The 144,179-nt window shown below is 39.3% G+C and overlaps 1 protein-coding gene across 1 annotated transcript; it reads left to right on the plus strand.

The window, feature by feature from the left end:
• The first annotated feature begins 8,915 nt into the window (after nucleotides 1-8,915).
• SLC38A1 (solute carrier family 38 member 1) lies at nucleotides 8,916-95,914 on the plus strand. Its single transcript, XM_030939971.1, is given in 18 exon segments — nucleotides 8,916-9,039; nucleotides 34,902-35,009; nucleotides 38,369-38,584; nucleotides 48,752-48,827; nucleotides 49,120-49,235; nucleotides 69,264-69,337; nucleotides 70,768-70,823; nucleotides 70,825-70,861; nucleotides 71,153-71,234; nucleotides 72,226-72,308; nucleotides 73,796-73,854; nucleotides 73,973-74,089; nucleotides 75,299-75,378; nucleotides 77,837-77,937; nucleotides 80,260-80,378; nucleotides 80,946-81,087; nucleotides 81,189-81,286; nucleotides 89,913-95,914. Coding segments are annotated over 16 exon segments (1,464 nt in total). The 5' UTR covers nucleotides 8,916-9,039; nucleotides 34,902-35,009; nucleotides 38,369-38,462; the 3' UTR covers nucleotides 90,015-95,914.
• The last annotated feature ends 48,265 nt before the right edge of the window (nucleotides 95,915-144,179 follow it).

The raw sequence follows: 144,179 nt of genomic DNA on the forward strand, positions 1-144,179 counted from the left end.
TGGAGAATGCTGGCACTTATCCAGATGATTCTGGAAGCAAAAACCACACTTACTCTTAAGGAAGATAATTTTTAGGTGATTGGGCTTCTGAATTCTCCAGATAATTTGCTAAATTAGAAAACTGTTAAATGAAGTATGTTACTTTTTAAATACAGACTGATGTTTCTTTTTTCCCTTAAAAATGACATTCAATAGGCACTTAGTGTTGATGTTTTAAAATTATAATTTATTCACACAAGATTCCAAAAATAGTTACAGTTCCAAATATTGCTATTCATTTGATTTGTGCATATAGCCTACTAAACTTTAAAAATTTAGCTAAATGTATATTTGATATTTCATATTTTTTCAATTCTTCCTCCTCTAAGGACTTGAAATTTAAAGTAAATATAAAAGAATTACAGGTATATAACTGTAAAAATATTCTGTTTACTCATTTATCCATTCAACAAATATTTATTGAGCTTCTGTTATGTGCTATGTGCTGGAAAACCATTAAGAACATGGCATCTACCTTTGTGAAACTTGCAGATTAGTGGGGAAGGTAGCCTCTGATAATTTCAGTGTAGGGTAACACATAAACTAGTTTGGGTTTCAGAAATGGCCTTCTGTGAAAGTAATTTCTAATCTGTAGTAGAGACATTAGGTGCCCAGGAGTGGATGGAGGGATTCCAGTTAGGAGACTCTTGTGGAAGGCTAAGGGTTACGAAGTGGACTGCAGGGTGAAAATATTGGAACTTCTGTTTAGGTTACTAGATTGATGGTGGCCCCCTTCAGCCCATACATCAAATGGCTCCCTGTCACTTACAGTACTCAAGGTATCTCGAAGAAGACACAAAGGAATACAGTGGTGCCCTCACTGATTTGTTCTCTTTGGCAGATTTCAATGTATTATAGTTCTGTGCACTTAGTTGAGGGAATTTATAAATTATATTATCTAGTTTAGCTTGTCTTCCCAAATAGACAAGTAGAGTTAGAAGATTCCTCTAAACCTCAGATTTTAAAAATAATAGTAACATGAGAATAAAGAAGCAAGAAAAAGTAGAGCTGACACTTCCAGTCCTATTAAGACTTCTTTTGTCAGCCACAATGTCAGGTATAGCAATGGTCCTCTGACTGTGGAAAAGAATCTGTCAAAACAAATTCAGAATTATGAAGTAGGTTTCATGGGTTCACATTCATAATTATTAAGAATGACCCTCATTTTAGTGTCCATTTGCAGGCTAACAAAGAAAAATAAGTAAATCTTTGTAAATTAGTGAATGGGATTGAGAAATGAATGGCTTGATTTGGGAAGTACAGCCAATAGAGCACTGCCCCCACTGGGTCTCTGTGAGGTCCCTTTTCAGCTATGACAGCCATTACGTGAAAGAATCAAATTTGAAAGCCAGATTTGAAAGTAGACTTGTGAACTGCTGTATCACAGAGTATTAAACTAAGATTTTAAAAAATGATATTGTATAGTGAAGCAAATTTCTCTAACATGAAAATACCTTAATGACAATTAGGAATATATGTTTAGTAATAGAATAAAGTTTTGTTATCAAATAAATAAATGTAAAATCTTACCATTTGAATTTTTAATTTTTTGTGAATGCTTTTAATGTATATAATAAATAGGATAGTAATACATATATATTATTGTCAAATACATACATGAACATATTATGTTGGGGAGGTATATGTGGTATAGTTTTAATGAGATGTGTTATCAGTGCCCTATGAGGGAAACTTCCCCCACAGTGAGCAGCTGATGGAGGCCCATACCAGTGAAGGTCGTGAGGATGGAGGAAAGCGAACAGATGTCAGAAATATTTAGGAGATGAAGTGATAGGACTCATGATATTCCTCTAAAAATGTACACTGGGTCATGTCCATCACCTGCTCCTTATTAAAATCCTTAGCATAAACAGAATAGAGTCCAAACAAGGGTCACATCCTCAGGGAAGTCTTCCTTGATTCCTAGGTCAGAGCTGGTCCTCTGTTCCTCTCACAGAGCCATACTGCCTTCTGCAGAGCACTTATCTCCACCTGTAACTTGTACATTCACTGGCAAGATCATTTGAGTAATATTGATCTCTCACTCTAACTCCAAGCTTCACGAAAGACTAGCAGAAGGCCTGGCATTTAGTAAATGTTACTCAGAAGAGTGAATTAATTAGATGTGAAGAGTGAAGGGGATGAGCCAAAATACCCCCATCCTTCTAGCTTGAGCAACTATGCCCATGGTGGTGCCATTTCCCAATATGGGGTTTATGGGAAGAGAAGAGGGTTCGAGTTGGAAACACACACAATGATTTCAATTCTGGACATGTTACATTTGAATCAAAAACTTTGAACATTTTATTTTAGGAACACATAAACATGTGTATAAATAACTAAAAATATATGTCAACAGAAGACTATCAATTCTAAATCTCATTAAATTGCCCCCTTTGTGATTATGAAATAGCTTCATATGCCTAAAATATAACCAAATAAAGAGCCCTTCAAAATCAAGCACACTGAATATTATGTGGTGTTTCTTATTTTAAGAACAATCATGGGCCGGGCGTGGTGGCTCATGCCTGTAATCCCAGCACTTTGGGAGGCCACAGTGGGTGGATCACCTGAGGTCAGGAGTTTGAGACCAGCCTGACCAATATGGTGAAACCCCGCCTCTACTAAAATTACAAAAATTAGCTGGGTGTGGTGGTGTACTCCTGTATTCCCAACTACTCAGGAGGCTGAGGCAGGAGAATCACTCAAACACAGGAGGCGGAGGTTGCAATGAGCCGAGATCACACCACTGCACTCCAGCCTGGGCAACAGAGCAAGTCTCTGTCAGAAACAACAACAACAAACAAACAAACAAAACAAAACAAACAAACAAAAAAGAACACAATATTTAGAATGGAAGCTTAGTTTAGTAAAGCATGTTACTCTACTCAAGTAATAAATAGAATTCTTCCTCCTAAATACTGCCAGCAGAAAAAAAAAAAATTTAAATGCTTCTTCCCAAAGGTACCTTTTCTTTTCTTTTGTTTTCTTTTCTTTTTTTTTGAGATGGAATTTTGTTCTTGTTCCCCAGGCTGGAGTGCAACGGCGTGATCTCAGCTCACTACAACTTCTGCCTCCTGGGTTCAAGCGATTCTCCTGCCTCAGCCTCACGAGTAACTGGGATTACAAGCATGTGCCACCACACCCGGCTAATTTTGTATTTTTAGTTGAGAGAAGGAGTTTCTCCATGTTGATCAGTCTGGTCTTGAACTCCCTACCTCAGGTGATCTGCCCACCTCGGCCTTCCAAAGTGCTGGGATTATGGGGGTGAGTTACTGCGCCCGGCCCACTTCTACTTCTTAATTAACACATTCTTATAGGTTCAAAACTTATCTTTCTCACCTTAAAGTTAAGATTGAGAGTTGAATTGGAGGCCTAACTCTTCTTTAATACCTTCTCTCTCCTCATTCCCACTATAGGAGAAATGGGAGTGGAGGTGTGGGCTTAACAACTGTTTCAGCATGAAGTGAACATAATAGAATACTTTGTGCCTATAAACTTGGACTTTGAAACTTCATTGCCCCATTTTTATTTCTGCAAAGCATGCAAAATAATAACAAGTACCATTTATTGGACACTTATTATATATCCAGCACTGTGCTTAGGTACTCTGTAGGTTTTGAGTCATTTGATCACCAGATGGGTATCTGTATTAGTCCATTCTTGCATTGCTATAAAGAAACACCTGAAACTGGATGATTTATAAAGAAAAGAGGTTTAATTGGCTCACAGATCTGCAGACTGTGCAGGAAACATGGGAGCATCTGCTTCTGCGGAGGCCTCAGGAAGCTTTTACTCTTAGCAGAAGCCAAAGCAGGAGCAGGAACTTCACATGGTGAAAGCAGGAGCCGGAGAGTGAGAACAACCAGATCTCTGGAGAACTCACTCACTATCATGAGAAAAGCACACAAGGGGATGGTGTTAAACCATGTGTCAGAAATCTGCCCCCATGATCCAATCACCTCCCAACAGGTCCTACCTCCAACATTAGGAATTACATTTCGATATGAGATTCGGGTAGGGACACACATCCAAACTATATCCATATCATTTTCCCCATTTTGCAACAAGCTAAGGAACTGCACTCACAGTTGATCTGCAGAATGTTGCATATCAGACAAGATAGATATTAAACTTCCAGGACTGATTATTGGTCCTGGGTCTTTAGTTAAGTTGAATAAATGTCACAGTATTGCCACACAGTTGCAATTCCTAATAAACTCCACTTCCACTTCCCCTAACAGATAGAAAATAAATAAGTGACCTTACAAATATGACTCAGGCCAAAATCAGAGACAGTAGACATTTTTAAAGCGTCTCGAGTTGGGTATGGTGGTTCAGGCCTGTAATCCTAACATTTTTGGGAGACCAAGGCAGGAGGGTGGCTTGAGGCCATAAGGTTGAGACCAGACCAGACTGGACATCAAAGTGAAAATCTGTTTCTACAATAATAATAATAAAGAATAACCAGGGGTAGTGGCACACACCTGTAGTCCCAGCTACTCAGGAAGCTGAGGCAGGAGGATCCCCTGATTCCGTCTGAGGCTGTGGTGAGCTATTATGATTGAACTACTGCATTCCAACCTGGGCAACAGAATGATACCTTGTCTCTAAAATTAATTAACTAATAAGATAATAAAAGATAGTTTTATTCTGGGATTTTAATTTAACTTCAGTTTAGATTAAGTGGGGGTATTTGACCTCTTGCCAGAATCAGTTATCCATCTGGTGAGGTAGAATATTCATTTCAATGATGGAAGAGGTAACAATAGCCCCTTACACAGTGCTACCCACCAAGGAATGTTAGGGCACACAGTGCTATGTATCTGCAGAAGGCTGGCCAACACAATTTGGGAGCTCTTTTAATTGCAAATGTGCTTTTCCTATGGCTGCTTTACTAACTTCTAGTGTCAAATATTGTCATCTATGGATGACATTCAAAGAACATCAAGTATGATAAAAAGAGTTAATCAGGCAAAAAAATGTGAAAGTCAAGGAAAACTAATCATCTTAAAGACCATTTGTTGTTTAGGGTAGACCCTATAAATAGGAATAAAAGACTGAAGAATAAACAATTTATTTTCCAATGAGATTGGATTTGTTCATCTAATGGCTGCAGTGTTTCTGTTACAAGTAGAAGATATGCAGGACACTTGTTCTGAGATAATCTTACCAGCTGACTTTCCTACTTTTTCATCATCGTTAAAAACCAGATTTTCCACTGGTAGTCCTTCACAGATTTTTAAAAAACACTATATTCAGAAAATAGTTTTGATCTTATTACCCAAAAATTCTTATACAAGAAGACTGCTGGTATCAAACCAGATGTATTTGAAAAGCTTGAAAACTAGTGCAGGAAAGCACATATTCTCTGTAAGTGCACAGCTGGTGGTGGCCCCTTCTGCAGCTGTCCTACTGGGCAACCCAGGTAGGGAGCAAGTGCAACCCGGGTGAGTACAGGGTGAAGCTGGGATGAGAGCAGATGTGGCTTAAGTTCAGGCTGAATCCTCTTTGGGGTATAATTGATTTTTCTTCACAAAGCTGCCCCACCTTCCTGGAGCCATACCAAAAAGAGCTATGGGGGCTACAAGAAAACTCTCAGGCCACCTAAAGTTACCCAATTCTCCTTTCATAGTACAAATTCCTTCCCTAACCTCACTTTCAGAGCAGATACAGAATTTTCTCAGTTCCATAGGGCAGCCTACAATCAAACCTGGTAATGTGTCCTGAATACCTTAATAACATTGGAAATCTGCTCAAATGGGAAAGGTCCACAAATAACATTAGATACTATCAAGAAGGCTCTTGAACCTCACAATCCTATTACTGAGAAAACTCCCTGAAAACTCCTGGTTACTGGTTTACTGAAAAAAAATCCCTGGGCTCTACTAAAATAGGGCAGTGGTTCCTATTCAGAGGCAGAGTGGCCCGAGACCCTTTCCACCCACTAGCCCTCCAAAGATGGTTATTCCAGAATCAGGGAACATTTTAGATCCAGCCACAGAAAACTGGCTTAGCAGTCAGCTCTGGATGTAAGATTTGGGTGTGCCACTTAGGGCTGTGTGGACTTGGGATAAATTCCCTAACCTTTGAGTCAGGGATTAGGATAGGCTGCCCTATTAGGAATGTCATGAGAATTAAATGAGAGACCATCTGTGAAGTGTTTAAACTACTGTTTGTCTCTCAGTAAGCACACAGTGAATAGAGGAATCATCCAGACATCTCTGGCCTCAATTTGAGACCACAGCAGCCTCCATGTTGATGTTTACTCTGGTTCTAGGTTGTCAACTAAAATCCAGAGGAGGGGTGAAGATCCTTCAAACTCTAGGCCCAAGAATGTCTGATTGCAAATGGTTGTAGTACCACTGTGAAGACTGAGCACGGATTTTGAATTTGGACCTGAATGGGAATCACTTCCCCTTCACTAATTACTGTCTTAGGTGAACATGGCTAATTCAACTTTGTACTTGTTTTCTTGTTTATACAAAGAGGATAATACCCAATTGAGGGACTGAAAGCTTTAAATGAGATATTTACATGTAAAGCCCTTAGCACAATAGCTGCCATATCATAGGAGGTCAATTCATAACTATTGAATCCAATTCAAAAAGTGCTAAATAACTACAGTCATTTTGGTATATAGAAACTAGCCAGTAAGTTAAAATTGGAATCAAAAGATAAGCTTGGTTCAGATAATCTTCAAACACTGATGAATATACATTCTGCCTTTAATAAGGTAAATATTCCAACAGGCCTATTAAGCTATGGCTCATAGTTCATCTACTTTACCTATTCAGTTTTTTACTTTATTGATAAGAATTATTTGTGCCAGGCAAGGTGCACACTACTTAAAATCATTAATTTCACACTAAATTAGCTTCCTTTAGTAAGGTAGAAAGAACCAACTTTTTGATGACCTATAGAATATTGCTATGTTGTGTGTACTCTTCTCCCCTTTTTTACAAATGTAGAAAACAGGATTAGTACAAAAGTTAAGCAGATGAGGGAAGCAGTAAGTGTCAGAGGAAGAAATTGAATGCAGGCCTGTCTGAGCTAGCCTGCCCATGTGTTTGCCCTTTCTGTTTGCTCTGAACTTTCCATTTCTCAGTACTTCTCAAGAGCATGCCTTCTAAACAGGATTCTCAGGAAGCCACTATTGAACTAATAAAGGTCATTTATAGCCATTCGAAGGGAATAAGAAGTTTAGTCCGTGATGAGTTTCAAATTTGGTTATCATCTTGCTTTTCCAGTGGTGATGAAAAAGCAAAATTCACTCAAATACAATGACTACTGTCTGCTTGAAACGCTCCAGGTAATTTTTGAATTATGATTCACCTTGCTCTTCCTGTTTTGATGAACCATGAACAGGAGACTGAACCATCCCTGTCAATAAAAAGCTCGCGTTTCCACCCTGCAAATTCGCGCTATAATGACAGTGTAATTGGCTGAGGCGCAGGTGGGATTTCCTGTCGCCATTTTAAGACACAACTCCTCTGCAAGGAAGTGCCCAGCCAGTGAAAGGGGGCTGTGTCTGAAACAAAGAGTAAGCAGGGGAAAAAGGGAACCAGGCCCAGTTGCCCCTGTTCCCCTCCATCCCGCTCCCTCGTCCCCAGGACTTGGAGCGCCCCAGCTCAGTTAACCTGGACGCACCAGGTCCTTCGGTCGGAACCACATGGAGTCTCCAGGCCCTCCAAGAGCTCTCCCCCGCCTCTTTGCGCCTAGGCCGGTGCTTTCTCGGCGCTCAGCAAATCCTTCTGGTTGCCTCACACCCAGTCCCCAAAGCAGAGCTCCACAGGGCAGATCTCAGGAAGGGCTTGCCAGGTCTGCGGGTGCTGGATCCGGAAGAAGGGAGGTGCCTCCCACTTCAGAATAGGGACAAAGGGTTTCTAAAGGTGCCCGAGCTCCCCGCTTCCCCTGTCGCTTCGTTCCCCTTCCCGCCAACCCGGGCCATCTGCGGGCTGTACCCAGGGCCAACCCTCCGCTCCAACGCTGCTCGTAGTCCCAGGCGCTCCCCGCGGCTGTCCGGGCTGGGCTCGGACCGGCCACTCCCGCGGCCATACTCATGCTGCGCCCTTCCCACGATGCAACTCCCTCGCTCCTTCGGCCCCGGCGGGGCTCTGGCGTACCCAAAATGCAGGCCCCAGCGGAACGCGCAGCCCTCCTGTCCTCCTCCGGTGCCCCTTTAGCCGCCCCACCCCCATCCCTAAGGGCTCTCATTCTCCAGCTGCCGCCGCAGCTGGGTTCCGAACACGCCGCCGGGCCCCGGGAGGGAGAGGGGCAGGTGCCAGGACGGTGCGCAGCCTCCGCTCCCGGTGCCACCTTCAGTGCGCCGGGCACACGCGCGCCCCGCAACCCCTCCCTCACCCTTTCCCCGTTGCTCAGTCTCCGCCAGCCGCGGTCGCTGCATCGTCAGAGAGCTGCAAGAGGGAGGCAGCAAGGCGCGGCCGCCAGCAGTGACACCATGTGACCGGCACGGCTCAGTGACACGCAGCTTTGGTTAAAGAGCGGGCGCACAGGAGGGGAGGAGACGGCGCGCGGGATAGGGAGGAATGGCCTGTCCCCCTTAAACCATCACAAGCCATGGTTGCGGAAGGGCCACGCGCCTCCCAGTAGGAGAATGACTCCGATTCGTGACCCTCAGCGCGGGTGCATGTCGATGTAAGTGCGAGGCCGGCGAGCAGAGTGTGAGTGGGGGTTGGTGGTGAGGGGAGATTCTGATGCAATCGGCCCGGAAAGGAGGAGGAGAGACAAGCGAGCGCGGACTGGGGCAGCCACGCCACTCCGCCTGAAGGTCGCCAGGAGCCTCCGCCCTTCACCTTCCTCGGAAATCCGCCAGGCCACGCCAAGCTCCCTGCCCAGCCCTGACTGACGGAAGCCACCTTTTCCCGGCCTCCGCAGCCAGACCTTGACACAAAGGACATCAAACTGCCGAGGGTAAAAACCCCGGAAGGGCGGACACATCCACGTCGCCTTTCGCCACCTTTCCCTTTATCTGCGGAGGTAAGGTGATTATCCGTTCCCTGGGAGGGCTGGGCAAGCGGCGAGGGGATGTTTAGATGTAGGAGGAGGCGGTAACGTAGAAATCATCTCTGCTGGCGTGAAAGCAGAGAGAGCTAGGCTGTGCCGGATGCTTTTGGATGTTGCTTTTAGGAGAGGAAAAGTCCAGGTCTCCCGTGCTTCCCGAATGCATGCGGCAGAGCGAGGAAACGCCAGGGCCCCCGAGTTCACCTTTGCGTGGGCTGTGGCTTACTTTTTGGTTTGTTTTCCTGTGGCTTTGGTCTGTTTTCCTGTGGCTGTGGCGGAGTGTGGTACCAGATCTGGTTCCATTTTTACGAGGGCCGGGAACCACGCAGGTCTGGAAGGAGAGCGCATCTGACCCGAGGGCGCGACCCTGTTTTAGGAGTTTGAATCCCCGACCTTTGGGGAAAATTTCCTGTGTCCGCAAGGCCCAAGGGAGATCGTGTGATGTCCTGGAGTGCTGCGTGTGGCCGGTTGGGTAGCCGCGGCGGACCACCAGTAAACCGGGGCGCGTTTGCCGTCCTTCCTGGTGCTCTGCCCCTCTGTAACGCGGGGAAGTAGGAGGGCGCGAGGAGAAATTACTAAAGGATGTTTGCAAGTGACTCACTGTCCTTTCCTGCCCTGAAGAGATTTTTCTAAAATGCAGAGGGTGGCGAGGGACAGGGATAGTGTTTTTTCGAGAGCGGGGATGTGCTGGAGCCAGCGAACAAAAGGCCACCTCTTGCGCGGTCTTGGGCGCTAACTGCTCTCGCTTCCAGTCCTACCTCCTTCCCAACCCCCGACAGCAAGCTCGCGTCCCTAAACATTGCCACGGGGGCCTTTAAATGCGTGGGTCGGTGCCGGGAGGAGAGCGCACCTTCGCCCTTGTGCGAACCCTTTGCCTCCTAAATTATCCACCTCCCGGAGAGTGGGGCTCCTCAGCTCCGTTGGGATCCGGTAGGTTACCCGGCTGCCTGGGCGCCGATTCCCTGCCAAATCGCCTGCCCGAGGTTTTTGCTGAACTATAGTCAGAGAAGGCACAAGTGCATATGGCAGCAAAAGGAATTTCGCGGTAACCGCGTCACGCCGCTCCCAGTGCCTTTCACAGGCTGCCTTGGACTGGGGAAGGTGGTGCTACAATTCAGAGTCCTTTGTCTTGCTCTGCGGCGCGGACCCGGGGCTTATACAAACCCTCGTTCTCTGTTAGAAACTAACTGCCGCCAGGATTCGTCTACTTTCTCAGACGAATCCACGGTGATGTGTGTAGTAAAAGTGAAAAAAGACACCTCTGCTAGAAAACGGTATTCATTTGCGTTTGGAAGGGGTTTTGACCTCTCTGCAGTGGGTTTTTACATTTTTCAATACAAGGGGGAGGAGGAAAATAAATTTATGGTTTGCAGAATGCAGGGCCCAGCGAGGGTGTAATTTGTCACCTTGATAAAAGAAACTGTGCAGCAACTCGTGCTTTTTCTGACGTCAGAAGGACAACGGAAATAAAACCTGAGCTCGGTGCGTGGCTGGCCTCGTTGTCAGATACCTCATGCTAGTTTGGTCCTTCCGAAATCTTGCAAAACAGCCAATTCCGGGGTACTGACCTGGTGTGGACCCCCTGGATTTTGGTTCGACCCCAGCCTCAAAATGGCTTTTCTCTTGAGAGTCACTCGAGTTCTCAGTATGTCGCGGTAAGCAATTGGAAACTGGCCTAGTTTGGTTTGAGGTCTTAATCTTGAGATTTATTCGCTTTTTAAAAAAAATGTGGCCAATAACCATTTTCTACAGAGGGTTTACTGTGCGACTGGCAGCAACTAACAAGATTTGTTTCACCTTCTATGAAGCTTCCATTCTCGGGGGAAACAGACTAGATAAATGTAGGCATATAAATTTCAGGTATTCTTAGTGCAATGAAGAAGTAAAACAGGATCATGTGATGGGGGAGGATGCTTGCAATAGAGTGACTCACTGGGAGGGTATAACATTTGTCCTCAGACCCGAATGATGAAAAGGGACCAGCTATTTCTATAATTGAGGGGAGAAGGCCAGCAGAAGGAACAGGAAGAAGGAACAGCAAGTACTTACTGCACTCTTCTTTGACTGTAATATAATTGAACAGATAGATGAATAGATTTTAAAGGTGCTTTGGATCTTTAAACCTATACGTATGTTGTTTATGTATATTTTTTATGATGCTCCATGAATTAAGGCCATTTAATGAAAGGAGAACCATGTTTAGGAGTCCTGACATCTGACTGTTGCTACTCTTTTCTTTACTCTGGGTGATGCTTGTGGACAAAAACCGATTTTACTCATTGTTCCTCTAATGTCCAGCACATAGTACCTGCTTAATAAATACTTGTTGGATTGAGACCTTGGTCAAGCCATCTTGTTCATCTCTTTGTGATGTGATTGACCATCCCTTCCTTTCTATATCTCATCTGTTCCCCTTCTCCTAAGTTTGAAAATTAGAGTCTTTTTCTTCTCTGCTTCTCCTTCTCTTACTGCCCTCCCCACTTTGAGCAGTGACCAGGCCCTTGAAAATACCCCTCACACTTGTCCTCTTGTCTCCATTTCCACTGCCCAAGTTCAGGTCCCTGTCACCTGACCTAGACTTGGAGACATATGAAACAGATATAGAGGTGCCTTGAACAATCTCCGGGAAGTGGGAGTGGGCGGTGGAGAAAAATGCAAGCACAACACATGGTTAAGAGTAAAACAGCCAGTTACTGAGGTGCGACAGCTTTCCTGTTGGTCTCCTCCATACCAAATTATGATCCCCTAATTAAATCTCCATTCTTTCATGAGATTTATATTTCTAAAATTCAGTTCACATTTTGTTAAAGGACCTTGCTTTTAAAAACTTCCGTGGGTTTCCATTGCACACAAATACAGTCTAAATTTCTTAGTCATGCACTTAGGACCCTTGGCAATCTGCCTCCTCATCTCTTTCCAACTTTTTCTCTTGACATTTTCTTTCTCTCAGTTCACCCTGTTCCCTCCCTATCACTTTTCTGCTTCAATATCTGTGTGGATTGGATTCCAGTCCAGAATGCCTACTGAAATCCTGTGTACTTGTGATGGCCTACCCCTGATGCTACTTTTCCACCTCTTGGGAGAAGTGTTCACTGATCGCCTCATTGGCATTTTCACGAAGATTTGTTTATCTTTCACGTTTTGCACTATTGTTACTCCAGATGATGGAAGGTGGTGAATAGGGGTTTAAGCTCTGAGTCAAATGTAAATATCAGGCCTCAACTTTTACTCACCCAGGAACCTTGGGTAAGGTGTTTGGCATCTCTAAGCCTCAGTTTTTTCATTTGCTTAATGGGAATGATGATGGTGGTGGTAGTGTTGGTGGTACCCATTTTATTGAGTTATGGTAAGAATTTAATTAAGATAATGAATGTGAAGTATTTGGTATAGTGTTAGCATTCCATATGTATTGAATTAAACCAGACTCTCATCTATCAGAGGAGGGAGAGAAAGTTGATCAGTAAAGTTCACTTTACCTCTGAAATTCTATGACTATGTAATCTTTTTAAAATACTTTTCTGAAAATAATATCTTAATGGAAACTACCTGGATCTTTTTAGTGTCTGGGAGAATATACATCTATGAAAGGTGGTGAGGAGATGGGAGAAGTAAGTGTGCAGAAGTACTTTGAAAACCTGTGATAGACTTAGAAAAAGACATCTTGTATGCACACAGAGTGATGTAATGGACTGTGGAGACTCAGAATCCAGAGGTTGGAAGGGAGGATGCAAGATAAAAAGCTACATATTGGGTACAATGTGTACTACTCAGATGGCAAGTGCACTAAAGTCTCAGATTTCATCACTTTCAATTCATTTGTATAACCACCAAAAATCACTGATACCCCAAAAGCTATTGAAATAAAAAATTTTAAGTAAAATTAAAAGATCAGCTTCAATAACCTACAAAAAGACACTGACCCTAAATTTAAAGTAAAATTTTAAATTTAAAAATATTGTTGTACTTACTTCTGAATATTGATCACATTTGTTTTCTAGTGATAACCTTACTAACTGCAGAGGAGTTCCCCTAACCTCGTTACCTTCCCAATCGCTGAATTCCTCTAGTATTAGTAAGTAACTCTGTTTCAAGTGAGGTTACAATGTGTCTTTGCCAATAACTAGCTGGGTACCCTTGAGCAACTCATTTCACGTTTTTGTGCCTCATTTTCTCATCTGTCCAATGCTAATAATAGTATCAGAGCTGCCTACCTCCGTGTTGTGAAGATACAATGAGAGCAGAGCTGAGAAAGTCCTTACACAATTCAAGATGATAGTCGTCTGGCATTAAGCACACTGCTAATCTTCAGGGTCAGGTGATGGTTTTAGATTAGTGAGTCTCAGAGCAGACTTCACACTAGACTCATCTAGGGTGTTTTAAAAGCTATCAATGCCAAGACTTCATCTCCAGAGATTCAGATTTAATTGGCCTGGGGTGGAGCCCAAATATGGGAGCTTAAAAAATATCAGGAGTGATTTTGACATGCATTGGTTTAGATTTAAAGCAAGGAAAACAAAACAAAATCAGAAATTAAATGAGGACCTCCATATGTTGCTTGACAAAGTCTTAGTCTTAGTGGTGTGAAGTTATGAGCTTGACTGATTTTTCCCCCTGATTTTACTAAACCAACCATTTGTTGACATCATGGAGCCACAGCCTCAGGTTACAGTTTATAACCTGAATTTTCCCAGGCATAGAAGCCTGTCCAGTGATACAGCCAGAGCCACATGAAGATTTAATGTGTGGATCTCAGTTTCCATCTCTTAGGAGTGATGAAGTTGGAAAAGAAAAAGACAATGGAAAGGAAAAGGAAAGGGATAGGCTATGGACCAAGGTAGAGAAGAAAGAGGCTCTGGGTAGGAGACAGACAGGGCAGAGCACAGAGAAAATATTGTGCTTGATTTATTGAACCAGTTTTGTTTAGGTTGCAAACTGGTGGCTAAAGAGCCAAATTAAGCTTGTGAGCATATTTTATGTGACTTACACTTTCTTTTAAAATTAGTTGAAATTAGTTGCCAACTCTTAAATATCAGAATTTCACTTAAAATTTTGATTTCTGGCATTTATTGAAAAAAAAAAAAAAAAAAAAAAAGACTAGTCTCATTCCTCCCACTGGTTGGAGGGAAATAGATGGGACACGTGTTCTCCAGTTCCTTATGTCCAGTCTGCTTTGCCCATTTATCTTGCCTACCTGAGCACTAGCTTCTTTTGTTTTAACTTTTATTCTAAATCTGGGGATCTTAACACTGGCTGCACATAAGAATGCTCTCCCCTGTACAGCATTTAAAATAACCATGCTTGGATCCTGTCGTATACCAACTAAGTCAGAGACTGTTGTGTGTGTAGTGTCCCCTTATCACTTTTTTTTTTTTTAAAGCTCCCCAGTTTGTTCCAGTGTCCTGTTAGACCTGAGGCCTACTGGCCTACCAAGGCAACTATTCAAGAGATTTGTCTACAAGTCCACCTTCTTATCTTTGAAAGTGATCCATTAAGAAACAGTGTATAGAATCATTAATTCAGAGAACTGGGAGAGGTCTTTGAGAGAGCAGCCATTAATCCAATCTTCTTATTTTAAGGTGAGGAGATAGAGACCCAGAGAGGAGAAAGGAATTTTTCTGAAACTATAACCGTCATCTGGTATTGGATTATATAGTGTCTTTTATTACATTTTCTCTTTTCAAATAAAATTCTATTTTTAAGGTTTCTTTTTATAAATGATCCTCTTTATATGCACCACTTCGAGAAACTTTAAAGTTCTCATTATTTCTGTTTTTCCTTGAGTATTTTGTTAGGAGTCATAACTTAGCTAGGGCTTAAAAACAAACACACAAAACTGTATCCATCTTTTTTAGTACAATAGCTATCCTTGATCAGAAATATCTTTAGAACAAAAGACATATGTATGCAAAGAAAGGGATTTTTCTCAAGGGCTGAAATAGTCCAGGCTGTTTTCAACTGCATGAGTTTTTAGTAATTATTTAAATCCATTAATTTTCAATTGATGAGAAATATTTTTATTTTTGTTGGTATTCACACTACTCATATACACTCACTGTTCTAATTAATTAAGATTCAATTCTTTTGGTGTTTTTTTAAAATGTAATATACAGTCTGTCCTCCTATATCCAGTTACAGGTAGACCTCATTAACTTTTAGAGTTTATTGATATTTTCTGTCTTAAATAAATTGGAGTAGTTTCAAAAGTTCTGAAATACAGATAGATTAGTTACCAACATCATAAGCTGGTCACGTTGATAACAGACATTTAAAAGGTCATATGGGAACTTGAAGACAAGAGGAATTATGGAGCAATTAAGAGCAGGTGTTGGGATCCTGTTAAGATAGGATGCAATGGGCAATTTGTCCAAGGAAGTTAGCGGTTCATCTCCATGCCCAACAAAGAGAGGGCCCATACTCACCCCCTGTGAGCTTCCTTTAACACAGGGCTTCTTGTCCTTCACACTACTGACATTTGGGGCCAGATAACTCTTTGTTGTGTATGGCTGTCTTGTGCACTGTATGATGTTTAGCAGCATCCCTGGTCTTTCTCAACTAGATGTTTGCAGCACCCCCTCACTTATTGCAACCCAAAATGTCTCCAGGCATTGCCAAATACCTCCTGGGGGCAGGGAGAGGGACATAATTGTCCCCAGTTGAGAACCACTTCTTTAATACAACTCATTCTCTGGACTTTTAGAAATCATGCCAAGAATTCTTAAACATTCCAGGCATAGTGGCTGGGACAGTAATGATAAATACCTTCCATTTATATAGTACTTTACAATATTAAATGTATTTTTACATAAGTCCCTCATGCCCAGATCAAATGTAAAGGAAATTATATGGTAAACTTCATGAAAACTATGAGTTAGGGTTATCCACATTGCTTCATGCTCCCATTTTTGTTCTGTTTTCCATGGGGAGATGGCATTTGTGATGTTCACTGAATATATTGTCTGCAGGCAGGGGGTCATAGCTTTCTTTTTAAATTTAGTCCTCATTTTTATTGTTAACACATGTTTACTGTCACCATGTAGTAGACCTTTGAGGTGTATGGTCCTTGTCCCCAAGGAATTGAAATAAAAAGATTACTAAAATATGAGAGCCCTTGCTATAAGCCAGTGAGTACACAAAACTGCTGTAAGAATTCATCACAGGTAAACAGTCAAGCAGGTTCTCAACTGGGGCAATTATGTCCCTCTCCCTGCCCTCAGGAGGTATTTGGCAATGCCTGGGTTGGTCATTGGAGAAAGGCATCACAGAAGAGTCGGCTTGAATTTTTTAAAAAAGCAAGTAAGCTGGGCTTTGAGAGAAAGGTCATACTTAAGTTAGCATAAGCTTCACGGGAAGGTAGAGAGAGTGTGTCCAGGACCAGGGGGATGGTGTGAACAAAGCAGAAAACTGCGTAAGAGTAGATCCATTGTACGAATGGAAAGTCAGAAGGAATGTAGTGGGAGCATAAGTTAAAGAGAAAGCTGTCTGAGATTCTAGAGATTAGACCTCATCCTGTAGAGGGAACAGTTATGATTGGCAAGGCAGAAAGTGGAATGTGCAAGACCGTATTTTCAGGAAGAATCTGCCTCTATAGGTGGGAGAGGCCAAGAAGCAGGAGGTAGCATGGCGGAGAGTGACTGTGGCAAAGTTCAAGCTGTGAAACTGTAAGGAATAAGGGAAAGGAAAGGGACTTTGTGAAGGAATGTTGGCAGGACTTGGCAACTGATTAGATATGAGGCTGTATGAAAGTCATACCCAAGTTTCAAGTCTGAGTGACAAAGAGAATGTGCATTATATCTTTAACAGAAATAGAATGCTGGCATGTGAGGTCAGGTGATGCGTTCTGCTTTAGGCATGTGGAGTCTGAGGTAATGACAAACATCCTAATGGAGTAGTCCAGAAGGCAGCGGGAGTCTGAAAAGAATTTATGGAAATGTTTCGGAGAAGGAAAGAACCTGAGAGATCACCTCTCCCTCCTGCCCTCTCATTTTACAGATGAAGAAACATGTGATATGTTAAGTGGCATGATCATGATCAAGTTGTATTTATGAGGGAGATCCTATTTCATAATGCAAAGGAATTCTAGTTTTATAAAGTGAAAAAGACTGGGAAGAAAGATCTGAAAGATGCTTTTGTAGAATGAAACTTGACACTACAGCCCTGAAGCCCTAAAAAGGAAAGAATTTGGAATGTGTGGAGCAAGAAGAGTGGAGGCCCAAAGAGCTACTTCTACACAGAAAGTTGAGAGGAGGAGGGATCTGGCAGAGGAGACCAAGAAGCAGCTCTTGGGAGGATGCATTGTGGAGTTATTTGGGAGAAGTCAGAAAACAGGAACAATGGTTACAGTAACTCACAAGACCCCGGCCAGACACTGTTCTAAGTGCCGCACATGTACCAAGTCGTGGAATCTTTATGATTGTATCAAATGAGTATTTCTTTAAGTCCATTTTACAGATGAGGAAACTGAGGCAAAGAGAAGTTAACTTTCTTGCCTGGGGTTACACAGCTCCTAAGTGGTGGAGCCAGAATTTACTAATCAGGCATGACTTCAGAGGAGTGGTGGCAATAGTAAGTAGTTTAGAGAGTGCTAGCAGTAAAGAAAGGGCTGTAGTGATAGTTCAAGGTTCTAGATAGAGTTATATTCCAGATAAAGAGCTCTGAGAGTGATGGATGTCAAGAAGTCAGGGAAGGCAGAGAGGAATTAGAGAAACAAGATCCTAGTGGAGGAGCCGGCACCTTCAGCACAGGTTAAACCAATAGTCTTGGGCAAAAAGAGACTAAAACCACTTATTTTTCTGAGACCACTCACTAGCTTCCCAGGTTTTTCACTACCAAAGGCCATTTTTATTATTCCCCACCTTTCAAGAGCCCCAGATTTTCAAAGATTTTGATGATCAGCTTTAATTTTTTATTTTTTTATTTTTTATTTTTTTTGTTTTTATTTTTATTTTTATTTTTTTTTTGAGGTGGAGTCTCACTCTGTCGCCTGGTCTGGAGTGCAGTGGCCAGATCTCAGCTCACTGCAAGCTCTGCCTCCCGGGTTTACACCATTCTCCTGCCTCAGCCTCCCGAGTAGCTGGGACTACAGGTGCCCGCCACCTCGCCCGGCTAGTTTTTGTATTTTTAGTAGAGACGGGGTTTCACCGTGCAATGCAGAGTCCAGATATTAAGTATACTGTTTAATGAGTTTTGAGTGTTGACTTTAATATATTAATTCATTTCCTATTTTTATTACTTGTATATAAAATTGCCAATCAAAATTTAGGATTATCACATCAAGTTAATGCAGTCTTGCTAACAGTATGGATACCTGACCATTTAGTTAACCTGTTTAGCCTGTTTGAGGCCTTTTGAAATATAGGTACATATTAGTTCTTAGATCCTTATCACTATCATCTATGAACCCTGAGAATCCAAGAACCCCAAGTGGGTAAACAGACACAGTCAGTTATGGGACTAGCTGGCCCAGAATTATAGGACCATTGTTGACCTCAGGCTTAACCCTTTCTTTCTCCGCTTTAAAAATTATGTGTATTTAAGGTGTGCAACATGATGTTCTGGTATACATATGCATGGTAAAATGGTTACTAGAGTCAAGAAAATTAATATATCCATCATCTCACATGGTCACTTCTTTTTTGTGGCAAGTGCACCTAAAATCCACTCTTTTAGCAAAAATCCCAAATATACAATACAGTATTACAGATATATACAGATATAACATTCCTAATCCAAAAATCCAAAACCCTGGCTGGGCACGGTGGCTCACACCTGTAATCCCAGCACTTTGGGAGGCTGAGTTAGGTGGATCATCTGAGGTTAGAAGTTCAAGACCAGCCTGGCCAATATGGTGAAACCCCAACTCCACTGAAAATACAAAAATTAGCTGGGCATGATGTCATGTGCCTGTAATTCCAGGTACTCGGGAGGCTGAAGCAGGAGATTCTCTTGAACCTGGGAGGCAGAGGTTGCAGTGAGCAGAGATCTCATCACTGCACTCCAGCCTGGGTGACAGAGCGGGATTTCATCTCAATAAATACATACATAAATAAATAGGTAAACACATTCTAAAAAGTCCAAAACCTGCAATGTTCCAAAACCTAAAACTCTTTGAGCACTGACATGATGCCCAAGTAGAACATTTTACATCTAACCTCCTGTGATAGGTCACCGTCAAACTGCAGTGAAAACTTTGTCTTATGCACAAAATTATTAAAAATATTATCTAAAATGCCTTTAAGGTATATTTGTAAGGTGTATACGAAACAAATGAATTTCAAGTTTGGACTTGGGTCTCATCCCAGTGTATCTTATAATATGTATGCAAATATTCCAAAATCCAAAAAATCCAAAATCTGAACTACTTCTGTCAGAGGCATGTGAACCAGAGCAACTCCATCTTAAATAGGAGCTGGGTAAAATGAGGCTGAGACGTACTGGGCTGCATTTCCAGATGGTTAAGGCATTCTAAGTCACAGAATGAGATAGGAGGTCAGCACAAAATACAGGTCATAAAGACCTTGCTGATAAAACAGGTTGCAGTAAAGAAGATGGCTAAAACCCACAAAAATCAAGATGATGATGAGAATGACCTCTGGTCCTCCTCACTGCTACACTCCCACCAGCACCATGACAGCTTACAAATGCCATGGCAATGTCAGGAACCCTATATGGTCTAAAAATGGGAAGCATGAATAACTCACCCCTTGTTTAGCAAATCATCAAGAAATAACCATAATCAGCAACTAGCAGCCCTTGGAGCTGCTCTGTCTATGGAGTAGCCATTCTTTTATTCTTTTACTTTCTTAATAAACTTACTTTCACTTTACTCTATGGACTCATCCTGAATTCTTTCTTATGCGAGATCTAAGAACCTCCTCTTTTGGGGTCTGGATTGAGACCCTTTTCCTTAACATCTTTCTGGCAACGACGAAGGGGCTATAGTGCAGAAACACCCAGTAAGTGTTGGAGTCTTGTAACATCTTTCTGGAGACCGTGGAAGCGAATATTGTGAGGAAACCCCTGATCCAAAGGCTAGCTTTGGGTAAGTGGTGCGGTCCTGTAATATCTTTCTGGCCACCACAGAAGCAACTAGTGAGGGAACCACCCAACCCAAAAGCTAACTTTGAGTAAGTGGTGGGGTCTGGTAACATTTTTCTGCCAAACCCTGAAGGTACAATACTGAAGAAGCTTCCCAACCCAAAGGCAATAGACTGATCAGCCGACTTTGGGTAAGTGATGGGGTACCTGGGTAAAGAATGGGATTGGGTTAGAGGCCCAACTTAGGAGAGTTAGAGTTTCTCCTAAGACAGAGATGGTTAAATGGTCCTCTTGATAAAAAAGCAAGGACACTTGACCATAATGGGTTAGAGGCCCAAATTTGGAGGGTTAGAAATCCTTCCAAGATTTAGGTGTTAGAAATCCCTCTCAGTAAAGTACTTCTCATGAAGTCCTAGGCTAAGAATGGGCTTGGTACTATGGCCTGTTAACTATTTCCTTTGGATTAATCTGCCTGGCAGTCTCTGCTGATGACTGTGGGTGACAGGATTAGGCATGTACAGAATCTTGGGACATGGAGTGCTTTTTCCTCCCTAAAAGGGGAAACTTGAGAGCTGATGGGACTGCTGGAAAAGATCACTTCTTGACTGACAAGTGACCTGCTGAACTTTTCAGTGGTGCTGCAATGGGTGGGTCTTTCTCTGGCCTCCCTGAGCATTTCACCTTCTCCACCCTGCCACAGGCAATGTTTTTCTCTCTCTCCTTTCCCTTTCTTATCTTTTCTATTACTCAGGGTGACCATCTTACCCAAGACCACATGTTGAAACTCTTGGTTGGAGGTTGGGTTAACAATGATGGGGGCAAGTTTGAGCCTTGCCAGTTTGATATTGGGTGTTAAGCAGAGTGGCTAGTGTCTATGTTTTGTCACACATATTTTGTTCTGGCCAGATGGAAAAAGATGATCATCCTTTGTGTTGCCGCTTGGCCCCCAGGGCAGTGATGCAGCCAGCCAGGTCTCAGGGAGAGGGAACCCAGAAGCCTGGCATGCTGGCAAAAGGGTAAGAATTTCTTACCAGCCAGACTTCTGGTCTCTCTCTCTCTCTCTCTCTCTCTCTGTGTGTGTGTGTTTTGTGTATGTGTGTGTGTGCAAACTGGATGAGGTTTCCTTCTGGTCAGTCCTTGGGAGCTTGACCTTGCAAACACATGGCAGTACTTTCTCTTGTTCTCTGCCATTACAATGGCAGCCCAGGTTCGGGATTGAATTCCCAGCTTAAGGGATCATCCTTTGTCTTCTATTTGTCTATGTATTTATATGTATTATGTGTGTGTAATATAAAAGAATCTAAATTAATTGGTTTAATAATAATGAGTTCAAATCAAATATTTTGTCACATAAGTAAAAAGTGTAATGCCTTTTAGTTCATGTGACTTAAGTAATCTTTGGGAAATAAAAACAGTTTTAAAGATTATTGGTAAAATGAAGACATTTGGTCTAAATTATGCAGGTCAGATATTAAGTTTGCTAAATGCCTTAAGGTCGTAAACTGCCGCTTTGACTTTTTTTTTTTGAGACGGAGCCTCACTTTGTTGCCCAGACTGGAGTGCAGTGGTGCAATCTCGGCTCACTGCAAGCTCTGCCTCCCAGGTTCACGCCATTCTCCTGCCTCAGCCTCCCGAGTAGCTGGGACTACAGTCACCCGCCACCACACATGGCTAAGTTTTTGTAATTTTAGTAGAGACGGGGTTTCACCATGTTAGCCAGGATGGTCTCGATCTCCTGACTTCGTGATCCACCAGCCTCGGCCTCCCAAAGTGCTGGGATTACAGGCCTGAGCCACCACACCTGGCCCGTTGACTTTTGAAAATTGTTCAATTTACCTACTTTGGCTACTTTGGAGCATTAGATTCTAGATAAGGCAAGGGACATGTGGAATTAGCCACACACCGTAGCTATGCTGGAAAAAGTCAGCCCTTATCTGCATTTCTGTGTGTTGTCCTAGGCTGCACACCTAGTACATAATTAAAATCCCAAACTTACCAAAGTTTTCATCAAAAGTAAAAGAGTTAGCATTGTAACATATAATTAAGACTACTGAAAAAACAGTTCTACATGCAAAGTGTGTAAGAAAAGTGAAATGTGTTTTTGGTGAAAGATTATAAGAACGTATGGGAATGTGGATTTTTCTTGCCCAAATTAAAGGATTAAAGAATTGTTTTAAGTTAGATAGAATAAAGCTGAAGGTTTAAGCAAGTTATGGAAAGTGTGTAAAAAACAAATCTTGTAAAAAAAGATTCTGTATGTGGACATTGGCTAAAACTAAAGGGGTATTATTATTCAGTTTTTCCATAAGTTAAACATTGGAATAAAAGCACAACAGGTTTTTCTTAGAGGAAAAACCATTTCATGCTGTGCTCTTTAACAAAAATTTGTAAAGGCTTATAAAAGGTTTATGAAAATCTTACCGTATGGTCAAACTGATTAAGATGAAATACTTTATCTATAAGGTTTCATTAAGAATTAGGTTTGACATCAATAATGCACTAATGCAACAGAGACATTTGGCTTTTTTGGTATAAGAGTTATGTAGGAAGCATTATCAAATATAAAATGGTGTTTGGTTTTCTTTGGGCTATATTCATATAAATATGTTACTGGTATGTGTTCCAAAATAATGGGAAACTGCTACAATTCTGATACAACTTAGTGTATGCTATTAATAATTATAATTGTTACATGAAATTATTATTATTATTATTATTTTTTTGAGACGGAGTCTGGCTCTGTTGCCCAGGCTGGAGTGCAGTGGCCGGATCTCAGCTCACTGCAAGCTCCGCCTCCCGGGTTTATGCCGTTCTCCTGCCTCAGCCTCCCGAGTAGCTGGGACTACAGGCGCCCGCCACCTCGCCCAGCTAGTTTTTTGTATTTTTTAGTAGAGACGGGGTTTCACGGTGTTAGCCAGGATAGTCTTGATCTCCTGACCTCGTGATCCACCCGTCTCGGCCTCCCAAAGTGCTGGGATTACAGGCTTGAGCCACCGCGCCCGGCCCCCTACATGAAATTATTGTGTGCACAGAGGTAACCCAAATTTCCTAGTCAATCATGGCTTTAATAGTGGCTGTTCTAAGAGATTTTTTCATCCACAGACAATCGTTTTCTTGTTTTAATCCTCTTTAAAAGACGGTTTTATAATCAACAATAGGACTTTGACAGATGTCCTAAAATGCAAGCTTCTGATAACTTTGGAAATTGTGACATTAGAATAGAAGAAAAAACTTTCAGAACTCTCATAGAGAGGTGAAATGTTCATGAATATCAAGCAGAATGGGAGTTAACTAAATTAACCGAAACAATAGAAGACTAAAGTAATCTTTTGACTTTGCTTAAAATGTTGCTGACCCTTTGGTTTGTTTTTCAGAGTCAAGGAAACTTTTCTTTTGAGCTATTTACAGCTTGTAGCAATTATGTAAAGTATACTCCTCTGAACAAAATTTGGAGCATGTTTGTTTCTCTCTACCTGATTTCTCCAGAATCGGGAAACTATCTGTGAGTATTCTTAACTTTTAGCAATATAGTTATTTGCATAAGTGCAGTAAGAATCTGTTTTCTATTGTAACAGAACACGATTGGAGAAACTGGTTATTTTACCAAGGCTTTGACTGGAATAGCATGCTTTCCTTTGAGGAATCAAACTTGACTTGTAAAGCCAATAAAATCCTTTTGGGGAACTGGCCTCATATTTGCCTACACAGTCCCTGTACAGGGTTTCTAACCTATTGTAAGAATGCCACTTTCTAATAGGTCCAGGAGTCCCAAGTTATCTTGGGACCTCAAAAGGAGAGAAATTTACCCTACTCATAGGTGTTTTGAGGGTTCAAACTCATTGCAAGGCTTGGTTCTAAAAATGTCTTATCTGAGATTCCTTCTATGGAGCAGAGTTCCATCAAAGTCAAATTACAAAAGGCTTATGTGAAAAATAATTATTCTTGCTGCACTTTATACAAAAAATCAGGCCAAGTATAATAAAGCAAATCAGTGTTACTATGACTTGTCTTTAGTGAAAAATGAGAAACTGGAGAGAGAAACTATGTTTCAAGAGCTATGCTACACTTGTTATTAAATTCTGGTCTCATCAGTTGCTTTTAAGTTAGTTGCTGCAATTTAGGCTAACCCTGCTTATTCCTGTGAACCAACCAGTGACCTCTAGCTGTTGCTCAGAAGAAACAAGACAGATGAGTAATGTAAAAATCTGGATCAATATTCTAATTCTGGACATAATGGAATCATCTAGCAAGGTCATATCAGCTTGGTTCCAACAGTTGCCCTTATAATTTGGAAAGCCTTATAATTTAGTTTACTTGAGATAATTTTACTTATTTTGCTTTACTCTTGTGGAATACATTGTTATTGCACTCTGTATAGGAATAAGGATAAGCTTACTCAACGTTTTCTTAAATGGAACACTTATTAGTCTTCCAAATATCACTTTTTGTCAGAACTTAAGAGTCATCAGTGTCCCTCACCATACTGATGCTTTCTGACTGAGCTCCTCTCTACTCTGAACACAAGATATTTCATAGTTAGGCAGGAATACCATCACTCCTATCCAGCCCAAAGAAGTTACTAGAGATGGATCTTCATCCCTTTGCAACCCTTAGGATTAAAGGTTCTGTTATAAAAGGAAGGGGGGAAATGTCAGAGGCATGTGAACCAGAGCAACTCCATCTTAAATAGGAGCTGAGTAAAATGAGGCTGAGCTACTGAGCTGCATTTCCAGATGGTTAAAGCATTCTAAGTCACAGAATGAGACAGGACGTTAGCACAAAGTACAGGTCATAAAGGCCTTAATGATAAAACAGGTTGCAGTAAAGAAGCTGGCTAAAACTCACCAAAACCAAGATGGTGATGAGAGTGACCTCTGGTCGTCCTCACTGCTCCACTCCCACCAGTGCCATGACAGTTCACAAATGCCGTGGCAACATCTGGAAGTTGCCCTGTATGGTCTAAAAAGGGGAGGCATGAACAATCCACTCTTTGTTTAGCATATCATCAAGAAATAACCATAAAAATGGGCAACCAGCAGCCCTTGGAGCTGCTCTGTCTATGGAGTAGCCATTCTTTTATTTCTTTACTTTCTTAATAATCTTGCTTTTGCTTTGCACTGTGGGCTTGCCCTGAATTCTTTCTTGCATGAGATCCAAGAACCCTTTTATGGGATCCAGATCAGGACCCCTTTCTTGTAACACCTCTGGTCTCAAACATTTTTGATAAGGAATACTCAAACTGTATTAACTACAGTCCTCATGTTGTTCATTTGCTCCCTAGACTTATTCATCCTACCTATCTGCAAGTTTATATCCTTTGACCTACATTTCCACATTTCCTCCCCAAACTCTTTGTAACACCTGTTTTATTCTCTATGTCTGTGTATTACTTTTTTTTTTTTTTCAAAAAAAGATACCATGTATACATGAGATCCTGTAGTATTTTTCTTTCTGTTTCTGGCTTATTTTACATACCATTATGTCCTACAGATTCATCCATGTTGTGGCAAATGAGAGGATCCCCTTCTTTTTTAAGGTTGAATAACATTCTATTTTATATGTGCATGTGTTTCTTATCCATTCACATCCATGGGCACTTAGATTGTTTCCATATCTTGGCTATTGTGAATAATGCTGCAATGCACATGCAAATAGCATTTCTATGTGCATAGAAAAACCATGGAAGGCCATACAACAATATATATACAGTGATCGTCTCTGCTTGCTGAGATAACAGGTGAACTTTTTTCTTTTTGCTTGTATTATTCCATTTGAAAAATTGTATTTTCTAACTTTTCTACCAAATCTATATTAGTTAATTCATTCATGTATTCATTTTTAATAAATAAATTAGCATTTATTTATTAATAAAGAATGAATATATATATTATACTTTAAGTTCTAGGGTACATGTGCACAACGTGCAGGTTTGTTACATAAGTATACATGTGCCATGTTAGTTTGCTGCATCCATTAACTCATCATTTACATTGGGTATTTCTCCTAATGCTATGCCTCCCCAGGCCCCCACCCCATGACAGGCCCTGGTGTGTGATGTTCCCCTCCCTGTGTCCAAGTGTTCTCATTGTTCAATTCCCACCTATGAGTGAGAACATGCAGTATTTTGTTTTCTGTCCTTGTGATAGTTTGCTCAGAATGATGGTTTCCAGCTTCATCCATTTCCCTTCAAAGGACATGAACTTATCCTTTTTTATGGCTGCATACTATTCCATGGTGTATATGTGCCACAGTTTCTTAATCCAGTCTATCATGGATGGACATTTGGGTTAGTTCCAAGTCTTTCCTGTTGTGAATAGTGCCACAATAAACATATGTGTGCGTATGTCTTTATAGTAGCATGATTTATAATCCTTTGGGTATATACCCAGTAATGGGATGGCTGGGTCAAACGGTATTTCTAGTTCTAGATCCTTGAGGAATCGTCACACTGTCTTCCACAATGGTTGAACTAATTTACACTCCCACCAACAGTGTAAAAGTGTTCTTATTTCTCCACATCCTCTCCAGCATCTGTGGTTTCCTGACTTTTTAATGATCGCCATTCTAACTGGCATGAGATGGTATCTCATTGTGGTTTTGATTTGCATTTCTCTGATGACCAGTGATAATGAGCATTTTTTTCATGTGTCTGTTGGCTCCATAAATGTCTTCTTTTCAGAAGTGTCTGTTCATATCCTTTGCCCACTTTTTGTTGGGGTTGTTTGTTTTTTTCTTGAAAATTTATTTACGTTCTTTGTAGATTCTGGATATGAGCCCTTTGTCAGATGGGTAGATTGCAAAGATTTTCTCTCATTCTGTAGGTTGCCTGTTCACTCTGATGGTAGTTTCTTTGGCTGTACAGAAGCTCTTTAGTTTAATGAGATCCCATTTGTCTATTTTGGCTTTTGTTGCCATTGCTTTTGGTGTTTTAGTCATGAAGTCCTTGCCCATGCATATGTCCTGAATGGTATTACCTAGGTTTTCTTCTAGGGTTTTTATGGTTTCAGTTCTAACATTTAGGTCTTTAATTCCATCTTGAATTAATTTTTGTACAACATGTAAGGAAGGGATCCAGATTCAGCTTTCTACATATGGCTAGCCAGTTCTCCTAGCACCATTTATTAAATAGGGAATCCTTTTCTCATTGATTGTTTTTGTCAGGTTTGTCAAAGATCAGATGGTTATAGATGTGTGGTGTTAATTCTGAGGCCTCTGTTCTGTTCCATTGATCCATATATCTGTTTTGGTACCAGTCCCATGCTGTTTTGTTTACTGTAGCCTTGTAGTATAGTTTGAAGTCAGGTAGCATGATGCCTCCAGCTTTGTCCTTTTTTTCTTAGGATTGTCTTGGCAATGAGGGCTCTTTTTTGGTTCCATATGAACTTTAAAGTAGTTTTTTTTTTTTTTTTTTTTTTTTTTTTCCAATTCTGTGAAGAAAGTCATTGGTAGTTTGATGGGGATGGCATTGAATTTATACATTACCTTGGGCAGTATGGCCATTTTCACAATATTGATTCTTCCTGTCCATGAGCATGGAATGTTCTTCCATTTGTTTGTGTCCTCTTTTATTTCATTGAGCAGTGGTTTGTAGTTCTCCTTGAAGAGGTCCTTCACATCCCTTGTAAGTTGGATTCCTAGGTATTTTATTCTCTTTGTAGCAATTGTGAATGGGAGTTCACTTATGATTTGGCTCTGTTTGTCTGTTATTGGTGTATGGGAATGGTTGTGATTTTTGCACGTTGATTTTGTATCCTGAGACTTTGCTGAAGTTGCTTATCAGCTTAAGGATAAGCTTTGGGCTGAGATGATAGGGTTTTCTAAATACACAATCATCTCATCTGCAAAGAGGGACAATTTGACTTCCTCTTTTCCAATTGAGTACACTTTATTTCTTTCTCTTGCCTGATTGCCCTAGCCAGAAGTTCAACACTATGTTGAATAGGAGTGGTGAGAGAGGGCATCCCTGGTCTTGTGCCAGTTTTTAAAGGGAATGCTTCCAGTTTTTGCCCATTCAGTATGATATTGGCTGTAGGTTTGTCATAAATAGCTCTTATTATTTTGAGAAATGTTCCATCAATGCCCAGTTTATTGAGAGTTTTTAGCCTGAAGCGCTGTTGAATTTTGTCAGAATCCTTTTCTGCATCTGTTGAGGTAATCATGTGGTTTTTGTCATTGGTTCTGTTTATGTGATGGATTATGTTTATTGATTTGCATATGTTGAACCAGCCTTGCATCCCAGAGATGAAGCCAACTTGATCATGGTGGATAAACTTTTTGATGTGCTGCTGGATTCGGTTTGCCAGTATTTTATTGAGGATTTTTGCATCAATGTTCCTCAGGGATATTGGCCTAAAATTCTCTTTTTTGTGTGTGTCTCTGCCAGGCTGTGGTATCATCATGATGCTGGCCTCATCATCGTGAGTTAGGGTGGCTTCCCTCTTTTTCCATTAATTGGAATAATTTCGGAAGGAATGGTACCAGCTCCTCCTTGTACCTCCAGTAGAATTCAGCTGTGAATCCGTCTGGTCCTGGACTTCTTTTACTTGGTAGGCTATTAATTATTGCCTCAATTTCAGAGCCTGTTATTGGTGCATTCAGAGATTCAACTTCTTCCTGGTTTAGTGTTCGGAGGGTGTATGTGTCCAGGAATTCATCCATTTTTTCAAGATTTTCTAGTTTATTTGTGTAGAGGTGTTTATAGTATTCTCTGATGGTAGTTTGTACTTCTGTGGGATCGGTGGGGATATCCCCTTTATCATTTTTTATTGCATCTATTTGATTCTTCTCTCTTCTTTATTAATCTTGCTAGCAGTCTATCAATTTTGATGATCTTTTCAAAAAAGCAGCTCCTGGATTCATTGATTTTTTGAAGGGTTTTCTGTGTCTCTATCTCCTTCAGTTCTGCTCTGATCTTAGTTATTTCTTGCCTTCTGCTAACTTTTGAATTTGTTTGCTCTTGCTTCTCTAGTTCTTTTAATTGTGATGTTAGGGTGCCGATTTTAGATCTTTCCTGCTTTCTCTTGTGGGGATTTAGTGCTATAAATTTAAAGACACTGCTTTAAATGTGTCTCAGAGATTCTGGTACATTGTGTCTTTGTTCTAATTGGCTTCAAAGAACGTATTTATTTCTGCCTTCATTTTGTTATTTACCTAGTAGTCATTCCGGAGCAGGTTGTTCAGTTTCCATGTAGTTGTGTGGTTTTGAATGAGTTTCGTAATTCTGAGTTCTAATTTGATTGCACTGTGGTCTGAGAGACAGTTCGTTGTGATTTGTGTTCTTTTACGTTTGCTGAGGAGTGCTTTACTTACAACTATGTGGTCAGTTTTGGAATAAGTGTGATGTGGTGCTGAGAAGAATGTATATTCTGTTGATTTGGGGTGGAGAGTTCTGTAGATGCTGTTAGGTCCGCTTGGTGCAGAGCTGAGTTCAATTCCTGGATATCTTTGATAACCTTCGTTCTCATTGATCTATTGTTGACAGTGGGTGTTAAAGCTTCCCATTATTATTGTTTGGGAGTCTAAGTCTCTTTGTAGGTCTCTAAGGACTTGCTTTATGAATTTTCATGCTCCTGTATTGGGTGCATATATATTTAGGATAGTTAGCTCTTCTTGGTGAATTGATCCCTTTACCATTATGTAATGGTCTTCTTTGTCTTTTTTGTTCTTTGTTGGTTTAAAGTCTGTTTTATCAGAGACTAGGATTGCAACCCCCTTTTTTTTTTGTTTTTTTTTTTTTTTTGTTTGTTTGTTTGTTTGTTTTTTGCTTTCCAATTGCTTGGTAGATCTTCCTCCATCCCTTTATTTTGAGCTTATATGTATCTTTGCATGTGAGATGGGTCTCCTGAATACAGCACATTGATGCGTCTTGACTCTTTATCCAATTTGCCAGTCTGTGTCTTTTAATTGGGGCATTTAGCACATTTACATGTAAGGTTAATATTGTTATGTGTGAATTTGATCCTGTCATTATGATGTTAGTTGGTTATTTTGCTCATTAATTGATGCAGTTTCTTCACAGCATTGATGGTCTTTACAATTTGGCATATTTTTGTGGCAGCTGGTACTTGTTGTTTCTTTCCATGTTTAGTGCTTCCTTCGGGAGCTCTTGTAAGGTAGGTCTGGTGGTGACAAAATCTCTCAGCATTTGCTTCTCTGTAAAGGATTTTATTTCTCCTTCACTTATGAAGCTTAGTTTGGCTGGATATGAAATTCTGGGTTGAAAATTCTTTTCTTTCAGAATGTTGAATATTGGTCCCCACTCTTTTCTGGACTGTAGAGTTTCTGCCGAGAGATCTGCTGTTAGTCAGATGGGCTTCCCTTTGTGGGTAACCTGACCTTTCTCTCTGGCTGCCCTTAACATATTTTCCTTCATTTCAACTTTGGTGAATCTGATAATTATGTGTCTTGGGGTTGCTCTTCTCGAGGAGTATCTTTGTGGTGGTCTCTGTATTTCCTAAATTTGAATGTTGGCCTGCCAAGCAAAGTTGGGTAAGTTCTCTTGGATAATATCCTAAAGAGTGTTTTCTGACTTTGTTTCATTTTCCCCATCACTTTCACATATACCAGTCAAATGTAGATTTGATCTCTTCATATAGTTCCATATGTATTGGAGGCTTTGTTCATTGCTTTTTACTCTTTTTCTCTCTAAAATTCTCTTCTCACTTTATTTCATTAATTTGATCTTCAGTCACTAATACCCTTTCTTCCACTTGATCGAATCGGCTACTGAAGCTTGTGCATATGTCATGTAGTTCTTGTGCCATGATTTTCAGCTCCATCAGGTAATTTAAGGTCTTCTCCACACTGTTTATTCTAGTTAGCCATTCATCTAATGTTTTTTCAAGGTTTTTAGCTTCCTTGTGATGGCTTCAAACATCCTCCTTTAGCTCAGAGAAGTTTGTTATTACCAACCTTCTGAAGCCTAGTTCTGCCATCTTGTAAACCTCATTCTCCATCCAGCTTTGTTCCATTGCTGGTGAGAAGATGCAGTCCTTTGGAGGAGAAGAGGAGCTCTGGTTTTTAGAATTTTCAGCTTTCCTGCTCTGGTTTCTCCCCATCTTTGTGGTTTTATCTACCTTTGCTCTTTGATGTTGGTGACCTACAGATGGGGTTTTGGTGTGGATGTCCGTTTTGTTGTTGTTGATGCTATTCCCCTTTGTTTATTAGTTTTCCTTCTAACAGTCAGGTACCTCAGCTGCAGGTTTGTTGGAGTTTGTTGGAGTTTGCTGAAGGTCCACTCCAGACCCTGTTTGCCCAGATATCAACAGCAGAGGCTGCAGAACAGCAAATATTGCTGCCTGATCCTTCCTCTGCAAGCTTCGTCCCAGAGAGTCACCTGCTTGTATCAGGTGTCAGTCAGCCCCTACTGGGAGGTGTCTCCCAGTTAGGCTACACAGGGGTCAGGGACTCACTTGAGGAGGCAGTCTGTCTGTTATCAGAGCTCTAACATTGTTGGAGATCCACTGCTGTCTTCAGAGCTGTCAGACAGGGATGTTTAAGTCTGCAGAAGTTTCTGCTGCCTTTTCTTCAGCTATGCCCTGTCCCCAGAGGTGGGGTCTATAAAGACAGCAAGCCTTGCTCCACTGTGGTGGGCTCCACCCAGTTTGAGCTTCCTAGGCTGCTTTGTTTACTTACTCAAGCCTCAGAAATGGTGGACGCCCCTCCTGCTGCCAGGCTGCTGCCTGGCAGGTCAATCTCAGACTGCTGCGCTAGCAGTGAGCAAGGGTCTGTGGACATGGGACCTGTTGATCCAGGTGCAGGATACAATCTTCTGGTGTGCTGTTTGCTGAGACCTTTGGGAAAGCACTGTATTTGAGTGGGGGTGTCCTCCTGGTACAGTCTGTCATGGCTTCCCTTGGCCTGGAAAGGGAAATTGCCAGACCCCTTGTGCTTCCTGTGTGAGGCAACACCCTGCCCTGCTTCAGCTCACCCTCCGTGGGCTGCATCCACTGTCCAACCAGTCCCAATGAGATGAACCAGTTACCTCAGTTGGAAATGCAGAAATCACCCGTCTTCTACTTTGTTCACGCTGGGAGCTACAGAATGGAGCTGTTCATATTTGGCCGTCTTTGAACGGAACACGACAGAGATCAAGAAATAATATTTTTTAAAAGAACCACTTCTGTTCTTCAAAATGCTTACAATATAATAGTCAATGAAAAAAGTAGGCTAAAAACAATCTAAAATCACCAGTGCTAAATTAAGGAAGAGAAGGAAATGGAACTAGACCTAGAGAAAGGAAATAAATAGAAAAAAGGAAGAAAAAAAGGAAGAAAAATCTTAACAGTAGCCCATTTGGGGGTGGCAAATTTCTTTTACAATATCTGTTCTGAAGATTCTACAGTGAGTATGTGTTACTTTTATTTATTTTTTGAGACAGGGTTTCACTCTCAGGATGAGCACAGTGACATGATCACAGCTCAGTGGAGTGTTGACCTCTCCAGGCTCAGTGCACATGTCTTTATGAGGTGGTGATTTCATTTTCTTTGGGTATATATCCAGAAGTGAGATTATTGTGTCATATAAACCAGTAAAGTTCTACTTTTAATTTTGTTGGGAACCTCCATACTGTTTTCTATAATGGCTCACCAAATTACCTTCCTTCCAACAGTGTACAAAGATTTCCTTTTCTCCATACCCTTGCCAACACTTGTTATCTTTTGACTTTAGATAATGGCTGTCCTAAGAGCTGTGAGGTGATAGCTCATTGCAGTATGGATTTGCATTTCCCTGATGGTTGATAATGTTAAGCACCTTTTCACATACTTGTTGGCCATTTTTATGTCTTCTCTGGAGAAATGTCTATTAATACTTTCTAAAAATCACTGACCTAGCTTTTATAATTGATTCTTAGGAGTTGAGCTAAGAGAGGTCTGATTATATTAGTTCTTCACAATAAGAAACCAATGATGATTCATAACAAGTTTTAGAATTAATTGTATGTGGCAAGATATGTAGTGCTACACAATTTTTGTCATTATTTAAGTTTGATAGTGATGCAGTGGTATTGTTTAAGAAGGGGCTTCTTGCCTTTTAGAAATTCATGCTGAGATATTTACAGATGATATGATATCAAGGACCTGCTGCAAAATAATTCCAGGTGATGGTGGACATAAAAAATCCAACAAGACAGGCCTGAATTGATAATTGAAGTTGGTATATGGGAGTTCAGTATACCATTGTCTACTTTTACACATGTTTAAAATTTCCAGTAATAAAAACAATTTTTTAAGGGAAAAATAAAATTAAGGATGGATATCAGTCAGGGTTCAGTTTCATTTAACAGAGATCTGTTTATGCTGAGGAAAACAGATTTAATACAGGGAATTCAGTGTCTAAAAATTTGTTAAAATTACTGGCAGTGCACTCTCTAGGCTGGGCCTCTAGGAGTAATTAGCATAACAACACATGCAACTGGCTTGCTAAGGTTAAATGCTCTCTGTGCCTCCTTCAGGAATTCTGGAAATCAGGAAGCCATTATCTCAAGTGCATGCTCCAGGAACACATCACTTGAGCCAGATCTGATGATCAGGAATCATAGCCACAACTGTTGGCACCAGGGCTACCTGCTGCTGCTGCACCTGCTAGAATGGTACCAGCAAAGTGGATGCCTTGCTCTGGCCACCACCACTCTCCCATTGGTGGAATCTAAATTATATCTAGAACTCTAGCTGCAAGGGAGTGTGGGAAATGTAGTTTTCAACTTTCTATCCTTTATAGAACTGGGGTAAAAAGAGGTGGCAACAAATATTGAGTGGACCAATCCACCACAAAGTGTTAGCAATTAGGCTGTCAGTACTGTTCCCAGTACAAGGAAAGTCTTCCCTCTCCTCCAATCAAATATTACCTATTGTTAGACACAGTTCAGGTCCTATCTCTTTATTAAATTAAGCCTTACCTGATCTCTTCTGGCCTTATTGATTTCTCCACCGTTCTACTTTCCTTTCTTCTTTCCTTCCTTGTTTCCTTCCCTCCTTCATGCATGTATGCACTGTGTAGGTGTGTGTGTCTCTGAACTGGGCTTATTCTTCATTCTGCCATGTAGTTTAGTCTATATCATGCAAATGTTTTGAGGTGCAGTGTCATTTTAGATAGGTTAGTCTCACTTGGTTAAATAGGCTCTAGGTGACTTAAGGCCAGGTAAGTTTCTTTGTGTATCCTTTCCTTTGATGTATAACACCATGTAGTATAAATAGCAAGATTATGTATTTTATATTGGTACTATTAATAAATTGTACCAATAAGCATACCAAGAAATTGATGCCTTCCTTAAGTACCTCACAAGATTGTGGTAAGGATCAGAAATGTTCTGTGCTAAATAAATTGTAATTTGTAACCTATTATAAATGTTGACAGGTAGTAATTACGGTTGTGTTAACACCAAGATCTTCATATGATGACCTAGTCTGCCTTTTAATTAATCATATAGCCTGATGATTATTTCTATCTTTCAGTGAAACTATAGTTCTTTGTTTCTTGAACTCAATCTGCACTTCCCACTTCTGTGCTGTTGACCACGTTCTCCCTCCACTGAGAAGTCTCAGCTCAGGCCCTATCTCCATCTGTCAGTCTCCTCTCCACCAACCAGTCTGAATGTCCAGCAATAACCAGTTAGATAACAATTTCTGGCAGAGTTAACCAAATATCAACAGTAGTGGTGTAGATCTGTGCTTACTGACATAACTCAGGATAGGAAATGGTATCTTAAGTGAAAAAAATGTTTTAAAAACTCAATGTTTGGTATAATTTCCATTTTTGCAAATGTGTATATATTTTTTATTTGTACTCATTCTTTCATTTGACAGATATTTATTGAGTGTCTACTGTGTGCCAGGCACTATATCTATGTGCATAGAAAAACCCTGGAAGGCTATACAACAATATATATAGAGTGATCGTCTCTGCTTGCTGAGGTAACAGGTGAACTTTTTTCTTTTTGCTTATTTTATTCCATTTGAAAAATTGTATTTTCTAACTTTTCTACCAAACCTGTATTAGTTAATTAATTCATTCATTTATTCATTTATTTTTAATAAATAAATTAGTATTTATTAATAAATAATATTTTTAAAAGAATCACCTCTGTTCTTCAAAATGCTTACAATATAATACTCAATGAAAAAAGTAGGCTAAAAACAATCTAAAATCACCAATGCTAAACTTAAAAAAGAGAAGGAAGAAGAGCTAGAGCTAGAGAAAGGAAAGGAAAAGAAAAAAGGAAGAAAAAAAGGAAGAAAAATCGTAACAGTGGCCCATTTGGGGGTGGTAGAATTTCTTTTACAGTATCTGTTCTGAAGATTCTACAGTGAGTATGTGTTACTTTTATTTATTTTTTGAGACAGGGTCTCACTCTGTTGCCCAGGTGGGAGCACAGTGGCATAATCACATCTCAATGGAGCTTTGACCTCCCTAGGTTCAGGTGATCCTCCCACCATAGCCTCCCAAGTAGCTGGGACAACAGGCACGTGCTACACACCCAGTTAATATTTTGTTTTGATTTTTTTGTTGTTGTTTTGTTTTTTTTGTTGTTGTTTGTTTTTTGTAGAGATGGGGTTTTGCCATGTTGTCTCAAATTCTTGGGCTTAAGTGATTTGCCTGCCTTGGCATCCCAAAGTGTTGGGATTACAAATGTGAGCGACCATGCCCAGTCATTGTATTCCTTTTAGAAGCAGGAAAAAAAAAATTTTCAAGGTCCAATCCAAATGTGACTTTTCTATGAAGCTGCCTGAGATCCCTGCATTTAACATTTTTCAAGCTTTTTCAATCCCTTCATCACTTAGTACTCAATAAATATATGATAAGTTGAATTTATACTATTTTTTCAAGTGTGGCCTTGGTGATAGGTGTCATTAATTTTGTTAATTTTTCCCTTCAATTTCTATTTTGATTTTCAAGAACAAGTTAGGTTTCAGAGAGGTTATTTAATAATAATAATAAATTATTCTTTGTGATTAATTTGTACTAGCATTTGCATAATATTGACCTAATTTTAGTGGCCAGGACTTCATCTGTTGTTTTCATTCTTTTGCCTTCTTCTCTATTTCTTACTAGTTTTACACACACAGGCATGTGTGTGTGTGATATGCATACACACACACACATATATGTACATACATATGTATTTTTAATATAAAAATTTAAACAGTAGACTCAAGATCTATTATTAGTCAATCCTTTCTCACTGCAGAAAATTTTTGTCTAGTGCCCTATTTCCTTCCATTTTGTAGAGAGAAAAGTCTCCTTAACCCAGATTGGAAATGCCATCCACTGAATTAACTTTCTATCAGCCCTGTAATATCACTTCAGTAGCCTGGGATGTAGTCACACAGGAGGGAGTCAATGTGGCAAGACTTTTAGAAATTACCCGGTCTAGCCCATTTGGACAGCTTTCATCAAAGAGGGGCAAGGGGTAAGAATGGGGCTCAACCATTTTAATTCATTTCAGCTTTTGCAAAATAAGGCAGATGGTAAAACATCACCACTGCATGAAGGTACCAGAAACAATCAGAGATGGGCCAGTCTCTAGCACCACCACTGTGGTTAGATGTATCAGCCTCAGACCAGGAGTCATGGGGTTCAAATCTCCCTGTCCTGGCTCTCTTCCTTCTTGAGGAGGTGCCCTGCCCTGAAGACAAGACGAGGCTGCTAGAACCTGAGATGTTATAAACATGTGTGTATTATGGCACATTACAGGATCCTGAAACCAGAGAAGTTTTATTCTAGATAAGAGACTGTGTGAATGAAAAGAATAATGTGTGGCCTGGTTATGGAAAGAGGAAAAATGGGGGATACCTGGAAAAGTTATCATTCTACAGCACTTTCTGTGGATCTTCAAAATAATAGAAATTAATAAGATGCTTCTTGAAATACTACTTAGTTGGGCACATTGGAGTTTGACCCTTAACTAGGCTACAGCATTCTTATGGAATTTAGGATCAGACAAAGTTCAAAGCATTGTCTAAGGGGATTTGCTAATGACATTAAAAAAAAAAAAAAAAAAAACTGCTCATTGACATTCTTCTTCATTCCATGGTCCCCAGCACTTTGCTGAGCGTATCACAGTGAGGCTGCCCATGCATTATAGGCCTTGCTTTTGAAGTTGCATTTGCCTCTGTGGCCATCTGCTTTTTAGACATGATTGGGCACATTCAGGGTGGCATGGCCATAGACAAGCCATCTGATTTTTAATTCGTGAGGCTGCTGTGCCCCCAAAATTCTTTTTCTCCCTCCCTACTTACTATGAGTGATCCCACAGAAACTTAAACCACAGTCATCCATATGGGAGAAAATGTGAACTCTGGAAGTTTTTCATTTCTGATGAGTAATATCGTAGCAGATGGATTAAACCAAATCCTTTGAGTATGAGTTTTTAATTCCCTAATTCCCTGACGTAAAGTGATTTCATTGAAGAGATTGATTTAATCTCTTTCAGTTGATGGATACACTACTTGCAAAATTTCAAAACATAAATTTGTTGTTTACTGGTTGACTACCAGGTTGGGTACTTGATCCCAGGATTTGCATTTTTTTTTTTTAAGCTGGGATTGCTAAACTGAAGGTGTTTTTGTGTCTGTGCAGTCTGTACCCAGCTATATGTGTGCTCTGTGATCTGACACATTAAAATAACTGAATCACTTTAATTTTAAAAACACTGCTTCAGGCCAGGAGCGATGGCTCACGTCTGTAATCTGAACACTTTGGGAGGCCAAGGAGGGTGGATCACCTGAGGTCAGGAGTTCGAGAACAGCCTGACCAACATGGAGAAACCCTGTCTCTACTAAAAATACAGAAATTAGCTGGGCGTGGTGGCACATGCCTGTAATCACAACTACTTTGGAGGCTGAGGCAGGAGAATTGCTTGAACCAGGGAGGCGGAGGTTGCAGTGAGCTGAGACTGTGCCATTGCACTCCAGCCTGGCAACAAGAGCGAAACTTCATCTCAAAAAACAACAACGACAACAACAACACTGCTTCATATCATAAAAGGAGGTCTCTGTTACCTACAGCTAGCATGATAGTCTTATAAACCTGATCAGTAAGATTATGGGACATGATTCACTGTATAGTTTAAAATGGAAGGAAATTTATAAAAGGCATAAAATTTAGATACACCTCCATAACTTGATAGACAAAGATTGCTTTAATGCATCTAGTAGCAACATGTAAAAGTTGTATAATCAGTAAATTAACTACTTGTTTATTTGTGGCAATTTATTTTTAATCAGTAGTGTTTTCATATGTTTAGTTATTTTTTTATTTTGCTATATTTTAGGGGTGTCAAGCTTCCATTTTTGGTATCTACTTCTAAATACACTCAGAACAGTAGAAATTTGGACTAATTTTCAAACTACAGATACTTTCTAATCATGATGCATTTCAAAAGTGGACTCGAATTAACTGAGTTGCAAAACATGACAGTGCCTGAAGATGATAACATTAGCAATGATTCCAATGATTTCACCGAAGTAGAAAATGGTCAGATAAATAGGTGAGTATTTTTCCACTAACACTTCCTGCCAAGTGAAAGAAATGGCTCATGGCTCACATCTGTAATCCCAGCCCTTTGGGAGGCCGAGGTGAGTGAATCATTTGAGGTCAAGAATTCAAGACCAGCCTGACCAACATGGTGAAACCTCGTCTCTACTAAATACAAAAAATTAGCCATGCTTGGTGGTGCATGCCTGTATTCCCAGCTACTTAGGAGGCTGAGGCAGGAGAATCGCTTGAACCTGGGAGGTGGAGGTTGCAGTGAGCCAAGATCATGCTGCTGCACTACAGCCTGGGCGACAGTGAAACTCTGTCTCGGAAAGAAAAAAAAAAAAGTAAAGAAAAAGAAACGGCTATAAAAATTATTCTGATTTTTAGTTATTCTGTTGAATTATTCATTACTAAAGTTATGTTCCATTTGAAGATGCAATTTGAATTTCTTATGTGACATCTGTTGGGCATAGTCTGCAATAGCAGATGAAGCAAATAGGAAAGTAATTTATTCATCTTTTAAAATCTTTCAATTGAGACTAATAAAAATGTATGAATACACTGAACCCCAACCAAGCTCTCTGTTATGAATTAAACAGACTACTGGAATTTCACTGCATCCCATATCCAAATGTGTACTACAGTCATCTGTACATATTTTAATCAAGAAATGGTCAAAGTTGCATTTGCTAATGAATCTGTGTTAAACTACAAGTGTGTCATCCTTATAAGCATCATTTGTAGTATGGATTTTAAATAATAATAATGGTTGAGCCCAAATGACTCTATGAGGAACTGTAATAGAAACATAGTACATAAAAGAGAAAGAGAAGGAAAGTGAACACGACTGAAGGGAGAAGCAATGGGGAAGAAGTAGAGGGTCAGGGTAGGAAGAGTGCTGGCCTGGAAGCTCCCAGCCACTAGCTGTGTCCTCAGGCAAGTCCTTCCAACCCTTGGGTCTTTATTGCTTACGTTACAAGAGTAGAACCGAATGTCTTTTTTAAAAAATGATTTGGGGCATTCTTAGACCCACTGATTGTCTAACTGGCTTAGCAGGAAGCCCTCCAGCTTGGGAGTTAGCAGCATAGCCTCCTAAAAGATTAGGAAAAAAGAGTGGCATATGCAGGACCGTTAGAACACCTACAATGTTATACTTTGGGAGGGTCAAAAGGAAATTGGGGTGGGAAAGGATAAGAATATTATGTCAACTAACCAGGCATCTTTGTAGGAATCATTTCTGATAGTCTACATTCTGATAAAATGTGTGATTAAAAGTCCAGCATAGGATTTAGCTACCATCATTTATTAATACAGATGTTCAGAAGTTCCAGCCTTGTCTCTCCTTTTTTCCTCCTTTAAATGTTCTTAGAGGTTAAGTTCTCAACTCAGACATTCTTCCTCATTATTATCCAAGTACTGTCAACTGTGCTAGATGATGGTTCTTATTATGGGACTCAAGTGTACTTACTTCTTTCACCTTTTTTGAGTAATTATTAATAATAATACCCATTTCTTGAGTGCCGGGTATTTTACATATGCTACCACATATCCTTATAACTGCCATGCAAAGCAGGTATTCTTCTGCAAATGAGAAAAATGTAAAATTTCCGTTTACAAATAAGGAAAACTAAGGTTCAGAGAAAGAAAATAACTTATCCAAGGGTACACAAAGGTCTGTCTAAAATTTGTGTGTTTTTACTCTACTCTCCTCCCTCTGGTTATAATGCTTGGGCATTGGTAAAAAGCTAGTCTTTAATAGTTCTATTAAATGCTACCAGGGCCATTTTATGTGCTGTACGCCTGGAAGGTTCAGTAGTCCCTACTGACCTCCACTGAACAGTGGAAGGAATTCTCACAAGTAGGACATTGTGATTTTATAAAAATATCAAAGCAATCCATTATCAAAGCAATCCAAACCTCAAGGGCCTTAAAAGTGGGAGTCATTTATAATAGTCAGTTTAGAATCTCAACTTGATTTTTAAAAGTGTCACTTACTAAAAATGCCAAGTTTTTAGATGACTACCACTTGCAGTAGATGGGAGAAACATCCATTCTCACCCGTGACTTAGGCGCCTTGCCCAGATGAACTCACTTCCCTATAGGCTCTGACCAGGGCAAGCGTTGGTGGTACAGAGGGAGGTCTATTGGCTTTTGGTTCCTGTATTGCAAATGCAGTGTGATGAGGTTTTTTTTTTTTTTTTTTTCCCCTCCTTCTCTGACTCAGTTCATGACTCTTGTTTCATTTTTGGCTCTAAGACAATTAAAAGCAACATTAGCATGAAGCTAATAAAGAAAAAGATCCTTGCCAGTTTTATTGAAGGTCCCTATTGGGTTATCTGGCTTACTGTATTGGCATATTTTAGTAGTCCATGATTCCTGCAAAAACTACACCTAAATACCCCTCATTCTTCCTACGGCTTTCTCAAATTTGTGAGAGGAGGGTAGGTCCAATTATATGAATCTAAGAAAACCACTTCTCCCCAAACAGTGAACTTTTAGGAAGCTGGAGAAAATGTTGAAAACAAACATTGACGTTGTGTTACTTGGCATCTAGCTGATAGCTCTGCCTGGAAACTTCGCAATTGGATACAATAAGAATTATTCTTTTAAGTGTGGTTGAAAATAAGAGTAGTGTCATTTGAACATTCAGACATCTGCCCTTATTCCAGTTCAGTTGTTTTATTTCATGCCTAAATTTTGCGGCTGTAGTCATAGAAACCTATACCTGGAATGATAATACCTTTTAAAATATCCATTAGACCAGTGCTGCCAACTGGTGTTTTAATGTGTATATGAAACACTTGGAAACCTCGTTAAATGCATATTCTGATTCAGTAAGCCTGGGGTGGGGCCTGCGATTCTGATTTCTAGCAAATTCCCAGGTGACACCCATAACTGCTGGTCCATGAGCCAAACTTTGAGTAGAAAGCTCTAGACTCTTCCTCTAAATGTGAACTTCTTGTGAGAAGGGACTGTCTTAATCATCTTTATATTCCTTCTGCCTATCCTAGTGTCTAGGCAGGGTGGACTGCCTATCCTAGTGTCTAGGTAATGTCTACAGGGTGGACATTACAAATTATGTATTGACTGAGAGAGAGAGACAGAGAGAGAGAGAGAGTAAAGTACATGGCTTTGGATTTAGACTTGCATTGAATCCTGGCTCTATCATAGATCTTACTGATCTCATGCTCTGAGCTTCAATCCCATCCCTTTAAGATGGGGATAATAATAATACCTTACCTCACGGGATTGTTGGGGAATATTTAATGTACTATTATCTGTAGGTTAAGAACATAGGCTCTCCACTTAGCCTGCTTATGTTCAAACCCTGCCACAACAGGTTAGTTAGCCTATTTATTCCTAATGTTCCATTATTGGAACGCTGAGCTTGTGGGACTTATTTATATCCTACTGCTCAAGGTCATCGCCAAGGCCTAATTTTTCACACACAAAAAAATGCAACCTCCAGCATAAATGGGTTAATAGTAATGTAACTTTGGTCAAGTTACTTAATTTTCCCAAACTGGGGCTAAAAATAGTACCAACCACATATAATTATTATGAAAATAAATGAGGAAATCCATGTAAAGTACTTGGCACAGTATCTGGCAATAGTAAGCCTCTTAGTATGAGAAAAGTCTATCAGTAAAAATGCAGTCCCCCTTCTTTGGCAAGCACTTCTTTCTTCTCCACCTCAAGAAGCAGTAACATTGCTCTAGGTTTTGGATGATTGCTGGTTTTGCTTCTTAAATTTGGTGAAACATTAGTAGATTATTCTAAGTATACCCCGAAAAATATGCACGTATTTTAATATTTATCTGCTATTGCTCTTTCTGTATAGTTATTGCTATTATGACCCAGGAACTATTTAACAAAATTTGATATTATTTCATTAAGATTTGTTTTTAAAAGAATTTGAGGCAACTCTTGTCACTACACCCTGAATCCACTTGTCTTTATATATCTTTTGGAGTTTGTGGGCTAAATTTTTATCACTTGAGAGGACCCTTGAAAAGTTATCCCTCTTCTTCTTCTGTGTTTTCTATACCTTAGGGAAGAAGATTCCATAACTTCTCCCTGTATTCAATTTTCATGTCAGGAAATCCTTCTCTTGCTTTCATTTCTCCTGTTACAATTAAAGTCTTTTTTCCCCCTATTTTCAGTGGAATTTGTCCATCAAATAAGGCTTTGTTTACCTCTCAGTCTTCTCTTCTCTTTAGGTTCCTGTTTCTTCAATTCCCCCTTTTCATGTTTTCCAATCTCTTTGTTACTTGCCTCTTCCCTTTCATTTGTTTCTCTTTTTTAATACAATGTTAGCATTTCAGGGAAAGGAGTGGGAAAGGTCATTTAAGTTCAACCACTCATCTCTTTTATGTTATGACTCCTCAGATGAAACAGTATAATCTAGTAAGAACCTGATGGGTAGGAGATTAAAATAGGAAGATTATCTTTCTGTTGTACAACTCATCCTTAATTAGATTGTTACTGTTGATTTGTTTCTGGTTTTAAATAACAGCTTTCTGCTGCTTGCCTCTCTTCACAATGTACCTGAGTATAATAGCTTACATCATTTTTAAGGCTTTGTCTGTTCAGGGTCATCCAATCACCCATTGTAGAGTTTGTTTTGTTTTGTTTTGTTTTGTTTTGTTTGTTCACAGAGCAATTGGCTACCTAATGGTTAATTAGATTCTGTTTTATGGGTACAGACACAGTGAGAACTCTTTTTTAATAATACTTTATATCATCCTGAGATCACATGTCAAAGGCACCTTCATCCATAGCATATTTTAAGTCAATAAAGAGAAATATTACGTCAAGTATATTGCCAGAGGTCGTGCTTTGTAACAAGCAAGCGCATCTTTTAAATAGTGAGATAACAGAAACTTGTGAGAAGCTGCTTGACCTAGTTATTTTGAATGGAATTTTCCATTACAAAAAGTTGGTTTTATATATTTTTTAAATGTATAGAAATACAAAGCAAAGATGTAAAGACTTAAAGAGAAGAAAAAGTTGAAACACCATATAGGGAGGCTTTAAGTACTTCATTCTTATTGAGCTAAATTTCCCTCCAGCCTAAGCTACTCCCTAATTTCTAAACAGAAGATGCCTATTCAGCTTATGAGAGCTCCTCTGAGTTGTTAATGTATGGGTAGGTACATATTAGAAGGAGCTGAGAGACGGCACTGGACAATCACAATTCAAGATGAGTGCAGTGTTGACAGTGCGATACAGATAAAGTAGTAAGTAGGTCACAGTCCAAAAATTCCAAACCAGAGTGTGGAAGACTTGTGGATGATGAGGGTTTTGAATTGATAGGGAAAGACTGGCTGAGAGGAAGAAAGAGGACCTCCTCAAGGGAAAGTGAGTTCCTACTGCCATCTGCTTTTCATTCTCTGCTCTCAGAATATTGCTGGTCTTATCTCAGCCCTCAGTCCCTCTCAGGAGGAGCAGGGGAAGCTAAGATTGGAACATTTGAGGCAAAATCAAATTAAGCAGTACCTGGAATTGCAGGGCGAGGAATTTGTGCTTGAGGCTTATTCACTGGGGGAGCCAATGGAGATTTTTGGGAAAACCTATTAAGTCTTGTTGCAGAAAGTGGACTGAAACAGACAAAATCAAGGAGGCACTCTACAAATAATGTGTTTTAATGTGCTATTTAATGGTTACTTATGGCTCTGTCAGTCAGTATCATTATTCTCATTCTGCAGAAGTTCTGCAGGAAACAGCTGGCAGTCACACAGGGACTTACTCTTTATCCGCTTCAACTGCACAATGTTTGACCTGGCTGAATGCACCTTCATGTCACAGTGCCTGGATCTCTTTCTTCTCTGCTCACCTATGCTTTGCTATCAACCCAGGGGAGTGTTACCAGGCCTGGAATTTAGATCTTCCATAACAGGCAGTTTATTGGTGTTTTGTTTGGTTTGTTTGAAAATGTTTAGGCTTTTCTATTAATTTAAATATAATGGAAATTCTCTCTGGAAAACAAGTCCCTCCACAGGAAAGACAGATGGAAATTGCTGGATAGACTTAGTAGACTTGAGTTGGTTATGAAAATTACCCAGATTAGGTCAAGCACAGTGGTTCACACTTGTAATCCCAGTGCTTTGGGAAGGCAAGATTGGAAGAATCACTTGAGCCCAGGAGTCCGAGACCAGCCTGGTCAACATAGCAAGACTCCATCCATACACAATTTTTTTAAAAAATTAGCTGGGCGTGGTGGTGTGTGCCTGTAGTCCCAGCTACTTGAGAGGCTGAGGCAGGAGGATTGCTTGGGCCTAAGAGCTCCAGGTTACAGTGAGCTATGATTGTGTCACTGCACTCCAGATTGGGCAACAAAGCAAGAACTTGTCTCTAAAATAATAATAATAATAATAATAATAATAATAATAAAAATTAGCCTGATGAAATACAGTTGGCTGCCCATATCCTTGGGTTCTGCAACTGCAGATTCCACTGAGGATTGAAAATCTTTGAAAAAACAAACACAAATTGACAATTTAAAAATGCAAATTTTAGGCCGGGCGCGGTGGCTGAAGCCTGTAATCCCAGCACTTTGGGAGGCCGAGACGGGCGGATCATGAGGTCAGGAGATCAAGACTAACCGGGTGAAACCCCGTCTCTACTAAAAAATACAAAAAACTAGCCAGGCGAGGTGGCGGGCGCCTGTAGTCCCAGCTACTCGGGAGGTTGAGGCAGGCGAATGGCGTAAACCCGGGAGGCGGAGCTTGCAGTGGGCTGAGATCCGGCCACTGCACTCCAGCCTGGGCGACAGAGCGAGACTCCGTCTCAAAAAAAAAAAAAAAAAAAAAAAAAATGCAAATTTTAAAATATACTATAACAACTATTTACCTAGCATTCATATTAGGTATTATAAGTAGTCTAGAGATTACTTAAAGTATACAGGAGGATATGCATAGATTATATGCAAATTCTACAGCTATTTTATGTTAGGGACTTGAGCATCCTTGGATTTTAGTATCTTCAGAAGAGAGAGGGGTATCCTAAAACCAATGCCCTAAAAATACTAAGGGACATTGTACAGTCTTTTGACAACAACACTTAAATATTTTGAGCCAATTTCATTTTGGAAAGTTCAGTGCCCACGTTTCTTAGGGCTGCCTGTGTGAAAGGGAAGGCTGCTTTCCCCTGACATTCTGCAGCCAGATCTGTAAATCTTAGTTTTGTGGAAAGATTCAAAACTTTAAAGATAAAAGAAAAACCAAACCAGTCATTAGCAGCAATGCTATATACAACCACCAGAGTTTGCCTGCAAAGATATTGCTTTTATCATGTCAATCTCTTGCTAAGAACATTCTATATTATTTCTTTTTTTTTTTTTTTTTTTTTTTTTTTGAGATGGAGTCTCGCTCAGTTGCCCAGGCTGGAGTGCAGTGGCGCGATCTCGGCTCACTGCAAGCTCTATATTATTTCTTAGGCTTTTGTCTTTTAGTTTTCTCTGGCTAATCCCAGTCTATGCTGTTTTTTCCTTCTCTGGACTCCTTACCTCATCTTAATCTGCACAGCCTGACGTTCTTATACTGGTATTAGCTGGTATGGTCACTCCTTGGCCGGAATGTCAGCTCCTGTGTTTCAGGAGACCAAGGTTTTTCTTCCACATCCTTTTGATTCCCAGTAGGTCCTAGCCGAAAACAGTGTCCGCAGATTGTATAGCTTATACCAAGTAATGATCCCAGCTTAAGTTTGTAATAAGTGTATTGCCTAACTTTGGTATATCCTGGTGAAATAACACAAACTTGGAGAAATCATGCCTAAAAGAACCAGATCCCTTGGATAAAGATGAAAAACATTGATGAATAAAATTAACATCAATAATACATATGTTTCATTTAAAAACATTTTATTGTGATATACAGCATCATTGAAAAAAGTGTATGAGACCGGGTGCGGTGACTCATGCCTGTAATCCCAACACTTTGGGAGGCCAAAGTTCAAGACCAGCCTGGCTGTCATAGCAAAACTATGTATCTACTAAAAATACAAAAATTAGCTGGGCGTGGTGGTGCACATGTGTAATCCCAGCTACTTGGGAGGCTGAGGCACTAGAATCACTTGAGCCTGGGAAGTGGAGATTGAACATCTGCACTGCAGCCTGGGTGACTGATTGAGACTCTGTCTCAGAAAAAAGTATATGAAAATCTAATGTACAGTTTAAATAGTCATGCTTCATTAAACTAGTCCAGTTCAAGTGGTTTTATATTTATTAATGAAAAATTCACTGTCATTAGTTCTAACCATGATCAGGTAATTGAATTTCCAGACTAGAAGAGCCAAAAAGCATCCCTAACATATCTTACTAATATATGCAGCAGTTTGCCTATGCATGGACTTTTAATTTTATTTAATTTTTTATTTTTATGGATTTAGGAGGTACAAGTCCAGTTGTGTTACACAAATATAGTACATAGTGGTGAAGTTTGGGCTTTTAAAATAGTAAACATTGTACCCAGTGGGTAGTGTTTCATCCCTTGCCGCCTCCCACGTTCCCCTTTTTTGGAGTCTCCAGTGTCTATTATTTCACTCTCTCTGTCCACGTGGACCCATTGTTTAGCTCCCACTTATAAGTAAGAACATTCAGGTTTTGACTTTCTGTTTCTGAGTCATTTCGTATAGACTTTCAGCTCTATCCACATTGCTGCAAATGACATGTTTTATTAATTTTTTTGGTGACATAGTATTTCGTGGTGTACATCCACACTCTATTTTCTTTACCCAGTCATCTGCTGATGGACACTTAGGTTGATTCCATGACTTTGCCATGGTGAATAGCACCGTGATAAATATATGAATGCAGGTATTTTTTGATTTAATAGTTTCCTTTCCTTTGGGTAGATACCCAGTAGTGGGATTGCCAGATTGAATGGTGTTCTATTTTTACTTCCTTGAGGAATATCCATACTGTTTCCCATAGAGACTGTATTAATTTAAGTTCCCACCAATGGTGTGTAAGCGTTCCTTTTATTTCCACATGCTCACCAACATCTGTTGTTGGACTTTTCTTTGACAAAATCATTTGTTTTCTAATCGAGAATTTTTTTTAATTAGGAATTTAGGCTATAAAGTTTTGATATTCGCCCCGAATATATTTGATGATTCTTAAAGCATTTTAAATTCTTACTTCTGTATATTTGTACATCATTTACTCTATTTAGCCTGGCTGAATTGTTCCCATCTCAAGTCCCATTTCCCCCATGGAGAGGACTGTCTAACATCTATTGCTGTTACTCTGTGCCAAGGGCTGGACTGATGTTTAACATGTGCTCTCTCATTTAATTCTCCCAATAACTTGATAAGATAATGTAATAGTGTTAACTTCTGTTTCCTAGATGAGGAAACAAAGGTAGCATGCTCAGGCCCTCAGAGATAGTGAGGATTTGAACTCAAGTTCTAAGTCCTTTGCTTTCTTAAAGCTCTGGCTCTGACTCTCACCATGGACCATATGCCCTGCCTCCCCACCATAATTTCCTAGTCTGAACTCCCATAGCCTCCTGTTTGCATCACTTATTACATACCCCCATGTCTCCCCAATGCCTGTTCCAGTGACTTGCATATAGCAGGTGCTGAAGGAATGTTTAATGGTGAAACAGTTGTTTTCTTTTCTCCAAGGGAAAGGGAATTTCTATTTAACGATTTTGTAGTCCAAGAACCTGAGCTCAAAAGAAAACCTGCCTCTAGTATCCTTTTAAATACCAGGTTTATAGTAGTCTTGATATTATGTAATTTTCCACTTAGAGAAAAAACTATACAAAAATTAATTTGTTGTATATAGTGTTTAAATGTATTATTAAAATGATTCAAAATGTATAGCTGTTTTTGACTTACAGTTGCCTTTCATTTCATCTCAAGATGAGCACCTGTTATTGGCATTGTTTTGTACTAGGTAGAGTGCAGGATATAAAAATGAATGAGGCAAAGTGCCTGCCCTTAGGGCACTTACAGTTTATGTGGTAAAACGAGAATATAGACAACCCATACTGGCAAAAAAAAAAAAAAAAAAAAAATTGGGAGGAGTTGGTGGTTGAATAGGGCTATAAACTCTTAGAGAGCTGATTGGTAACTGCTCATGTATGTTTTGGTGAGTAATAAATCATTTAGTCGAGATGTCAAACTTCAAATCGTTATCATAAGGTTAAATATATTACGCATGTCTTTACAGCAAGTTTATTTCTGATCGTGAAAGTAGAAGAAGTCTCACAAACAGCCATTTGGAAAAAAAGAAATGTGATGACTATGTAAGTATCTTTAGAATGAAGTATGTTTTTTTTAATCATATAAATTGGGACAAATCTTTTTAATTCAAGTAGCATAACACCAAAAGCAAAACTACCTGTATTCACCAGGATATTCTTCATACCTTATGTATTTTCTCTTGAAATCCATTCAAGGAAATAACTAGACAACTAAGAATGGATTTCCTTGAATTTTATTTCCATATTGGTTCCTGAGAGTGCCTTAAAGGCTTTGGCTTGATGAACTTTCTTGGGGATTATTTTGCTTAGTGTCAATGTTTGTTTCTTTGTTCAGATTCCAGGTACAACCTCCTTAGGCATGTCTGTTTTTAATCTAAGCAACGCCATTATGGGCAGTGGGATTTTGGGACTCGCCTTTGCCCTGGCAAACACTGGAATCCTACTTTTTCTGTGAGTACTGACGTGCCGGTACTTTCCATTTTAAAACTGAACTTTTTGTATGTTTCTGTTATTACATAGAAGAAATGTGAAATATTTATAAATAAGTTTTTTAAATTAACTTGGCTAAGTTACACGTACATACTTTGATATTTATTGCTTGAGTGATTTTCCAAAATGTACCTAATGCTTACAACAAGGAGGAAGGAGAAAATCGTTTTATTAATCAAAAATACTGAAATAAGTATTTGTGAAAAGGATTAAAACATTTGAAAATAACTTTTTTGGGTATTTTTGGAGTCTACCTGTAACTTTAAATCTCAGTTAAAATATTAAGAGGTGTTTAACCCCAGCCAGTCACCACTTTGGCATTTGGATTGCTATGAAGCATGTACTACATCGAAGTGCAATTACAAATTTGTTTGTAATAAATATTCAAGAAGCATAGAAATTTTCAGTATTTTGAAGATGAGAAATTAGCATGTACTTTCCCGCTGAGATTCAATGAAAACAAAATGGGCAATTTTCTTTTTAAATAACTTTATCTCAAACTGTTGAATGGGACTTTCTGCAAATGTATGTATGGAGGGCTTATTTTTAGTTGGAACAAGATTAAGAGAGATGATAGAATTTGTACTAAGAAAATTCTCGCCCAGCCTGATTCCCTCTCAAATGTCACATGAGTGTTAATGGTGAGGTGAGAGAGAAAGCACTTCTCCCAGGATCTTGCCTTTTGTTCCCTGACTTGAAACTCATGCTCTTCATTGGCCTGGCTAGATAGTCCTTGTTGCCATGTCCTTTTGACAGGAGCATCATTTCCTTAGAAGCAGTGACCGAAATGGTTACTAATCCTACAAAGTGTGGATATCCTTTAAAAATGCATCAAAAACTGAGATAAAAGAATATTACTGCCCATTCCGTTACTCAGGAAACAGAAATGCCCATCCATGTTACCCTGTATTAGGCATTAATATTTTTTATGTGTAAACTAACGCATCCTTTCTAAAATTAAAAGACTGTGTAAGATGGTGAATTTGATACATTGTCTTCCATATCGTCAGCCTAATTCAGTGAACCTAACTCTAGCCTCCTCTCTTGATCATCCTGAATGCATCTTTCTAAGTTGTTTTTCTGCTTGAGCTGAGTGTCAGGTTTTAGGGTAATATGGCAGAATTGGACAACATATTTCTATGGTGATTTTGGGGGGTATATGTGAAATTCTGACTCTCTGAGTATAGTAGACAGCTTGAGGAGCTACACTTCTGGTTTTCAGTGCATTTACATGAGACACCCGAGCGCTACTCCCAACTCCTCTTCTAAATGGCTATGTAGTTTTAAGCAAGTTTCTTAGCCACTCTGAGCTTCAGTTCCTTCCTCTTCAAAACAAGGAAGTTGTGCAAGAAAAATTTCAGAACCAGGCCAACCTCCAAAACGCTATGGTTCTGTGACTATTTTCAGTCATTCCAAAGCTGGGAATATGTTCAGTTCAGAATGTGTATTACATTGATTTCTTTTGTTAAAGTTATTGCAACATATCAAGTTATAAATTAACCTAGTGTAAAAAGTCAATTCTTTGATGATTGTAACAACAGTAACTCTTGTATCTCTACAAGAGATACAAGTAGTAACTAGTAGTGCCAGTCACTACTCCAAGTGTTTTATGCAGAATCCTTACAATAACTCTACGAAGTGGCTGCTATCATTAATTTCCTGCTTTACAGACAAGGAAAGCACTGAGGCATAAAGGATAACTTTACTTTTGGAATCTCTCTTGATCACCCTTTTGATGATTTCCTCTACCTCTCTTCTTTGCTAGATCCATTGTTTCCTATATTCCATTTATTCCTCTTTCTGGATTTACTTATGTGCTGTTATTGTTCAGAAAAGGTGACTGAAAATAAAATTTTTTAGAACTTTATTTCTGAAAAATATTTTTATTCTACTTTTACCTTTGATTGGTAGTTTGGTTGGATATTGAACTTTATACTAGCAATAATTTTCATTCAGAATTTTGAAGGTATTGCTCTATTTCCTTCTAGCTTTTTTCTGTTGTGAAGTCCTATATGCTTCTGATTCCTGATCTTTTATATATATCCAGGTTTTGTTAGTTTTTTTTTTTTTTTCTTTTTTTTTTTCAGGAAACTTGTCAAATCTCTTAGTTCCCAATATCCTGCAGTTTCACATGACATGCCTTAAGGTGGGCCTGTTTTCATCAATTGTGTCAGGCACTGGGCGCAATCTTTTCTTTCAGATATCCATGGCTTTGGCCGGGCTCAGTGGCTCATGCCTGTTATCCCAGGACTTTGGGAGGCTGAGGCGGTTGGATCACCTGGGAGTTTGAGACCAGTCTGGCCAGCCTTGCCAACATGATGAAACCCCGTCTCTATTGAAAATACAAAACATTAGCTGGGTGTGGGGGTGGGCACCTGTAATCCCAGCTACTCAGGAGGCCGAGGCAGGAGAATCACTTGAACCCAGGAGGCAGAGGTTGCAGTGAGCCAAGATCGCGCCACTGCACTCCAGCCTGGGCGACAGAGCAAGATTCTGTCTCAAAAGAAAGAAAGAAGAAAGAAAGAAAGAGAGAGAGAGAGAGAGAGAGAGAGAGAGAGAGAGGGAGGGAGGGAGGGAGGGATCCATGGCCTTCAGTTTGGGGAATTTTTGTGTTGATGAATTCCTATTACCCCCAGATTTTGGACCTTCTAGACTAGCCCTCTAGTTTTTTAATCTTTCCTTTATTTTCATTTTTATAATGTTTCACTGTAATTTTTGGGATATGTCCTCAATTTTTCCCCTCTTTATTGAATGTTTTATTTCTGTTACTATTTTTTATTTATAGGAGCTTAAAAACTCTAAGAATGTTTCTTTTTAATATTATTTTGGTTCTGTTTCATGATTTCAATATCTTCTCTGAGGATTCTAATGATAGTTTTTTTCTGCATTATGAAAAATTTAAAAAGTAAAGTAGAGAGAATAGTAGAAAAAGATTTTTATGTTTAATTCCTTCTATGGATGGTTGTTTTAGTCAATCCCCCACCAAGATTGTCTTGAAGCAAATCTCAGCTATTTTATTATTTCATCACTAAATATTTTAGTATATATCGCTAAAATATAAGGACTCTTTTAACTCAATATGTCATACCTAGAAACAAGTCGACAACAGTTCCCTAATATCATCAAATATACAATCAGTATTTAAATTGCTTTGTTTATGTTATGTTTGTAAACATTTGAGTTGTTCAAATCAGTACTCAAATAAGGTTCATACAGTGCAATTGGTTGATATGTGTGTTTTAAGACTTTTAATTTATATTTTCCCATTTCTCTCCTTCTATTCTGTGCCATTTATTTAAGAAACTGGGCCATTTGTGTAAAGTTTTCCACAATCTGGATTTTGCTGTTTGTGTCCCTGAGGTACAAGCTGATTTTTGTTTGTTTTGGGGTCTTTCACCTTAGACTCTTTGCTGAGATGTCAGATAATTCCTCTTTATCTGCTATCTTCAAGAATGGGGGGAAAACAAGGCTGATTTGAGCTTGGGACACATGAGTGGGGCTTGTTCGCAATAGCTTCACTTAAGATACTCTCGAGCCCTTTACTTGGGAACCACCAGGGTCAGTTTGTCTAGGACCCTCTTCTTTGGCTGTTCAGATCACCCAGAGAACAGCTCCCAATCCCCTGTTCTGGGGGCCTTGACCTCACCACCATCTTTCTGGGAACCAAGTAGGGGGAAAGGGCTGGAATGATTATCCCAACAGGCATGTGTTCACTCAGTTCCCAATTTTCATTAGAGTATGCCTCTTCCCCACAAATTGTGCCTTGTCTCTCACCTAGAAACATATATCGTATACTTTCCAGAGAACATATATTCAGATTGTTGTCAGGATGGGAGAGGACCAACCAGTCAGCTTTATGGAGTAGGACCTGGTCTGGGGAATCTAGCTATTTCTTGAAAAAAGTTCAACAGATCCTCACTATTTTAGCTCACCCCTTTCATTATCCCCAACTTTCGATCATGCCAGCAGTGCCTTTTAGAGATTCTGAGAGGTAAACTGAGTTGGTCTTGGCTTTTTCCACTGCCGATTTATGGTTCAGGTCTGTCTGCTTTCCAGCATTCAAAATTTCATTATTGTCTACTGTTATATTTTATCCTAGCAGTTTTATGCCTTAAAAAATATATTTTTACTAGATATCAAGGGAGAGGGAGTAAGTTCTTGTATTCAGTCTACTATTCCTAGAATTCAATTGATTTTTAACTATACTGGCTGAGGGATAATTGATCCCGTATCTCATGACACTTTAGTGTCTGATTAAAGCAGGGAATTGTAAAAATTTGCTTTTGTAGTTGAAGGAAGATGTTTCCTGGATGAAACTATTATAGATCATTTAGTTATTTGTAAGATGCATGGATAACAAGCGCAACACACCAAGTCTTCAGGCTAAATCTCATGAAGGTAGTTGTACAGAGACTCAAACTTTAAGTTTCTCACTAAACTTAGAACTCTCCTACCTCAGGACAAGGACTCACTCTGTGACTGTTGTAAAACCAGCTGCTCCTACAGCTGCTCAAAGCCAAGAAGCAGTTGGCAGGATCAGGATATTCCATCTGGTACAGGGCTCCATTCCAGACTCACATTGGCCAACATAGGAAAGGAGTCCAAGACTGTCCAGGCTTCTTTGGACCAGCAGCTGGGAAGGCTCCTTGGTGTCTCCCTGAGGCTGGGTGTGGAGTCTTCTCTGAGGTCATCTGGAAACTTGTTGGTGCGATTTCTTTTTCTTGGATGAGTCTGTGGCTCATTTTTTTTAAAACCTATCCATAATGGCTGTCATCCCTGTTTAACACACTCTAATTCAGTTAGATTCAGTGAGTCCTGTCCTGTTGTAAGAGTGGTGCTGGATTTTGCATTTTTCTGAATTCTGAGGATGCTGGTGAGGACTCTCAATTTATCATAGTTCTACAGGTATATATCCTCTATGGGAAACAAAGTGGGGCTGGACCCTGAGGCTGCAAGTCAGGGATGTACTGAGGCACAAGTACCTCAGGGTAAAGAGTACCTATTGAGCTGTTTTCCTAGGAGTGAGGACCCAAATAAAAGGTAATAGATGCTAAAGGAATTTCCTGCCACCATAACTTCCTCTTTATCTGAGTCTTACCCATAACTCCAGCATAGCAGAAGTAGGGATTAAAACTCAATATTGACATGGAAGAATGGTAGGTTTTGTTTTGTTACATTTTGTTACATTTTCTAGAGATTTCTATTACAGGCATACATTTTATAGGAAATTAATCTCTATAACACATCTCATAGTACTAGGTAAGTGTGACATTTATTACACTACACAGAATGTGATAAAGCAATAAATGCTTTTTATTTTTCTATAACTTCTTAGCATGTATTATTATTTTTTTATTTTAATAATGTAGACCTTAAGTTGAAAACCATGAAAACTGAAAGTAGAATTCACGACACTTCTGAGATATCAGTTTATTATTAACACTGAGTTTGTGAACAATCTCTTTGAAATGTTAATTGTGAAACAAAAGTACAATGTGTGTAAAACAATAGTTTAAATTTTATTTGGTTGATTATAATACCAGACCTTTTGGATTCTTGTTTTCCATTTTCCAACTCATTTGTGCTGTGGTTGTGGGAATGAAAAAGATAATTTGTCTAAAAACAGACTTTGAAAAGTGGTATGCAAGAAGACTTTTATTAGTACCAATGCATAGAGCTGCTAGGAGGAATACATGCATGGTGTGTGTGTGTGTGTGTGTGTGTGTGTGTGTGTGTGAATGTGAGAGAGAAAGAGAGATGGAGAGAGTGATAGTAGTGTGTGGTGCATAGTACACACTGTAGGTATTTGTTAAAATACTACAGTTAGTATTAGGTAGTCACTAAATAATGGCTAACATTTATTGAACAGTATCTATATATGCTACACTATCTTAATCCCCACCAACAACATTATGAGGTAGGTATTAGCCCCATTTTACAGGTAAAGTAACTGAGTCTTAATAACTTACCTGTGATCACACATTGGAAAGCAGGGGAGTCAGCATCCCATCCAGACTTGCTTGACTCCAGAGCCAGCATGATCTAAAACACCGTACCACCTTTGGTGATGCCTTCTTCAGACACCAAAGTTGCATTATTACTCTACAACTTGAGAAAAACGTTATTCTTATCAATGGATGCTTGCAAATTAGTACTTACCTTTTACTTTCCAATATAATGTACTTTTAAAATCACCTTATAAAATCAGCCAGTGTTCCTGAATTATCTTGCTAGTGTTCCACCAATAACCACCCCCTTTATTGTCATGAAAACAGCTTGGCAATATCAAGTGTACCAAACTGTAGACTGAGAATGTCAGGTTCCTGTTCACAAGTAAATGTATGCCTAAGGTGTATTGCGAAACCAATAAATCTCTCAGCTGCTTCATATTTGTCATGTGGGTTCCTGCATGTGCAATTTAAGATTTCTCATTGTTTTCAGGAGTCCTTGAACTCCTGAAAGAAGTAACTAAACATTTTTTAACTCAGAATTAAACACCAAGTAATAGCAAAATCAAATAATACCAAGTCTAACCCTAGGAAACTTGTTAAATAATCGTGGTACTTTCATAAAATAGAGTATTAGACTACTACTTAAAAGAGTAAAATAGACTTATATGGGCAGGTGAGGAAAAATCTCCTACATTGTAACTGGGAACATAGTGTGTAACACTATGTTGCTGTGTGGCATAGTATTATTAATACTGTGTAACACAGTACTATTACATGATTACAAACTGAATATTGGGTGGAAGTGAGCATGGAAGGAGGGTGTGTCTATGTGTATACATTATATTGCTCAGAATATTTGGGGAGGGTACACAAGATAACTGTTGACAGTGGTTACTTCTGGAGAGTGAGAAAGAGTCTAGAGGTGGAGTGGAGATGGAAAGTTTAGAGTCTTTAAATTTAATTTTAACATGCTTTTAGAGGAAAAAAAGCTAGTTGAAAAAATTGGTTTTTTTGAAGAACTTAACACCAGTGCAATAAGACTTTTTCCTTTTCCTCTTGCCTACTAAAAACTTGAGAGAGAAAATATATTTTTGATGTAGATAGTTAGCCCATGAAGCTAGAATGAGGACTCTGTCAATGCTGTGCCACTTGTTCCAGACTGTATTTTCAATCTCTTCTCCCTTCAGATGACCTCGGCTTCTGTCACACTAACCTTCCCTTTTCTGTACAAGCTGCCTGCCTTGAAACCTTTACCTCGGTCTTTCCACCAGCCCACCCCTACCCTGTCTCATTTCTGTCTTCTGAATCCTCATGGTCCTGGAAGACCTAGATCGGATGTTATCTCCTCCAAAACTGGTTGTCTGATCCTCCCAGGTGAAAGGGAGGTCTCTCTTCCTTTCCTTTTTGGTGTAATTTGTATCTTTCTAATAGTAAGTATCACTTCCATTTTTTAGGCATACATTTTACCTTCCCTGTTGAATGCTGAGTCCTACAAGGGCAGGATTAATGCCAAATTCTTCCTTGTTGAAATCATCCTCCTCCCCTAACAAGTTCTAGAACAGCGTTTGCATGTAGCTGCTTCTCAGCAAAGTTTTACTGAAATGAGTGAATGGATATGTAAGAATTAGATTTTGCAAAACCAGAAACAAGGCTTTAGGGCAAAACAGTGATTCTCATTATTGTTACAAATTTATCAGAGAGGAAAAACATCAACTGAAAGATTTAGTTCACCCTCAAAATTTTAGTAGGCTGTGGAAATGTGCTGATAATAATCACAAAGTCAGGATGGGACTGGCTGCTCATTGCCTACTTTCCTAGGAATGCCTCCTTCATTTGAAAATTCAAAATAGTTCTGAGACTACTAAGAAATACTAGATGAAGTTGGTATTGCAAAAGGGCATTTGTTGTTAAATTGCTATTTGGGAAAAGGACAGTAATTGTCATTGTCAGTTACAGCAATTACCTTCACTTTGGTGGATTGTTTACTTAATTGTAGGTGAATTCTCTGGCCCTCTCTCCCTCCCTGTCTCTCTGTCTGTCTCTCAATATTTGCCTTTGTGGGCCATTTGTAATTATCCTACCAGCAAAACAATGCACCATTGTATTGTCTATGATCCATGTTTACAAACAAACCAGTAAGTACCCCTTCCAGTAAGGATAAGTCTAAAAATATAAGGGTCTGTGTAAACTGAGATCAGACTACCAGGTTCCTTCTCTCTTTAAATTTAGTGTTTTACAATTGAGCCTACATAAGGAGCAAATAGAAATAGAATTAGAACTATAGATCCATCAGCACATTGCCCTAAGTCCTTGCTCATATATTATAGGAATTTGATCTTTATTATCCCATCGCAAAAAATAGTCTTCTCATTCTATCAGGAGAATCATATCCTTAACCAACTGCACCAGCATCACTTTCTGATGTCTCTTAAATATTTTTTAGCAAATTCTACTAAGTTGCAGTGAGATTGCAGCATACCTTTATACAAACTGGGCCTATTCTTAAGCTATTATTGCTTTATTACTTTATACATATGCCAAACAGTTTGAATGACACCTACCAAGATAATAATTTTGCTCTCAGTGGCAACGAAGATGGTCTGTGTGCTATTTATCAAGTTATTCCTTATAAATGGTAAGTCATCTCCTCTGCGCATTCCTAAGTGAGCAGTTCTTTGCCTCCTTAGGAAATACCAAACCAGACCTTGTGATCTAAAGACACAGCAGTTAAGAGGAAGTCAATAAGGAAACCCTGCTCTTCCGGATGATCCTAGGAGGTCCACGGGGCTAGTCACATTCATCTTTCCTCTTGCCAATCAGTTTCTTGTTTTTAGAATTCTTTGAGTTATAGTCACGGTTCCTTAGAAATGATTTGAAGAGAAAATTGTCCTTTGGCTGGCAACAAAAATCGTTGGCCTCAGAGTCTGTTGTTTGGGAGTAATAACCCGGGAGAGGGAGAAATGGCACATTCAGGCTTGCCAACATTTGAAATAATGGAAAAGGGACAGTGGCAGTGTCATTGAACTCTATTGAAATCCACTGGATTAAGAAGCTTTTCAGAAATAGGGAAATGGGAAAGTGGTTAGTGTTGCGCTAACAATGAGTGCCTATTTTGTAAACAGAAATAGTTGGCATGCGTAGATGCGTAGGAGATGAGTCCCACCCATTGTTTTTAGAAGTTGAGCAGCTATTGCTAGTTTATGAGTCATCTGTGATGCATCAGATAAGGGGCTTCCAAGAATTCAATTCTCTTGGCCCCAGAAAAGTAGGGGTGTGTGTGTGTGTGCGCGCGCGTGTGTGCACGCACACATGTGCACGCACAAGAGCGTACACCCTGAGTTCACTCAATCCTATTTATGCTGAGTTGCATCAGGTGCCTTGGTCCTATACAGGGACAACAGTGTGACCTCTGTTTTGGTACAGTGTATTTTTCTTAGCCTGCAACAGACAACTTAACTATACTGGCTATGGTTTGACAGCATTATTCACCTCATGATTTGTAGAATGCCTTTACTCGTCTGGTTTACAGTAGGCCAGGTGTGTGTTAGCACAGTAGAGCAGGTTAAGTATGGTGCAGAGAGCTGGATTTTCAAGGTTAGCTTGAACTTTTATTACTCACGGAATGGTAGTTGGTTTAATTGGAAAACTGCTACTTTGTGGGCCAGTTAGTTTTGCTTTGTTCTCTGGCCACAGACTTTACCTTATGTCAGGCACATGATATCAAAGATCTACATCTATATCAGGGGTCAGCAAGGGACAGCCTGCAGACCAAAGCCACCCGCAGCCTCCTTTTGTGTGGCTGGCTAGGTAAGATTGATGACTTTAAATATTATAAAGGACTCTAAAAAAGAAAAGAAAAGATAGTTATAAAGTGTACATTGTTCCATCAGATCTTTATAACAACCCTGTTAATCACCCCCATTTTATAGATAAAGAAACTGAAACCGCCTTTGCAAAATCATAACTGAGGAAATTATGACAGTGAAAGAAATCAGACCTAACTGACTCTGTCTTGCTTTAACCCTTAAGCTGTCCTTGTTCATTCCTGGGCATAGGCCGAACTAACTTTGGGAAGGAATTCAGTTCATGGTTTGACTCTGAAACAAAATTGGTAACAGCCCTTTTCCAAAAAGACACCCTCCTTGCCTGGGGTCCAGTCTGCCTTTGCAGGACTAACAAATTAACTACACGGTTAGAAATTACAGTTTGGGAGTCATGCAGCCTCTGGCTCCAAGAGTCTGAACCTCCCCAAATTGCTTCTGGGGGTAACATCACTATTGTGAAACCTAAGCTCAGTGCTTGAGAGATTTTGCAGAGTTGTGCTCAGTGGATCAGCTGACACCACCCAGACTGGTAATCTGGCCCAACCAGTTCTGCCATCGCACCCAGGAACAGAAGACAGTAAGAAAATCTCACTTCAACCCCCTATGATTTCACATCCAACCTAACCAATCATCACTCCCCACTTCCAATGCCCCTAGCTGCCAAATTATCTTTAAGAACTCTGATCTGCGAATGCTCTGGGAGACTGATTTGAGTAACAATAAAACTCCAGTCTCCTGCACAGCTGGCTCTGTGTGAATTACTCTTTCTCCATTGCAATTCCCGTCTCTCGATAAATTGGTTCTGTCTAGGCAGCAGGCAAGGTGAACCCATTGGGCAATTACAAAACTAAAATTAACAGAGAGGTTGAGTAACTTGCCCAAGATGACTGATATCTGTGGAGAGGAGAGCAACAAGTCTATTGGGTGCTCCTCTTACGCCTCCTGTTTCTCCTTAAATGTGCTTTGTTACCACAAAAACAGAATGGGAAAATATGAATGAAACCCCCAATCCACCTTTCTACAAAAAAGTCCCATTGAGAACAGCATATTCCTTTATTTCAAGTCACATGGGGTTTTTCTGTCACTCAAGAGTTAACATCTTTAGAGTATGATAAAGAGTAAGGATTTAGGTTTGAGAAGGGAAATGACTTGTCCTTATGGAATGGGAAAAGAGGAACAAGGACACATCAAGAGTGTCAAGAGTTATAAATGGAGCACCCACAAAACCCACAACCCTCTACCCACTATAGGTTAAAAACAGGAAGTGGTAGTGGTACATGGCTCTCTTTCTTACTGGTACAACATCCTCATTTAAGCTCAGACCTGTCTTTCACTTTTTTACAAAGAACCAACTAAACTAAAATTCTATTTTTACCGGCATACTTATTTTAGATTCCTCTTTCTTTTTAGGATTATATTAGATACTATTTGAATTGGCCATCAGCAATGCATATTTCTTTTTCTAGACAAAACAAAATACCTAACTGACAGTGAGGCTAGTTTAAGAGAAGCTTTGTGCCACAAAACTTAGATTTACCTACAAGGAAAGAAATGGAATGAACTGTACAAATAATTAGTCTCCACCTGTTTCCTGCCTGGCCTTTTAAAACCACCCATTTAATTCCCTAATCTAATTTGTAAGCATTATACATGATCACATGCTACAAGGTCACCGTGTGCTGGTCTTCTGACCCTCAGAATTTTGAAATTTGATCAGAATTTAGTGACTAAGAAGTCCACTTTGGGACTGAATAATTATATGTTTCTACTCTTTTCTGTAAGTGTTTTGTGATCTCCTTAATCAAACAGGGACTATATTAATAAGCTTGGGACTTAAACAAATGCAACTCTCCCCTAAAAAGGGGTTAAAATAATAATATGGTCACTTGAAAAGTTCTTTATATTTTTATTGTAAAACTAAGATAATCATTAAACCATTTTGAAAATGCATAAAATAAATGAAATAAAGTATAAAGAAATCACTCAAAGTCTCTCTGTTCAGAGTGTTCAGGCTCACCTTAGACAAGCTCTATTAACATTGCAACGTATATCATTCTAAGATTTTTGTTTTGTGCTTAGGTCTTATTTTTTACAGTGTTATTCCTCTCTAGATGTTTGACTTTAACAGACAATGCAACGTGATGGGTAGGGACTTTGGAGTCATACTACCAGGGTTTGAGTGCTCTGACACTAGCTGTGTGACCTTAGACAAAATATGTAACCTCCCTGGTTACCTTATTTACCTTATCTGTGAAATAAGGATAGTAATAGTACTACTCATAAGTGAAGCATTTTAAAAAGTGCGTAGAATGGGCCTGACATATAGTGAATACCCCAGCATTTGATATTATTAATGATCAGGAAAGTGTTTTATTAATTATATTGAATACCTTAAGGTAAATTAAAGAGCTTGACAAAACCCATTTTCATATAAAAGATCATTTTGAATTTTTCAAACTATTCAACATTTTCATATGAATTTAGGGACTCAGAACACCTTGTCCTCTCTCTTCGCTTTTGGGCCTGCCTCTTTCCATCTGAGCTCTCATTAAACAAAAGATTTTTTTTTTTTTTTGAGATGGTGTCTCACTCTGTCGCCCAGGCTGCAGTGCAGTGACATGATCTCAGCTCACTGCAACCTCCGCCTCCCAGGTTCACGCCATTCTCCTGCCTCAGCCTCCCGAGTAGCTGGGACTACAGGGACAGGCCGCCAAACCCGGCTCATTTTTTGTATTTTAGTAGATACGTAGATACAGTGTTTCACCATGTTATCCAAGCTGGTCGCGAACTCCTGAGCTCAGGCAATCCACCCATCTCGGCCTCCCAAAGTGCTGGAATTACAAGTGTGAGCCACCATGCCCAGCCAGGATTCTTCTTCTGTGTCTCTTTCCTCACCCCTTAAGTCTCCCATTGGCATTGCTTCCCTGGGCCAGAAACCACTATTCCTGTCCTTGAGCCTCACTGAGAGCCTCTGGTCCCTCACTTAAACCTTCTACTCATGCCCTACTTCCTGTTTCCACTGGCTGGCTGTCACACTGGCCTGGAAAACCCCTGAAGCTGAGCTTTCCAACAGCATAGACAGAGCGACACCAAATTCTTGGTTTCCATTTTCAGTTGGGTCCTCCCCACTGTCCAACCCCTCCATCATTTTCAGCTAGTGTTCTAGTCTCTTCAACAGTGTTTTCAAATCTTTATACAGGTATTTCCCCTAGAATAATTGGGGGTGGGAGAGGCCAGCAACAGCAGAGAGGAGTGGAGAAAGATAGTTAAACTAGCCCAGAACTGATGCATTTCCTATGGTTTGTCTGAGTTTCTTGTCCTGGATTCTAAATTTTTCTTGTAAATACTCTGCCTCAACCAGCAGCATGTCTGAAAGTTTTGGATTGAGGGCTGTGGGTTAACAGAAGACAGTGATAGATCAAAAGAGGACTAGTAATAAAGACCACTTTTACCCCAGCTCAAGGAGTTTTTATATGTACTAGCCTGCTTATTTAATTGAGGATAATAAAAGTTTTATGCTTCTAACTGGATTTAGAAGAGGAAGAATTACATATTTTAGTAAGCCTCAGATCCCTTTTGGAAGGAGTGAAACATGGGGGAGGGGAGGTTGAAAATAATATTTAAATATATTTCCTGCTGAAGCAAATAATGCTTGAGGTGGGCGGATCACCTGAGATCAGGAGTTCGAGATCATCCTGGCCAATATGGTGAAACCCCTCTCTACTAAAAAAATAACAAAAATTAGCCAGGTGTGGTGGCACGTACCTGTAATCCCAGCTACTCAGGAGACTGAGGAAGAATTGCTTGAACCTGGGAGGCAGAGGTTGCAGTGAGCCAATATTGCACCACTGCATTCCAGCCTGGGTGACAGTGAGACTCTGTCTCAAGGGGAAAAAAAAAAAAGTAATGCTTGAGGAAGTCAGCCAAAGAAAGTAGACGAGACCTTACTTTTCATACTGGAAGCTAGTCAGCATCGCACAGCAATGAGAATGATTAAGCTGTAAGTGATTTCTTCACTGCCACCTTACCTGGGTAGCCGTGGGGTCTGTGTTTACAGGTAACTGAGCTGCAGTGTTGGCACAGCACCTTACCACAAACAGTGTGGCAGATGATGCACACAGCACAGTGGACTGAGAAACAGAAAGAACTGGGATGTATACGCCACATGGCCAGAACTCAGCACTTGCAGCCTTGCTGCTTCCAGGGAGGTCCATGGACCAGTAGCAGCAGCAGCATCTGGCAGCTTGTTAGAAATGCTGAATCTCAGGTGCTGACCCATGACTTGATCCATTTTAACAAGATCCTAATTCGCACACACATTAAAGTTTGAGAATAGCTGCTTTCAACTTTGCAAGGGAGAGTCATGCTAGGGAGGGCTGCTGGTAACGGTTCCCTCTTCTTTGGGGGAGGAATGGGTCCTGGAGGAGTTGAAAGCACTCAGCTGCACAGCAGCCCCAAACACCCCCATCTGAGCTATTTCTGGATCTGAAGCAGTGACGGCTGTTTTACCTCCACCCCTACCAAAGCCTCTGATGCTGTGTTGGGAGGATGTCATATGATTTGTTGCTGTGTAGCTAGGCTTTTAAAATACAGTCTTGTCTCCCTTAAAGTGTCCTGAGGTTGGTTTTTGTTTGTTGGTTGTTTTTTTGTTTGTTTGTTTGTTTGGGGATATACTTTATATACAATAAAATTTCCCAATTTAAAGGGTGAGATTTGTTAAGTTTACCCAAATACAGTTGTGAAATCACCACCACAATCACTGTATAAAACATTTCAATCACATTAAATGTTTTGGTTTTATTTGTTGTCACAGCTTTCCACTTTATTAGCATATGGTACTTTTAAATATGAAAATAATAATAACATTATTCATACAATCTTTGGGTAAACTATGGAAGACCAAATAATTACAATTCTGTTAATATGATTCAAAACATTGACAAATACGTTTTTTCAATAGATGTTTAGATGTTCATTGTTGAAAAGATGAGTCAAAATTTTCTTGCAGCAAAAAGAGTAAATATATCTAGGACCACTGTCAGAAATCTTTTTCTTTTTTTCTTTTTTTCCTCATGCCACTTTGTCTAAGACACTATCAGAAATCTTTTTAAAAATCATGGAAAACAAGAGTATCCCCAGAGGATTAGAAATAGGCTAATTTAATCCCAACTTTCAAAAATGGCAAAAAGTAGATGCCAAGAAATAGTGTAGAGAAAATTATTAAATGGCTTGTTTATGTGCAATGACTGCAGAAAACATTGCTCTGTAGAGACCAACAGAGTTTTTCTAAATAGTCACTAAACTAGTATCATCTTTTGAGATAAGGTGAGCTAAGTAGATCACAGGACTATCTTCATAGAGGGAGTCTTGATTTTAGTTAAGATATTTGGCACAATCTCACATAACTTGCCAATGAGATTCTAATGTTTGTAAATTCACTGATTCTCAGTGAAGACTCTGTTATGTGTGTGTTTGATGTTGAATGTAAATAGGTGAATTAAACTGTCATGGTCTGTCTTACAATCTAGTGATGGAGACACATAATAACACAATAAAATAAAAAGATTACTCTGGCTGCTGGGTGGAAGATGGATCTGAGGAGACAAGTAAAGGGAGACAAGTAAAGATGATCACAGTTACCCAGAAATTAAAGATGATGGCTCACACTAGAGTGGAGATGGGAACAAAATGCCTGTGGATTTGGGATAAATTTTGGAAGTAGAAATGATAGGGCACTTGCCAATGAACTAGATATAAAGGATGAGGGAATGGGTGAGAGATAAGGTCAACTTCCAGGCTTCAAGCAGTTGACTGGACAATGGGCCATTTCCAGATGGTCTTGTTCTATTCACAGTTGATGCCAGTGACTTGGATGAAGGTACACTTAAGATATGAAGTTAGATGCAGTGGTTAATAGATAAGTAAAAAGGATCAACAATTTAAGAAGAGATCATGAGACTTGAAAGATAAAATGTAATGGAAACAAATATAGGTCTTGCACTTAGCTTCAAAAACAAACAAAAAAAGTACACAAGATAGAATTAGGAAGACAGCCTAGTAGCATTCACACCAGAAGCTCAAAAAGAATGAAAAGTGTGTGGTTACCATAAAAATGAATTCCAAAATAGATCATCTTGAAAGAAAAAAGATGTCCAACTCAAAGAATTTCAAAATCCTATCATGCTTTGCACTGTTTGGACCAAATCTGATGTTATAGCATTGTGTTCATCTCAGCACATAAAAAGGATGGTTGAGGAACTGGACCATCGCTGAGATGTAAACAGCCCAAACACTTCATCACATGATGAACAGTTCAAAGAATTAAAGATGTTTGAGTTAAAGAGCACAATCTTAAAATGAGCACCCTCAGGACTGTTAGGTAGGAGAGGTGTTAGATTTCAAGTAGATTCAAATAGGTCCAGAAGGTAAAATGAGGACCCAAGGATAGAAGTAGCAACAGTGATTTCAGCTGAGCCTCAGTTCCAGGCAAGGAACTTTTCAGAAACAGAATGGGTTGCATAATATGTCCCCTTTTAAAAGACACTTTGTAGACCTGGATGCCTGTGTGTTGGCATGGAGTATAAGGGTTTCCCGTCCTGGGTGAAAACCCTGTGCTGGACTAGGTCCTCTCTGAAAGTCTCTCCCTGCTTCAGGAGTCTAAAATTCTAAGTTTCTTCTCAGGAGACTCAAAAATCTACTAGAATGTCCTGCACCACATCTTTCATAATGTTGCTGACACAAGGACTCTTGAAGGTTCCTGACCACATTCTTTGCAATTCTAACTGTCTTGCCACCCCTTCCCCATGACCCATGTACAGTTACATGCTCTAGATCTTCCCCTCAAAGATGAACATAAGTCTGAAATATCAACACCTTGGCAGCCCTATTATCAATCACTGAGCTGTAGTCCCCATGTAAGTACCCCTTTTTTAGCAACCGGTTTTTGTCCCAGCCATATTAATACTTGTGGTCGGTAGCTAACAATGTTGAAGCTTAAATTACATCCAGATGAAATTTTTAAAAGGAATCACTTGTGTTCCTCTGTGTTAGCACAGGAATCCCAGCATGTGTTTCTCTTCCAGGAAACCATAATTATATGTACAGATATCTACCTGGACAATTAGGGGCATAATCATGCTCTAAACAGAAGTGTTCAAACAAGTCAATACGTTCTGTCCAGTTATTCCTCTTTCATCTTTCTCTTAGGTGTCATGGTTTCTGTGTCTCAAGACATCTATGATTTGATTTTTCTAACCCTGTCTAGGATCTATTAGAGTCAACTAGACAACATAGTCCTTCTTTCTAAGAATCTGAACAAGGAGGCAAACTTTCTAAATTTTAATCCTATTAATGCCAGATTCTGGTATAGGCTAAAGTATTCTTAGAATTTTACTTTTACAGTTTGCCTCTTAGTGATCTGATAGAAAAGGGGGTTTTCCTTTATAGTCGTTTTCAGTCTTAGAAGAGAAGATCTACATTTGGGAAAGGACTAAGAAGAGAGTCTTTGCAGATCAGACAGTAAAAGGCAAAACTGTCAGACTCTGAGTACTCTGAGGTGCAATGTTATGTCTCTTAAACATGGGAGGGGGTTGTTTGCATCACTGTGGGAGCACCTCATTCTGTTGTGTTTAAGTGGGGTGAGGAAGATAAGTGAACACTACTAAACTCTTCCCTAATCAACACTTTTCTCCCACTTGAAAAGGGGGTATAGCAGTTTATGGTGCTCAAAGGGCCAGATGCCACAAGCATCATCTACAAAGAGATTCAACACATAGATTGTGTTAAGACACAGCCATGTGCAAGAACCATGTGGTTGCGGGGGCTACTGACTGAGGGAACACAGCAAATGTTTCCTTAGAATGTTTCTTTTGCTAATAAATACTGAGTTCTCCAGGGTTAGGGCCTTTTGTAAATCATTAGGTAAATATTCATAATTATCCCCTCCTGCTAGGCACATAGATAGTTCCTACAAGGTCATACTCTTTATACATTAGACTTGGGCCCATGAGAAAATCCCTTTGGTCACCTTTGGTCCCAGCAGAGTAGACCCAATAGGGCACATGGTCACTCCCGAATTGCATCTGGCTCATCCTAAGATATCACTTATTTTATTCCCGCTAGGAAGCCTGCACTCTTCTGTGCCACACGGAAATCCTCTAGGGCCTGTCACATGTTCATGTAGAAGTGGCTACTTAGTGTTGTGTCCCTGAAAACACGAATGAACTCTGCAGGAAACCCAAAGCTTGCTTCTTTGACATAAATATTGCTTATCTTACTTGATGGAAAAAAAAAATCATGCCACAATTAGGTCCTGTATCTTACTCTGTGACAGAGCATATCAAATCCTGTTCCATTACATATCTCAGAACTACTGGGTTGGTTAATAAATACTTGCTCTCCGTTTCTCACATCCCTCAACCTGAAGAGATAATAAGTGACCTACCCTCTTAATCAGTGTATTAGTCCATTTTCATGCTCCTGATAAAGACATTCCTGAGACTGGGTAATTTATAAAGAAAAAGAGGTTTAACAGACTCACAGTTCCACGTGGCTGGGGAGGCCTCACAATTATGGCAGAAGGCTAACGGCACATCTTACTTGCCCACAGATGAGAAAGAATTGAGAGACAAGCAAAAGGGGTTTCCCCTTATTAAAAAAAACCCATCAGATCTTGTGAGACTTATTCACTACCACAAGAACAGTATGGGGGAACTGCCCCCATGATTCAATCATCTTCCACCAGGAATTATGGGAGCTACAATTCAAGATGAGATTTGGGTGGGGACACAGCCAAACCATATCAATCAGCCTTCTCACTCAAGGATTTTAGGGAAATAAGTCCAGATCTGAATGCACTTCCTTATCAATCATATCTTAACTTAAATTCCCCTTTATTGGCAGATCAGCTGGGCCTTTACCCAAAGTGTTAGGTCTTTTGTTCTTTCTCCTAATGTTTGTTTTGCCTCTGCTGAGCTCTGCCCCTCATTTGCTTGCTGGCCAGTTTCTGGCAGTTCATCTGTTCTGCTGTTGACCATTCTGTACACCCGGTTTATCTCCTCATGGCTGCCTCGTATGTGGGAGAAACAAAACGCAGTAGGATCATAGACAGCTGAGGAGCAGTCATTCTGCCTGGGGCCAGGGAAGGCGACTGAGGAGTTAGCATATGAGCTGGGGCTTAGAGCAGCCTTCAACAGGTGTGCTGGGAGGGGGAAGGGCCAGGTGGAAGCAACCCACGCAGAGCGAACTGCATGATGTGCCAAGTGCCTCTCAACAGCACTTGGTGGAAAAATAATTGCTTTTAATGACTCAAACGTAGAGTCAATTGCAGTAATGTATTGTTCTAGGGATATATTTTCCCACATCAGGAAGTGAGTGGTTTCATTTGGAGACTGGATTTTTTTTTCTTGTTTTTTAATAAATAGGCTTTATTTTCAATTATCATGTCTGTTTTAACCAAATGTTTCAGAAATGATCTATATAATCTCCCACATCATTTTAATTGCTCTTTTTCTTGAGAAGGGTTTGATAATGAGCCAGATGTACTAAAACAAAAACATGAGTTCATCATTCAAAAAAGTCTTTTCATTATACTTGATTGTCAAATGTTCCCACTAGTTAGCAAGGGGTGCTTATTCAGCTAAGAGGAACCAGGTGCAAAAAAAGTAAATTACATTATTAGCCCAATATATAGATGTTAAAATAGCCATGAAGTGATAGATGAACAGAACCCTAGACATCATTTGGCTTGTATCTTTATATTATGGGCAAGGAATCCAGAGATGGGAAATGTTAAACAAGTTGCCCAAAGTCAGGTGGTCATTCTCCTAAGGTCACTGCCAGCCTTTCCCTTTGGCCCTACCACCCCATTCTCACACTTTCTCACCCGGATATAACAGAGAGTGCAACATAGACTACAAAAGCTTTCTTTCATATTGTTGTTTTAAAGTCATCTCAACTGAAATGCTCCCAGAGAGCTGTTTGGGCTTTGAATTACATGAAGAATTTGAACTGTTACTCAGATTCTAATGAGCACTTCTTTATTTGGTAGGACATTTTTATTGAGGATTTTAAAACAGGGATGACTAATAGGTTCCAAAATTTGGATACTATTAACAAATTGTGTTAACCATACAAATAAAACTTTGCCCTTCTAAACTGTAATGTCAGAATATATTCTTTTCTAGTTATTACAAGATTTATTTTCTTTGCCTTAGGGTTCTTTTGACTTCAGTGACATTGCTGTCTATATATTCAATAAACCTCCTATTGATCTGTTCAAAAGAAACAGGTAAGCTGAGGACATGTTTGATTTTGTTAAAACCAGGGTGAATTATTTTTATGGTGACGTTATGGAGCAAATGATCTCTCTCTGTACAGCAATTTGATTATTAAAAAGAAAGACTAATTTGACCTAGAGTGATTAGAAGACCTATGGGAGTATTTATCTAGAGAAACAGTTGCAGCAAAATATAAATTAAATTGTCATGGACAATGAGGAAATAATGTTGTCACTTAAAGTGAACCCTCAATTATATACCTATTTTTCTAGTTTAAAATGACTCCATTTTAAAAGCTTCAGTTTTTTCTCAGGTCTTTATAAATCCAGAACAAAGATTCCATGTTTTTATATTATAGCTTCCAAGGTTTTAAAAGTAAGCAGACCTTTCATTCTCTTGTGCATATACCAAGCAGAAAATGTTACTCCTGAGGCAATGTGGGAGTGAGCAAGCTATGAAGAGACTTCAAGTACTCTGGGCAGTGTAATACCTGAAGTGTTTATTTTCTATTTCTGGGACACTGAATTATGTTTGTAATTCTTTGACTTTTACATTAGCTAAAACCACACTGGCCAGCTATTATTATGTATACATGACTCCATTTAACTGGAACATTTTATAATAAATTGAGGAGCTAACCATTGACTAGTTTAAACACCAGTCTTATGAGAAATTAAACAAAGGTTTAATTATAGCCTGCCCCATATTGCTCTCCATGAACCTTTGGAAAATATGAACTGAACAGTTATAAAGAAATAAAACACTTTTTAAAAAGCGAATACTTTAGAATTTTAGTATTTATTGAGATGAGCTAGTTGAACATTTTCAAATTTTGCTACAGACAAATTATGCTTTTGACAGATTAGTCTTCCACTCTCTTTTATGAGTTGCATGTATTTGAACTGCATTTTATGAATGATTAGATTTTGTATGTAGTGGTTATTAAAATGTGTCTAAGCTTGTTACTACATTTAGAACTTGGAGGCATTGATGGGATGTTATTAAGATAATTCCTTATTAGCCTAATCAGTCATTAATTCAAAAGGAATCTTTTTGTTTCAACTATTAGGATCTTTTTAAATCAAATATGTATTTTAATGATATGTACCAGACCTGAAGACAAAGATCACAGAAGGAATTTCCCCTTTGTAAAGTAGAGGTAGTTAAAAATAAGCCTTATGACCTAATAGGTTAATTGTAATGCTCTGGTAGCCAACTTGAAAAAGGAGAAATGATGGTTGCGTCTCACATTTTAAAATGTCAAGAGTTTGTTTTGTAATGAGGATACCTTAAACCCTGCAAAGCCAAAATGACTATTTGTGTGAGTTTGAGAAAGGCACACAGTACCTTGGGGAACTGTCAGTAGAATGACAAAATCTTGACTATTTTAACTTTCTGAACCCTGTCATTTCTTGTGTTCTCAAATTTGATTTTTAAATAGGCTGCATGGTATATGAAAAGCTGGGGGAACAAGTCTTTGGCACCACAGGGAAGTTCAGTAATCTTTGGAGCCACCTCTCTACAGAACACTGGAGGTAAAAAGAACATGCTCTTCTATACATAACTTGAAACTAATTCTGGTGGCTAAGCGGCCGCATGAATTTTAACATAATTCAAGCAGTTATCATCCTCATTGCTAAAATGGCACAGGGAAAGTAAAGCAGAGACAGCAGTCACTTATTTAAAGCCACAAATCCTGCTAGAGTAGCTGAAGTTGCCTTTGTGTCTTATTGACGGTTGGTCTAAGAACGGGCTGATAACTTTTTACGTAGCTTGCAACGTAAGCCTTGTATCTTCTTTCTAAAAAAGTTCTCATTTTCCTTCAGCAATGCTGAGCTACCTCTTCATCGTAAAAAACGAACTACCCTCTGCCATAAAGTTTCTAATGGGAAAGGAAGAGACATTTTCGTAAGTGATAGACCATTTTTTAAATGATATCACTAAAATATTTTTAATTTAAATATGGGCAAATCAAAATTCTTGCTTTATGAATATTGCAGAAAGTTTTTCCTAGGCTGGTTTTTGTTTGTTTGTTGTTTCAACAATAAATTTCTTTGGGGCTATATAAATGAAAAAAGTAGGAGAGTCATTTGAATATGAACATTTGAAAAGTAGATTTGTCTGTCATGCTGTGAGTGGTGGATACTGCATTTTCCCAAGAGCTTGAAATCTATATCTAGTTTTGGTGAAATAGAACAGATATGGAATATTTTTAACACAAAAGTGGAATATGAAAAAAAAAATTAAGACCCTAGCCTCTTGCTTAAAGAAGGGACATAGTATTTTGGGAGCAAAATTTACATGAGCCAACCTCACTAAAGATGTAGATAACCCTGGAAAATGTTGCAGCTACATTTGGCACAATTGTGTTTTGACTCCCTCTTGTTTAACAGTTCTTGTCAGTCTTAGTTTCTCTGTTTTCTTTCAAGGGAGAATCATAGAAGCCAGAGTTTCTAGTGTTCTCAGGATTCAAGGTCAAATCCAAGGGATCAGGGAGAGAGAAATGCCTACCTGTGCTGACTTGTTTCTCGCTGATACTATCCCAGCAAAACAAAAAGGAGCTTTCTCTTTAAATAATTGGTAGGACAAGTTGTAATCTGACAGAATACAATGTGTGCATTCAGTTTTGAAACCATGTAAATAATTCAAAAGAATGCCACATTTACCCAATGGGAAAGAAAAAAAAACAACAATATTCCTTCTTCCATTACATGGGAGTGAAGCTGTAGTAAATAAGTAGTGGTTGGGTTAAAGTATTTGGATAAGATCTGAATAATGATTTTAAAAGTTAATGGATATAGTAAAAATTAATAAAAATATATATTATGAAATTTTACACTGGAGGGGGAAAAAGTCACTTTCTAAAAAAATATAACCTAACCCTTGAAATGCCTTTCAGAGCCTGGTACGTGGATGGCCGAGTTCTGGTAGTGATAGTTACCTTTGGCATAATTCTCCCTCTGTGTCTCTTGAAGAACTTAGGTAAGGACAGATTTTGTTTTTATCATATTCTGCAGTGCCCAAGTGAATCAGAAACTGAGTAAAAATGGACAGCATTGCCCTCTGCTTCCCCTCTGCATGCGCTCAAAGATTAAGTGCATGATAAATTGAAAGTATTAATCGGTCTCAACTTTAATATGGCATAAAAACAATAGTCAGTATGTGACCTCCTAAACAATCCCTCTACTGAGCTGTGGAGGGGAGAAGGGAGGTTCTGGGGCCAGAACAGACAGGGCTATTTTCAATAGTACAACTTATATGCTACTCTGAGAGAAGTCCAAAAAATGGAATTCTCTTCATACGAAGTCTTAACTACCATCATTATTTAGATAAATATATTTTCAAATCTAGTATGGAGACCGAAAGCTGCCTAGATTTATACCCACAAGTATTATAAATTTAGAGAGTCTAGCCAGCCTCAATTATTTCTCTTCGAAGTGGGAGAGATAAATCAAAAGTCAGAAATGGTGGATAATCCCCAAGTCATATCCATTTGGCTTGGATCTACTACTTGTTTTTATGCTTGTATTTGAAGACAAGAATGCCTGATGTTAGGGAAATTTCATACATTGAATAATGTGGCCAGACTGCCATCCAGTCAAAAACCTGTAAAATGTATTTACTTTAATTCTGGGCTAATTCAAACAAAAGTTTGGATAAAAGTTCTTCGAACAATAATTATAAGCCTCAGTTTTTTGTTTTGTTTTGGATCAAAATATCAGACCTCTGTAGCTGTTCTGTGAGGTTTATAAATAGTTTTTTTTTTAACTACTTAATTTTCTGGTTTCTGCATCTGTGTTTTCTGTACCTATAGAGGTAGCTCTTTTCAGTTAAGTAGAGAAAAGCTCTTCTCCAGGGTTGAGAATAATGCAGTCCTGAGAGGCTGCTTAACTCTACCTTTCTGGAGGTCATGGTGGCAATTGGAGATCACCTAGTAGGCATTCTACGGGGAGCTAGCTAAAGATGCCCAGATACTCAATTTACCACTGGAAATTCGCTTCATCTACTTTCTCTCATCTGGGGAGAAAAGTATTATAACTGACATTCAGTATGCACACAATAAGTGTATAATAAAGAGCTATTGAGGGGATCAAGGAGTAAATGGGTTTGCCCATAGGAGTCCATCAGAGTCCACCAACACAGACTTAAAACAAAAATTGGAAGGCTCTTTTCCACTGGATTCTGGGAGTCCGTGTTCTCTAGTGTGCAGGGAGAGTTGGAATCAAAACACATAATATAATGTTTTTAATCAGAGCCCCATTTTTTTGCCAAATAAAGTAGCACTGTCAAATAATAAATCTTGTATTCACTTGGGCATGTATGTTTATTATTGGAGCTCTAAAATATGCTTGAAATAATGCATTGAAATAAATGAGGTGATGAATTTTGAAATAATAACAGTTTATGATGGGTAGCTCCAAAATTTTAAAAAATGGAAAAAAAATAATTATTTTTTACTTTTTTTAAAGGGTATCTTGGCTATACTAGTGGATTTTCCTTGAGCTGTATGGTTTTTTTCCTAATAGTGGTAAGTGCTGATTGAAATGGCTGGTTTGGTTTTGTGATGGTACAATGGCATGTAATAATTATTCATTATTTGGCTTTACTAAAGTCCATACTGCTTCTACTATACTTCTTAATACCAGGTTATTTACAAGAAATTTCAGATTCCCTGCATTGTTCCAGAGCTAAATTCAACAATAAGTGCTAATTCAACAAATGCTGACATGTGTACGCCAAAATATGTTACCTTCAATTCAAAGGTAAGTTTCCTGATCCTTTGCAGATGAAATGAGCATTTTTATTAAGGGCATTCTATTTCTCATACTTGTAATTGCACTGTTTTGAATGTGTTAGTTCTCAAAAGAACACATGGTACCATTGCTTCTAGATTACACATCTATGTAGAGATCCTTGAGAAATATACAAATATTGTATTTTACACTCTCTCTTACCATTAAGCATTCCCTGTCAAAATCCCATTCTGGATAATTGTCTCAGCTTTTCCTGTGTAGAGTGCTAGGTGATGCTTCAAAAACAGATTAGGAACATCCTTTGCCCCCTGGTTCTGGTGATGACAGAAAGGAATACTGCAGACTTCCTCAGCTTGCACAGTTGAAATGTAGATGCCACCACAAACTGACACTTAAAAGACTCTCATACTATTAAAATATTGTTGATACCAATGGGAAACAGAGGATTATAGAGTCAGTCAGGCTTGGATTTGAATCCTCAGGCAAGTCACCCAACCTCTTGAGTAAAAATAAGGATTCTATTCTGCATCTTACAAGGTTTTGTTAGAATACACCTGGCATAGTGCATCAGCAGAGTTAGGGCATAAGATAGGCTAGTTTTCACTTATTTTTGCATAGGAAGTTAGATTGAGTTTGAGAGTTTCAAAGAGCCTTATCTAAGAAAACTAAATAGATTGGATTCTCTCTCTTTCTCTCTAATTGTAAGGATATAACCAAAGTAGTGCAATATGAAACAGATTTTCTTTTCAGAGGATATCTTTTAAGTCTGATTCCATGCACCTGATGTAGAGCAAAGAGCAATAAACTAGAGGTGGGAGTGCTGGGCCAGTCGCCTGACCTGTTGGAGGGAGCCAGGAGAACAGCCATAGTCTGCCTACTGCTTGGGATTGCTGTGGGGACCCAGTGAGCTATCCTAGGAAGAGTGCCATGTAACTGGCTCATGCTGTATAAACAGGGGTGTTGTATACCTGGAGTATATAAAATACGCCGTAGGTGAGCCAAATCCAAAGTCCCTCTGTGACAAGTGGCTAATGGCTCGAGCTAGATAAGCTCTCTTAGGAAAGCTGCTTCTATTTTAGAGATCAAAACCCTCCTAATAACCAAATAATCCAGGGATTCTGAAGAGCTGTCAGATGAAAAGAGCTCAGAAATACTGGAGCTGTGTCATTTTTATGGTAAAAGTGTTTTTCCTAATGTCTGTTCTTTTCTCTCAAATAGACCGTGTATGCTTTACCAACCATTGCATTTGCATTTGTCTGCCACCCATCAGTCCTGCCAATTTACAGTGAGCTTAAAGAGTAAGAAATTTGTTTAATTTTTTAATCTTAATCGTTTTACATCTCCTCATTAATAGACAAGTATGGAATTAAAATAAACAGACTTGTCTAATGAACGTCGGTGGATTCATCACCTAGCTTCAACATTTACTCACATCCTGCCATTCTTAAACAAGCATTGTATTTTAAGAAACAAGAAAGCAAGAAAAATCAGAAACTTACAGTATTTTGGGGGGTCATAAACATAAAAAGTAGCCAACCATGTGGGCTTTTTCATTAATTGGTTTTTCGAATATTGTTATCACCGAGGACAGTTTAAGTATTTGTGTTGCTTTCCGTTATGTATGCGTATTTTGCAAGTGGGTGATAATCTTCAGATTTGTCTGTAAACTGCTAAATACATTGTCTCTGATTGCCTGTTGGTTTGGGTGAAAAGGCTAGTAAATCAGACAGTAAGACATCAATGTTAAGGCCACAAACTAGGAAAAGAGAATATTGCTGTTCATTTTTAACTATTAAGAAAATTCTATGGATTTATTGATTTATTTTTGATTGCTGGTTTTGAGAAAATTAAGGCCTGCTTATAAACTTCTTCATGTGTTCTCTTTTTAGCCTACGGTTATCAAACATAAACAAAAATAGTCACCATAGCATAATCTTAAAAACTTAGAAAAGATAGACAATATTGGTATTTATTTCCATTTTGAAACAAAGTTGATGTCATTTAGCATTGAATCCACTCATTTTTTTCATATTTAATTGATACATGGCTAAATTTTAAACCATCTACATCTATGTGTATATACATCACTCCTAGTTTGTGATCCTCTTTCTGGAGAATTTAAATATATCTTTGGCATTTTTTTTTTTCCTGCCACAATATTTTTAATTACATACAAAGGTCTGACATGTCACCCAGGGACCCATTTCACCCACTGCTCTGTTTGGCCGCCAGTCTTTTGTCTCTCTCTTCAGCAATGGTAAGGCGGATAGCCTTTCCTCGGGGAAGAGAAATCCATGGTTTCTTGCCCTTGTCTTTGGCATCTTTTAATAGTTCAGCTTTTTGTTTTAGCTTTTAATTTTCTCAAGTGTATACTTCTCAATTTTTCTTTACTTTTTTTTTTTTTTTTTTTTTTGAGACAGAGTCTCACTCTGTCACCCAGGCTACAGTGCTATAGTATGATCTCAGCTCACTGCAGTCTTAACTTCCCAGGGTCAAGCAATCCTCCCACCTCAGCCTCTCAGGTAGCTGGAACTACAGGCACATGCCCGCACGCCCAACTAACTTTTGTATTTTCTGTAGACACAGAGTTTCACCATGTTGCCCAGGCTGGTCTTGAACTCCTGAGCTCAGATGATGTGCCTGCCTCGTCCTCCCAAAGTGCTGGGATTACAGGCGTGAGCCGCCGCGCCCAGCCTTCTTCTTCTTTTTTTTTTTTTTTTTTTTTTTTTTTTGAGACGGAGTCTCGCTCGACTCCGTCGCCCGGGCTGGAGTGCAGTGGCCGGATCTCAGCTCACTGCAAGCTCCGCCTCCCGAGTTTACGCCATTCTCCTGCCTCAGCCTCCCGAGTAGCTGGGACTACAGGCGCCTGCCACCTCGCCCGGCTAGTTTTTTTTTTTTTTTTTTTTTTGTATTTTTTAGTAGAGACGGGGTTTCACCGTGTTAGCCAGGATGGTCTCGATCTCCTGACCTCGTGATTCACCCGTCTTGGCCTCCCAAAGTGCTGGGATTACAGGCTTGAGCCACCGCGCCCGGCCTGCCTTCTTAATTTTTCTTGTTTCCATACTCCCATGGCATCCCAGATTCCTTGTTATGACATAATCAAATGTTATGACTATCTGTGGTCTGTTATTTATTGAATACCAGTCTTGCAGATTAATTGTTTGGGCAGTTAAAGAAACTTAGAGGGTCATCCCAACCCCAGAGTGAACTTGACCTGAGAGATGGAGCCCTTCATCATTCCAGCTGTGATCTCTTGGGCGCTTGGTGCACTGGAGACCTGCAGACTTCCAGGTGCATCCCTGAGGCCACCCAATGGGAAAATCAGAACCTAAAACAGCAGCTTTAGAGACAGAACACCTTAGGTCAAGTTCCAGCTCTGCCGCTAATCTCTGGAGCTAGGAGAACAGCACTGATTTTTTTCTGCATGTTTTCCTTTGTCCAGCTAGTGTGGAGATAATATCAAGGCCAAATATTAAAAAAAATGCTGTCTGCCCTTCCGATGAGAACTTGATATTCTTTTAAAAGAATGGGGGAAGAACACTTACGGGAGTGTAGTTCCGTGAATCTCCATGGATCTATACCAATTCAGTATAAGAGAGGTTATTTTCAACTGGCATAACTGCCAGGGGTAATTTCAGCTGTTCAGATCTTCCCTAACCTGAGAGAGGCAAAGTTAAATTAGTATTCTTCAATGTTAACACTGGCACTTAAATTCAGTGATATGATTTTTAATTTTTAACATTTATTTGTTTTTAGCCGATCACAGAAAAAAATGCAGATGGTTTCAAACATCTCCTTTTTCGCCATGTTTGTTATGTACTTCCTGACTGCCATTTTTGGCTACTTGACATTCTATGGTAAGTAATTTCTACTGGTACATAAATATAAGTATTTGTAAACAAATTAGTAAAAATCAGTGTTGAAATAACTTTTAACATGAAAGGCAAAGAAAGCAACAAAGCTATCCATTGGTTTTTCTAGTTTTTTCTTCTACTTAAAGCAATGGTGATCTTTATCATGTTCATGCAGACTGCAGAATAAAATATTTACTAAAACAGTATTTATAATTTTTTCTCCTAACAGTGTCCTTAAAAGAAATTGCATTTTAGAAGCATGCTAACTTTACTGAGGAAGGTTTAAAACTACATCAGACAAGGCTTTCCTAATTGACACTGCAAATTGGGTCAGATTCCATTAATAGAATGGAGAGACAGAGACAGATGCTGAAAGTGAGAAAGAGCAGAGTGCTACACTCATGACACTCTGAGTTAATTAAAAATGAAACTCCTAATTGTTCACTGGAAGTCGGAGCCTTGCAAAGATCTGAAGGAATGATATAGAAAATTTTAAAAAATGAAATCTGAAAAGGGAACAAGGTTTCATATGTAACTTTTACTGACCCTGAATGAACAGTTTACCGGCTTTTACTGCTTCTTCATCCTCTCCTATTCAAATTATCCTGAAACTTTATTTAATACCTTTCATTATCTTTATAATTGGGGACCTAATTTAAATATATATATGTGTGTATATATAAGTGTATGTGTGTGTGTACATATATATATCTGTATGTATTTCACAATCTTCTCTACTAAATAATAATTCTTTGGAACTTTTATCATAAACACAAATGTCTCAAAATTAAGCACATTTAAAAATTATTAATTCAGCCTGGAGAAAAAGGCTACTCTGATTATACAGATGTTATTATTATCATTTTCACTAGCAATGCAGAATAGCATTGTCTAATGAATTCATAAATACCATATTTAATTTTTACATAAAAATGGTGTTGCTAAGGTGCCTACAGAGTTGCAGGGCTGCAGTGGGTATAGGGAGAGAGAGGCAGAGAACTTAATGTTAGTTGAAGTCTCACTGTTGTCTTGTTCAAGCTATAATTTTTCTTTGTAAATGCATTATTTTCACATAGAATAGAACACCAAACACTTTTATTACTCTTGGATTAAATAAAAAGGCTTAGCTATTTGTAAGTGGTTAGTTATTTTGAATTAAGGAAATTAGAACTAGTGAGATTCGTATTATAACTTATGGTTCTGTTTTGGAAACTGAGACCAAGCTCTATGGTACAGATTAGCATTTGAATTCCATGCTGAGAACCTTAAGACTGGTGCAGTGAGAAGCCCTTGCAGGAGACAGGAGGGGAAATTATCTCTTGTCAAAAGAGTGAGTAGCTTCATACTCTATGTGACTGCCATTCTAGCTTTGTTAGTCTTTAAAATAACACTTTCTGAAGTTCTGAGTTGAGAAAAAGTTCAAAGTAGTACATAAGGCCAGGTGTGGTGGCTTGTACCTGTAATCTCAGCCTCTTGGGAGGCCTAGGTAGGTGGATAGCTTGAGCCTAGGAGTTCGAGACCAGCCTGGGCAACGTAACGAGACCCCTATCTCTACAAAAAAAAAAAAAAAATACAAAATTAGCCACGCATGGTGGCACACGCCTGTAGTCCCAGCTACTCGGGAGGCTGAGGCAGGAGAATTGCTTGTGCCCATGAAGCAGAGGTTGCAGTGAGCCAAGATGGCACTACGGCAACCACACTCCAGCCTGGGTGAAAGAGCAAAACCCTGTCTCAACACACACACACACACACACACACACACACAGAGTAGTACATAAACTAAATTTCTTTTTTTTACAAGAACACTATACATGGAAGAGTGGAATTATTTCCTGATGGTGAAATTTCAGCTAGTGCCTCTGCTGCTTGGCCACTTGAAGTTGACTTAACAAGAGAAGAGTTTGAAACAAGCTCCAAGGTGGCTTGTAGCACCCCCCCAGCCCCACCCCCACCCTCCCTGAGCAAGCCTGTGGTAGTTTGGCGTGGTTTGAAGAGCAGAGGGAAAGTCTAGATTAAGAGCAGCTTCGTGCTTCAACTGTATGTTTCATTTTCAAGCCCAGTGTACTGCTAGGTTTAATTTAGTCTAAATTAAGCATTCCCACCCCATGTAGCTTCTTGTAGTGATTACTTTAAATTCCTTTGCTAAGTTGCATATGCACAGTGGAGCATGTCTTACACAGAGATTTTTCTTTCCAACTTAATTGTTTTAATAGACATTTCAAAACATTGCTTTTCTTGCCCTTTAGTTTACACATTCTTTGTTGTTCAGAAAAACTGATATACTTTGTCTCCCTTTAAAACCCTCTTGCTTTTCCCTCATTTCAGACAACGTCCAGTCAGACCTCCTTCACAAGTATCAGAGTAAAAATGACATTCTTATCCTGACAGTGCGGCTGGCTGTCATTGTTGCTGTGATCCTCACAGTGCCAGTGTTATTTTTCACGGTGAGTAAGGGCCTCGGTGCAATATGAGAAAACCTGAGGTCTCGGCTTTCCTTCTGCCTGCAGGAGCCCATTGCAGAGAAAGCCTGCCCCAGGTAACTTTCCTGGGTTATTGAATCTGCATCTGGGAAAGATCCCAAGACTCAGTTCAGGCTGTTTGAAAAGCAAGTGGCATTCAGTGCATCAGGGAGCCTCTGATGCAGTGAATCTCCATTCTAATTAATCTGACCCTGTTCTTTACAAATAAATGACAATAGAATGTTCAAATCTCAGTCAGACATGAAGAGAGAATGTAAAAAAACAGAAATGAACACTCAAGTCTTAGATAAATCAAAGACAGAAACTACACCCCCCCACAAAAGAAAACTCTACTATTCTATAAATAAAAATACCTTCCCTCTTAAGTCAAGCCCCAGAACTTCCAAAACTGTTAAACCATCTATAAATTCACTAGGCATTACAAAACATTTCATGAATTCGTGTGCACCAATAAATCAGTTACTCTGCGGAGAAATGTCAGTGTTGGCATGCTGTAGGCATTTACAGAATCTTTGTTTTCTCTTCTTGCAGGTTCGTTCATCTTTATTTGAACTGGCTAAGAAAACAAAGTTTAATTTATGTCGTCATATCGTGGTTACCTGCATACTCTTGGTTGTTATCAACTTGTTGGTGATCTTCATACCCTCCATGAAGGATATTTTTGGAGTCGTAGGTATGGCTTCATGACTTTGTGCTTCTCATTCTACAGTAGCTGTTTGGAGGGAAAATTTCACAATAGCAATGCTAAACTTTCTCTTTTTTCTTATTTTATAGGAGTTACATCTGCTAACATGCTTATTTTCATTCTTCCTTCATCTCTTTATTTAAAAATCACAGACCAGGATGGAGATAAAGGAACTCAAAGAATTTGGGTATGTCTCTTGCCAGCCACTCTAACTTTTCTGATTAGTTTTCCATTTAAATTTACAAAATAAATAGTCCACCTTTCTATCAAGACTACTTTCAGTTGCCTTGAAAGGAGGCAGAAGCCCTGTAGCTTTGCTACTTGGGAGAGATTTAAAATATCATATCAGAATCTTCTCCCGTCCCTCCAAATATCTTTTCTGATTTTACTCTTTTTTTTTTTTTTGAGACGGAGTCTCACTCTGTCGCCCAGGCTGGAGTGCAGTGGCATGATCTCAGCTCACTGTAAGTTCCGCCTCCCAGGTTCACGCCATTCTCCTGCCTCAGCATCCTGAGTAGCTGGCAACCACCACCATGCCTGGCTAATTCTTTTTTTTTTTTTTTTTTTTTTTTTTGTATTTTTAGTAGAGACGGGGTTTCAACCATGTTAGCCAGGATGGTCTGGATCTCCTGACCTCGTGATCCGCCCGCCTTGGCCTTCCCCATTGTGGGATTATAGGCATGAGCCACCGTGCCCAGCCCTCTGGTTTTACTCTTATTGTGCCTCAGCTTTTGTTCTGATCCAGGGCATGGCCAGTCAGAAGAATGGACATTCATCCTCCTGTGTCTCTATAGGACAGTGTCTAGTCTTTAGCAAGAGAGGAAGTGACGAGGGACTCACAGAGGTTATGCAGTCCACTGTTTCCATATGATTTCTACTCATGTAACTCCTCCCTACAGCCCAGGGAACATGCAATGCCTTAATTAAAATGTCTGAGTTAGCTTAAATAGTCTTTTTATTATTTGACAGATATGCTTTGGAACAACAGACCTGGATTCAAAAACTGCCTTTCTATATTGGGATTCTTGTTTCCAGGTCTGATGAGGTTCAAGGGCATCTTGAAGATGGTGCACTTGGAGACAGTGAGGGAAGCAGGGGTGAAGTGGCTGGTACCTGAGTCCCTTCTGGAGCTTCATTTTGCTTGGCCTCAGAGAAGGCTTCCTACTTGCCCTCCCAGCTAGTGAAAGCACTGCAATTGTACCTGTTACCTGTCAACAGATCCAGATGAGAAGTGTAGGCAGGAGGGTCATCCCTGTGCATTTAGGAAAAGCAGCACTGATGCTAGTAGAGCATCCAGTTCCCCAACATGATCACCCCTGAAACCTTAATTCCCAAATCCTTCCAAGACTTACCTGTAGGGGCTTAATGAGGACAGAGAGGATGAAGCAGTCACTCTGGCACAATGGGACAGTATATTTAGACTAAATCTGAAAATGGTGGAGGCCTGCTGTCCATGAATTCTGAGCTTCTCCAACCCTGGTCCCATAATAAAACGAGTAGTAGGGTCTGCCAAATGGCATTAGACAAGGGCTCCATCTGTGTAGGGATCACTGGGAGTTAGACTGGACCCAGGATGATATGCCATGTGCAGCCATCTCAACCCCCAATTCACTCCTCTCCTTCCCTAGCTCTTTCTCCTCCTCCAGTTTCCAGTCCAGCCCTGTTGGCTCTCAGAATGCATCATCCTTCTCCCTGCAGCACTCTCACTGAACATGCTCAAGCACAAGGAACATATAATCTTGTGTTCTCTGGATTCTGGATTTAGTAATCTGTATTAGTCTGTTCTCACACTGCTAATAAAGAAATACCCGAGATTGCTTCCAAGATAGCCAAATAGGAACAGCTCCAGTCTGCAGCTCCCAGAAAGATTGTAGAAGATGGGTGATTTCTGCATTTCCAACTGAGGTACCTGGTTCATCTCATTGGGACTGGCTGGACAGTGGGTACAGCCCACGGAGGGCGAACTGAAGCAGGGAGGGGCATCGCCTCACCCAGGAAGCACAAGGGGTCAGTGGATTTCCCTTTCTTAGCCAAGGGAAGCCATGACAGACTATACCTGGAGAAACGTTACACTCCTGACCAAATATTGCACTTTTCCCACAGTCTTAGCAACCAGCAGACCAGGAAATACCCTCCCGTGTCTGGCTCAGTGGGTCCCATGCCAGTGGAGGCTTACTCACTGCTAGCGCAACAGTCTGAGATCGACCTGCAAGGCTGCAGCTTGATGCGGGGGTGCATCCACCATTGCTGAGGCTTGAGTAGCTCACAGTGTAAACAAAGAGGCCGGGAAGCATGAGCTGGATGGAGCCCACCGCTGCTCATCAAGGCCTACTGCCTCTACAGAGTCCACCTCTGGGGATAGAGCATAGCAGAAAAAAAGGCAGCAGACAGCTTCTGCAGACTTAAGTGTCCCTGTCTGACAGCTCTGAAGAGAGCAGTAGTTCTCTTGGCACGGCGTTTGAGCTCCAAGAACAGACAGACTGCCGCCGCAAGCAGGTCCCTGACTGGGAAACACCTCCCAGCAGGGGCTGACTGACACCTCACACACACAGGTGCCCCTCTGGGACGAAGCTTCCAGAGGAAGGATCAGGCAGCAATATTTGCTGTTCTGCAGCCTTTGCTGGTGATACCCAGGCAAACAGGTTCTGGAGTGCACCTCCAGCAAACCCCAACAAACCTGCAGCTGAGGGATCTATTAGAAGGAAAACTAACAAAGAGAAAGGAATAGCATCAACATCAACAAAAAGGTCATCCACATCAAAGCCCCATCTACAGGTCACCAGCATCAAAGACCAAAGGTAGATAAAACCACAAAGTTGAGGAGAAACCAGAGCAGAAAAGCTGAAAATTCCAAAAAACAGAGCACCTCTTCTCCTCCAAATGATCGCAGTTCCTCACCAATAAGGGAACAATACTGAATGAAGAATGAGTTTGATGAGTTGACAGAAGTAGGCTTCAGAAAGTCGGTAATAACAAACTTCTCTGAGCTAAAGGAGGATGTTCTAACCCATTGCAAGGAAGCTAAAAACCATGAAAAAAGGTTAGATCAATGGCTAACCAGAATAAACAGCGTAGAGAAGACCTCAGATGACCTGATGAAGCTTAAAACTACAGCACGAGAACATCATGACCCATGCACAAGCTTCAATAGCCGATTTGATCAGGTGGAAGAAAGGGTATCAGTGATTGAAGATCAAATTAATGAAATAAAGCTAGAAGAGAAGTTTAGAGAAAAAAGAGTGAAAGGAAATGAACAAACCCTCCAAGAAATGTGGGACTATGTGAAAAGACCAAATACACGTTTGATTGGTGTTCCTGAAAGTGACAGAGAGAATGGATCCAAGTTAGAAAACACTCTTCAGGATACTATCCAGGAGAACTTTCCCAACCTAGCAAGGCAGGCCAATATTCAAATTCAGGAAATACAAAGAACACCATGATACTCCTCGAGAAGAGCAACCCCAAGACACATAATTGTCAGATTCACCAAGGTTGAAACGAAGGAAAAAATGTTAAGGGCAGCCAGAGAGAAAGGTAGGGTTACCCACAAAGGGCAGCCCATTAGACTAACAGCAGATCTCTCGGCAGAAACCCTACAAGCCAGAAGAGAGTGGGGGCCAATATTCTTAAAGAAAAGAATTTTCAACGCAGAGTCTCATATCCAGCCAAACTAAGCTTCATAGGTGAAGGAGAAATAAAATCCTTTATAGACAAGCAAATGCTGAGAGATTGTGTCACCACCAGGCCTGCCTTACAAAAGCTCCTGAAGGAAGCACTAAACATGGAAAGGACCAACCAGTACCAGCCACTGCAAAAACATGCCAAATGGTAAAGACTAGTGATGCTATGAAAAAAACCGCATCAACTAATGAGCAAAAAAAACAACTAACAGCATAATGACAGGATCAAATTCAAATATAACAATATTAACCTTAAGTGTAAATGAGCTAAATACCCCAACCCCAATTAAAAGACACAGGTTGGCAAATTTGATAAAGAGTCAAGAACCATCAGTGTGCTGTATTGAGGAGACCCATCTCACATGCAAAGACGCACATAGGCTCAAAATAAATGGATGGAGGAAGATCGACCAAGCAAATGGAAAGCAAAAAAACAAAAAGAAAAGAAAAAAGAAAAAAACGGGAGTTGCCATCCTGGTTTATCATATCTGATAAACCAGACTTTAAACCAACAAAGATCAAAAGAGATAAAGAGGGCCACTACTTAGTGGTAAAGGGATCAATTCACCAAGAAGAGCTAACTATTCTAAATATATATGCACTCAATACAGGAGCACCCAGATTCATATAGCAAGTCCTTAGAGACCTACAAAGAGACTTAGATTCCCACACCATAATAATGGGAGACTTTAACACCCCACTGTCAATATTAGACAGATCAACAAGACAGAAGGTTATGGAGGATATCCAGTACTTGAACTCGGCTCTGCACCAAGCAGACCTAATAGACATCTACAGAACACTCCACCCCAAATTCTCAGCACCACACTGCACTTATTCTAAAATTGGCCACATAATTGGTAGTAAAATACTCAGCAAATTTAAAAAGAACAGAAATCACAAAAAGCTGTCTCTCAGACACGGTGCAATCAAATTAGAACTCAGGATTAAGAAACTCACTGAAAACCACACAACTACATGGACACTGAACAACCTGCTCCTGAATGACTACTGGGTACATAACGAAATGAAGCCATTAATAAAGATGTTCTTTGAAACCAAAGAGAACAAAGATACAACATACCAGAATCTCTGGGACATATTTAAAGCAGTGTGTACAGGCAAATTTATAGCACTAAATGCCCACAAGAGAAAGCAAGGAAGATCTAAAATCGACACCTTAACATCACAATTAAAAGAACTAGAGAAGCAAGAGCAAAAACATTCAAAAGCTAGCAGAAGGTAGGAAATAACTTAGATCGGAGCAGAATTGAAGGAGATAGAGACACACACACACAAAAAAAAATCCTTCAAAACATCAGTTAATCCAGGAACTGGTTTTTTGAAAAGATCAACAAAATAGATAGACTGCTAGCAAGACTAATAAAGAAGAAAAGAGACAAGAATCAAATAGACGCAATAAAAAAATGATAAAGGGATATCACCACCGATCCCACAGAAATACAAACTACCATCAGAGAATACTATAAACACCTCTACGCAAATAAACTAGAAAATCCAGAAGAAATGTATAAATTCCTGGACACGTACACCCTCCCAAGACTAAACCAGGAAGAAGTTGAATATCTGAATAGATCAATAACAGGTTCTGAAGTGGAGGTAGTAAATAATAGCCTACCAACCAAAAAAAAAGTCCAGGACCAGAAGGATTCACAGCCGAATTCTATCAGACGTACAAAGAGGAGCTGGCACCATTCCTCCTGAAACTATTTCAATCAGTAGAAAAGAAGGAATCCTCCCTAACTCGTTTTATGAGGCTAGCATCATCCTGTTATCAAAGCCAGGTAGAGACACAACAAAAAAAGATAATTTTAGGCCAATATCCCTCAGGAACATTGATGCAAAAATCTTCAATAAAATACTGGCCAACCAAATCCAGCAGCACATCAAAATGCTTATCCACCATGATCAAGTCAGCTTCATCCCTGGGATGCAAGACTGGTTCAACATATGCAAATCAATAAATGTAATCCATCACATAAACAGAACCAATGACAAAAACCACATGATTATCTCAATAGATGTAGAAAAGGCCTTTGACAAAATTCAACAGTCCTTCATGCTAAAAACTCTCAATAAGCTAGGTATTGATGGAACATATCTCAAAATAATAAAGAGCTATTTATGACAAACCCACAGCCAATATCATACTGAATGGGCACAAACTAGAAGCATTCCCTTTGAAAACCATCACAAGACAGGATGCCCTCTCTCACCACTCTTATTCAACATAGTGTTGGAACTTCTGGCTAGGGCAATCAGGCACAAGAAAGAAAAAAAGGGCATTCAGTTAGGAAAAGAGGAAGTCAAATTGTCTCTGTTTGCAGATGACCTGATTGTATATTTAGAAAACCCCATCATCTCAGCCCAAAATCTCCTTAAACTGATAAGGAACTTCAGCAAAGTCTCAGGATACAAAATGAAAGTGCAAAAATTACAAACATTCCTATACACCAATAATAGACAAACAGCCAAATCATGAGTGAAATCTCAATCACATTTACTCTAAAGGGAATAAAATACCTAGGAATCCAACTTACAAGAGATGTGAAGGACCTCTTCAAGGAGAACTACAAACCACTGCTCAGTGAAATAAAAGAGGACACAAACAAATGGAAGAACATTCCATGCTCATGGACAGGAAGAATTAATATCATATAAAGGGCCATACTTCCTAAGGTAATTTATAGATTCAATGCTATCCTCATCAAGCTACCACTGACTTTCTTCACAGAATTGGAAAAAACTACTTTAAAGTTCATATGGAACCAAAAAAGAGCTCACATAGTCAAGACAATCCTATGCAAAAAGAACAAGCTGGAGGCATCATGCTACCTGACTTCAAACTATACAACAAGGCTACAGTAACCAAAACAGCATGGTACTGGTACCAAAACAGATATATGGACCAATGGAACAGAACAGAGGCCTCAGAATTAACGCCACACATCTACAACCATCTGAGCTTTGACAAACCTAACAAAAACAAGCAATGGGGGAAGTGTTCCCTATTTAATAAATGGTGCTGGGAAAACTGGCTAGCCATTTGTAGAAAGCTGAAACTGGATCCCTTCCTTACACCTTATACAAAAATTAATTCCAGATGGATTAAAGACTTAAATGTTAGACCTAAAACCATAAAAACCCTAGAAGAAAACCTAGGCAATACCATTCAGGACACAGACATGGGCAAGGACTTCATTGCTAAAACACAAAAAGCAATGGCAACAAAAGCCAAAATAGACAAATGGGATTTAATTAAACTAAAGAGCTTCTGCACAGCAAAAGAAACTACCATCAGAGTGAACAGGCAACCTACAAAATGGGAGCAAATCTTTGCAGTCTACCCACCTGACAAAGGGCTAATATCCAGAATCTACAAAGAACTTAATCAAATTTATGAGAAAAAAACAGCCCCATCAAAAAGTGGGCAACGGATATGAACAGACACTTCTCAAAAGAAGACATTTATGCAGCCAACAGAGATGTGAAAAAATGCTCATCATCACTGGTCATCAGAGAAATGCAAATCAAAACCACAATGAGATACCATCTCACACCAGTTAGAATGGCGATCATTAAAAAGTCAGGAGACAACAGAGGCTGGAGAGGATGTGGAGAAATAGGAACACTTTTTCACTGTCAGTGGGACTGTAAACTAGTTCAACCATTGTGGAAGACAGTGTGGTGATTCCTCAAGGATCCAGAACTAGAAATACCATTTGACCCAGCCATCCCATTACTGGGTATATACCCAAAGGATTATAAATCATGCTACTATAAAGGCACATGCACACGTATGTTTATTGTGGCACTATTCACAATAGCAAAGACTTGGAACCAACCCAGATGTCCATCAATGATAGACTGGATTAAGAAAATGTGACATATGTACACCATGGAATAGTATGCAGCCATAAAAAAAAGGATGAACTCATGTCCTTTGAAGGTACATGGATGAAGCTGGAAACCATCATTCTAAGCAAACTATCACAACGACAGAAAACCAAACACTGCATGTTTTCACTCATAGGTGGGAGTTGAGCAACAAGAACACATGGACACAGGACAGAGAACATCACACACCGGGGCCTGTCATAGGGTAGGGGGCTTGGGGAGGGATAGCATTAGGAGAAATACCTAATGTAAATTACAAGTTGATGGGTGCAGCAAACCAACATGGCACATGTATACCTATGTAACAAACCTGCACATTATGCACATGTACCCTAGAACTTAAAGTATAATTTTAAAAAATACCTGAGACAGGGTAATTTATAAAGGAAAGAGGTTTAATTGACTCACAATTCCACATGACTGGGGAGGCCTCACAATCATAGTGGAGGGCAAACAAGGAGCAAAGGCACATTTTACATGGTGGCAGGCAGAAAGCATGTTCAGGGGAACTCTCTTTTATAAAACCAACAGATCTCATGAGATGTATTCACTATCGCGAGCACAGCATGGGAAAGATCCGCCCCCAGGACTCAATTACCTCCCACCGGGTCACTCCTATGACGTGGGAATCATGGGAGCTAAAATTCAAGATGAGATTTGGGTAGGGACACACCAAACCATATCATCATCTGTCCACCTATGGCCTTCATCAGCCCTTCAGGTAACTTAGTTTTTGACACCTGTTTCCTATTTCACTTAAATCTATTTTGCTTTTCTATGTTTTTTTCCACTTTTTCAAACAGAAATGTTTGCTTGCCAGTGATAAGCTAGGTTGGTATGTAATGAATAACAAAATGATATTTTCTAAGGCCTTTTTTCCCCCTTTGGTTGTAATATTAGTTTGAGAGAAGCCATAAGGATACCCAGTCATTTGTAGAACGGATACATACACTTGAGGTGACCATGAAGTCAAAGAATGGGACATAGAGAACTACTCTGCTTAGCTTGTTTTTTTTTTTTTTCTATTTTCCCATCCTTGCAGAATCAGATTCATACAATTTTAGAAAGATTCTCACAGTTCAGCCATGGTTGTGACAAACTCTGAATACCAGGGGACACAAAGGGAGAGGGAAAACCATTCTATTTTTTTTCCCCAGGTACATGTGGAAAATTTTTGCTGCACTGAAAATAACCCTTGCCTTTCTCTTGCTCCAGGCTGCCCTTTTCTTGGGCCTGGGGGTGTTGTTCTCCTTGGTCAGCATTCCCTTGGTCATCTATGACTGGGCCTGCTCATCGAGTGGCGACGAAGGCCACTGAGACCCGCCAAGAAAAAGAAACAGCCCTGTTGTCTGCTCAGTCAAGTCCCCACACATCAGCAATCTCTCACCACCTATTCTGCAAGTTTACAGAAGCAAACAGAAATGTACAGAATGCTTAAAATGGAATAATACTTTGGTTGCAAAACAGAGACGTGTTTCTATAATGCTTCATGTCCCTCCAAGATTTGGGATCAATTTAGGGATTGTGAATTTTTTTTTCAATTTTCATACAATCATATTTCCCAGTACTTTTCACAGTCATTTTTTACCCGTCTCACTCTATGTTTTGTGGCTTCCCAGTCTCTTAGAACTTTGGAAACATGATATGCAATCATGTTTATTTATTATACATCCAGATTCTGAAATAATTTTCCTACTGATGTTCAGCTCACACTATCTGTACCTTTTTAGAAAAGAAAAGAATCTTGAATTGTATATATTTATTTTGCTTTACAGAAAAAAAATGGTTTCGTAAATAATTTGCCTATTTTGGTTAACATAGCACACAGAGATAATCATCTGAAAGTTATAGGGCACTGCCACTGCTGAATCAGAGCATGCCCAATATTTGAGGTGGCTCTGATCGCCTGGCAGCTGAGCTCGGGTAGTCCAGTGGACTAGCTGGTACCACATCTATTCCCATCCAGAGACATTCTCTGGCAAGTGTTCTCAGCTGAAAAGTGGTTGGGGATGATTCTTACCTTGGTAATTAAATGAAGCTACACATTTGGGTAATCTAGCAAATGAAGTATTGTTTCCCTCTTGGCAACTTGTGTCAGAGTTACTCTGGTCTGAGTCAACTTTCGCTGGGGAAAACCTGTGGAACCCACTGCAAAATGACTGTCCAAAATGCCTAAGAAAATACTACTCTGATGCGTTTAGCCTTCAACCCTGTCTCGCTGAAGGGAGAAAAATGTTTTAGTACATTACAGGCCTAGCAGTTTTTATTCATGTCCACCAGCTAGTTGCACAGAGAATCATGTGTACCTAACTAAGGATGATCTAGGATAAGTAACTCCTGTTTTATATTGAGTACTTTAGGGAAGTCTTTAGAAGACTTGTTTTATATCTATAAATCTAGGTTATTACAAATACAAGATTTTGTACCTTAAATAAGCCTCATTTCCATTTCTTCTTCATTAATTCTCCATCTAGTCTTGTGGAAAAAAAAAAACCCTCAGAGATAGTCTTTGTGAAGAGCTTCTGACAGAATCACTGAGTACCTTCCTTCCCCCAGATGAGGAAGACAAGGGGGGTCTCAGTGTCTGTGCTGTCTCCTCTTCTCTTCCCCAATCAAGGACTGTGCCATTACTGCCCATCTCCATTACTGTCCATGCAGGAGGACAGAGTTGCCTGGTACTCTTATCCTAGTCCCTCTCCTAAAGGGAGCACGAGGAAACTGAAGAGACTGAAAAAGAGGAGAGTTTGTAGCTGAAAAAGGAATAGGGATAGCAAGGAAATCCAGAACTGCATTCCCCTAAGTGGGGCCATGCCCTGTGATTGAATTGTCCATAGCTTGCATATGGTGAGAAATGTGCATGCTCCGTGAGCTGGTCTCTTGAAACAGGACTTATGTTTCCTCTATATTCTGGTTGAATTTTCCATACACATAAGTTCACTGAGCACAGATTTCTTATCCAGAGATAAGTAGAATCTAACTGCAGACTGTTTGCAGAGTTTCCAGGCACTTAGCCATATTCTCTTCCTGACTCAAATCCCCAAAGGCCTTCACTCTCACTGAGAATCACACTAATGTCCCATAGATACGGCAGGCATTGAAGCACTTGTCGTGATCCTCTTGGGGGGAGAATGAAAGGTTATTTCCTGCATTGCATCGTCATAGCTTTTAATATAATGCTACAGAATCATATCCACATTAGGCCAGAGTTCAGATATCTAGATATGAATACCTACCCTAGCCATATCTATGGTCATCTCTGTCCTTTTCAGCAATGTTTTCCATATTATATTAGCAATGACAGAAACAGAACAAGCCAAGATTCAGTCGGTTCTTGGGAGCTTGTCTAGAGCACCAGTAATGAAATAGCCAGGAAGTGGGATGACCTTACCTTTAAAAATACATAATTTAGTTCACAAGCTATATTATGCTACTTTCTATTTTCCTCATTACTTTATAGCAATTCATTTTACACTCACAAAGTCAATTTAGAACATTATCATTAACTGGGATGTGTAGGATATTTTTGGGCCTCTGGGTTTCATGTGTCAATACAAGGAATATTTATTTAAAATAGATTTGTTTAGAGGAGGCACACTGTTGTTGCTGTGTGTGATGCCACACATATTTTTAAAAACCTTTGTATGTTTATCTAAATTTGTTGTTGACTGAATGTAATAGACCTACTGTAATTTGTCAAATATCACTGATTAGTTACATCCTTTGTGTGGGATTAGCTGTAAAGTATACTGCTCTTATTCTTGTTCAGAATAGTGAATTGGTAGCCAAAAATACATGTATCACAGATGTTAGGTCGAATTTAAACAGCACAGTCAAGTGCTCTGGAAGTTTTTCTGCTAAATTAGTAGGTTAAAGAATACTATACCTTAGCCATGGGGAGCAGCACGTTTTCCTTTGGTAGGTAGGATCTCTATACTAGTGAACAGTGCCAGTTTCACACTTTGGATTTAGAACTGTTCTCTAGTTATTGTAACACAGAATACTGTCAATTCCTAATTTACTTAATGTTACTTATTGGAAGTGGGGCTGTTGAAATATGCACAGGAGGGAAACCTACTCTGTTTAGGCACAGGGAGCCCCAATATATAAGGAGATCATATTCCAAAAGTTGTCAGTTGATTGTTTGCAACCTGGAATGTATTTTCCTTTAGAGACCATGTTATCCACGGTGGTTAGGCCCCTAGAGCAGCTGGAAAAGATGATCAAACCCATAGTTTAGCTGAAATCGAATAATGTAATAGGTTTGCTAAAGAATCGAACCATCAAATATAACATTGTTTCCAGGGAGGGTGTTTGTTCAGAGTTGCCTGTTAGTAGAATCTGGACTATCCATCCCAGCCACATCCCACCTACTGAACAGTGGGGGTAGAGATGCCACCGGATTATAGGTGACCAGAGTGGCCTGAAACATGGTGTCCAGCAAAAATGGGGAGGAATAAGTCCATAACTGCCAGAGAGCCTGATGGTAGGAGGAGGGTGAAGGAGGGTGAAGGGACCTCTCACGGGTCAGAAACCTCCAGGGACATCTGTCAGCTGCTACCTCTGCTGTTGTCTGGAGGGTTCAGGCATGGTCTGCCTTCTTCTGCTTGTCTGACTTTTGGCTTCTATGGCCCATATCCTGCCCTGCCCACCACAGAAAAGGATGCTGCTGCACAGCTTCTCCCATGTACCAGTCATTGAGGCCAGCGCACAGCACTTTTAATGTTTTTAGTGCTAGTAACCATGTTTTAACTCTCCAGGAATCAGCTGGGAGGTTAGAAAACAAGAAAAAAGAAAAAAAAAAAAAAAGCTCTCCACCCACTTTCCTTTTTTACAGGTACAGACCCTGTTGAGAAAAAGAAGCACCCAGATGGGTGATGGTGATAGGGCTTATGGTGGACACAGGGTTGTGGTAAGATTTCTCAGTGTTTCGGAGAGCACCTAAGACTGTTACCCTGGAACTGACTGCTTTTGGGAGCTTGATTCATGCCTCTAAGCCAGTGGTTCTCAAAGTGTGGCCCCTAGACCAGTAGCATTAGCATCATCGGGGACCTCATTAGAATGCAGATTCTCAGCCCCCTCCCAGACATGGTGAAGTCAGAAGCTCTCAGGGAGGGACTCAGCAGATGATTCTAAAGTGCATCAAGTTTGAGAACCACCCTAAGTCAATGAGTCTCCCTTTTACTTCCCATTTGTCCTACCTCACAAGATGATTCCTAGGACTCATGGTGCAAGATACAGGAGCAAGGCTTTAGGGAGGGGAGGAAAGGAGCCTGGCGGCAGGGGTCTCTGCAATGGCAAGAAAGCGAGTGAATCCAGGGATGCCACCTGGTCATCCCCCTCTCGTTGAAAATACCAGTGCAGGTGCACATCCCTAAACACAGGCTGCCTGTACTCGGTGTTACCTCGGGCTGAGGCGTGATAATATTTTATTTTTTAAAGCTGTGAGGAAATGAAAGTGAGGCTTTAGTGGGGGCGGGGCAGTTGCGAAAGAAATTAAAAGAAAAGACCCTTTGTAAATGCAGACTTAGAAGAAATACTAAATTTGTCAGAAGTAAGTTCTCCAGTGTTTGTGTTAATCGTGTGATGATAATCCTGTCCTCCTTTTAAAGCGAATTCTCTACTGAAAGGTCTGCTCTGCTTAAGGAGCTACAAACTACTCTCAAAAGAATGAAATAGTGAGTTCCAATTCAGTGGGGCACGGTGTTGGACTATGGCACATTTAGTTGGAGTCGGGGGGAGATCAGGAATATGATCAGATATTGGATTTTATACCTTAGAGTAAAACCTGTGTGTCTCTCTCAGTTTATCAATTTAAATGGCTTTAGGCTTAGAGGGGGTGTAAACCTTAAGAATATAATTCTCCCATTCAAATTCACAGCAAACATCTAGCCACCTTCAAAACAAAGAAGATACAAACCATCATTTAGCAATACTAATACATGATTTTCCTTGGGGATGGCAGGTTTGAAAATCCTTTAGCAACAGGACATACTTCCCCTAAATTACAATGAATTATTTATGACAAGATAAAGCTTTCGGGTACAAACTGAAGGCAGGGTGTCTAACAACTAACAACTATCACCAAACCTCAAAGAGAAAGTTCTTGCAAAATATGTAAAGTTCACAAGGTGCAGACATTTTCCTTCTTTAGGCTTTTATCTAAGGAAGGGCTATGAAACTGGGCCCATCTGTATACAGGCTCGAATTTACATTTTTAAAGGAAGAATCTATGCAGCTGAGGCTTATTGCAGGAAATACTTCATTTGTATGTAAATATTATTGTAAATAAATAGGAGGCTGTATATTTTTGCAGTTGTTGATCCACACTGAAATAGAAGTCTCTAGGATCTGCATATAAACAATAAATGTTTCCTAGATATTAGTGGTTTTGTTTGGGAATTAGAAAAATTTACATTCTCTCCCAGGTAACATAATTCTCTCAATGTAAACTTGGAACCTAAAACCCTACTTAATTGTTTAGAGAAAGAAATGTCTGAGAAATAGCTCCATTGATTTCTTGTGCTGGCATTAAGATCAATTATTTAACAGATAGTCCTCTGAGATATAAATAAGGAATATTTAGACACAAATCCTTGTCATATAGAAACAGATATACCCAAAATGACAAATTGTTTCTTCATAATGATCTTCCATTGTTAACACTGATACCAATACATAGTACATATGAAAACAGAAGTTGGGGAGAAGAATGTTTTTTTCACAATTGAATTGCTGCATTTCTCAAACTTTGGGATCCATGAAAGCGGGGAGAGGGAACCTGAATATGAATTATGAGCACAAATTTGAAGGAAAGAAAACAAAGAACCATTATCTAATCACGCTTTGAAAGTCCTGCATGTTTGCCTTTTATTTTAGTGTTGACGCCAACATAGACTGTCTTAGGTAATTTCTTCCCCAAACACTTGAATCTTGGTCATTGGTATGTAATCCACTCTCTAGAGTCCAGTGTACCTTAGACTTCATCTGAGTCTGGTACATGTAGCACACTACTGTTTTATTAATGTAAAAACCTTGTAAATGAATTTCAGATGGGTGATTTAAGTGAGTCACAAGTCACAAAACTTTGCTATTCATAGTTAATCAAATAGAACTGGGGTTTTTTCAGGGTGTGGTGTAAATAAAGAAATGTAAGAAGTTCTCTTCTATAACTGCTCTGTTAACATAGTTTTTAAACATTAAAAAATGTGAACTAAAAATATTTACAAATTTTGTACTTGTTCTTTTGCAATGCAATACTAAACTGGGGCAGTTGAGTACTATATACACTATTTAGGATTTCTGGAGAAGGGTTGTACACATTTGTCAGTGCTCTAGATCATAGAAGGTTATATATTTAAGCACCCTAACATAAATATTTTTTAAAATACTTCTGATAGAACTCTATCTGGCCTGAAACATATACTACATTTCTCCATTCTTCATAATCAGAGTATATTTTATTTTTTAAGTCAAGTTTATCTTTATAAGTATAAATTTCTGCCCTATGTTGTAGGAAGGAGTTGAATCTTCCTCTACCCACATTGCTGCTACCTATAACATAGGAAATTCTATCAATAGTTCTCAGGAACTATTGGGTCAAAGCTAGTGCAGCCTCTTGTCTTTTCTTTATCCATCACCAGCTCCTCTCCAGCATCTTAGAAAGGCTTTACCAGATCAGCAAGATGGCCAAAGTCTGCTATCCAAGTTCTTCTGGTGGACAGGGCTAGAACCGGAATAGCCTGGGTGTTTTACGGTGTGGCTGGGGATGAAGACCCCCTTGATGAACTCCTCTGGCCTGCCCAGGTGACAGCAGCGCATTCTGCGGGGCCTCGGTGGCACACATGCAAAACTCAAAGTAGAAACCTGGGGCACAGGAGTCCAAGTCATGTTCTCCAACCTAACTTCATTCAGAATAAAGCTGATATTTTTATCCTTACATGCCTCCTATGCCTACTTCTTAATTGATCAAAACCCCAAGGGCAAAGGGTGTGAGTGAGTAATTATCACTTTTAAACTCAAGCAGTGGTAAAAGTTAAAAGACTATTGAGAATCTGAGCAGATTTTGTTCCAAATCGAAAGGACCAGTCCTGCAGTGCCTTTGATAGTTCTGGCTTCTTCCTTCTACTCTCCCTCCACGAGTCTTTGCTAATACTGTTCTATTCCGTCCTTTTTTACACAGAATTGCCAGGGAAGAACTATTCTCCCCCTTTCCCATGGAATAAACTGTGAGCTTGTATTAGTCAGGGCTCTCCAGAGGGATAGAACTAATAGGATATATGTATATATGAAAGAGAGTTTTTAGGGAGAGTTGGCTCACACCATCACAAGGTGAAGTCTCACAATAGGCCGTCTGTAAACTGGGGAAAAAAGAAGCCGATAGTAGCTAAGTCCAAGTCCAAAAGCCTCAGAAACAGGTAAGCTGACAGTGCAGCCTTCAGTCTGTGGCCAAAGGCCGGAGAGCCCCCGGCAAACCACTGGTGTAAGTCCCAGAATCCAAAAGCTGAAGAACCTGGAGTCTGATGTGCAAGGGCAGGAGGAATGGAAGGAGGCGCCCAGCACGGGAGAAAGATGAAAGTCAGAAGACTAAGCAAGCCAGCTTAGTCCATCTTCTTCCGCCTGCTTTGTTCTAGCCGTGCTGGCAGCTTATTGGATGGTGTCCACCCACACTGAGGATGGGTCTTCCTCTCCCAGTCCACTGACTCACATGTCAATCTTCTCTGGCAACACCCTTGCAGACACGCCCAGAAACAATACTTTACCAGCATCCTTCAGTCCAATCAAGTTGACACTTAATATTAACCATCACGGGGCTTAATGATAACTTTGCAGCTCAGATGCCCTGTTTTCTTACTTTCTAGGTTTGTAATTCTGTTTTGCCTAGTTTGGAAAGGGTGGATGAGGCCTAAATAACTAGGCCAATTTTTGAATATCAATTTTTAAAAATCTTTTATTAGTTTACATGTTAGGCTAATCCAAGTTGGTAAAATAATCTGCTCATTGGAAGAGTCAGTACAACATCAGAATAACCTGCCAAATTATCCAAATGTGTTATAAAGCCATAGCACTTAAAACAGACTTGAACTGGGTGCAAATAAATAAATAGATCATAGTAGTGAATGCATAAATGACCCAAATAATACCAGAAAGGTGGTCTTTCAAATCAATGGGGAAAAATAGATTACTTAATAAATGATAGGAAAAAATACATAGTTTTTGAAGAAAATAAAACCAGATTTCTATATTACCCCTTATGTCTAAAGAGAACTCAGATATATTAAAGACTTTAAATAACACAAGATAAATCTATCTATTTTTATAAGCATGAAATCATGAGTCAAATAAAGTATGTGTCAAAAAATTGAGTTAACTTATTAATTAAGGAACAAGTAATTTGTTTAAAAATTGGTCCAAAGAAGAACTCAAAGAGCAAATACATATATCAGCAATCAGGAATGCTAAAATGAATTTGCTAGTAGATGCAAAACTGGCCTGTCCACAGAAGGAAATTAATTGCATCTTAATCAGACAGAATTATTTTGTATGTCTGGATAATAATCATTTCCATCTCTCAGTTTTCCACAATTTAGAGGGTTATAAAGTAACTCAAAAACCAAAAAAAGGGGGTGCAAGGCAAAATTCTTATAAAATTCTTATAGAATCAGATAACCCAGAAGCAGCATATAATATTTCGTTGAAAGTACACCTACCCAGTAATCTTTTTTGCTTCTTTTAAAGTCTTCCCAGTTTCCCTAATAACTTCCCCTTTGTGACTATAAAAATCTCAAAGATTATTCTTGGTCATAAAAAGAATGGTCTCATTAGGCTTGGCCTGATTATTTGCATGGGTGTGGCAAGAGTGTTAATTAACCACATAAGCTTCCTTGAGTTTGCTTTGCAAATCTAGAGCTATGTTCTATTGAACAGCTATGGGAACCATAGAACTGCACTTTTAAAAGTCTCTGTGGGGTGAGGGGGCAGTGGGTTGAGGGAGAAAAAGTCTCCATCATTTGCTAGCTCAGGGCTAGGAAAGCAAGCCTAAGACACTCCACCATATTCACCTATACCATCTGTAGATTTGGATGAATTCCTCTCGACTTGAGTTCCCTTAAATTTACTGAGGTTCATGACCTGCCAGGAAGTGCTCTTTGTCACCACCCTTCATAATAGGATCCTATAGACCAGTTTAGGCACTAGACTATAGGTTACAGCCCTAGGAGGTTGGTACTAAGCCAGGGTTTTGTAGGCATTGGCTACGGAAGTAAAATTAACCTTTGTTCCTTGGAGTTGTTTGACATACCTGTTAAATGACCATCATCCTCACATAACAATCTTCCAAGTAAGGCCATGGTGACATTCAATTTTATCCAGTTATGTACCAGGAAAGCAAAAGACTCTTGTTGAACCTATGCAAATAACTACATTGCTGTGAAAAAGGTAACTCAGTCACAGTGTTTAAACTCAGGGTGGGGGAGAGTTCAGTGAGAAGCAAAAAACAAAAAAAAACAAAATGTTTAGTTTCATTTTACAAAATCAGAGTCTACTGAATTGTTGTAGACTGAAGATAGCCTAAGAAGAAAGAGAAATGGCTTCCTTATATATCCAGCAAATATAGCCTTAAAACAACATCAATATAACCACAGTAAAAATTTTCCTCATTAGCTCATTCTGTCCTTTGTAATTTTGTTTTGCTGAATTTTGGATTAGCATTTCTGCATTCAGAAAGCTATGTGCTTCTGCATTGAAAAGACTCCTGTGAATTCATACTCATTACACAGGTACAGACTGAAAATTGTCTAAATACCATCAGCTCAGGGTTTGTACACAAGAGTCTGTTCTTTGAATAGACTTTGATAGTTTTAAGTACTTGGCGCAGTCTTTTTCCATGAGACTCAAGAACCAAATTTTGACTCGTAGTTAATAGCAGAGACTAAGGAAAGTTTCAGAAAGTAGAAACCTATCTGATAATAAGACCAAAAGGTTGTAGTTAATTTACCTCAGTAACTAATAGTTATCCATCATATCTTAGGTATCCTTATGGATAACCTTGAAGGACCACGTGGTATTCCACTGAAAGGTCACCTAATAATCTGTTTTGCCCATTTCAAAGTCCTTCGCAATTTTTCTGTTGCAATATGTATATACATATATATATCTTATATAGATAATACCTTGGAGTGCAGAAGACCTTTCTTGTTACAAAACATAGGAGCCACAGAGGAAGTAATTGATCAGTAAATATTTTGAAACTCTGTATGACATATAATAGTGCTAACAAGTAAAAAAATCTGACAATCCAAATGGGATGCAAAACTGACATTTGCCACTCACACGTTGCAATGGATGAGACCTGCCTCTTTAGTTTGAGGTTCAAATTATTCAAAGTATTCCTCTGGCCAAATTTCCAGGATGCATAACACCTCTTTCTTCCCCACTTCCAAATGGTGCAAGAACCCAGAGGTGTCTGCTTCCAAACTCCAGGCAATGAGAGAACTGGTGAATGTAATCAGTTCACAGCAGGCTTCTTTCCCACCTCAGTCACTTCTGTCACTGTCACATGATGTCCCTGTTGAACACCGACCCTGTGCAATGTTACCTCTGTGTCTGCTGCTACAATCATGTCCTCACAGGTCCACAACTCGAGGAGGGCTGAAGCAGCAGAGGAAGGTTGACTCCAATCCACACAGTGCTATGGTAGCTGTCACTTTCAGAGCCCAAGCAAGGAACGGCTCCTCAGTTTGCCACCAGCTCGCTCCCAATCCATGCCCTCCACACTGTCTGGCTCAGGAGGGACTTTTGTTTACAACTGCACGCTGTGTTAAAACCAACCCTCTCACTTTCCCCCAACCCGTGGAAGTTGAAACTTGATACTGATTCCAGGTTCTACTCCTGATGTCCTCACGGTGAGTTCCCCTGTAGAGCTCTTAGGACTGTTTCCTGCTCCTTCCACGATTATCTTAATCCACAAGTGGAGTATAAAAAGTAGCAAAACCCAAAAGGGAAAAAATTGAGTAGGAGACAATATTATTTTCCCAGGAGCCATCCTGGTGCCTCTGCAACTTTGCCTGACTCAATAATCTTTGGTGCAGAAATGTCTGACTTGGGGCACTCATGTTAAACCACAGAAACACTGTCACATCCTTCCTTTGGAGTGATGCTTGCTTGATTCGCTCCTTTTTAAAAAATCCCCTTTTCAAGAAAATTTGGCTCCTATTCAGAATTTAAGGGCCATTCGACTTTTCTCTTGTTTAAAAGTGACTAATTGTCTTCACAAAGAAGCACCTAGAAGCTTCTTAAAGTTTCCCTAAGCAGCCCTTGGCTACGTAGCATAAAGCTAATCTCCTTAAAAAATCAAGAGCTTCTAAAAATCACTAAGAAGGAAAAAAATAAACTGTAGAAATATAAAAAAGGAGCTACTAGAAAAAGAAATACAATAAACACTCGGGATGTGTTCAATCTAACACTCTAACTCTTAAATACATGCAAATTAGAATATCTGTATGATACCTTTTTATTTATTTTTCATATTGGCAAAGACCAAAATGGTTGCTGTTACAGTTCTGGTAAGGACGTAAGAAACAGGCATTTGTGTATGCAGTTGGTGAGAATGTAAACTGTTGCAACCTTTTTGGAGAGCAATGTGGCAATATCTATGAATATTGTAAATGCTCTTTACTTTTGTGCCATCAATTCTGTGTCCGTGAATTTTTCTAAACTCACAAGAAAGTATAAGAACACATGAACAATAGAATGTCAGATTCTCATCTTGTCTCTTTACCTCAGTTCATATTCCAGTCTCTCTTCTTTTATGTTTCTGTAGTCCTCCTAGCTGTTTCTTCACCACTTCTCTTTTTTCAATAAGCTCTTCAACAGTCCTTAATATTTATACTTTCCCCAACTAAACCCAGCCCCAGCCCTGTTTTCCATATTCAGGCTCCCAGTTAGCCCAGCTCCCTACCACAGATAGAAACTAGAGATGATATTTTACCATATGCATCAGAAAATATTAATTGGCAAATTCCTTTCAACTCCAGTTTGTTTCCTCATAGCCAGTTTCAAAATGATAGTGGTAGTTTTTATGAAATTTATGAATTTAGGACAGCTTTAAAAAATAATCATGCTAGGGCCCTACCTCAGACCAATTAAATCCTAATCTCTAGCGGTATAGTCAGAGATACTTTCAAAATTGTCCAGGGTGGAAAGTGGGAGGAGATAGAGGATCAGGAAAAATAACTAATGGCTTAATAGCTGGGTGACAAAATAATCTGTACGACAAACCCACATGACACAACTTTACCTATGTAACAAACCTGCACATGTACCCCTGAATTTAAAAGTTAAATTTAAAAAAATTATTTTAAAAAATTACTCCAAACTTAAGATAAAGAGAGGATATAATATGAAACTGGGAAATTGTTTACCAGTCCTAGCCAAGGATTATTTAATTATCTAGAGGAATGTACTTTTGTTTGTTCAGATTTTTATCTGGTAGAGATGCAAATGATTTCTGCCCAGTAGAAAAATAACCTCAAAGGTTTGTATCTAATTTAACAATTTTGTTATATTATTCTATTATTTCTATATGCCTATAAACATCCAGTTCTTCAAAATACTCTGAGGTTTTTTTTTTTCTTTGAGACAGGGTCTCACTGTCACCCAGGCTGGAGTGCAGTGGCTAGAACACAGCTAACTGCAGCCCTGACTTTCCGGACTTATGTTATCCTTCCACCTCAGCCTCTTCAGTAGCTGGGACAACAGGCACACACTACCACACCTGGCTAATTTTTTTTTTCTTTTTGTAAGGATGGGGTCTTACTAACTTACAAGAAGGTATAAGAACAAGCAATCCTTCTGCCTCTGTCTCCCAAAGTGCTGGAATTACAGGTGCAAACCACCACACTGGGCCTCAAAATGTTCTTTGAACCAGTTTTACCATCCTACTTCAGATCTCCTGTGTGTGGCCTTTGTCTTATCATTTTTGTTAAGAATACTATCAGCCAGGCACAGTGACTCACGCTTGTAATATCGGCAGGAGGATCGCTTGAGCCCAGGAGTTTGAGACCTGCCTGGGCAACAAAGTGAGACCCTGCCCCTACAAAACAATATATTTGTTAATTGGCCTGGCATGGTGGTATGCACCTGTGGTCCCAGCTACACTGGAGGCCAAGGCAGGAGGATGGCTTGAACCCAGGAGGTTGAAGTTGCAGTGAGCTGTATTCACATCACTGCACTCCAGCTTGGGTGACAGAGCAAGACTCTGTCTCTTAAAAAAAAAAGGAAAAAAAGAATACTATTCACAGGATGTGAAATTCTCATCTCTGTTGTGATATTTGATGTTGTCATACTTGCTGCGCCCATGGTATTTATTATCTTTGATCATCAGCTTTCTATTTTGCTCATGATATGGGTACCCTGGACATAGAGTAACTTTTTGATATATTCTTGATGGTCAAAAAATGTCTTATATGAAGATAAACATTGCAATTCCAATTTTTGGAAACAATAGGCAGGCCAAACAAAACGTGTCTGAGAGCAGGACAGGCCCCTGACCGCCACCAGTTGGTGACTTTTTCTTCAGTCAGTCACACTGGAAGCAAACTAGATCTGTATGAACAGCTCAGCACTTGGAAATTGGGCATTAGAAAAAATGTTATATATCATCCCTACCTTTTGAAAGGATAGCTCTTCTAAGTAGTTTAGAAGCATACCTTTCTGCCTGGGGAAGCCGCTTGCTTTTACTTTTCAAACATCAAAGTTTTTATTTGAGGTAAAGGTTTATTTTCCTGTGGAATTCGTATGGTTTGGAACAGCATGAAGGAAAATCTACTTTCCATTCACAGTTTTCAAAGACCCTTTTGACAGTCAAACGATGTCCTTATTCCTGCATCTGTTCCCTAAGAGATTTTCAGTGGAGCCCACTCTGTGATGTACGTGCCGGGTATTTAACATTTCCCCCCTTACTTAACCTGTGACTGACGGGTGTAAATGGCACAGCAGCCCCACCACTGATGGGGACGGTGTGGAGATGTGTTTGCGTGTCTGCGCTGCTCCCCCATGAGATGGAGCCAGTTTCCCTTTTGGCTTTGCTGGATACTGCATCCTTCCTTGCATGGCTCCTTCCCTTCCCAGCCTCACTCCCTGACCCTCTGTGAATTCTTCTTGGGAACACTTCCTAATAAATCACTTTCACATACATTCTGTCTTGGGATTTGCTTCTGGGAAACTCAACCTAAGACATTAAATGTGGCCTCAGTCCACAGTACCTATAGGTTATATTTAAAGTGATCATTTTCCCCCTATTATTTTGAGCTTTCTTTAAAAAAAAAAAAATCCTGATTATGGTTTCTTTTGTTTGTTTGTTTGTCTTTTTAGTGTGGGGTTGGTGCAGGCCTTAGCTAAGTCCTGTGGACCTTCTTCCCCTTGTTCAATATCAAACATATAGAAAATGCTCCTTTTGGAATGAAATTCCCCTACCAATCTCCCAAGGTTCTTTCTCTGAATGACATAACCACGTAAACCATGTAAACAGCATATTCTGTCTGCAGTGTCTGTTCACCTGGGACCTAGCATGGGATTTCCAAACTGTTCTCAGGAATACCCCATAGTTCCCCTCTCAGACTTCTCTGAAAACTCTTGCAGACTACATCCTCTTTTCAAATAATGCTCTCAGGGGACACTCACTGCATTGTTTGTGTGTGCTGTGTGGAATGAATGGCAAATACTTTACTACCTTCACATTTGAAATGACCAACTAAATAATCAATTCTTCCAGTAGTAGTTCAGTAAATCATATTATGTGATTGTTTACAATTCCTCCATGGCTCCACGACTTCCCATATCACTCAGAGAAAAAACTGAAGCCTTTCCCCAAATGGTCTTCCCATGATCTCTTCCTCCCACACCCTGAAACCCCCCACCCCGGCCACCATCACCCAAACTGGCCTTGTTCCTGGAACATGCCAAACAGACTCTGACCTCAGGGCCTGTGCACTTGCTGTTCCCTCTGCTGTCATCCTCTTCTCATGCTTATTCATGTATAATTTATTCTCATTGCCCTCAGGTCTCTTCTCAGATGTTATCTTCTCACTAAGACACTCTCAGAGTATTTCATAACAAATAACAGCTTACCTACCCAGCCCACTCATACTTCACTCCCTACTCCCTATATCCTTTCTCTTGCTTTATTATTATTATTTTTTTAGTCAACTCTGGTCTTCATCTGAAATGCTTTAGTTTGCTTAGTTATTTGTTTATGGTCTATGCCTATCTAGAATGTAAACTCTGTGAGGGAAGGGTTTATTTTGTTCACTGCTGTCTCTCAGCACCTGAAACAGGGTAGATGTTCAAATAAATATTTGAGTGAATAAATACATGAAAGAGCTTACACTAAGTCACATTTCATCTTTAAAGTGGAATAATTAGACACAGGACTCAACATCATGTTTCCAGATTTATTTTCCTTTTCTCTTTACAATTGTTTAATTTAATTTAAAAATGTATTTCTTCCCAGGGGTTTCGAAAATTATAGGTTCCTCCTTGCAAGATGTCAAATATTACAGAGATGTATTAAGAAATGACCAATAATTTTCTCTCTTATTATCCCACCCACTGAAACAATCAAAATTAATACCGTTTTCCCCACTGCTCGCACAGCAATACATATCTACCTAAAGACACATAGATATAGGGCTGGATTTGTTTGGTTTGTCATTAGAATATTAGACTGATATTAAATATCAGGAATACGACTTTCAGGGTAGTGGTTACATAAATGGATTCTAAAGTTAGACTCATTGGATTCAAATTTATTGGACTGGCAATCTTAGACATGTTATTTGATGCCTGGTTTTGCCTTTGTAAAATGGAAATAATAAGAGAAGCTTTCCATAAAATTGCTGTGAGAAGTAAATAACATTAATTAAAACAACAGCAACAACTTAGAATGGTACACATCACGTTTAAGCATAAGTAAATTATCTGATTCTTTTCCCACTTAATAGATTTTGGATATGCCTCTGAAATAGTACCTACAGATTTAATTCACTCTAGGAATACTTGCATAGCACTCCCTGGTATGGATAAACCAGGGATATAATTTTTTTAATCTCTCCTCTATTGAGAGACATACAGATTTTTAAAGTTTTAACCAGTACACGCAGTGCTGCAACAAATATCCTAACCATAGGTGCTTGTAAATTGCTGCATTATTTCTCTAAATATCCCCAAATAACTCATAAAATCCTAAAAGTGAGATTGTTTTTGGTATTCAAAAGGTCTGTGCTTATTTAACTTTAATAGAAATTATCAAATTACTTTTTAAAACTATTAGTAATAATCCACAAATACACAAACAATAAATATTTGCCCCTTTTCCTGCACCCTCACCAGCACTAAATGCTGAGACGCTTTTAAAGTTTTGCTTAGTGATGACAAAAACATGGAATCTTGTTTTCATTTTATTTTAAAATTTTAAACCATGACTGATCATTGCTTCATGTGTTTACTGGCAATTCTCATTTCCTTTCCTATGAAAGATCTCTTCATGTTCTTTATCCATGGTTTAGCAGGGTTGTCTTTTTTATTTTTAACTCAGCTTATATAAGAGGAACAAAGGAACACTTGTTTTTTGTTGTTTGTTTGAGTTCTTGTTTTTTGAGACAGGGTCTCACTCTGTCACCCAGGCTGGTGTGCAGTGGAGCAATCGTAACTCACTGCAGCCTCAAGCTCCTGGGCTCAAGCGATCCTCTTGCCTCAGCCTCCTGAGTAGCTGGGACCACAGGCACATACCACCATTCCTGGCAAGAACATTTGTTTATGATTTGTGTTACGAAATATTTTTTCCCAGTCTACTGTGTTTGGTTTTAGACTTTGTAATATCTCTTGCATCCTTTTATTTTATGTTTTCATGTAGGTCAAATTTATCTATTCTTATTTTAGGGTTTGGGGTTTTCTGTATTTCCTGTTTTTGTAAAGAAATTCTTAGTATCAAGTAATAAGAATATCTTCCTAAAATTTAATCTAATGAGTTTATTGTCTTGTTTATAATATTTAAGATCTTCAAGCCATCTGAACAATATTTTTGTATGTATATGAGGTGAGGGCATAACTTTTCTTATAGATGGATAGATAATTGAGTCAGCACCATTTATTATATAAGCCACTCTTTGCCTGTTTATTGATGAAGTTTTCAAGTATATTTTGATTTGTTTCTTGGCTTCCTCTTCTAGCCTTCTTACTAATCTTTCTAGTCCTGTGCTAACACTGTCTAGATTACAGTCATTTCATATTATGTTTCAATAATTGATATAGCAAAGCTCTCTCAACCGTTCTTTTAAAAAATTATTGGTCACTTTTAAATATATAATCTTCTTTCTGGTGCTAAAACAATTTTGTGCAAGCTTTTAAAAGCCTATTTGGATGCAGTTAGACATGGAAATAAATTAACCTTGTTTATTTGGGAAAAAGAGACATTTTTCTCATATTGAGTCTTCTTCCCATCTAAAACATGGCATGTCTCTCAATTTATGTAGATGCTATTGTGTATCTTTCAGAAAGAATTTAGCCTGCTTCATATAGATACTATACCTTTCTTTTAAGATTTATTCCTGAGAATTGTGTCATTTTTGTCACAATTAGAAACTGAGTATTTTTCTCCTTCTCCATTTCTAACTGATTACCATCAGACTCCAGATTCTTTATGCTATTATGCCAGGGAGAAGAAGCATCTTACTTATTTCCAACCTTGTCAACTTATCACTGACATTCTTTTTTCATTTAAAATTTGTCATTATTCTAGCTCTAAACACTTACAGTAAGTTTGAAAAGCTGTCTGCTTTATATTATGGGCTTTATATATAACTCAAGTGATTTTCCCTTGCAAGAAAGTTTAACAGAAGGCCAGGTGTAGTGGCTCATGTTTGCAATCCAAGCACTTTGGGAGGCCAAGGCAGGTGGATCACTTGAAGTCAGGAGTCCGAGACTAGTCTGGACAATATGGCAAAACCTGTTCTCTACTAAAAAATACAAAAATTAGCCAGGCATGGTGGCACGTGCCTGTAATCCCAACTATTCGGGAGGCCGAGGCACAAGAATAGCTTGAACCCAGGAGGTGGACATTGCAGTGAGCCAGTTAGTGGAGATCGCACCACTGCACTCCAGCCTGGGTGACAGAGCGAGACTCTGTCTCAAATAAATAAATAAATAAATAAATAAATAAATAAATAAATAAATAAAAATAACAGAGTATTTAGGTTTTATCTGTGAACCAAAATGGTATTTTACAAATATTTATGAGAAGAAACTCTAAGAATGCAGGATTTGGAATTGGACATAGGATTACTTTATATCACACAATGTGGTTAAAAAGACTATTATGTGACTAGCACCTGTCACTTTGCTGTGTCCATTTATAGATTCCCCTTCAGTAGTATTTTCATAACTCAGCCCCCTAATTCAAGCCATAATGGCCTCAGCAGCAAGAGCAGATGGGAAGGGAAAGAGATTCAGCATGAGGACTGGTTCTTGGGGGAGGCCATCCAGCTGTCAGTTGAGGGGAGGTTCAGGAGGCCCATAGGGACTGTCATACCAGCTTCAGGGGTGATGGCCTTCTGTTGGAGGTACTGATTCCAAAAGGAAAGTGGCTAGGTTCCTTGTAGTGATGAAACTGCAACAGAAAGTCAGAAGCAACTCCTAGGTCAGGATGACCATAAGCATTGGCAAGGAATCTTTTCCAAAGACAGCGGGTCCACAGTCAACCACACTGAACCTCAGGGCAAGTCTCCAGTCCTAGAAGGGATGAGAGTAGTCAACAAGGTACTGATTGGATCTTAGAAACCGAGGCTGAGGCAAAAGCCAGTGCCACCAGCTGAGGCAGCAAACAGGTAGAGCAACAGCAGGATCTGATAACAAGGTGGTCTGGGAGAAACTCTGGACACAAAGGCTGCCAGTATGCCATCAGACCCTGGGTCTGGCCTCTTAGTTCCTTGAACTCCTCTCCTTCAGTGACTTTGTACTCCATGCTAGTCACTCACTTGCGTCATAGTATCTAGACCTTGTCATCACCAACAATTGCAACTCCTCCATAATCTCAGTTCCATATATCCCACTTTCTGACCACCACTTCCCATCTGCATAGCTTATTCTTTCTGTTACCTGAATGCCAGTTCTCATTCGTTTTTACCAGATGACACGTTCTCTGCATTCTCACTGCCCCTTACACATTTTATGCCCTTTTTACTTCTTTACCCAGCTTAAATTCTACAAACAATTATTACACAAGAGTATCTTGTTTTATTACACTTCCTTTTATTGCACTTAGCAGATAGTGCATTTTTTACATATTGAAGATTTGTGGCAACTCTGCCTTGAGCAAGGCTATCAGCACCATTTTTTCAAAAGCATGTGTTCACTTAGTGTCTCTGTGTCACATTTTGGTAATTCTTGTACTATGTCATACTTTTCCAATATTATTACATCTGTTACCATGATCTCTGGTTACTGATCTTTAATGTTACTATTGTAATTGTTTTGGGACACCACAAACTGCACCCTTATGAGACAGTGTACTTAATTGATTAATGTGTGTGTTTTGACTGTTCTGCCAACTAGCTGTTCCCATTTCTCTCCCTCTCCTCAGGTCCTCCCTCTTCCCTGAGACCCAACATTATTGAAATTAGGCCAATTAGTAACCCAACCTCTAAGTGCTCAAGTCAAAAGAAGAGTTGTGTGTCTCTCCCTTCAACCCAGTTAGAATTTATTAAGCTAGGTGAGGAAGGCATGCTGACAGCCAAGATAGGCTGAAAGCTAGGCTTCTTGCACTGAACAGTCAGCCAAGTTGTGAATGCAAAGGAATAGTTCTTGAAGGAAATTTAAAGTGCTACTCCAGTGAACACACCAATGATAAGAAAGTGGAACAGCCTCATTGCTGATAGAGAGACAGTTGTAGTGGTCTGGATAGATCAAACCAGTCGTCACATTCTCTTAAGCCAAAGCCTAATCCAGAGAAAAGCCCCAACTCTCTTCAATTCTATGAAGGCTGAGATAGGTGAGGAAGATGTAGAAGAAAAGTCTGAAGGCATCAGAGGTTGGTTCATGAGGTTTAAGGGAAAAAGCCATCTCCCTACAATAAAAGAACAAGGTGAAACAGCAAGTGCTGATGGAGAAGCTGCAGCAAGTTGTCCAGAAGATCTAGTTAAGATCACTGATGAAAGTGGCTACACTAAAAACCCATTTGCAGTGTTGACCAAACAGCCTTCTATTGGAAGAAGATGCCATCTGAGACTTTCACAGCTAGAGAGGAGGAATCAATGCCTGACTTCAAAGCTTCAAAGGACAAGCCGACTCTCTTGCTGGAGGCTAATGCAGCTAGTGACTTTAAGTTGAAGGCAACGTTCATTGACCATTCGGAAAATCTAAGGGCCCTTAAGAATTATGCTGAATCTACTCTTCCTATGCTCTATAAAGGGAACAACAAAGCCTGAATGACAGCACTTTTGTTTACAGCTTGGTTTACTGAATATTTTTTAGCCCACTGTTGAGACCTACTGTTTAAATGAAGACTCTTTTCAAAATAGTACTGTTTATTGCCACAGCACCTGGTTACTCAAGAGCTCTGAGGGAGATGTACAAGGAGATAAATGTTGTTGTTTTCATGTTGCTAACACACCATCCATTCTGCAGCCCATCGATCAAGAAGTCATTTTGACTTTCAAGTCTTCTGATTTAAGAAATACATTTCATAAAACTATAGCTTCCATAGATAGTGATTCCATGGATACATATGGGCAAAGTAAATTGAAAACCTTCTGGAAAGGATGCACCATTCTAGATGTCATTTATAACATTTGTGATTCATGGGAGGAAGTTAAAATAGTAACATTAGCAGGAGTTTGGAAGAAGTTGATTACAACCTTCATAGATGGCTTTGGGGGGCTTAAGACTTCAATGGAGGAAGTGAGTGTAGATGTGGTGGAAAAGTAAGAGAAGTGGAGCCTGAAGATGTGACTGAATTGCTGCAACCTCATGATAAAATTTGAACAGATGAGGAGGTGCTTCATATGGATGTGCAAGGAAGTGGTTTCTCAATATAGAATCTATTTCTGGTGAAGGTGCCCTGAACATAGTTGAAATGACGACAAAGAATTTGGAGTATCTCATGAACTTAATTGATAAAGTAGTGGCAGGGTTTGAGAATATTAACTCTAATTTTGGAAGTTCTACAGTGGGGAAAATGTTATCAAACACCATCACATGCTACAGAGAATTTTTTTCTGAAAGGAAGAGTCAATCAGTGAGGCAAACTTTATTTTCATCTTATTTTAAGACATTGCCACAGCCACCCTGATCTTCATCAACGACCACGCTAATAAGTCAGCAGCCGTCAACGTTGAGGCAAAATCTTCCACCAGCAAAAAGATTACAACTAGCTCAGATGATTGCTAGCATTACTTTTTACCAATAAAGTAATTTTCAATTAAGGTATGCACATTTTTAAGACATAATAATATCACACATATATACTATGTGTGATATATAATATCCTATACTACAGTATAGCGTAAGCTTTTACATGCACTGAAAAACAAAAAAATTCATATGACTAATTTACTGTGATATTTGCTTTATTGTGGTGGTCTGGAACCGAACCCACAATACCCCTGAGGTATACCTCTAATCACTCTCTTGCATACTTGCATATAATTCCCTTGCCCCTCTTTCACTTCATTGTACTCATTTGGCAAAAGCACAACTCTTGTCACACTGGACGTTCTTCTCTGTTCACTCATCTAGATTCTCTTTCTATCCTTCTTTGCTCTGTGCCCTAGGAGGCTGCCTTTTATAGACGTCTTAACAAGATTCTCCTTCCTTTAGCTATTAGTTAGGTTCAGTCAATGAGAGGCACCACTAGGAGCATGGAGGGCAAGGGAAAGAGAGGTAGAGGTATTGATCTTCTGCTCTTCACAGTCAGGCTGAAGTTTCGCAATGGCTGAGTTTCTTTAAGGCCACAGATCTGAATGAGGGACCTTTCTCCTACAGGGTTCTGATAACTGCTCTTGCCCTTTTGGCCTTGTGGTGGAATGTCTCCCTGCTGTTGCTAACCCTGGAGTGTTTCATCATCCTTGTGGGATCCCCATATCACACTCCTTACCTTCAAGAATTGTCCCTTCATTAGATTCTCTTCCATTTTAACTCCTCTTGAAAGTGTCTTTTCTTTCCTCCTTGGGTTAACTCCAGTTTTCAGATACTCTGTGCCTGCTCCTGTGCATCTAAATATGGCTGGAGAAAAACTACAACCTCCTAATTGAGTTGTAGTTAAAATTTATGACCAGGAACTATCACTGTGCCCCTAATGGCTACAGGTAATGATATCACATATTTCAAGTCCATTAATTCCTACTGTCTATTTCATACCTTCTTCTCTCTTCTTAAACCCCAAAATTTCATCCCATCTTCACTCTCAACAGATGATTTTATTTCCTACTTTCCTGAGGAAATTGAAGCAATCAGAAGACAACCCCCCCAACTCACGCCACCTCATGCACCTAACAAGCAGCCTCATCTCCCACACACTCAACTTTTCTCTCTGGTACCACAGATAATCTATTTGTACTCTATATAAAACTAGTCTCCACACTTGTGGACTGGACTCCAACCCCTCTTATCAAATCAAGGACTTTGCTCTAGCAGTTTTCCTTTGTCTCTCCACAGCAACAATCTTCTCTCTCTCCCTTCTTCTCTCTCTCTCTCTGATCATTGTCATCAGTTATATTAGCATTTATATTTCTCTCATTTAAACAACAACAATAACAACACCTCTCTTATTCCCTACTGTCCCATTTCTCTTCCTTTCCATTGGCAGCAAGATTCCTAGAAAGAGTTATCTATGTTTACTGTTTTCAGCTGCTTTCCTTGTATTTCATTTGAACCCATTCCATGTTATTAATTATAATGCTCAAACCTTGGGCCTTGACATATCAGCAGCTTTTGATGCTCTCCCTCTTCCATCATACTCTCCAAACATACCACATTCTTGGTTTTTGTCATACCTCTTGGGTTGCTTCTTCTCACTTTCTTTTGCTGTTTGCTTCTCTTAATTCATCCTCTTAATGTTGTAGTGTCCCAGGGCTCAGACTTGGACCTCTTTTTCATCTACATTTTGATAACCTCAAGCAATCCTATGTCCTTTAATAAATTCTATATGCTAATGATTGTCATTGTTACGAATCTGTTGAACTCCAAGCTCATATGCCCAAGTGCCTACTCAACATCTTCATGTGAATGTCTGATATTTCCAAAACAAGCCTCTTGATTTCCCTGTTCCCTAAACTAGTTCCATTCATAGCTCTTCCTATCACAGCTAATGTCAACTCCAATCTTCTAGTAGCGGACAAAAAGTTGTAGCTATTCTTGACTTTCCCCACCAGTACCCCTTATTTTGTCTCCTATTATCCTCCTCGCTCAATTGGTTCCAGTTACACTGGTTTCTTGGCTGTTCTTTAAACATGCCAGGCATACCTCTGCCATAGAGACTTTTTTGTAACTTATCTCTCTGGGTAGAATGTTTTTTGGTGTGTGTGTGTGTGTGTGTGTGTGGTGTACATGTGTGTTTTGAGACAGAATCTTGCTCTGTCACCCAGGCTGGAGTGCAGTGGCATGATCACAGATCACTGCAGCCTCAATCAAGTGGGCTCAAATAATCCTCCCACTTTAGCCTCCCAAATAGCTGGGACTATAGGCATCCACCACCACACCCAGCTGTTTTTTAAATTTTTTGTAGAGACAGGCCTTGCTAATGTTGCCCAAGCTGGTCTCTAACTCCTGGGCTGAAGTGATCCCCCAATGTCAGCCTCCCAAAGTGCTGGGATTAAAGGTGTGAGTCACTGCACCCACCATAGAATAGAATGCTCTTTCCACAATTATCATCTGGCTACTTCCTCTTATCCTTTTAATCCTTACACAGCTCTCACTTTCTCAGTAAGACTTACCCTGACCATTCTATGTAATAATGCAACTTATGCATACGCAGACACACACATACACACATACATATCCTTAGCTCTATTTTGTCATTTTCTCAGAGAACTTACCACCTTAATTATAAATATTGTTTGTTGTCTATCTCGTCTGCTGAAATATAAGCTCTACAAGGGGTGGGGGATCCTTCTGCTTTGTTCACTGATATATCCCAAGTTCCTGGAACAGTTCCTGGCACATAGTAGGCACTCAAATATTGAGTAGGCACAAAAATGTTGTTGAAGGGATGGAAGGTAAATTAAATATTATTAAATTCTGCTGGTATGGAGGAAGAATCTAAGTCTGTTTGCATCCTGCTTATTTCAGACAAAATGGGATCAAGGACCAGGTCAGACCTTATATAGAGATTCTACCGGGATAGGTCTGGATAGGAGAGTCTAGCCGAGGAAGAGGTAGGTTTAGGGAAAGGGAAAAAAGGCCAGCAGATCCTCCCAATCTTGGAGCAGTGTAAGACTCAGCTGAGCAGATCCTTGTTCATGCTGGTTAAAATTTGGAGAGTTCTGCAAGGTCCAAATGTGGAGAAAGTAATAGGTAATAAGGTACTAGGGTTTATTCACTGACATGACTAGAGAAAGCTTTTGCTAATGATAAGATACACAATTCAATGTGTATTTGCCTAAGATAATCAGGAATACAGAAATCAGAGTGGTGTGTGTGTGTGTGTGTGTGCACATGTGTGTGTATAGAGTGTTTTTGCTCCCACCTTTTCCTGAATGTAGCTTATATAATCTAGAAGGAATGAGACAATATGCAAGTCCTAGATGAAAGATGAGTTCCAGAGATTCTCTGTTCAGGCTTGTCTGACCAACCCTTTATGACATTCCACTCCCTGAGGAAATCCAGCCTGTTACACCAGCATGTACAGATATTAATCTATACTAGTATAGCTCAGTGTCTTTCAAAACATGGCCTGTGGATCACCTGGATTAGAATAGTTGTGTGTCTCTGACAAAAATGTAAATTCCTGAATCCTCCTCAGACCTATTAAATCATAGGATAAGGCCAGGAATCTGCATACGCAAGAAGCTCCCTAGATAATTCTGGCACATACAAAAGGTTGAGAACCACTGCTACAGATGAAGAGATGTGCTTTGCCCTACTTTCATTGGTCTACACTATTTCATCTTTTATTCTGTGTCTCATCCTTTTTTCATTTCACATTTTAAAAGCATAAAAGGAAGACTTTGTTCTGAAAATAATCCATTTTGGGGATTAATTGGGAAATTACAGGTAAAGTTTACTTGATTCAATGATTCCTGTGACTCATTTCCTCTCCTTCATGTACTTTTAGGTGGGTGATAAGAAACACCAATCCATATCCTAACCAGGCATACAAATTCCCCCTTTTCTCCCAGTTAGGGTTTTGTTGAACTTTTAAACTGCTTTATCTTCAGCTCTAGACCAACAATTCCTTCTAAGTCTGCTTTCCTTCTAAGACTGCTTTCCAGAGAAAGTGGAAAGTTTCACACCAAATACAGGAACTGAGCAGAATTTGAGGCTAAAATATCCCCTCTGAATGTCAATTAGCCCAAGGCCGAATTGTAGTAGACAGACTACCATCTGTAGCATCATCCATGATTTAGAACAATGCAATCATGAACTGCAATCTGTGAGTATGCTTTCCTTGCAGAACAATCCACTGTCTGGTACCAAACAGGTAGAAAGTCATATCTAAGAGGTTCCCCAAACAGTTATTACAATTTGATTTTAGCAAATAATCAGATGATCTTAAGATCTTCTAGATTATTTCTTTTCTTTTCTTTTCTTTTTTTTTTTTTTTTTTTTTTTTTTGAGACGGAGTCTGGCTCTGTCTCCCAGGCTGGAGTGCAGTGGCCGGATCTCAGCTCACTGCAAGCTCCGCCTCCCGGGTTCACGCCATTCTCCTGCCTCAGCCTCCCAAGTAGCTGGGACTACAGGCGCCCGCCACCTCGCCCGGCTAGTTTTTTTGTATTTTTTAGTAGAGACGGGGTTTCACTGTGTTAGCCCGGATGGTCTCGATCTCCTTGACCTCGTGATCCGCCCGTCTCGGCCTCCCAAAGTGCTGGGATTACAGGCTTGAGCCACCGCGCCCGGCCTAGATTATTTCTTAAAGGGAAATTCAATGGAGGAAATTTAGCTAATAGAATACCTATCCTTCCAACTTCTCTCTAAAACAAAATGATTTGGCTTTTATCAAAGGAGACTTCAAAGCAAACTCTTTTTGCCAAGTTCACCTTCATTTTCATTGACACTAAAGAGAATTCAGCAGATATTAGGATAATTCCAAAAGACTCTTTTTTGCTCTTGGGTTATCTTGCTTTCCATATGATATCCCAAATCCCCAACAATCAAGTGGAATTCCAGAACCATTTAAAAGTACAGGAAACTTTCAACACACCCTGTCTCTTCGGAACCCAGTTGCTTTTAGAAAGAAGAATTCTTTTACTCAGTGTTTTTAGAAGGACATATCAAAATGCTTGTCATTTTGAAATTTCTGTTAATTTTGTATTACTTTTTTTACTTTTCAGTTCTCAAAATAACACTGTGAAAATGACTATTTTTTTCAATTTTCTCAACTTAGGTGGGGGAATGGGAGGCATAAAATCCAAATTCATTAAATCTAGGCTAGAACCTCATAACACTATTTCCTAGACAGGAATTTGGTAAGGAGGGTCTAACTTATATGGCAAGTGGGTGAAGAGAAGCGTTAATTGATGAAGGAGTCTGTCCTCATTGGGCAGTTTCACCTATAACCAGTGAGACAACACTGCCCACAAGCGAAGCCTTATATCAGACCTCCACAGAAAAATGGAAATAAGATAGGAAACAGGACATCCTGCCCAAAAAGGCATCCAGCATGCCCTGCCTTGCAGTGAACTGGCTTTGGTTCTTGTACTCCTTTGGAAAGTAGTCCTTAGGTAGGTAAGGTAGGAAGCAGAGCTCCATTCTTGGGGTGGAGGACCAGCCTGAACAAAACAGTATGTCAGGACCTCCCACCACTAGACGAGGCTTCAGGAAGTGGGCTGTCTTTTACAGACATTTGGTGTCCTAGGCAGGTAGAGATATCCCCAGTCAGCTCTATGAGCACTAGTCCCATGTCTGATGGGAAGCAAAGCTAGCCTCTGGAGTGTGTGTGTGTATGTCTGTGTGTCTCTCCCTGTGTGTGTATGATGCCTGTTCTTCTGTTCCAGGATTCCCTACAAGGCCCAAGAACAAATGTATTGTCTAGGAGAATTTGCAAGGATGTAGGAACATGGCTCTGGACTCAGACTGACCTTGGTTGGAATCCTGCCTCTGCTACTTAAAAGCTAACTGACAGTGGGCAAGTTTTCTTAATCTCTTTCAGTCTCAGTTTCCACAACCATAAGGTGGGAATAATAATAGTCATCCCATAGAAACGTAATCCAGCACATAAACAGAACCAAAGACAAAAACCACAGGATTATCTCAGTAGATGCAGAAAAGGCCTTTGACAAAATTCAACAGCCCTTCATGCTAAAAACTCTCAGTAAATTTGGTATTGCTGGAACGTATCTCAAAATAATAAGAGCTATTTATGACAAACCCACAGTCAATATCATACTGAATGGGCACAAACTGGAAGCATTTCCTTTGAAAACTGACACAAGACAGGGATGCCCTCTCTCACCACTCCTATTCAACTTAGTGTTGGAAGTTCTGGCTAGGGCAATCAGGCAAGAGAAAGAAATAAAGGGTACTCAGTTAGGAAAAGAGGAAGTCAAATTGTCCCTGTTTGCAGATGACATGATTGTATATTTAGAAAACCCCATTGTCTCAGCCCAAAATCTCGTTCAGCTGATAAGCAACTTCTGCAAAGTCTCAGGATACAAAATCAATGTGCAAAAATCACAAGCATTTTTATACACCAGTAACAGACAAGCAGAGAGCCAAATCATGAATGAACTCCCATTCACAATAGCTTCAAAGAGAATAAAATACCTAGGAATCCAACTTACAAGGGATGTGAAGGACCTCTTCAAGGAGAACTACAAACCACTGCTCAGTGAAATAAAAGAGGATACAAACAAATGGAAGAACATACCATGCTCATGGATAGGAAGAATCAATATTGTGAAAATGGTCATACTGCGCAAGGTAATTTATAGATTCAATGCCATCCCCATTAAGCTACCAATGACTTTCTTCACAGAATTGGAAAAAACTGCTTTAAAGTTCATATGGAAGCGTAAAAGACCCCGCATTGCCAAGACAATCCTAAGTCAAAAGAACAAACCTGGAGGCATCACGCTACCTGACTTCAAACTATACTACAAGGCTACAGTAACCAAAACAGCATGGTACTGGTACCAAAACAGAGATATAGAACAATGAAGCAGAACAGACCCCTCAGAAATAATACCACACATCTATAGCCATCTGATCTTTGACAAACCTGACAAAAACAAGAAATGGGGAAAGGATTCCCTATTTAATAAATGGTGCTGGGAAAATTGGCTAGCCATAAGTAGAAAGCTGAAACTGGATCCTTTCCTTACTCCTTATATGAAAATTAATTCAAGATGGATTAGAGACTTAAATATTAGACCTAAAACCATAAAAACCCTAGAAGAAAACCTAGGCAATACCATTCAGGACATAGACAAGGGCAAAGACTTCACTGCTAAAACACAAAAAAACAATGGCAACAAAAGCCAAAATTGACAAATGGGATCTAATTAAACTAAAGAGCTTCTGCACAGCAAAAGAAACTACCATCAGAGTGAACAGGCAACCTACAGAATGGGAGGAAAGTTTTGCAAACTACTCATCTAACAAAGGGTTAATATCCAGAACCTACAAAGAACTTAATCAAATTTACAAGAAAAAAACAAACAACCCCATCAAAAAGTGGGCAAAGGATATGAACAGATTACTTCTCAAAAGAAGACATTCATACAGCCAACAGACACATGAAAAAATGCTCATCATCACTGGCCATCAGAGAAATGCAAATCAAAACCACAATGAGATACCATCTCACACCAGTTAGAATGGCAATCATTAAAAAATCAGGAAACAACAGGTGCTGGAAAGGATGTGGAGAAATAGGAACACTTTTACACTGTTGGTGGGACTGTAAACTAATTCAACCATTGTGGAAAATAGTGTGGCAATTCCTCAAGGATCTAGAACTAGAAATACCGTTTGACCCAGCCATCCCATTACTGGGTATATACCCAAAGGATGATAAATCACGCTGCTACAAAGACACATGCACACGTATGTTTACTGCGGCACTATTCACAATAGCAAAGAATTGGAATCAACCCAAATATCCATCAGTGACAGACTGGATTAAGAACATGTGGCACATATACACTATGGAATACTATGCAGCCATAAAAAAGGGTGAGTTCGTGTCCTTTGTAGGGACATGGATGCAGCTGGAAACCACCATTCTCAGCAAACTATCACAAGAACAGAAAACCAAATAACGCATGTTCTCACTCATAGGTGGGAACTGAACAATGAGATCACTTCGACACAGGAAGGGGAACATCACACACCGGGTCCTATTGTGGGGAGGGGGGAGGGGGGAGGAATAATATTATCTCTAATGTAAATGACGGATAAATGACATTACCCCTAATGTAAATTTACCTAATGTAAATGACGAGTTAATGGGTGTAGCACACCAACATGGCACATGTATACATATGTAACAAACCTGCATGCTGAGCACATGTACCCTAGAACTTAAAGTATAATAAAAAAAGAACGGTTGTAAGGAATAATTAGACTGGATAGCATATTGTAAATTGTCTAGCACAGTATCTGTCACATAGTATGTCCACAATAAGTTCCCCTATTAACATTAAGATGATCTTATCTGTGCCATTTTCCATGCTTCCTTTGAATTCATGGAACAAAGTAGTGAAAAATTCTGCTCAGCAAGTACAAAATCATTGTTTAGACCAGATCTGAGGCCAGCATAAAAGCCAAAAGAATGTTGTAGCTAGAGAGTCCAAATGCAACCCTAGCTCTTCTGAATTCCCTAAGGGACTACTCAAGGTAAAGCTGTCACAGAGAGTTTGTGATTAAACCATTGGATAAAAGCCAGACACATTGCATGCTTGAAAAAGGAGTTATTTTCACAAGGGTAATTGCCAGAGACTGATGCAGTCAAGAGTCAAAGCAGGGTAGATTCTCATCAGAAATGTGTGCCCACAGCAAAGACTCTTGGCAGAGGACACACAACGTTAGGCTGTGACATCAGACTTTTGGACCACTGAGCTGCATAAGCAGACCCAGCAGAGCGAAAACTCACCAGTAAGAATTAACGCTGGAGGAAGTTTAAGAATGCCAGGCCCCAAGAAGCTTGCAAAATCACATTGCTATGGAACAGCTGGTTCTTTCAGTGCCTGAGATCATTGCCAGATTCCATCTTTTTCCATAATAATACATTACCTCTATTAATTCACAGAATCCAGGGCAAGATTATATGAAAACTACTAGATGCTGTGCAAATGGCCCCTTATCCATAACTAGAAATTATGTATGTTGTAATTAGTTTGCTATAACTAAAACTGCGAGCCCCAACATGAAGAATCTTGTACTTCATGACATGAGATGCTTGAGCAGTTTTATTTTATTTTTTAACTGTCTTTGGCAGCTGTCCGATAATACTTGGAGAGAAGCAGTCCCTTGCACCCCAGCTACCCCCTTGCTGCTCCATTTAGCCCCTTAGAAAAGCTTGTTGAGCAATTAAGGCAGGAACATTGAAACCTTACTCACCTTCAGTCAACCTTTCCTTAATTGGGCAATCAATTTACATACTTCCAGTCCTGACAAAAAAGAAATGCAGTTTTGGCTTTCCAGGAGTGAGCTATTAAGATTGTAAGCCATTTACCTGAGTACTGGCTTCTTAGTTACACACATAACACAAAAGAAAGATCTATGTGCTTCTTTTCATACTCCATCTTTCTTGATTTTCTTTAGGAAGTGGAAGTTTAAAATCATTGGCTCAAAACACAAAAACACTCTTGATATTCCCATACTATCTTTTTACAATTCTTAGGGTCACTTAGATTTGTGACTGAAAAAAAAAAAAAAAAAACATAGCCCTCAAAATGGCTATTTGAATGATTATAATTGCACAAACACATCTTTTATTTGAAAGAATAGTGAACTGAAGTAAGGCATCATTGGTGACTTGTTCCAAACAATTGTTTACACAAGTGTATTTAAAAAGGAAAGCTTTTGTTCACTTTCATATTTTCACTTACAAGGTTCTTCTGAAATATCTGAAGTGAATTTGCAGATTGAAAAGTTACAGCCTACCTCATAGATTGGGAACAGTGGTACTCAAACATCTGTAAGTGTCCAGTGCTGTCCCAGGATCTAGTTTTCACTGGCCAGGAAAAAAATGAGAAAATTGAGGATGTTGAAGTGAGGTGGTTTTTTTTTTTCACATATTTGAAAGTATTCCATTTAAAGGACTGACCTTTTCCTAAGATTTTTTGGCTTCTCTCTATCTCCACACTTCTTTTATTTTTAATTGTACTTGTCCGTGAAATAAAAATGTTGGGAACCACTGCTGGTATGTCTAGATATATGAGAGCCTGTCGTCTGAGAATTGGCAGAGCTCACTAAATTCATATTGTGTAGGCCGCAGAAAAGCTGTCAGCTTTAGGTCAATAACAAATTGGTTCAAATAGCTGAAAATAAGCCCAACTGGTGTCCAGTCTCCTACCCTTTTCCTGGTCTAATTAAATCCACTTCCTCCCCAAATCCTGATCATCATGAACTGCCTCCATTTTAAAATATTGGAAATGTTGGACCAAACTCATTTATTTGAACCCAAGAAGAGTAAGTAGTAATTGCTGGGTAACCTATGCTGAATCCAAAGTGATAGAATAATCTCTGAAGAATGAAAATGGAGAGAAATAAATATTCTCACCTCCCTAATAAACAATAATGTTCACCCACATAAAGAATCTATAGGCAGACAGCAGCTCCATCTTGATTCAGCTAGATGGCTTCACACTAGTGAAGAAAACATTTTGGCAAAGAATTATTTTATCCAAAAGTAAAACACAGAATTCCAAGTACCTGGTGTAATCCAAGTGAAAGCACATCCAAAGGAAATCTCTCCATAGCCACTGCCTTGTAGCGTTCCCACTCCTCATTTGACCTCTTAACATGAAGTCACAAAGTGAGTACATGTAACTACAGCACTTCTTGGCCTGAGATGGCTAGGAAATTTTATTCCCCTAAGAAACGAAGAGCATGAAAATCCTCTGAGGAAAGTGATCTTGCAAGGACTCTGGCTAGGACTCCAGCCCATGTGGATTTCGCATCCTTTGAAGTGTTTATGGTTCTATATAGTTTTTCATCACTGAGAGAGAGAAAAAATAAAATAAAAAACTACAAAGTCCTCTCTTTTATAGAAGATATTTTCAGATTCAGATTTTAGCTAGCTCCCGAAGTTCTTGTACACAGAGGGCAAAACACATATAAAAGTGTCACTTTGATAAAGTTCTAGGGAAAAGTTAATGTAGTTTTAGAATCCTGTCTACTTAAGTATCAGTAGCCATTCTTCATCCCCCATAACCACTTACCTACTTTGGTTGATGGGAACTTTCACAGTGAATCTTTTGGCTAGCTTTTATGCCATAAGAAAAACAAAGTTCCTGGATCTGACACGCAGAAAATCTTGGTTTTAGGAATTCTAAAGAATAGAGAGCAAAGTTTATAAAACAAGAGTTCAGGACAAGAGCCTGTGGCAATCTCCTCTTTCCTCATCTTGGGTACCTGAGTCTTTTCCTATATTTTCCTACTACCTACTTTATCCTCCCACCAAAGGTCTGGCTGAGGTATTATTTAGTGCCATAAACAAAAAATTGTTAGTGGCTCTTTGATCATCTCAAAGCACTTTCACTTTACTGTTATATTTCACCATCACAGAGCAGTAGGTTTTCTTACTATCGTCAACTTATTGATGAAAAAATTGAGGTTCACAGATGAAGCACAACACCTGGAAAAGGGGGCAGAACTGGAACTCAAAAATCAGTTTTCCTAATTTCATAGCCTGTGTTTTAAAAAGCATTTGTGCTAAATAAGTTAGTAGTATAAAGCCTAAGTCAGAAATCTAATTTTTTTAAACGTACTTTATTTTTTTCTCAAAATGTGTAATTGCCTGAGTTCCTACACCATGCTTAAAAATGAAACAAAACAAAACTAAGAGTAGAGGGGGTCTCGCCACCCAATTATTGCCTTCTCTCAGGAAATTACAGCCAACAGCAGTAAGGGGCAGTGGGCAAGTCGAGTAAGGCACTGAAAGATACAGACAGGTAAAAAGCAGGACAAAAGTAGTACTATTTACTACAGGCAAAATCAGTGAACCTGCATTCTGGGGCTGGAGAAGCAGGGCAAGAAACCAAGAAGAATGCCCTCTGGGAGGTGGAGAAGTTACACTAGGAAAAGACAAAAAGCACCAGTTCCAAGCTGAACGGCTAGCACCTCTCATCTCTCACACATAAACAGTGTTTAAACAGAGGAGACAAACTTACTACTTCTCAAATACAAGATGAACAAACAACTAAGAATCTGCAAACATTTGGAAAATACTAATGCCTTGAAACAAAGGCAAAAACTCAACAACTAAAACATTTTGAAGAATCATAGTTAAAAGAGCTCACAACATTTTGGAATAAGTATATAAACATCTCTGGAAAAATTTAGGTGGACACTATAACTAAAACATTAGCTGAATATGGTAGAAATTTAAGACTTGAAAATCAAAATAAAAAGATTGATTTAGGGGCAAAACAGTAGAGTGGACATAGATAAACAGCATTTTGAGAATGCTCTCAAAACAATGGAAAACACAAAAGACTAAAGAATACAGAGCCGGGCTCAGTGGCTCACACCTGTAATCCCAGCACTTTGGGAGACTGAGGCAGGCAGATCATTTGAGGTCAGGAGTTCGAGACCAGCCTGGCCAACATGGTGAAACCCCATCTCTATAAAAAACACAAAAATTAGCTGGGCATGGTGGTGGACACCTGTAATCCCAGCTACTCGGGAGGCTGAGGCAGGAGAATCATTTCAAAACAGAGGGCGGAGGTTGCAATGAGCCGAGATCATGCCACTGCACTCCAGCCTAGGCAAAAGAGTGAAACTCTGTCTCAAAAAAAAACAAAAAAACAAAAAAAAAAAAAACAAAGAAAAGTTTTGAGACGTGAAACACTGACCCAGATTTCCGCAGCCATTTAATAAGGGTTCTAGAAATAGGAGTTCATTTTAAAGGCATTCTAGAGAAAATGTAGGTGAGAAAAAATTGAGAAACTAGTAAAATAAGAATTCTTAGATTAAGAAAATATTCATATTGTTATCCACCAGGTTCTAAGCAGAATAAATTTGAAAAAAAGGATTCACTTAGAGCAACCCCTGTGAAATTTCAGAACAAAGAGAATAAGGAGAGCATTCTAAAGGCGTCTAGAGGGTAAACAACAGATGATCTGTGTAAGAATGAACATCATGTTGACATTAGTCTTCAATAATGCTGAATTAAGAAGACTGTAACATCCTCAAAGTTCTGAGAAAAGATTGTCCCTAAAATTCTATACCTAGCTAAACTATAACTTAAGTGAAAGCAAAGACATTTTTATAAATGTAACTAGTCAGAAAAATTATCAACCATGAGTTATCTCTGAAAAAATTACTCCCAAATAATGAGAAATGAACTCAAGAAGGAGACATAGGATAAGAACAAGGGGAGGAATGGGCAAAGAAACTAGAAAAAATTACAGATGCTCCTTGACTTACAATGAAGTTACATTCCAATAAACCTATTGTAAGTTGATAACATTTTCAACTAACAATTGGTTTATCCTGATGTAACCTCTTAGGTAGAGGAGCATACTGAATGGGTGTGCTTTGACACCATCATAAAGTTGACAAATCATAAGTCAAACCATCATAAGTAGGGGACTTATTATTAAGTTATTATATACTCATAATTGTTAATAATTTAACAATTATTAAGTTAAATCTTAATAACTGGAGGCAGGGAAAGAGAGAATAACCACCAGAAATGAAAATCCCAGATGATCTCGCACAAAATAGCAGCAGAAAAAGAGGAAGCTGGTAAATGAAAGTTTGCAAAAGTTTGTCTCATGATTAATTTAAATGCTGGGTCACTCTAGACAGAGAGAGAAAAATATACTTAAAAGGTATATTGTAAAAGATATAAGAATAATCATCATGAAGTAGAAATAGATTGTGTAACTTCCAAGCAACTAGAAAAACTAAATGTAATGAAAACAAAATAAATAAAACTTCAATAATTGAACAAAAGACAAAGAAGAGGAGAAAATAAGCAACAAAAACCACAAAATCTACAAAACCATATGACAGGAAATCCAAAATTCACTCTTTGTAAACTTACCTGGAATATTGAGAACAATGAAAACAGATCTTAGAAAGAAGTTTTATTTTAGAATAAGCCATTGTAGATGGAGGGATCCACTGGACCTGTAAGTTTTGTGGCAGGAAGGGATAAACCTAAGCCTGTCCAACGCATCTGTCTCAGGCACTTGAAAAGCCAGATTACTGTTTTACATATTTACACATCCTTTCTCATGGGAACCCACAATATATGATGCTTGTGAAAGCTCTTAAGATCATGCTGCTTGCCAAAGAATCATCATAGGTTTTAAACCTATGCTACTTCAGAGTTTACATACATAGACACATACACACATGTATACATATAACACACATATACATACATATATAAATATACATTTTTTAAAAAAGCTTTATTCAGTTATAATTTATACGTCACTAATAAGTTCACCCATTTACAGCATATGATTCAGTGGCTTCTTATATATTTTAAGAGTGCAACCATCAACATAATCTAATTGTAAAACATTTCATTATCCCAAAAAAGAACCTTATACCCATTAGCAGTCAAGTCCCACTCCCAACCTCTCCTCTCCCATCCTCCAGTCTCTAGCAACCACTAACCTACTTTCTGTCTTCATAGATTTGACTCTTCTGTGCATTTCATATAAATGGTATCACACAATATGTGGTCTTTTGTGACTGGCTTTTTCCACTTAGCATGAATGAAAGTTTAGGCTTTCAAGGCTCATCCATCTTAATCTATCATGTATCTGTACTTCTTTCCTTTTATGGCCAAATAATAATTCATTGTATAGACATTTGGACTGTTTCTGCTTTTTGACTATTATGAATAATGTTGCTATGAACATTCACGTGTGTTTATGTGGACTCGGGTTTTCATTTCTCTTGGAAAGATACCTAGGAGTAGAACTGCTGAGTCATATGGTAACTCATTGTTTAGTCATTTAAGGAGTTGGCAAACTGTTTTCCAAAGTTGCTGTACCATTTTACATTCCCACCTACAATATACAAGGGTTCCAAATTCTCTGCATCCTACCCAACACTTGGTTGTTTTTTGTTTGTTTGTTTCAAGGCATGCTGGTGGATTTGAGGTGGTATCTCATTGTGGTTTTGATTTGCATTTCCCCAGTGACCAATAATGACATCTTTGCATGCATTTACTAGTCATTCATATATCTTCTTTGGAAAAATGTCTCTTCAAATACTTTGCCCCTTTTCATATTGAGTTATTTCATTTTCTATTATTGAGTTGTAAGGATTCTTTACAAGTATCTTAACTTGCAAATATTTTCCCCACTCTGTAGGTTGTCTTTTGAATATTTTGATGGTGTCCTTTGAAGCACAAACATTTTAAATCTTGATTAAGTCCAAGGTATCAATCTTCTGTTTTTTTCACTGTGCTTTTGGCAACTGCAGAATCTAAGAGGTCATCACCTAATCCAAAGTTATTATTTTTTCCTGTGTTTTCCTCTGAGGGTTCTATAGTTTTTGTTTTTACATTAAGGTCTATGACCTACTAGAGTTTATATTTTAAGTGTTGTCACACAAACAGCTTGGAAACTGGATATGAGGACAGTTAGGTTTTCAGGGGTAATGTGATGCTAATCAGCTGTATTCTATTGACTTTCATCCATCTTTGGTTGTAAAGATTAGGAAGCTGTGAAAGATAGTCATGTAGTGACTGTGCAATAAACCTTGTCAGGGCTCTTCAATATAGTACCTCACTACAGAAGTCAAAGTACCTTATGATTTGAAGGACAAGCTCAGTTATAACTCCATAGCCCAAGTTTATGTATTCTTTGCTGAAGATCAGATGGTCTTCTGACCAATCAAAATTTATTCTGTAACGTATTCCTCTTCAAAGAAAATTAGTTTCCCTTCTGTATACACATCTTATTCTATGAATAAATCATTCTGTATTCCAAAACAGAACTTTACTTAGACTTGGAGAGGTACATGTAATATTTATTGTCTTCTTTCCCTATAGAACTCTGTCACTGACCAGGAGCCTGTTCCTTTGTAGACTCCTTTTCTGATAGATTTTATAATTCCACTTGTGCACTCTCTAGGAACTCACCCTAGTCATTTGGCCTTGGCATTCCTACCTAGTACCATTTTGACACCCTTCTATAAAACTCAAGATTGAACACTCTTGGGAAGCAATTCACATTGTCAGACATTTTTGACATGTCTCAGATGATACATTTTTTCTCCAAACTTTTGAAATCTGCTTTCCTCAAGTCTCATGTGCATTCTAACCATGTCCAGAAATAAAAACTCTGAGATGACATAACTGCTTTCTCACCTGACTCCTACCATATCACCTTAACAAATAAATTCTTTTTTCTTGGTAAGTCCAGGATAACCCCAATGACTCCCAAGAGACAAAACTGGTTAGGAAGGAAGTTGAAAGTGTGTTGTACCCTCTTCATTATTTTTGTCACATCATGCCTTAGTTTGATTCTGTAAATCTGTATTAGGAAAATACCATCTGTTCCATCTGGCTGGCCATTTCTTGATCTTCTGCTATAACAATTTTCTACTACTGTTTCTTTTGTTTTGTTTTTTATCAAATGTTTTTCATCATGCTCTACCATAGGGTTCAATGTTGTTCACCAAATATTTACTGAGAATATAATGTATGCAAAGTATTGATCTCTGAAAAAAACATATATTTGTATCTAGATATATCACTTCTCAACAGACTTCATCTCAACTAGGTCCTTCCCTTTTGAGCAAGTCCCACAGTCTGCTCAAGGAAAAGAATTAAATATATTTTTTACTTCTCTTGCTAACCAGTTTTGTCTCTGGAGAAGCCCAGAAATTCTGACCAACAAGGGATGGAATATGTACCACAAATATGGGTACAATTCATGAGCAACTGCTTTTTTTTTTTTTTTTTTTTTTTTTTATACTTTAAGTTCTAGGGTACATGTGCATAACGTGCAGGTTTGTTACATATGTATATTTGTGCCATGTTGGTGTGCTGCACCCATCAACTCGTCAGCACCCATCAATTCATCATTTATATCATGTATAACTCCCCAATGCAATCCCTCCCCCCTCCCCCCTCCCCATGATAGGCCCCAGTGTGTGATGTTCCCCTTCCCGAGTCCAAGTGATCTCATTGTTCAGTTCCCACCTATGAGTGAGAACATGCGGTGTTTGGTTTTCTCTTCTTGTGATAGTTGAGCAACTGCTTTTTCTTTTAAACTCTGAGTATAAAAATATATTAAAATTTTAAGGATTGCCTACAATCAAAATTTTCTCTTAAAATGTGTATTTTTACAGCATTATCTCTGTGATAATCATTCCAAAAATGCATTACTTCAAGCTAATCATGCAGAAACACCAGACAAACCCAAATTGAGAGATATTCTACAAAAATAAGTAGCTTGTCATCTTCAAAAGTGTCAATGTCGGCCAGGCGCGGTGGCTCATGCTTGCAATCCCAGCACTTTGGGAGGCCAAGGCGGGCGGATCACGAGGTCAGGAGATGGACACCATCCTGGCTAACATGGTGAAATCCCGTCTCTACCAAAAATACAAAAAAAAAAAAAAAAAAAAAAAAAAATTAGCCAGATGTGGCGGCATGCGCCTGTAGTCCCAGCTACTCAGGAGGCTGAGGCAGGAGAATGGCTTCAACCCGGGAGGTGGAGCTTGCAGTGAGCCAAGACTGTGCCACTGCACTCCAGCCTGGGAGACAGCGAGAGACTCTGTCTCAAAACAAAAAACAAAACAAAAAAGTGTCAACGTCATAAAAGCTAAGGAAAGATTAAGAAATACGTTTCAGATTTAAAGAGACAATTAAATGCAACACAATCTTAGATTGGATTCTATATCTATAAAAGACATTGTTGGGACAATAGATAAACTTGAGTAGATTCTGAGGATTAGGTGAGCAGTAATGTATCAGTGAGAAGCTTCCTGATTTTGATGGTTGTATTGTGGTTATGCAGGAGAAAATCCATGTTTGCAGGAGTTATACTCTAAAGTATTTGTGGATAATGAGGCATCATTTTGGCAACTTAAGACCAAATGATTAGGAGGTTAGTGGTATTTGTATTTTCCTTGCCAAAAAAAAAATTAACATGCTGTCTTTTTATTTTTTGCTGCTTTAACAGAATACCTGAGCCAGAGTAATTTATTTTAAAAAAATTTTATTGACTCACATTTCTGGAGGCTGGGATGTCCAATATCAAGGGGCCAGCATTTGGTGAGGGCCTTCATGCTATGTCAACCCATGACAGAAGGCAGAAGGGCAAGAGGGGAAGAGGGAGAGAAAAGGAGACTGAACTCACCCTTTTATAACAAACCCACTCCCAAGATAATGGCCTTACTTCACTCATGAGGCAGAACCTTCATGGCCTAACACTGCTGCACTGGGGATTAAGTCCCCAACACACGCATTTTGGTGAATTCCTTCACACCACAGCATTCTGCCCCAGTCCCCAAAACCCACGTCTTTTTCACATACAAAATGCATTCATTCCATCCCAATAGCCCCTAGTGTCTTAACTTGTTCCTGCATGAACTCAAAACCTCCAAAGCCCAAAGTCTCATCTAAATCAAATTTGGGTGAGACTCAAAGCAAAATTCATCCTGAGGCAAATCCCTCTTAAATTGTGAGCCATGAAATCAAGCAAGTTATAACTTCCAAAATACAATAGTGAAACAGGCATAGTATAGACAATCCTATTCCAAAGGAAGAAATGGGCAAGACAGAGGAAGTAGCTTGTCCCAAAGAAGTCCAAAACCCAACAAGGTGAACAACATCAAATCTTGAGGGTCCAGAATAATCTTCTTTGACTCCATGTCCTACTTTGTGGGCACACTGGGGTAGGGGTTGGGCCCCCAAGGCCTTGGGCAGCCCCAAACCATGGCTCTGCTGGGCTCAGCCCACATAGTAGCTTTCACAGGTTGAAGTCTTGTTCCTGTAGTTCTTCCAGGCTAGCATTGCACACTGGTTGCCCTATAGTTCTGGAGCCTCTAAGGCAGCCATGACACCACAGTTCTGCTGGGCATTGCCTTACTGGGGGCTCTCTATGGTGGCTCTGCCTCTGCTACAAGACTGTGCCTGAGTCCCTAGGCTGTCCCATGTATCCTCTGAAATCTAAATGAAGGAAACCATCCCTCCATAGCTCTTGCATTCTGCGAGCTTACAGCATCTGCACCACATGATGCCAACAAGGTTTACCACTTAGGCCCTCTGCAGCAGTGGCCTAAGTGTTACCACTTAGGTAAACCTTGTGGCATCCAAGTGTTACCACTTAGTAAACCTTGGCGGCATCCATGTGGTGCTGGGGCTAGTTGACCAATAACTGAGATGACCAAGAAGTGCTTTACCAAAATGCAGGGTGCAGAGTCGCCAGGTGACTCCAGGTAGTGAGACCTTGGAGAGTGCCCCAGTCTTATTCCTTGGAACCATTTTGCCCTCCTAGAGTTTTGGGTCTGTGCTGGGAGGGGCAGCCTCAAAGATGACCCTGAAATGCCTTCAGGGTCATTATCCCATTGCCTTGATGAAGAGCACCTGGCATCCTTCTATCCCTACTAATCCCTTTCTCAAAGAGTCACTTGGTTGCACCCTTGCATGCTTTTTCATTTTTTACATGGCCAGGTTGCAAATTTGTCAAATCTTTATATTCTGTTGCCTTTTTAATGATAAATTCTATCTCTGAATTATTTCCCTCTTCTCTCATTTTACCATATGTACTTAAAAGAAACCACGCAGATCCTGCGATATTTTGCTTAGAAATTTCTTCCATCACATATTCTAGTTGACACTCTTAAATTCTGCCTTCCTAAAGCCCTAGGACATGAACACAATTCAGCCAAGTTCTTTGCTGCCGCACAACAAGGATGGCCTTTACTCCAATTTCCAATAAGATATTATTGATTGCTGACTGAGACTTCATTAGAATGTCCTTTACTGTTCATATTTCTACCAACATTCTGATCATGACCACAGAAGTAATCTCTAAGAAGATTCAGACTTTCCCTATAGTTGTTTTCTTTTGAGCCATCACCAGAATTGTCCTTAATGCTCTGCTCACAGTAATACATACTTTTTCTACCCTGCTCCTCCAAATTCTTCCAGCCCCTGCCAATTATTTATTCTCAAACCACTTCCATATTTTCAGATATTTGTTAGAGCAACATTCCACTCCTCTGGTACCAATTTTTTGTTTCAGTTCTTTTTGTGCTGTGTTATAACAGAATACCTGAACTGGAAAATTTATTTTAAAAAAGAAATTTATTGGCTTACATTTCTGGAGGCTGAGAAGTCCAATATCAAGTTGACAATGCTGGTAAGGGCTTTTGTGCTGTGTTGTCCCATAGAGGAAGGTGAAGTGAGCAAAGAGGGTAAGTGAGAGAGGAAGGGACTGAACTTGTCTTTTTATAACAAACGAATTCCCAAGATAATCGCCTTGATCCATTCATGAGGATGGAGCCCTCATAGCCTAACTCCCTCTTTAATGGTCTCACCTCTTAACACTGTTGGATTAGAGATTACATTTCCAATGCATGCTTTCTGGGGGGAACTTTCAAACCATAGCACATGTGATGTTGAGTAGGTGACTCAATAAAGAGTCACATTCTTATGGATGAATTAAATCTATTATGGGCACAGGATGTTAGGGCCTATGCAATTATATATCTAATCCTAGCCTGTGGGCATAGTGACATCAAATAGTCACTCTTAAGCAAAGTGACAGCCTCTGTTGGTTGCCTACTCAACTGTCACTCCTTCCCATTCTTTCTTTCTAATAAAATCCCAGTTTTACTGAGATAAGGGTGTCTGCAGTCTTCCTACCTTAAGAAGATGAATTTCATGGCCTAAGTCAATCATGGTCTAGGCACGGGCATGTAATATGTAATTCTGGCTAATGATGCATGGAGGCAGATCTGCTGGGGTACAGGTAAGTATCCTTTAGAGAAAGGTTTTCATTGCTATTAATGAGAGACCCACAAAATAGAGTAGCTACTTTTGTTCTACTTGATGTGGTCGTGTCTATATGTGACAACCTAGAATGACAGCAGTCATTGTGCAACCATGAGGAGACAAACCTAAGGATAAAAGTCAAGACAATGAAGATGACAGAGCAGAAAGATAGAAAAAACAATCTTCATTCTTGAGAATGTGATTGGGCTGCTAGATTAACCAACCCTGTGACCTCCCTATTTCCTGCCTATAATGTGAGATAACACATTTTGCTTATTGTTTAAATATACATATATGTTATTTTGTGTGTGTGTGTGTATATATATATATATAATCTCTATTAATATCTTTTAGATTCATAGTTATAGATTTGGAAGTGACCTGAGAAGTTATCTATATGCTAGTCCAACCCTTTCATTTATGTATAAGTAACAGCTTAGACAAGTGAGGCATCTCGTCTAAGGCCAAAAGTCAGTGGTTGATGGATTCCGGAATCCCAATCTTTGGATTCCTTTCTGAGTCAATTGCACTGTTTACTCTTCTAAGGAAAGAAAATAGTTCGAAAACTTTAAGGGCATTTTGATGGAGGGAAGGGGACATGGGATGTCTAGTTTCCTGACAGAAAGTGACTGATTTTTCTTACAGTGAAAGATGTGTTTAATCATTTTTTTATGGGCTTCTGCCGGGGGAACAACTTCCACACTAGAGACAATCCCTGCCCAAATTCACAGAACTGCTGCAGTCCTCACAGAGGAAACATTTGGATTTTATCTAATTTAAATAAATATGTGGTGATATTTTTTCTTTAAGCATCCACAGGCATTCAGAGAACTACATATGAATATTTGGGCATTATTTCATAAAGCAAATGTTACAGAAGGAAAAATTTTCATTTCTTAGGAAGTGACTGGAATAAAAATATGAAACTGAAAAAACAAAACAACAACAACAAAATGTTCTCTAAAATGAAAGCAAAACTGTTGGCAGTTACATGTTGCGTGGCTTTAGTAGTCTGCTTCCCCGCTTGAATTTGAATAGCAATTCCATCTAAACCATCTGAGTAATGGTTTGTCTTAAAATTTTGCACCTTTTCTACAGGTTTTTGTATCTTCATAAATGTAGCACTGTGATTTACAAAGATAGTGGCATTATTTGGATATTTTGCTTTTCAAATACAAAGAATGGTGTTGTACACTTTTACGCCACTACCCACCATACATAAATATACCGCACCACTATCTTTTTGCTAAGTACATGGTTGATTAATCATTATAGATTAAAGTAATCCCAAATTTAAAAACAATAGTTTTTAAAGGCTAGTAGAAAGTGTATCTATAATTTATTATTGTCTTAACAGTTTAACTTATAAATAAAAGAGTAATTGCAAAAATTTATCTCAAAAAAAAAAAAATTCTTTAGAATGTGTTCTTTCATGAGAACAGCACCACCATCTGGAATGCAATAGTTTGTGTGCAATGAAAGAATTTATATGGTTTTCATTTTGTTTTGTCTTAGGCAAAGGGGAAGTAATCTGTCTCTTCCCGAAAGGTTTTACAGGTAAAAATAATGCAAAATTAATATTTTGTTACCAAGTTAAAAATAACTGTATTCCTCCTGACAAGGGATTTGTGTAGCTTGTGTCCTAGAGAAATCAATTGATTTTAATGGCATCAGCCACTCACATGATTTTTTTATAGTTCATATTAGTATAAAATTTACATTTCAACAGGGATTAATTTTGTATCCCTTTCTTGGCTATGCATTTTCTCCACAACTAAAAAAACACACACATATTTTCTTTTCTTTAACCTGAGGTTAAATAAGTTTGATCTAATTTCTTACTTTTTTTCAAAAGTAGTGATTAATCAGAGTATATGATTTAAAAAAGGAACCAATTCTCTAAAAATTGAAAAATTCCTACAACAGTTTTAAGCACTATACAAGCATGCAGAATTATTCTTATCATTATTATATAAATTCAAGGGAACTTTAATAGTGTGGCATATATACACACATGTGAATGAAATTCTAGTTCTGTATAGTCGTTTTACTAAACAGTAAATAAAATTATGCAAGACTTAAGCTCTTTTAAAATTTAAAATACTATATAATGTTTGTTAAAATCCCTGCTATTTTTATGAATGGAACAAAGCAATTTATTCAAGAGCCAAAAATCACATCCAATGCTCTAAACAATCATTTTCTTGTATTAGGACATTTTAGTCAATTGCTTTACTGCTATTGTTTTTCATAAATGAGCCTTAAAACAGAACTCTCCAATGTTCCATTCGGTTGCCAAAATCAATCTCACCCTGCACTGAGCCATGTGCATAATCTAAAGTGGAGCCAAGAACAATTGTGTTTCCTGAAAAACAAAGGCAAAGATTCTCCACTATGTCAAATGAACACTACAGATAGACATTCTTTCCAATCTATTCCTAATGTCACTTTTGTATTTCAGTTCTCTAGTCTGTGAATGTTACCATTCAGCTTATTTGATAATGTTTTCTCCTTTACCACAACCATTCTAAAGATACTTAACCTAGTGGCTAACACTGAGCATTTACAGTGTACCAGCACTGCAATAGGTGGCTCACATGCATTCATTCATTCTCATGTTGATCCTCGGAAGCAGGCACTATTACTCTCCCCATTTTTACAGAGGAGGCGGCTGAGGTCCAGAGAATTTAAATAAATTTGCCCAAGTTCACACAGCTAATAAGAGGCATACCAGGGGTTCCAACACACCTTACTTGGTTCCCTTACCTTAATTTTTTACATCCATCATTAATAGGATATTGGTTTAATAACTTATGATACATCCAGAGAAAAAATACCATTAAAAGTGCAGATGCAGGTCTGTACGTATTAATATGAAAATGAGCAGATTTATTTTAAGTAAAAAATCAGGTTGCAAAATAGTATAATTATAAGACCTAGTTTTGTACATATATTTGTGAGTTGGGTACAGAAAAAATCCTGAAATGATATATATTGTTAAATGCTAATTATATTAATCAACAAATAATAAGATTCCAAGTGTGTTTCACTTTCTTTTTGTGAATTTCCGCATTTTATTATTTTAAAAGTGATTAGGCATTACTTTTCTAACACTTTTAAAAATGCTACTTTCATTGGGAAAACCATAAAAGAAATAGACCTTGAAAAATGAGTATCACAACATCCCCTTTTTCTCCCTGTTATTTAGGTCTGTCAGAAATGTTTGTATATATTTGGTGACACCCTTCTAAATATGAGGGAATGCAGAGCTAGGGGAAAATCTATTTGTACTACAAGTAAATACTTGATATGGGAACTTAACCTCTCAAGGCTAATTTAAATATATTAATCCTGGGGATTTTTTTCCCACTAAGATTCAGCAGAAAAGTGTTTATAATCTTTTTAATCATCAGATTTTTTAAAGATTGCTGATTGGAACAATGGTATTTTTTAACAGTGCCATAAATAGACTTATGAACTACATGATAAAGGTAAGTCTTTCCTTCAAAGACTTAGCTTCTCCACTCAACAAACATCTATTATACACTGACTCTGTGCCAGGCACAGAGATTACTATATACATGAAACCGAGTCTCTACCCATGAAAGGTTTAAGTTCTACCAAAAAAGTAGACAGCCAAGTAAACACATAATATGGTTAACTCTGGTAAGTGCTTGTATTAGTTCATTTTCACACTGCTATAAAGAAATACTTGAGACTAGGTAATTTTTAAAAGAAAGAGGTTTAATTAACTCACGGTTCTGCATTGCTGGGGAGGCCTCAGGAAACTTACAATTATGGTGGAAGGTGAAGAGGAAGCAGGAATCTTCTTCATAGGGCAGCAGGAGAGAGAGCAGGGCAAAACTGCCAAAGACTTTAAAACTATCAGATCTCATGAGAAATCACTCACTGTCACAAAAACAGCATGGGGGAAACCAACCCCAAGATCCAATCACCTCCCAACAGATCCCTCCCTCAACACATGGGGATTACAATCCGAGATGAGATTTGGGTGGGGACACAGAGCCAAACCACATCAGCACTAAATTAATAGCAAAGAAAATAATAGCGGTACAAAGAAAGTCTACCTAGTAAGCAAGTCAAAAAAGGCTTCATAGTGGGGTAGCTCTAGAGCTGGGCCTGGAGAGATAAAAATTTGTCTTCAGAAAGGAAGAGGGAATGACAAAATATAAGTAGCATTTCAAGGCATAATGAGAATCAGATGAAAATAACACAATGGTTGGAGTGCTCAAAGAGGCTTTTTTAACTTACAAAAGTAAGTTAACAAATTAAACAATCCAAAGCATTTAATTAAACAATACAAGGCATTCATTACCTTCCCCCAGCCCCATTCCTCCAGGCCCACTTCCCCGAGGAACAGCTGAACAGCCTGGTGTGTATCATTCCACATTTTCTCCATCAAACACAGAACACCTACAAGGGTTTTATTTGCTTACTTTTCATTTGCTTCACTTTGACAAATACGGAATCATTCTACTCACATTATTCAGCAACTTTCTTTTTTTTAAAATTTAGTCATCTACCCAAAGATATCTCTCTTGCTCAATGAATATAGATCTGATACATTTTTAAATAATTGCATAATATTGCATATAGTGGAATTCATTCAATCATTTCCCTGTTGTAGAACATTCAGTTTGTTTTTATTCCTTTTTTCCCTCCCGATACAAACAATGCTTTAATGACCACTTTCTTGTGTGTATCCTAAAATTATTTTTATGGGATAGACTTTTAAGTAAGTATTTGTTGAGTCAATTACTATATGGACTTTAAATCTTAATAGACAATGTTAATTTTATTTCAAAAAGCTCCTAATAATTCATTCACCAGTAATGCATGGCAGCATGTATTTCAGTCAAATTTATTTTTTAAATATATCTGTCTCTCTCTTTAGACAGTGAATCCCTTGAAAGCGTCTCTGACATTAAATGCCATCACTTTTTAAAGGTTTTGCTAATCTGATGGCTGAAAGATGATACAATTTAAATTTTCCTGGATATCTGGGAAATTAAATCACTTTTCTTATGTTTGTTGGACTTTTTAAGTTCCTGTTCTGTCAATTTTCTCTTCATATACTTTGCTCATCTTCCTATCAGATTTTTTGTAGAAGCCCTTTATTTCTCAAATGTAATATAATTACTTTTACCAGTCTATAATTTTTATTTTTATTTTGTTTTATTTTCATGTAGTCAAGTACGTCTGTCTTTCTTTTCATGACCTTTGAACTTCTCTTGAATTTTTTTATTCTTAATTTTTCTTAGAGTATACACTTCCCATCCATCTAGATTTTTTAATATGGTCTGAGGATAATATATAACCTTGATTTATTCTAAAGGCATATCCCATTATGCTAACATAATGTTTTAAATATCCCACCCTTTCCCACTAAATTGGAATGTCACCTTTTCTATGAATCTATTTCTGAACTCTGTTCTATTCCTGTGTTCTATTTACCTATTCCTGTGTCAATATCATATTTTTTATTGCTGTGGCTTTTATGGCTTAACAGGATGGCAGCGGGGTTAAGCATGTGGGCTCTCGAAACTGAAAATCTGGGTTTAGATCAGATGCCATCAACTTTGTAATAATCTTGGGCACATTACTTCAATGTCTTCATCTATAAAAAGGGGATAATAACAGTACCTAACCCTCAGGGTTGTTATGAATATTAAATAACTAATTCCAATAAAGTGTTCAGAATAGTGTCTGGCTCGGGGAAGTAGTCTGCCAATTAGCGTTAGTTGTAATTATTATAACTGGTAGGGCATGTCACCTTTCACTATTCTTCTTATGCACACTCTCCTTCTTTCTTATCTGGTTTTGTTTTTTCTGTCCAGTTTTCCCACAAAATTCTTGGGATTTCTATTCATGTATGCATAGAATATGTATCTGGAAGAGATTACAACAGGCTTGTAACCATGGTTTCCTTAATGGACGTGAAAGGGTTGGAACTTCACACAACTGAATTTTTTCACATGTGTATGCATAACATTTAAAAAAATCTCTTCTGAGTTCTCTTTTTCATAATACCTTAGTATTCTGACTTGAATTGCGTTCATATATATTTGTATGTATTCTAAACTGGCTTTGTATCCTTAAGAATCTGAGTGCTATTGAGCACTTAAAGGTAGCTAGAACGCCTGAGGAATGAAAAACTTCATGAGGAAAGAACATCTGGGCTAGATCTTGAAGGATGAATGGATGTTTTTCTGACAGAAGAGAGATGTGAGGAGATTCCAGAGTTTGAGAATGGCCTTGCATAAAGACACGGAGATATGAACAAGGACTACATGTGAGTGGCAGAACCCGGAGGCTGGGAATGTGGGGGGAAGGATCAAGTCCTGGGATGTAAGACACGATGTGATCGGATGGGAAATGTGCTTGCTTTTTTTCTTCTCCCAGGGAATTTCAGGTTTGGAAAATGATAAGGCAGAGGGAAAGGCAGAGCCAAGATTCCCAAGACAATACTAAACTGTAATTTCTGTGAAGACAAGGACCATGCCTGTTTCGTTCAGCACTCTATAGTGATTCCTAGGACAGGGCATACAAGGGCCCCAACAAGTATTTGTGGAATGAATGCATGAAAAGTGCATCCAAAGCAACACTGACTGTTTTGAGTAGGAAATGAAGGCAAATGATAATTTTAATATGTTACCAAAAAAATTAATAGCACATTTAAATAAATAGCAAAAACATCACAGAGCAACCTCCTGCAATACTAATGATAAATATGTAATGAATGTTGATTGAATCAATGAACGCATATGAGATGGGCCTGAGAGCATTAGAAAAACACTTTTTGGAAGGAAAGACTTACTCTCCCTTCCAAATTCCTACTTGAAAACTAATATTTGAAAATGAGCTACAACTGTGTAACTACAATAATTGAAATGAGATGGAAAAGCAAAATTGAGGAACTTTAGACAGTGGTTAAAGATGCAGAACTAAAGCCAGACATAGTGGGCCATTCTTGTAATCACAGCAACTTGAGAGGCTGAGGTGGGAGGATCATTTCAGCCCAGGAGTTTGAGACAGGTCTGAGCAACAGAGCAAGACCCCATCTCTACAAAAATAGAAGAATTAGCTGAGTATGGTGGAACATACCTCTAGTCCTAGCTACTCAGGGGGTTGAGGCAGGAGGATCACTTGAGCCAAGAAGGGAGAGGTTGCAGTGAGCTATGATCACGCTGCTACACTCCAGCCTGGGCAACAGAACAAGACTCTCCATCTCTTTAAACAGCAACAACAACAACAACAACAACAACAACAAAAAACAACAGAACTAGCCAGAGTGAGATCTGTGGAGCAGCTACTTCATGGTATATTGTCACCAATGCCAGAATGGAGATAACAGGTCAATGACATGAAGATATTGCTTAGTGTGGTGGAAACAGCTCTGGCTTGAAGTCAGGATCTGGGCTCCAGCTCCAGCTTTCACATTCACTAGGCAGCCCCGTTCTCAGTTCCTCCATCTGTAAATGATCTCTAAGTTCCCAGCCGACTCTGATATTCTGTGATTCTACATCATGAAAAAATAAAAAATAAAAAATAAAAAATAAAAAAAGGAGAGGAGAAGTTCACAGCCTGGCAATTTAGGGCTAGAACATCATCCATCAGCCATTGCAGCCATTTTAAGAAAGCAGCATCCTTTAGTCAACAAATATGTATCTGTCTTGTAAGGCAGCATGCGCTGTCCAAATGATAGAAAATTAATAAAACATAAACCCCACTCTCAAGGCATAATTCAATGTACTAGAAGAAAGGAAAATAAATAAAATCCAAGCAAAGTGTGGCAAGCACTATGAAAGAAACACAAATGAAATGTCACTGAGCATTTCAGCGCTGGCAGATGAGGCCCTCACTCCAATGCAGGGCAGAGTGTGAGAAGTAAGAGCCCTGCAGAGAAAAGGCCAATGGAGGTCATCTTGCCATCCTTTCTGCAGCTATGGCCACTCAATTTGCAGGCAGTACTGACCTTGGCTATATCTATTGAGGATTCTAGTTTGAACATATCCTATTTATGATCTGTGGAGCTAAGTTTATTCCCAGAGCTGCAGTTGCTTTCCGCATAGACAGTTCCCAATCGGCCGGGCGCGATGGCTCACGCCTGTAATCCCAGCACTTTGGGAGGTGGAGGCGGGTGGATCACGAGGTCAGGAGATCAAGACCATCCTGGCTAACATAGTGAAACCCCATCTCTACTAAAAACACAAAGAATTAGCCGGGCATAGTGTCGGGCGCCTGTAGTCCCAGCTACTCGGGAGGCGGAGGCAGGAGAATGGCGTGAACCCAGGAGGCGGAGCTTGCAGTGAGCCAAGATCACGCCACCACACTCCAGCCTGGGTGAAAGAGCGAGACATAGTCTTAAAAAAAAAAAAGGCAGGAGAATGGCGTGAACCCAGGAGGCGGAGCTTGCAGTGAGCCAAGATCACGCCACCACACTCCAGCCTGGGTGAAAGAGCGAGACATAGTCTTAAAAAAAAAAAAAAAAAAAAAAGACAGTTCCCAGTCAACAAACAAGTGAACTCCAGAAATTTATTCATTAGTTAGGTGTTAGATATGCAGAACCCACTCATGATTTCTTATTGACGATGAAGTCTCCAAACCAGCCAATAAAAGCCAATTTAGCCGTAAGGTAATGAGAAATGTTAGCAAAATAATTTTTACGTCTTTTAACCAGATACATTTAATATTGTACAAAATGCTATTTTGAATTTCAGAAACAAGAACACATAATTTCAGAGCACAACAGGGTTCCCCAAAAGTGGCTCCAAAGGAGACTGTTTCAGTTATCTGTTGCTGGGTAACAAACTACCCCAAAACATGGTGACCCAAAACAACCATGTTGTTATAGCTCATGATATTGTGGGTGAGAGGTTTGGGCAGATTTGAAGTCTTTCCTCTTAAAGTTCCTATTTGAAAACTTTTACTTGAAAATGAGCTTTTTAAATAATCTAGGCTATAATAATTGAGATGGGTTGGAAAAGCAACATGTTTTAGGAGTTTTGGGTGATTCTTCTGTTTCTCATGGTGTAAGCGGAAGTCACTCAAGTAAGCAGTGGGCAGAGGGTGGGTTTGAAGATTCCAAGGTGGCTCATTCGCATGTCTGGCACCTTGGCAGGGACGTCTGGAAGGCTGGGCTCAGCTGAGACTGTCACCAAAGCACCTACATGTGGTCTTTCCTGCACAGCAGTCACAGGGTGGTAGGACTTCCCATATAACCACTGGAAGTGAGAGTTTGTGGAGGCTCGGGCTTCTGAGAGACAAGGCAGAAGCTGCGTGGCCTTCTGTGACGTAGCCTTGGAAGTCACACAGCACCATTTACACAATACTCTGTTAGTGGAGGAGTCACAAATCTCCCCAGACTCAAGGGAGGGAACATAAAGCCTTATTTAAAACTACCAAAGGGGTGGAATCTATTGAAGGATAGAGACACATATACCAGAGCACAAGAGCTTACTCATTCTATTTATTTTAACTCCTAAGAAAGGAGTCTCTATAGATGTTTGATTGTAGGAGAACGACAGTAAGCCTGACAAGGCAGAAGGTTTCTGAACCCTTCTACTACTTATTTACTTATATGTGTTGATTGTGGGTAAAATGAGTTAGGAGAAAACTTGACTTCAGATATCTTTTTTATTTTAAAACCTACACCTACATTACCTACATCTAAATGTACAGTAGCAGATTCCTTTGAGTACCCCTGAAACTTTGAAAATAATACTACCTAATTTCCAAATAAGGAGTAATTAGGCAATCACATGACTGAATTAATATTTCAGTTTATGTTTTCTTTGTATTTGGCAAAACAAAGCTGATTTATGTTTTCTTTCCCTTTGGTACTCTTTTATTACCTTAAAAAAGAAGACTCATACTATATATTTGTGGAAAAAATATTTTTAAACTTGGAACCTTAGTCCTTTCCTTTTTTTGTTTTGCTCCTATTGGTCTGTTAAGTGATTTAATTATTATACTTATCACTGGACTGAATCCAAAGTACTGGGCCTGGCCTGGGAAATTGCTTTCATGATTGAATATGTATAAGTTATTGTATAAGTTAAGCAACCTACAAAAAGGAAGAAGTAATTTATTTTACACAACAAAGAGGAGTTCTGACTTCATATCAGAGGCAGGGCAGAGAATGGCCCCCTTTAAGAATGTCACTGTCATTATCCCCCATTGCTTTCCACAGGCAATGATATGTGAGTATCAGGACAATGAATCCTTGGCAATATCTATTCAGGATTCTAGTTTGAAAGAGAACTGACACAACTAGCAACTAGTGGATCTGGTAGGAAAGACACCTAAGCAGATGTGGAATGGACTGAAGCAAGAAAGCTAACAAAATCAAGGATTTCATTCAGGCTTAAGCTTTCTTCCCAGTGTGAGAGTGGCGGTCTCATTAATATTCATGCCAAATCTTGATTGTGCTAAGCTCCCACCACTCACAAGGGCACTCAAACTGCCACGGGAGTTCCCAGGGAGGGTCTTGCACACATTTAAGAATCAGTCTGAGTCACCATTTACACTGGTCTGTATGACACCATTTCTTTCTATGTTTTCAAGGGACTTCAGACAACATTCAAAGGTGCAAAACTAAATAGAGTGATACTATGGAGAAAGTATGTCATGGCATAGTGCTGCCTCTGCTGGCTTCTGGCAACCCAAGCCATGCAGTACTGCTGGCTGCTGTCACTCCAAGCTCTGCATGGTCCCTACTGAGGCACAAATTGCTGCTCATTGTCCTGGCTACTGATACTTAACATGCTTACTGTGCTCTGACACCACTGCCATTTCTTGCAAAGTGAAGAAAAGGCACTTAATTCTCCGCTGTAGGTTATTTAGAGGGTTCCACTTCAGCAGGTGGCTTAAACTTCAAAATTAGAGGAGTTGCCATTCACACACAGAAATCCGGGAGTGCTAGAAAATATCAAATGAGTTTAGAGCCTACAGCCACACTTTATTTAAAACAACTCTCCATATCTCAGTCCTTTTGCTGAATTTGGCTCATCATACCAGATTCTACCTACTTGCAGCATGGCCTCTATCATGTCCCCTAACACACACCAAATGTAGCACATGCACACCCCAAATATGTTTGAATATGTCCACATTCGATTTTTTTTTTTTTTTTTTTTTGAGATGGAGTTTTACTCTTGTTGCCCAGGCTGGAGATCTCAGCTCACTGCAACCTCCGTCTCCCAGGTTCAAGTGATTCTCTTGTATCAGCCTCCTGAGTAGCTGGGATTACAGGCACCTGCCACCACATCCAGCTAATTTTTGTATTTTTAGTAGAGACGGGGTTTCACCATGTTGTCCAGGCTTGTCTCGAACTCCTGACCTCAGGTGATCTGCCCGCCTGCGCCTCCCAAAGTGCTGGGATTACAGGTGTGAGCCACCACACCCAGCCATCCACATCCAACATTAAGCACACTTCTGAGTTCTTCTCCACTCTTTGTATGAATAAATCCTGAAGAAGAGAAATTTTTTTTAGTACTTTGAATAATACCTAAGCCTCATAGGCCATGGTGGCACACATCTGTAGCTCCTGCTACTCAGAAGGATGAAGCAGGAGAAACACTGGAGCCAAGGAGTTTGAGTCCAACCTGGGCAGCATAACAAGACCCTGTATCTATTATGGCCAAACCTCAATTTCAGTCCTCCTAAGCTGACTACTCTGTCCCCACATTACCCTTACTATTCAGTATTGTGATTTCTACTTCATTTGTCTATTTTCACCTCTAGACTGTGAGCTGCTCCAAGAGAGGGGACTTAGCCAGGTCTCTTTGTCTCCAGAACCATCTTATATTCCTAGTACCCAGCATGGTCCCAGGCATATGTCAGGGGTCCGTAAAATATTTGGTCAATAACTGGCAAAGAATGCAGGTAGTACTTGCCATGGGCTCTGGGTGAGACTCTGAGATGTGCTGGCTTCAGGCGTAACCCAGCACGTTCCTAGCTGTGGCTGCTATGGGGAGAAACTCATTCTGCTTAGGAAAAGCAGAAGGAAGAGTAAAGGGGACTTTGTCATGCAACTTAGATACCAGCTCAGCCACAGTGGGGTAAAGCACCAAGCAGGCTCTTGGAATCCCTGATTCCCAGCCTCGGCTCTT

The sequence above is a fragment of the Rhinopithecus roxellana genome, chromosome 10, assembly GCF_007565055.1.
Source record: "Rhinopithecus roxellana isolate Shanxi Qingling chromosome 10, ASM756505v1, whole genome shotgun sequence".
Taxonomy (NCBI): domain Eukaryota; kingdom Metazoa; phylum Chordata; class Mammalia; order Primates; family Cercopithecidae; genus Rhinopithecus; species Rhinopithecus roxellana.